Consider the following 110,000-nt stretch of genomic DNA (forward strand, 5'->3'; position numbering starts at 1 on the left):
GTCTGTGTAGTTATTAGTGAGAGAGACGTCTGTGTAGTTATTAGTGAGAGAGACGTCTGTGTAGTTATTAGTGAGAGAGAAGTCTGTGTAGTTGTTAGTGAGAGAGACGTCTGTGTAGTTATTAGTGAGAGACGTCTGTGTAGTTATTAGTGAGAGAGACGTCTGTGTAGTTATTAGTGAGAGAGACGTCTGTGTAGTTATTAGTGAGAGAGACGTCTGTGTAGTTATTAGTGAGAGAGACGTCTGTGTAGTTATTAGTGAGAGAGACGTCTGTGTAGTTATTAGTGAGAGAGACGTCTGTGTAGTTATTAGTGAGAGAGAAGTCTGTGTAGTGGTTAGTGAGAGAGAAGTCTGTGTAGTTTTTAGTGAGAGAGACGTCTGTGTAGTTATTAGTGAGAGAGACGTCTGTGTAGTTATTAGTGAGAGAGAAGTCTGTGTAGTTATTAGTGAGAGAGACGTCTGTGTAGTTATTAGTGAGAGAGAAGTCTGTGTAGTTATTAGTGAGAGAGAAGTCTGTGTAGTTGTTAGTGAGAGAGAAGTCTGTGTAGTTGTTAGTGAGAGAGAAGTCTGTGTAGTTATTAGTGAGAGAGACGTCTGTGTAGTTATTAGTGAGAGAGACGTCTGTGTAGTTATTAGTGAGAGAGACGTCTGTGTAGTTATTAGTGAGAGAGAAGTCTGTGTAGTTGTTAGTGAGAGAGACGTCTGTGTAGTTATTAGTGAGAGACGTCTGTGTAGTTATTAGTGAGAGAGACGTCTGTGTAGTTATTAGTGAGAGACGTCTGTGTAGTTATTAGTGAGAGAGACGTCTGTGTAGTTATTAGTGAGAGAGACGTCTGTGTAGTTATTAGTGAGAGAGAAGTCTGTGTAGTTGTTAGTGAGAGAGAAGTCTGTGTAGAGTCCTTACACCTACCCAATGAGTCGTTGAACTCGCTCTTGGTCAGAGCCGATATAGAGGGACGAACCCAGTACCTACCAGGCTGGTTCCCTCCCCTCTCAGACGTCTACCACATTCGCCAGTTTTATACCTTGTTTTGCAGTGGCCTTGGATTGGGTATGGATAACAGCATCTTTCCAACTGTCAGTAACCGACAAACTGAAGATAATAAGAGACAGCCCGAAGACCCCAAAAGGTAAATTGTTGTAAGGGCGGATTCACGAGCTTGTGAAGGGGGAGGGGTGGGGGCTGAACATGTGTTCACTGGAATTCTAGTATATAGACGTCGCCATTTAACGGGAGGTATCAGTTTAGCGGCTTCTGACTCCCTTGAGACTAGTTAAAGGAGAGTATTTCTTAGCGTTTTAGCATGTAATTGTTTCAATATCGTAAAAAATAAGCCGAGGCAGTTCTGTTCTTTGTTGTTTGCTTGTTATAATTTTATTTGTTGCTTTCTTGACTGACTACTTATCTTTTCTTTCATTTTTTTTTGCTATGAATTTTTTTTTATAACTAATTAATAAACCTTCTTTTTTTTTCTTTTTGCTGCTGAATGTTTTTTTATAACTAATTAAGAAAGTATTGTTTAAAAAAAAACATTCGTGACTAATTAATAAAATATTATTTATATGTTCAATACTGTTTTTATGTCATTAAGCTGTAAAGTTTAACGCAATAAAAGAACTTGAACTGTAACTTTTAATTCTTCATGCAGGATTATTACCCAAGCCCACGCCACAAAGCCCGCGGTATTTGCTGGTGATGGCGTACTTCCGCGGCGGTTCTACATTTACTGCTGAAATGTTTCAACACCACCACGGAGTGTTCTACATTTACGAGCCACTTCGTTACATTAATGAAACTTCCACAGTGACATATTTAAATGGAACGACAAGGTAGTGTGAAAAAAATAACTCATAAAAAACAATTTAAAAGGCGTGTGCGTGTGTGTAATATATATATATATATATATATATATATATATATATGCATGTGTATATAATATACATACATACATACATACATACATACATACATATATACATACATACAACGGCACGGGACAATATGTGAGGCCAGAAAGGATTTAATTATCCCCGGCGCCAGTGCGTTAATATCTATGTATGTAACAGTCAACCTCGACATACATACAATATATAGATATTCACACATAACTACATACTAGCCAGTGCCAGGTCTGTCCACAGTTTCATGCACGTAAGCGGGATCGACCGCGTAACTTGTAGACCCCAAGCATATAGTTGAGTTAAAGAGCATCCTTTTTATGGATGCCTCAATAGCTCAAAAGGTATCGTGGCAAGTCTGCAAAGTTGCGGCCGATTCGGTGTCATAGGTTCGAGTCCCAGCAACGCCACGGGACAATTTGTGAGGTTAAAAAGGATTTAATTATCCCAGGGCTGCGCCAGTGCGTTAATATCTATGTATGTAACAGTCAACCTCGACATACATACAATATATAGATATACATATATCAATACATATATACATACAATATATAAATCAATACATATATACATTCATGAACGTAAGCGTGATCGACCGCGTACCTCGTCGGCCCCATGCATATGGTTGAGTTAAAGAGGATCCTTTTTATAGATACCTCAATAGCTCAGAACGTATCGTGGCAAGTCTGCATAGGTTCGAGTCCCAGCAACGGCATGGGACAATGTGTGAGGCCAGAAAGGATTTAATTATCCCCTCCGCCAGTGCGTTAATACCAATGTATGCAATAGTCAACCTCGACATACATACAATATAGAGATATTCATACATCAATACATACTAACCAGTCAAAGCTGACCTACACTGGAATATGATGCAGCACATTATCCTACATGGAATAACCATGGTGGTCGCTTTAACTCTCTCGGGTAGAGCGAAATCCTTAAAATGTGGACTCTGCCTCCAGACTGTATAGATGGATAGATAGCATTAGCGGATACAATGGGGGTCACACGGGTCCTGTGACATCCCCCGCCCCCTCCCCACCCTCTCGTTTAAGAGCCCCTTTTTCATGTTTTTTGTTTTGGTAAAACAATTTAATCCCCAATATTAAACACTAAATTGACCTGGGAATGTTACAGCATCTTTATTTCAAACATTTCCGTGGAACACCCCCCCCCCCCAAAAAAAAAAAAAAACCCACCAAAAAACAACAACAAAACAACAACAACACAACAACAACCCTCGCTTTATATCTCACTCCTTTTGTGAGCTCAGCTCAGTAGCCTTCGACAAAATCAAATTTGCTTTTATAAAAAAAATTGCGATTTGTGACCCCCCCCCCCCCCTTTACAAAATCCTGGATAGATAGATAGACAGACAGACAGACAGACAGACAGACAGAGAGGCAGACAGACATATACATTTGTTATATAACATTTAGTGAAAATCTTAAAATATCAGTGAAATAAAAGTGTTTTCAGTCACTCAGTGACGATAACACATTTTAGAGTGAAAATTTCACTATTTCACTCTAAAATGTGTTTTCATCACTGTAGAAAATGTTATCTTCACTGTAAGAAAGCCGGAACTATTTTGCTGCTGGGTTTTTAAATATAAAGGTAAATTGCCAAACGTTATATAGTAAATAAAAAATTTCAAATATGATTTATATATCATCTTGTGAAGTTTGCAACCAGATCACACTCGTCGCACAAGCGCGACTCGTGAGATTTGATTGCAAACTTCACTCGATGAATGAATGAATGAATGAATGAATGAATGGATGTTTAACGACACCCCAACACGAAAAATACATCGGCTATTGGGTGTCAAACTATGGTAAATGCAAAAACAATGTGATGATCAACATCAATATAAAAATTCAAGATTTAAATAAAAACAATGTAAAGAACTGTGCAAAAATACAAATATCACAGCTAGATACGGACTTTTACTAAAAATTTCAATTTGTGCTGTATTGGCCATTCTCAAAGAGAATGTTACACCCCTGCACCACGGTGAGGTTACAGCACGCGCAGGGGTCACACGATGAGATATAAATCATATTTGACAAAAAAAAACCCCATGAAATATCCTCTATGTAGATAGATAGATAGATAGATAGATAGATAGATAGATAGATAGATAGATAGATAGATACATACATACATATACATATATATATATATATATATATATATATATATATATATATATATATATATATATATCTATACACACACACAATACAATATTCCTCCTGGTGTGGCGGGTATAGTGCTCTACCCCTTGGGGTGCCAGTGTAAATATATATACCGTTACACCTTTTATATAAAAATATATATACCGTAAAAGGTGTAAATATAAATATAAACGTAAATATAAATATATATACCGTTACACCTTTTATATATAAATACATATACCGTAAAAGGTGTAACGGTATATATATATATATATGGGTGGCCGCTGGCCGCGTTAGACAGGTGACCGCTAAATACAGGTGACCGCTAAATACAGGTGGCCGCTAGGACAGGTTTGACTGTATGTGTATATATATATATATATATATATATATATATACATATATATAGTCAAACCTGTCTTAAGCGGTCATACAAGCGAGTAGATAAAAGTGGCCGCTTAAGACAGGTGACCGCTGATTACAGGTCGCGACATATGTTGTTATGTCTTGTTTTAGCGTCATTACTGCTAATCAGTGGATGTGTGCTTCACAGTTTACCAGAAATAAGCTTTTGACATGTCGCCTCCTTCAGGAAAAACTGCAACTGGAATGTATTAAATTAACCGTTCTCAAGTTTGTTTTCTCTTTCCATTTAATTATTTAATTTCTAGTTCATGCGGTGTATTGACATAGTAAATGAATCTACAAATGTCAAGCGTAGCCTGCTCGGAGGCAATTAGATGCTTTCCATGGTCATACTTTCTTAATTGATACACAGTATAGATGTCGGGACTGAATGGGTAGGTATTCCTGAAGGCGTGAAGATCGGTTATTTGCTGCGCCTGATCGCTGTTGTTAAATATCCCTTTTATATAATAGTAAACATTTACTGTGGCCGCTTAATACAGGTATTTTAGCGATTTGGGTGGCCGCTAGCCGCGTTAGACAGGTGACCGCTAAATACAGGTGGCCGCTAGGACAGGTTTGACTGTATGTATGTATGTATATATATATATATATATATATATATATATATATATATATATATATATATATATATATATATATATATATATCGTTAAAAAGTGTATGTTTATCTCTACATGACAGGCTTGTTTCGTGAGAGAGTTGAATTGCTCTCACTCATCAGATGTAGATTTAATTACACCGTCAACGGAAAGCTGATGACGTAATGGACTCTGTGGCGTCGAGGTTACATCACTATGCAGGTCTATAGGTGATGTGTGGTATGAGCACAGAAGGTATTTGCGTCTGTGTCGACATGCTGATACGAGTTCATTCTTGGAGTTTAGTGTGCTGGTTTCAGGTTTATACATTATGAACAGTTTTTCCTTCAGGCAGAGGTTACATCTTTTGCTCGCTGGAGAGTATGATTTTGCTTTGGATAAAATTTTCTACTTAATGGTGTATGGGGTGAATCTATCCTTCAGTGTCCAAATGTACTGACTTAGCGCTGTTGCGTTCTTCTGTGTTGCGTTTTGAAAACTGCTCGTGTGCGCGGTATATCTCGTCTTAAATGTGTTCTCGGTCAAACCAACGTATGTTTCTTGCTTGTTGTCATCGAGTGTATTAACGGTAGCTTGATATATTACTCCTTTCTGCAAGCATTTACCCTCAAGTGGACATTCAGCTCTTCGTCTACAGTTGCATTCTCTGGGGGGAACGGCGTCTTTGTCTCTGTGTTGTTGAAGTAGAGTTTTGTTATGCGCTGAAATTATTTTCCCAACATTAGGCATGCAGCTATAGCTAATTTTAACGGTGTTTCGATTTATAATTTTGTGGAGAGGGTTGCTTTTGGGAAAGCACTCATCGAGTAATCTGAGGAACTGGTGACCTACGTTGGTTTTCACGTTGGAGCTATATGGTGGGTTGTGCCAGGTGATGTTTCTATTGCGGTTGTTTCTGCGTCTGTTGTTTTCTGCTGTTGGGGTGTATTTGAGGTTATAGTTATATCCGCTCTTGAGTAAGGCTTCCTTATATGGGCGTTTCGCTTCTTCAAAGATGCACTCATTCGAAGATATATCAGAAAGCCTTTTATTTATTGTTTTTTGGTATACTGCGGATGATATTTGGAGGGTGGTTGCTCTTGTTGTGGATGTATAAAGGTGTGTTGTTTGGTTTCATATAGGGTTTGACTGAGCTCTTTTCAAGATCTAGAGTTACGTCTAAGTAATCTACAGATTTTTTGTTGGCGACTATGGTGATCTTGAGTTTATGGTTTGCAAATATTCTGCAAATATCTTTTTTGATTATCTCTATGGTTCTCGGTGACTCATTGAATGCAGCTAGGCCATCGTCGCGATATAGTCCTATATTGTTGCCGTATTTGGCTTGTAGTTCTGAAAGAAGAAAGAGCCCGACTATTTCGCAAATTTCTGCTCCATCATAACTACCCATAGTTACATCAAACCGTGATTGTTTGCCTCTTTTGCACCACGCCTTGCTGTTGTTAAATAGCAGTGAATTTCTTGCTTGTAATATTATTTCCATCTCATCGCTAGAAATATCGTCGAATTTGGATGCGAACTGTAGGGCTTGTTTCACGAGATTTTCTGTTATGGACGGATAAAAATCACATATGTCGAAACATATGAAAGAATAGTTGGATTTATTGGATATTGCTTTAAACCACTTAATCACGTCTGACGTGTTCCTCCACTGGTTTATTCTGGTTGTGTTCAGAATCTTTCTGTTGATTCTCTCTAAGATTTTTTTGCTTATTATGCCAATTTCCGGTTTAGATGGGTTTATTAGTCTACAGGTGGGTTTATTGGAGAAGTTTGGTTTGTGGTCTTTTAACGTAATAAATGCTTCACTTTTTGCTGTTGTATCTATACGGTCTGCTAGATTTAGTTTTTCTGCAATGTGTTTGTTTTTAGTGGTTATCTCTTGTTCTGAGTTCCGTGGCGCTGTTTTATATGCTTTGGTTGTGTTGCTATCTAGTAGTATCTATATATATATATATATATATATATATATAGTTCAAAAGATATAGACTCACACACACACAGACAAACATAGAGATTGACAAGCAGACATAAGAAAGAAAGAAAAATAAATAGAAAAGAGAAAAAGTCAAAAACAGAAAGCAAAAGAGAAACCGAACAACACGAGTATTAACATTTTACTTTTTAATCTTTCAGGTCGTTTAACACAACAGAAACATTGCTATCTGAATCGCTGAACATAATACACTCTTGTTTTGCGTGCAATTTTGAAGAAGTTCCAGTGGAGTTTCTAACCAACACAAAGTTTTTGTCGCGAACCAAGTCAATAGAATCATATTTAAAATGCATAGGCACAAGCACAAGCCTCCTGAAGGTGAGCTTATGCCTCATGTACCTGGTCGACGTGTGTGAGAGATCGTCTCTGCGAGTTATAAAGACAATCCGAATGCCCGTAAACTTATTCAAAGCAGTTCTGGACAAAACTAGAAACTTGCAACTCGTCCACTTAATAAGGGATCCGCGAGGGATTCAGTTCTCCAGAATCCATGTTAAACGAAAGAAAAATGTCAGAGGCACATTAAGAGCGACATCTTCCGAGCTGTGTCGATATATGAAAGCGGATCTTGAAGACAGCGATATACTTAGGAAACTGTTCCCAAACAGAGTTAAGGTTGTAAGATACGAAACTGTGGCTAAGGATCCCGTAAACGAAGCTAGACAGTTATACGAATATGCGGGCATTACGCCGTCCTTCGAGGATTTGGCCCATATTTACTGCGAAGCATTTTCTGAAAAAGACTTAAGAGAAGATTACGAAACGACAAGGAGAAATGCTTCGTTAGTTGCATATGAATGGTACAATCATGTACGTCGTAGCGATGTACGGATAGTAGATAACTTATGTCGTCACTTTTACCAAAAAGCTGGCTATCTATCAATAGATAGCGAAAAACACATATATCATGGTTTATTTTATGACGAAAATTACATTCCTTAAACAGTTTACATCCATTAGAAAAACAACACAAAACAACAAAGAAACAAAACAACAAAAACAAAACGAAAATTGCCAAAAACAAAACAAACAAATAACACAAGATGTCAACAGTGGCGGATCCAGAAAATCCAATGGGGGGGGGGGGGGGCAGTGACATAAGGCGGGAATGCCAAGTGAACTTCGGGGGAGATTTGGACAGGGATCATAAAAGAATGAAAGTTAATATATACTAAAATTATAACTGTCGCAAAATTTAGGGGAGCCTGGACCCCTGCGGCCCCCACCCCCCCCCCCCCCCCCGATCCGCCTCTGGTTTACATTCATTAAAAAAAAAAAAAAAAAAACAACAACAAAGAAAAGAAATAAAAAAAAAAACAACATAAAAACGAAAATTGACAAAAACAAAACAATCAAATAACACAAAATATGTCAACAGTGGCGGATCCAGAAAATCCATTTGGGGGGGGGGGGGGAGCAATGACATAAGGCGGAATGCCAAGGGAACTTTGGGGAAGATTTGCAGAGGGATCGTAAAAGAATAAAAATTAATATATACTAAAATTATAACTGTCGCAAAATTTAGGGGGGCCCGGGCCACTCCCCTCTTCCCCCCCCCCCCTCCGATCCGCCTCTAGTCAACAACAAAGAACAACAGCACCAACAAAAAAACAAAAAAACCACTTGTTTCAAAAGTCGGACATTAACTCAATCGGCAAGTTGGTATCCGTATACAGAGCAATACCAAATGAATACGAGTAGACGTGTAAACAAGGATACTTTGTTTTGTTTAACGACACCACTAGTGCACATTGATTTACTGATCACCGGAAAGCCGTGTGAAATGCCCAACTAAATTTATGAAAAATGGGGTTTCGAGATAAATTAACGCCCTTGTCAACGCCGGGTGACGCTATTGGAAATAAGGGACCTACACAAAACCCGAAACCAGTCTAGCATAGCAGTAAATCGTTTACGTACACAAATCAAAACAATATAGAGTGTTCAATTTACATGACCTGCGAAACGAACTGGAAATAACAAGAGACTGATTTACTGGCCCCGCGTGGGCAAATAAAACTAATTAAAAGCAATATTTTTAAAAACAATTTTTGTATTTTATATTGCACCGTGTGCACTGGGCTTTAGCGTTAGTTTTTACCTTCAAATATAATTATATTAATTTCTACATTGTACATGTTATACATGAAGTGTATTTACACCATATGCTTATAGACTAAATGTAACGTATTTTCATCATACCCTTATGCTTTACATGTAACGTATTTTCATCATACCCTTATGCTTTACATGTAACGTATTTACATAATAGTCTGCATGAATGGCATTGACACCATACTCATATAGTCTACACGTAACGTATTTACATAATACCCTTGTAGTCTAGATGAAACGTATTTACATAGTCTGCGTGACATGTATTTGCATCATTATGTTTTATATGTTTCGAGTATTTACATAACGGATAAATATAATTTTGAACATGATAAATAAAATAAAATATATATTCCACAATATTTGAGAAAATATCCATAATGTTCAAAACCATTGGTTTATGCTCAAGTATTTAAACATTTCGAGTTAGTCTATTTCAACTAAGGAACATTATGCTATACAACAAGTGTTTGATTACATTTATAGACGATTACATTTTAGATGTTCAATCAAATAAAACTATTAGTTCATCTAGTTTATGATTGGTAATCTATTTATATTTTTGGAATAAATTATGTGTTTCATGGAAGATGTCGAAAGTAAAAATGAGTTGGGGCAGTGTAGTGCCCTGAATTGTAATACAAATTGCCCTGAATTGTAATACATGCCTTGAATTGTAAACAAAATTGCCCTGAATTGTAATACCTGCCCTGAATTGTAATACATTACCTGAATTGTAATACCTGCCTTGAATTGTAATAAATTACTTGAATTGTAATAAATTACCTGAATTGTAATACCTGCTTTGAATTGTAATAAATTACCTGAATTGTAATACCTGCCTTGAATTGTAATAAATTACCTGAATTGTAATACCTGCCCTGAATTGTAATAAATTACCTGAATTGTAATACCTACCTGAATTCTAATACCTGCCTTGAATTGTAATAAATTACCTGAATTGTAATACCTGCCATGAATTGTAATAAATTACCTGAATTGTAATACCTGCCTTGAATTGTAATAAAAATTGTCCTGAATTGTAATACTGACTTGAATTGTAATACCTACCTGAATTCTAATACCTGCCTTGAATTGTAATAAATTACCTGAATTGTAATACCTGCCATGAATTGTAATAAATTACCTGAATTGTAATACCTGCCTTGAATTGTAATAAAAATTGTCCTGAATTGTAATACTGACTTGAATTGTATTAAAAACTACCCTGAATTGTAATAAACTAGCTACCTTGAATTATAATAACGAATTGCCCTGATTTGTAATAACCAGAGCTGCCTTGAATTGTAATAAGATACCGACTTGAATTGTAATAACACAAAAATGGAAAGGAACGTATGCTTAACAACACCGCACCGCAGTTCTTCAATTTGAGGCTGTTGAGTTTATTATATTTAAGACGATCATTACTGCCATATAGGCTTCTCCTTTCGACTATCAGCAAATAGGTTCGTGGACCCACTGGGCTGTTTATTATTCCAGTCAGTGGTCCACAACTGGCATGGTATGTATTATCCTGATGGTGCATATAAAGGATTCCTTGCTGTTAATCGCTAAGAGTAGAACAAGGAGTGGAGGCAGCATGCGTTCTATCTTAGTATCTTTGTTGCCCTTAACCATGTCGGGGGCGGGATCAAGCTCAGTCGATAGAGCGCTCGTCTGAGATGATCAGATCCAGCAAGGCATCTTTTATATGCACCATCTGTTATATACACATATCCACAAACAAACCACCACACACCACGGTCTTTGATAGACCAGTCATGGAGCACTGGTTAAAACAGGGAAACCCCAATATCAGGAGGTTTGATTCTACGACTAAAACTCTCCAGGCGAGTTCTCTACCCATTGAGTCAGATCCGGACTAGTTTCCGTTAACCGGCCTCTGTTGCGTCGTTGTTAAGCCATCGGGCACAAGGCTGGTAGGTACTGGGTTCGCAGCCCGGTACATGCTCCCACCCAGAGCGAGTTTTAACGACTTAATGGATAAGTGTAAGACCACTACACCCTCTTCTCTCTCACTAACCACTAACAAAAAAACTAACAACTAACCCTCTTTCCTGGTTAGAAAGCCCAGATAGCTGAGGTGTGTGTCCAGGACAGTGTGCTTGAACCTTAATTGGATATAAGCACGAAAAAAAAAAAGGTTTCGGCTTGGAAGACTGGATTTACGACTGGATTTACAGTGCACGTCAACTGTTCCCTACAACAGTTATAACCAGGCTAGGGATTGTTGAAGCTATCTTAGGGCTACAATATCATAATTCTTTAAATAATGCTTTAAATAATCCCAGGAGCATTATACAGGGCTCGAACTTATTATTATTATTATTTTAAAAAACAAACAAAAAACATTGCTATAGGTGAAACGGGCTATCGACAGCAATTTTGAGCCTGGCTACGCCAGAGTTTTTTCAAAGTGACTTTTTGCAGCAAATCAACATAACTGAAAGATAATTTTGCTATATGTATACATTTTTCAAAAGCACAAATGTTAAATGCTAGCAGATATATGCCAGGTATATACAATTTGCCATCGTTGAGGAGCTTTATCGACGGCAGACATTTTAATCAATGGCAAAAAAGTGCCGTCGGTGATACTCCCGATCAACGGCAATTTATATACCGACGACGGCAATTGTCGTCGATGCCGTCGTTAAGTTCGAGCCTGTATATATGCCGGAAATTGTACCCGGAGGTGGGATGGATGGGTGTGTCTAGACTGTTGAGAGCGAGGTTTCTAGAGGGTCGTGTCAAGCTCCCCTAGAAAATATATTTAAAAAGAAATAAAATTCACTTGAGTAGAGGAGTTCAACATCCGACCCCCCCCCCCCCCCCCCACACACACACACACTCCCATTCCCCCTACACACGCATTCGCCTTTACGTATCAGAACCCACTTGTAACTCTTGAACAGATTTGCTGAAATATTTCTTTACCAATTTTTACTTAGCGTGTTGAAGATAATGCTAACACTTTTAATCAAATTCAGATCACAAATACTCTCTTTAGTTAGCAGGGATCGGGGCGTAGCCATTTGGTAAAACGCTCGCTTGATGCGAGGTCGGTTTGGGGTCGATTCTCGTTGGTGGGTCCATTTAAGCTATTTCTCGTTCCAGCCAGTGCACCACGACTGGTATATCAAAGGCCATGGTATGTACTATCCTGATTGTGGGATGGTGCATATAAAAGATCCCTTGCTACTCATGGAAAAATGAAGCGGGTTTCTTCTCTAAGACTATATGTCAAAATTACCCAAATTTATGTTTGACATCCAATAGCCGATGATTAATCAATCAATGTGCTCTAGTGGCGTCGTTAAACAAAACACAAGCCTAAATATATTTAAGCCTACCTAATCATCTCTAGTTTTTTGTTGTTTTCTTTAACGACGGCGTTAGAGCACATTGATTTATTAATCATCGGCTACTGGATGTCAAACATTTGGTCATTTTGACATATAGTTAAAGAGAGGAAACCGCTACATTTTTCCATGAGTAGCAAGGGATCTTATATATGCACCATCCCACAGATATGATAGCACATGCCTTTGATATACCAGTCGTGGTGCACTGGCTGGAATGACAAATAGCCCAATAAGCCCACCGTGGAGGATCGATCCTAGACCGACCGCGTATCGGGCAATCACTTTGTCACAGAGCAATGTCCCAACCCTTACTTTAAAGGAGGTATTAAAATTTATTTTTTTACTTTTATTTGTTTTATTGATATTATGAATATATATGTATAAAATATGGATTGTATTCAAAATTAGCAACAGTTAAAAATTTGTTTTATCGATACCATTAGAACACGCCCATTGCGCTATTTCTCGCTCCAGCCAGTGCACCACGACTGGTACATCAAATGCCGTGGTATGTGCTATCCTATCTATGGGATGGTGCATATAAAAGATCCCTTGCTGCTAATCGAAAAGAGTAGCCCATGAAGTGGCGACAGCAGGTTTCCGCTCTCAATATCTGTGTAGTCCTTGATCACATGTCTGACGCCATATAACCGTAAATAAAATGTGTTGAGTGCGTCGTTAAATAAATAACTTCTTTCTTTCTTTCCATTAGAACACATTGATTTATTAATCACCAACTATTGAATTTAAAACATTTGGTAAGTTGATTATAGTCTTAAAGAAGACACCAGCTACATTTGTTTGGGACGGAAAAACAAATCACAGAATGGGTCCATTGAGGTGGTTTGAGCCTATGACGCAAGCACCCCAGGCGACCGCTTTATCGACTGACCTAAATTCCACCCCCTACCTATGAAAAATGTCGATGATAAAAGATGTCCTACCAGTACCTGTCTTTTAAAGATGGTTTTGAATTTTCGGCTCTCATTTCTACTATGGACTCAAACATCAATGTTGGTTGGTTGTTTTGTTTGTTGTTGTTGTTTGGTTGGGTTTTGGGGGTTGTTTTTTTTGTGCTTTTGGGTTTTTGTTTTGTTTTTTGTTGGGTTTTTTTTTTGTTAGGGTTTTTATTTTTAGGTGTTTTTTTTGTTAGGGTTTTTTTTTTTAGGGGGGGGGGGGGGGGGTGGGTAATTTTATTTAATGACGTATTCAACACATTTTAATTACGGTTATATTGTGACCACACAGGTGGAACGCGCTGCCGCCAATCTTAGCAGCAAGTAATCTTAAATATGAGTACCATCCCATAGACATGACACTAATTGTGGAGAACTGGCTGGAACGAGAAATAACCAATGGATCGAAGGGGATCGATCCTGGACCGACCGCGCAAAAGGTGAGCGCTTAGCGATTGAGCTATACCAGGCACGGCGGAACAGGAGGCCCCTACCCCCACCCTCAGAATAATTCTGAATCAAAAAGTATTATTGGTAGTAGGCCTAAATCTTAAGGCTGAGATGAATTTTACTTGTAGAATGCAGGAAATTGTATTTCAGGACATCTAGTTTTCAAAATTGTATGGGGTAACATACCCTCGAACGACTCTAGAAACTTTGCTTTGCGCCCTCGAGCAGATTGTTTGATTATGGGTGGAGGGCTACAGCCCCCAGCTCCCTCCCACTGCTCCGCCGTGCTTGACCAATTTCTATTGCATTCCAGCAATTCGCTCTAGAAAGAAAAGAATGTTTTATTTAACGACGCACGTACTCAACACATTTTATATGACGTCGGACGTATGGTCAAGGATCACAGAGATACGTAAAGAGGAAACTACACATTTTTACATGGATTACAGCTGATTTTAAGGGTAGAAACTTGAATGATGTAAATACATGGTAAAAAGGTCTCAGGTTAGCTAATTTTGCTCGAATATCTCTATCATTTTGGCCCAAATTTGAGATTTTGTTCGTACGCTTATGGCAGCAAGAAATCTTTTATATGCAGCCTCCTACCCACAGGATATATAGTACACACCGCGGCCTTTAACCAGTTATGAAGCACTGGCTAGAACGAGAAAAAGCCCAATGGGCCCACCGACGGGGATCGATCTTTAACCGACCGCGCATCAGACGAACACTTTACGACTGGATTACGTCCCGTCCTGGGTGCGAGAGTTCCACTTTGATTATAAAGGATAACTTGAATTGAAACGATAGAAAACTTAAATTGTTTGGTGATTATGATTGCATTTGCATTAAACATTATACAATTTAATAAAATGGATCTGAAATAAAATTACGATAAAATATTGGATATTTATAATGTGTGTAGCCAACCGTATTGTGTCATGAAGTCTTGTTGCAGACATTGGAACTGGCGGTAGAGCACACAGGCGCGGATTCCGGCGGGGGCCCTAGGAGCCCGTCCCCTATTTTTGGTGAAGCAATATATATTACAGAATACATAAAAATGCAAAGTTATCCCGTCCACCTGTCAAGGACCTTTAAATTCTATTTTCAAAAACTACAACGGGTTTTGGGCCCCCTCTATTAAAAACAAATCCTGGATCCGCGCCTGGCATATAAACTAAATAATAAAAATGAAATATTATATTTAGTTCATAATCTTTTTTTAAAAGCTTGTAGAGAAGTGTTATATATAAGGCCAGGTTATGGTCTGAGAAAGAAATATAAAGAAATGACATCCCTGTACATTGTTGGCTATTGGGTGTCAAATATTAAATTATATCTGGTATTTGTGAAATGTGGTTAGGCCAACTATCAGTGTAATACCAATAACACCTTCAAATACTTGAAACGTATAGTTTAAAATGAATAATTTTGCAATTCAGATGCCATTTATATTTTAGACCATGTAATTTTTTTAATTTCCATAACTTATCTAAATTCGATAATCACTGCAGATGTGATTGGTAGTTATGTGTGATTTTTATTCTTTTTTATCATCATCATCATCATTATGATTATTATTATGATGATGATTATTATTATTATTATTATTATTATTATTATTATTAAAAAAACATTTATGCAGCTGTTTTGTAACAGAAGTTGAAACCAATACAGGATAGAGTAAATAAATAATAAATAAAATAAAATAAAATAAAATAAAATCAATAATAATATTAATAACACAACTGCGATTTTTTTTGTGTTTTTTTAAAGGAGTATGCTACTAAAAACATTCTTTAAAACTCGTTAATGATATGGAATACCCTATTTTTATATATACAAAATTTGCATCACGTAGCGAATAGCTGAACTACCTGGATGTGTTAATACTCTGCATGGTTTTATTTAAAAAAAAAAAAAAAAATGTCGGAAAGGAGAAATTTTCTAACGTAGTCTTCAACTCACGAAACCCTGAGTGAGTGCCCAGCAAGGCTCAATGGGTAGGTGTAAACCACTTGCACCGACCAGTGATCCATAACTGGTTCAACAAAGGCCATGGTTTGTGATATCCTGCCTGTGGGAAGCGCAAATAAAAGATCCCTTGCTGCTAATCAGAAAGAGTAGCCCAAATAGTGGCGACAGCGGGTTTCCTCTCAAAATCTGTGTGGTCCTTAACCATATGTCTGACGCCATATAACCGTAAATAAAATGTGTTGAGTGCGTCGTTAAATAAAACATTTCTTTCTTTTCAACTCACGGGTGTGGAAATTAAAATGAGAAGAAGACAGTTTCCGTTTCCGGTTTTCCTGCGAGTTCTTGAAGATAAAATAGGAACTTATTCAGGTTTTATTTGATTTTAATCGCCATAAATAATAACAACACCAATGCTATCGTTTAACGAATCATCCTAACTGTCACTGCAGTCGTGCGGTTACTGCTTTACATTAGCATTTATAGGTGCATTCTGAACGTTGCAAATGTATTCTGGCGTCATGTTTTCGTTACGATTAAAATTAAAGCAAAACATTAAAATATAATAAAATCAATACTTCGTACATATTTCTTTTTAATAATATTTCACCTTTTTGAAGTCACATTAGTTTATTGTGCAAAAAACAGTGTTACTCTTCCGCGAACATCAAGTTTTCTGCCAGAAAACACCAAATGAGGTAGACTAAAGTAACTTTTCGCACCCTTCAATTGTCCCTTGTTTTGGCTTTGTATACAATAAATATAGCACTTGAAATCCATATTTTGTAAAAGGTAAAAAAAAAATAATCACAAGATTTTGTTAGATACATTCACTCAGGGACACTGTCTGGAAAGAGAAATAGCTCAATTGGCCCACTGACGGGGATTGGTCCCAGACTGACTGCGCATGCGGCATGGTGTGAGCTCTTTACTACTGGCCTATATGTATGTCATGCCCCATCTTTTTTAATATGGCTAGTATTAGATGTAAAAATCTTCATGTTTGTACTTGTAGATCTATGTAAATATAGGTGTAATTTGCTAATTATTGTAAAAGAATATTCTGTTCGCTGTAAACATTTCTTCACAACGTTTGTACATATATTTTCTCATATCGTTTTTCAAATATGTTTTGCAGGATGACTATTGCCGGAAACTATCGATCGAGATGCTTCTTTGATGTTGACATTGGAGGACAATCTGGTAAATGTTCAGTGAAATGCAGGGCTAACTCTGGATATGTGTACAGAAAACTTTTGCCAAGTTATCTATTAAACTTGAAAAATTGCAGAAACCCACCATTACTATGCAATAAAATATCAATCATTACATGAAATTACTTTGCCAGATTGAAATAAAATCCACCGATTGTGTTTAAAATTCTTAGTTGGCAAATTTGGCAAGTGGCAGAGCTTGTAGTGAAGCCATTATTACTTCATTTAATGTACCTGATATTCATATTTACAAAATAAACTTAACTGCAACATTTGACCCCAAAAAATCATTAGCCGTCAGGTATGGCAATGGTAGTTATTTACTAGCCATGGGAGTGGGGCAACCGTAATCTAGAAGCTCTGTGTAAGTTGTATCTCATCTTACAAGTTTAACATTTTGTTAAATTAAATGTAAAAGACAGCTTGATTTATTGTGAAATCCTTTATTTTTGTGAGCTTAAATTTTCATGGTTTTGTTTTATTTTCGTTAGGTTCTTAAATTTGTGGATCAAAAAGATAGTATACAGGGCTCGAACTTAACGGCGGCACCAACGGCAATTGCCGTCGTTGAGATATAAATTTCCATAGGTAGAGAGCATCACCGATGGCACTTATGTACCGTCGGTAAAGCTCCTCAACAATGGCGAAATGTATACACCTGGTGTACATTATCTGCCAATATTTAACATTTGCACATTTAAAAGATGTCTACAAATAACAAGATAGGCTTTCAATTAGGTTTATTTTCTGCAAATGTCACTTTAAAAAAATTTGTCATAAGCAGGCTCAAAATTGCCGTCGGTGGACTGTTTCACCCTTTGCAGTTCTTTTTAAAAATTGCCGTGGGAGACCAATTCTTACGTTCGAGCCCTGGTATATCATTAGTTGTATAATATGTATGCTTTTGTTATATTTTTGTTGTGGTCTTAATTTCGTTTACTGTGCTATTATATGATTACATGAACATGAGACCACCACAAACTAAAGTGATTTCAAAACAATCGGTTTCTATTATATTTCTACTGTCCAAAGTTGGCATCTAATCTCTGTGATGAATTTGGCGTAACGTAGTTACATGTAGCTCCAGGTGTTATGTTATGTTTAACAGGGCTTCTAGATTATGGTAGCCCCACTCCCATGGCTGGTAATATTCAGTGTTGGGCTAGTAAATTTACTATTGCCATGCCAGACAGAACTTCTAGATTATGGTAGCCCCACTCCCATGTCTAGTGATATTCTGTGTTGAGCTAGTAAATAACTAATATTGCTATGCCAGACAGGACTTCTAGATTCTGGTAGCCCCACTCTATTGGCTAGTGATATTCAGTGTTGGACTAGTAAATAACTACTATTGCCATCCAGACCGGGCTTTTAGATTCTGGTACAGTGGTAGCCCCACTCCCATGGCTAGTGATATTCAGTGTTGCGCTAGTAAGGAACTACCATTGCCATGCCAGACAGGATTTCTAGATTCTGGTAGCCCCACTCCCATGGCTAGTGATATTCAATGTTGGGCTAGTAAATAACTAATATTGCCATGCCCGGGGGCTAGTGAAAATGTTTTTGTCAAATGTTGCAGTTGAATACCCTGCCCCCACCCCAACCCCAACCCCCCAGTGTTAGTGTTTTTAAACTGTATCTCCCTCTTTAGGTGATATATCTGATTATTACTATTATTTAGTAAAATTGTATTAACCGTAAGTACAGTTGGGCTAATAAACATTTTTAATCACTAATTCCATGGCTATTAAAATTCCAGAAGCCCTGGTTTGTAAAACATATTTTTGTTATATGTATACACATCAATCTAATTAAAATTAGCTCCACTATTACATATGGATCTAACAGCAGCCTGTTGGACCTCATGTCCAGTTGACCTTTCATTTGACCCATCAAAACCTTACTTGCAAAATCATGCCAGTGATTTGAAAAGAATTTGAAAACATTCAGGATTATGCCGTATACGAAATGATTTGGGTGAATTACTAAGTATGCCTGAAACTAATTTCAATGTAAAATTTTATGTAAAATTTGTTTCAAGACGAAAACCCCCAAACCGTGATGGTATAGCCATAAAATCTGTTTATACTAGTATACAATCCAGAATTTATTACTGCACTTTTCCCCCTGTTTATTCAATGTTGAAATAGACCATCAAGTTCACCTATTGCATAAATTGTCTTGCCCGATATCTGTAGAATTTGTATGCTCTCGAATAACGCTATAAAGAGCGATGTGTAATTGGTCGATATTTAAATTGTTATTTATAGATGAAATGTCAACTGGACATGGGAGTCCATGCAATGCTGTTAGATCTACTGGTAGACCAGTAGAGATAATTTTAATCAGATTGTATACACATGGTGTTATTTTATATTTAAAAAGTGGTTTTGTTTAGTGTATAAACATTTAACTGTTTTTCTTTCTATTTTTTTTAGCTGGACGAATAGTGTTTGAGCTTTTCTCTGATGTGTGCCCTAAAACATGCGAGAACTTTAGGGCTCTTTGCACAGGTAATGTCAGATGGTGTGCAACCTACATGTACATGCATGCAATTTGAAATATTGATTAGTGCATTCAGGTTGCCAATTTAGCATGATTCCGTTCTTCCACTGAGATTATGGGATGAAACCATGTAACGATTCTGCCGAAACATCCTAAATTCAATGCCTCACATAAATCAGCATTGTTTGTCTAGAGATTAAAGGGACACACCCTAGTTACGGTTAGTTGTTAACCATTACAGCGTTGTTTTTCGCTATTAAACTCATTTTTTCACAAAGAAAATTGCACTTTACTTACATTTTATTATTTAGAATACACATTTCCATTCACCTGAAGTGCTTTTTGGTAATCCTGGTGTTTGTAAAACCACGAAATGCATTTTTTGTATTTCTTAAAATTCCGTGCGCACTCAAGAAAAAACCGTTAAGCAAGCGAGGTCCAATCTATTTTTAGAGGGAATCTTCCTGTGTAAACGTCACAGATGTTGATATACCACGTGACCGTTATCATTTTGGTTCGGTTTGTTTTATCGTGCACGGTTCGCGCAATCAACATCCGGTTTGCTTGTTGTTCATTTGTGAGATAGTTCTTCACAGTTCGTGAACATTTTCAGTAACAATAAAGTTCAGACAAGTAAGTGTCTCAATACAAAACGTTACAAACCCTTAAAACCAATAATTTTGCTAAGTCTTACGATATTTGGAGAGGGGATACAACCAGGACAGAACAGTTGGAACATGTCCAGGAGAGGTGAAAGGAATGCACCCCAAGTCTGTGAAATTTGTCGTGACGTAGGCATTGTTGTGCTTCGAGCGACATCTACCGGTGATATCAGAATACTAACTTTCAAAATTATTTCAAGCAATTGGGACATGGGGATTCCCATGGTATTTATCGATATAAAATCTGCTTTTTTACTCCATTTGATAAAAACGTGATCTAAGTGTGTTACAGGTTTGTAGATTAACCAAATTATAATTTATTTTTGCTGCATGGAACTAGGGCGTGCGGCTTTAAAAGGAAATTCCCCATTTAAAAGTTCAATTTATCACACGGCTTGAAATTGTCTTTATCATTATAGTAAGATTGAATAGGTATGTAATAAAAAAAATTGTATGCACCACCGTATTAGTTACTAGTTGATGTCATCTCGACAAGTGGCGTCATATTCCCTGGTCTTAGCTCTATGCATTCGCATGTCTTTGGGGGGGGTGGGGGGGGGAAGAGACATAGCCCAGTGGTAAAGCACTCGCTTGATGCACAGTCAGTTTGGGATCAATCCCTGTCGGTGGGCCCATTGGGATATTTCTCATATCATGACGGGTATATCAAAGGCTGTATTATGTGCTATCCTGTCTATGGGATGATGCATATAAAAGATCCCTTGCTAGTAATCAAAAAGAGTAGTGCATAAAGTGGCGACAGCGAGTTTCCTCCCTCAATATCTGTTTGATTCTTAACCATATGTCCGATGCCATATAACCGTAAGTAAATGTGTTGAGTGCGTCGTTAAATAAACCATTTCCTTCCTTCCTTTGCTTGTCTCGCTGAGTTGTGCTGGAAGTAACTGTCAGGTTGTTAATAAATAAAATATAATTTACCACACTCATTTTCACTAGATATAATTTTTACGAAACTCATGAATTTCACGTGGTATGTGACCTCACTTTCGTTCGATCAGATACTTAGATGGGAAGTTCACTCATTTTGTAAAAATGGTATCTGGCGAAATTGAGTGTAGTATTCTATTTATACACTCTGATGTTGTCTGACTATATGTTTATGTGTTCACTCATTTCGTAAAAAGGGGGTGGGACGTAGACCCATGATAAAGTGCTCATTCGATGCTTGGCCAATCTAGGATCGATCCACACACAACTGGTATATCAAAGGCCATGGTGTGTACTATCCTGTCTATGGGATGGTGCATATAAAAGATCCCTTGCTGCTAATTAAAAAGAGTACATAAAGTGGCGACAGTGGGTTTTTTCTCTCAATATCTGTGTGGTCCTTAACCATATGTTTGACGTCGTATAACCATAAATAAAATGTTTTGAGTGTGTTGTTAAATAAAACATTTTCTTCCATCTTCGTTTCGTGAAAATGATATCTAGTGAAATTGAGTGTAGTATTCTCTGTGTATACACACCCTGACGTTGTTTGACTATATATGTTTGTGTTACAGGAGAAAAGGGGAATGGAGTGTCGGGGAAAGCCCTCCACTACCGAGGATCACCCTTCCACCGAGTTGTGAAGGACTTCATGGTGCAGGGAGGTGACTTCACAAAAGGTAATCATACTTTTTGCAAGAGGGTAATTGCATACTCCAAAATATAGTACAGGATATAGCCCAGTGGTAAAGCACACACTTGATGAACAGTCGGTCCAGGATCATTCCCATTGAGATATTTCTCGTTTCAGCTAGTGCACCACGACTGGTATATCTAAGGTCGTGGTATGTGCTATGTTGTCTAATTTTTATACAAAATGGCCACACCATTTAGTCTTTGGCTAATAAAATATTTCTTAAATTGACCATATTTTTTTAATTTTCAAGGAAATACTATATTATATATATCTGAAAATTGGCTAAACCAAATTTCATTCCATTGTGAGCTCTGCCTTTTGAAATTACTATGAAACCCTAGGAAATAACAGTTATGGTTTTTCAAGATTAAAATTATTTACAGGTTTGATTCTTATCATAAAATTGGTTTAAAAGGTTTCGAGTGACACTCGGGTGTATACATTTTGTATACAGTCTTGTGTAAATATGTCAAAATGATACACTGTCGACTTAGGTACCTGTGTAACAACTTAAAATTTAAGATTTCTATTATGGTGTTTTAGCATTGGCATGTGTAGCGTTTAAGCTGGACACCAAAAATTAATAGTTTTGGCAAATTTGATCTGAACATAAATTATATAGCTAAATTCAAGTAATATTTATTTTTCTAATGAGCTTTTTGGCAAATTGGTAATAACTTTAAATCACATTTGGCGATTTGGTGAATGACAACTTAAACCCTACATGTGGTAGAGCTTGCTGGTTTCATGTTGGGCTCAAAATTACATTTGTAGCTGTGACAGAAAGGTCCTTATGGAACTTCAATTTACACTCCAATTTTGTGAATTGTTCAAAATAAAGGCCATATGACGATAACACAGGCTGTCTGGTTTAAATGTAAATATATATTTGATTTATCTCATAAAATGCAGAATAAAACTTGACTGTAAAGTTAAATGGTATCTAGGATCACATCTTCATGTAGCTGAGAAAGTCCTACAACTTGTTAAAGGGACATTCCTGAGTTTGCTGCATCGTAACATGTTTCCGACTAATAACACATTTCTACGATTAAACTTGCATATTAAATATATTTTCTTGTTCAGAATATCAGTGTCTGTATATTCAATGTGTTTCTGGTCGTTTTAATATTTGTAAGAAGCCCAAACTGGATTTCGTATGTACGAAAAAAATGTTTTTAGGAAATAAAATGAATTTTAACCTAGCACAAATATTAGTATGTTCAGAAACACGTTTATTATACAGCCACTAATATTTTATGCAGAATAATATATTTGATATGTAATTACAGTTGTTAAAAAGTCTCTGTTAGTCGATAACATCTTAAAAATTGCAGCAAACTCAGGAATGTCCCTTTAAGTAATTTTATCTAAACTGCTACTGCTGTTTATGTCATCCAGATTTGATTTCAATATTCTGTCTTGCAGGTGATGGAACGGGTGGTGAATCAATATATGGAGGGGGTTTTCCTGGTAAGTAAAGTTAAATTACTTCGATGCCTTACTTTCTGTGACCTATGTAATTTGCGTGAACATGAAGGCTAATTTGCAAAGTTAAATTTTGATACCAAAATATATTGTTATTTTGCTTTAGATTTGTCTTGTATCAAGGTTGGTGTGCCTTATACTGGTTGTAAACATAACATTGAACAATATATCTTTTCAACTTGGCAAGATGATTAGAGTGGTGTCCTACGGACAGTGCAGGATCGATGAAATATGTACATGTAGTCTTGTGTCATGCTCGCATCAGTTATACAAACTTAATACATTCATTTATTCTGAAGAAGGAGCCTCCACCTCAGTGTGAGCACTGTCTGTGTACTCGGTGGTTCCCCACATGGAATGTCTTATCTTACAGCTTTTATTGTATGGTGTTGTACGTACGTACATATATCCATCTGTTAACTTTTTTCTTGTCCGGACCATACCTTACATACAGATACCTACAGGATCATCAAACCTCACATGTAGCAACATGGGATGGCGGTGTGTTGCATACAATTACTAGGTCACTTTTCATGATCTACTGCACATAACAATAAATCCTTGTCCAGACCATATCTTGAATACAAATGCATACAGGACCATCAAACCTCACACGTAGGAACAACTTGGGATAGTGGTGTGTTGCATACTATTACTAGATCTCTGTGATGCAAATAAATCAAATAATTTGTCTATATTCTAAACATCATAATATGGTTTTCCATCATAGTTCTGGTGTACGTATCATGTACCTCACCAGTACTCTTGTTTTGTGCTGTGTTGTTGTTAACAGGGCACAATATTTCATGCGAACCGCCATTCTGTTCACGTGTCGGTTATGCAAAATTAAATTTACACGAACCGCAAATCGGTTACGTCGTGACCTGTAGACGTTTAAAAATTAAAACCTGCAGACTAAACGATTACCTGAAGTTTATTCATGCAGACATACTACTAGTATTCCGACCAATGTTTTAGACTGATTTTAAATACTTGATGTGCGGCAAACCAGTAGACAATGGTATATTGCAACAGTTGTAACTTGCGACCGACGGCTCAGAATAGAGACGAGCCAAAAGTTTTCAAGAAACGTGCCTGGACTGCTAAGGTGCCTAAATTATCTGCTGCTATTTTATCTCTAAAGGAATATATGTAGTCATAATATTGGATTCCCTATAATTTTACAAAGGTTGAAAACGGTTTTAACGTTATCAAAAATCCAAAAATGTCGCAAAATCTGAAAAATACTAACTTCGCATAATAAGCTTTAAATAACAAACATTTGGAACGTCACTGTAGTATAGAAGTACCAGCGATAAAGCGAAAGTAGTATCGCCACCACAAAATATCAGTGTCAAATTGTGGTCCATTTTATAAGATTTATTTTTATTAATCTAATCATGCACCAATGAGTAGCCTGTTTTATAGTTCAGAGGAACTGGACATTTGTTGTTTGGGTTTTTGGTGGGGGTTTTTTTAATCTGCTGTATACTAAATTTTACATATCAGTGACAAATGGTAGCCTTTATTTGTTATTTATAAAAGAAAATTATTAGTCTAATCATGCACCAGGGAATGGGCATTTTTCCTCCAAATGTATCTATTTTGTTTCAGTACTGGGCTGATATTTAATCCTTTTACAATAGTGTTAACTTCCGCAAGCTGCTAGGTTCTAGAATACGGTGGCTTGATGCCCGAGGACAGTGGTTTTTAGATTCGGACAACTAAAAATTACTTTTTGCGATCTTGATGGCAAGTGGTGAATAATAATAATAATAATAATAATAATAAATCTACAACGCTACGATCGTACGAAAACTAAAAAAAACATCTGCAAGTCACTTCTTTCGATTTGCAAGCATTAAAGAAACTGTTTTATAAAACGTTTTCTTTTGTATTTTGTTTTAACTTTATGTTTGAGCTAACAATTATGTATTTAAAATATAATTTCAACATAACTTTGAGGTAACCGATCAGGTAATCCACAGGTTACGCAAATATAATTCACGTAACCGAACAATTGGTTACCTAGGTAAAAACCACGTGAACCGACTTCCGGTTACCTCAGATTTCGAAATAATGTTCTCTGTGTTAAACATTCATTCATTGATAAAGACGTTAATTAAAAAACATTCAGGCATGGACTTGGGTTCAGAAAGGGTTGCAAACAAAACCAGAATTTAAAATTCTCCAAAAATTCAGTGTTTATCAGAGGAAAACAAATTTATTTATTATTAGTGGGGGCGTGTAATATGGCTTGGTGTTTCAGGATTATAACACTGGTAATTTATTTTAAATAAAGCGGGGTCCCTTTGTAAACATTGCACTCACTGCTTGAATACTGTAAATGCCCTTTCTGAAACATTGCACACATGCCCTTTCTGAAACATTGCACACATGCCCTAGAAAAATCCTGCATAGGCCCCTGAACGTTCACCAATTTCCATCTTGTATGAAACAAACTTGTATGAATAACTGCTAAGCTGTCGTAGAGTCAAATAGTTGTGAGAACAGTGAAGTGATGAAAGTAACATGTAGCAATGGAAACAACAGATGAAAATTAAACTATAGGTGGCTTTTAACATCTGTTATGAATGTCATGTAACTACTAGCTAATACTAAAAGGAATCCTCAGTTGGCTACCCAGAATACCCAGAGTATCCTCAGCCAGCCAGTCCAAACAGCTGGATGGCTAGACTGTTCCAGAATACCCAGAGTATCCTCAGCCAGCCAGTCCCAACAGCTGGATGGCTAGACTGTTCCAGAATACCCAGAGTATCCTCAGCCAGCCAGTCCCAACAGCTGGATGGCTAGACTGTTCCAGAATACCCAGAGTATCCTCAGCCAGCCAGTCCCAACAGCTGGATGGCTAGACTGTTCCAGAATACCCAGAGTATCCTCAGCCAGCCAGTCCAAACAGCTGGATGGCTAGACTGTTCCAGAATACCCAGAGTATCCTCAGCCAGCCAGTCCCAAAAGCTGGATGGCTAGACTGTTCCAGAATACCCAGAGTATCCTCAGCCAGCCAGTCCCAACAGCTGGATGGCTAGACTGTTCCAGAATACCCAGAGTATCCTCTGCCAGCCAGTCCCAACAGCTGGATGGCTAGACTGTTCCAGAATACCCAGAGTATCCTCAGCCAGCCAGTCCCAACAGCTGGATGGCTAGACTGTTCCAGAATACCCAGAGTATCCTCAGCCAGCCAGTCCCAACAGCTGGATGGCTAGACTGTTCCAGAATACCCAGAGCATCCTCAGCCAGCCAGTCTAAACAGCTGGATGGCTAGACTGTTCCAGAATACCCAGAGCATCCTCAGCCAGCCAGTCCAAACAGCTGGATGGCTAGACTCTTGGGCATATTTCAAAAAGGCCACAAAATTCAAATTTATATTTTGGTGTCAGATGGAAATAAAATGTCATTCATTTCATCAGTATAATTTTATTGAACATGTTAAACCACACATAGATATATATATATTTTAAAGAACTTTCTTCAGCATTATACTTCATTAAGAAATGACAGTCATAACTGACTTTATAAACATTTAAACATGCCCCTTCTAACAAGGCTTTTATTGAGTAAAACTGGACATTAATCACATTTTCTTCCTTGAGAGTATTAATGTTTGTACACCATGTGTTTCTGGTATTCCTAATGTTTATAGTAGCTTAAACAGAATGTTTTTTTTTACATGTATAAAATTACTGAATGCAAAATCTTGTTGCAACTACTATTTACATCCGACACCAAAATTAAAGTGCCTATAGAACACAAAGGGTTAATCAGAGAAGTAAATTGGCTGATCTAGATTTGAAACATGTTTCCTGGTTATGAAAAAACATTAGTTAATCAAACTTCCCTCATAATTATATACTTCTGATATAATGTTGCATTGATTCAGTTAAGTTGGTATCTTTTATTTTTATCATGGTCCGACACCAAGACTATTTAAACTTCACTGAGTCAAAATGGGTTAATTGAGAAATTTGTTATGCATGGTATTAATGCAGCTCCTGCCTCCTATAAAACTCTATTACTTTACTTCCTAATGTGAATGACTTAAAAGGAATACAAAGGCAAAGATTCAAATTCCACCCGACACCAAAACTAGTATTTTGAACTACAACATCTTCCAGAGTACCCAGGGAATGCTCATCCAGCCAATCCTAACAGCTATCAGGGTTTATACCAGAAAGAAATGTTTGGGTATGGCACTATGGAATTGAATATTTACAATGTGTGTGCTGAATGCAACTGCAGTCGACAAGGGGTATGGGGAGGGGGAGTGTTAGGGTTAATAAAATCGTACAATAATGATAGTTTGTCAAAATGTCAAATTAAAAAAATAAAATGTGCAAAAATATTTAGGTATGGTGCCATACCCATTGTACCTCTTTAGCAGAAACTTTGACGTGGGTATCCTCATCAACCAATCTCAACAGCTGATTGGCTAGACTGTTCCAGAATATCCACGGTATTCTCATTCAGCCAATGACTTCCATGCTCTGTTATCCAGTCCTTGGTTTTTGAAAATTATAGGCGAGTGGAAAATCGCACACCTAAATATGCCAAGGCGAGTGAAAAATCACTCTCCAAAAATAAATAAAATAGTGTAGCATCGATTGGATTTTGACTGGTACGATTACAAAAGAGAAATATCAGTTAAACGACTGCATGAAAGCCACTGCCATGTTTTTAATTTTTATTGTTTTACCTTCCTATCAGCTAAATGAGCTATGGAAATAAATATATGTACCCATCTATTTTACGTGTGCCGTTTATTGAGTGTAATGCGCGCTGTTTTTCACACTCGTCAGATTGAAATTGTGTGTGCTGTACAAGTGCAACCGCACCCGCACACCTTAGAAAGCAAGGTCTGGTTATCATTAAACAAATTTATACTCACTTAAAATTGTTTTTCAGATGAAAACTTCATTCTCAAACATGAATCAGAGTTTCTTCTGTCAATGGCTAACCGTGGTAAGGATACAAATGGGTCGCAGTTTTTCATGTGAGTATGAAACCACTTTTCTTCCCTGATATTCTAAGTCATTAATCAGTTGTTATTTGTATAGGTACATGTACATACATGGACGTCGGGACATCTCAAGTCTTACAATACCAGATATGTATTATTATGTTTTACAAGTGCCTTATGTTTTAAGTTAATCTGTCTATGTACTAATTGCCCTGAAACTAAGGAAATGTTCACATAACCTAAAAATACACGTAGAATAGCCCAAACCTTACTCCAGGTCACCTGGCAGGGAACATTTTATTTTCAAAATCATGATTAGCGATATTTCTAGTGAGTTAAAATTTGATCAGTAATTACTGTTTAATGTTGTAAATTTTGTATAGAGGTCTGTGAAACTTGCGTAGCGAATCCCGACGCGATACTGAACAAAATGTTCCCTGCCTGGTTTGGCTTTAGGTTACCCACATACCAAAATTAACAAATATGAATCACTTGCCATTATCTCTGACTAAAAATTCTTAATTTAAAATGGGTTTTTTGATCATGTCAAAAAGAACTGAGCTAGCCTCCAGGCAACCTGAATGATCATTTGCTTCGTATTATTAGGCCTGAATTACGTTTTGTTTATTGACTGGCTTCCAAATATAGTCGGTTGCAGGATGTAGCCCAGTGGTGAAGCACGCCTGATGTGTGGTCGCTCTAGGATCGATCCCCATTGGTGAGCCCATTGGGCTATTTCTCATTACAGCCAGTGCACAACGACTGGCATATCAACGGCCGTGGTATGTGCTATCCTGTCTGAGGGATAGTGCATATAAAAGATCCCTTGTTACTAATGAAAAATGTAGCATCTTTCCTCTCTATGACTGTGTCAATTTGATCATATGTTTGACATCCAGTAGCCTTTGATTAATAAATCAATGTGCTCTAGTGGTGGCATTAAACAAAACAAACTTTTAAGGGTGAGGGGTGGGGCTACCCCAAAAAACAATTGGGTTAAGTTTAGGGTTAGGGTTAAGAAAATCATACAGTATGTTAATGATAAGGCAAAAAAAATGAAATATGTGTGTTTCAGGTTTCATCTCTGGAAAAAATAGGGTAGGTAGGTAGGTAGGAACTTTTTTTTCTTCTTTTTTTTTAAACCATGTTCTTGACATACTGCATATAACCTGTCTGCAAAAATCACGGTAGATGTTGTTGGGTTTTTTTTTTTTTTTTTTGGTAGTCAAATTTTTTTAAGGGTCGGTCGGGAAACCGGAAACACACAATTTTTTTTTTTAAGCCTAACTGATTAATTTTGTCAAACGGTTAACTTAAAAATAAAAATCATCAAAACAATTTTGGTATGGCGCCATGCCCATTTTACCTTCTGGCAGAAACCCTGACAATGTACAGCGTAAATAATCTGTGATGTACATTCTTTGATGGACACATAGTCAACACACGCTTTACAGGAGTTAGCAATGATATTTGCTGGTTGCCAGCTTAACTTGATAAGCCTTGGTAATCATTTTATTTTTCCTCATACATTGTACCTGTACATGTATTTATTGTTATGGCAGTATCCAGTGTTATGTACATGTACATTATGTACATTGCATCTGGGTTTTCTTCTTCTTTTTTGTGTTGGTAAGTACATCCAAATATGTAGATGATATATACTCTTCAAAGAAGAAACGCAAAACCATATTGTCGTAACATTTGGAGAATTGATTTAATTATTGAATGGTGAGTCCGATAATTACCAAATGTTGCAGGATTGTTCACAATTCACTCTAGTCCATTGTGAGTAAGTGATAGGACACACCACCAAGGTCAAGGTCATCTGGAGTCAATACCGGGTGTGGCCTCCGCATGTGTTGACAACTGCCTGGCACCGCCTGCCCATTGAAGCAACCAGAGTACGGATGACGTCCCGGGGGATGGTGGCCCACTCGGCCTGCAAGGCTGCTGCCAGCTCGGGCAGGGTCTGGGGCTGTGGTTGTCGCTGTCGGAGGCGTCGGTCCAACTCGTCCCATAGATGCTCAATTGGGTTCAAATCCGGTGATATCGATGGCCAAGGAAGGACATTAATGTTGTTGTTCTGTAGGAAAGCCGTTGTGAGACGTGCTGTGTGAGGCCTGGCGTTGTCATGTTGGAACACTGCGTTGGCGTTGGCCATAACTGGAACGATGTGTGGCCGGAGGATCTGGTCAATGTAGCCCTGTGCATTCAGGTTGCCCTGCACGTGGACCAGGTCAGTTCTGCCAGTGTGTGAGATGGCTGCCCACACCATGACACTACCCCCGCCGAATCTGTCCACTTCCTGCACGCAGTTTGCCGCATAACGTTCACCACGACGCCTATACACGCGACATCTTCCATCATGACGTCGGAGCAGAAATCAGGACTCGTCACTGAACCACACCTGTCTCCATCGCAGTTAAGGCCATTGTCGATGAATCTGGCACCACTGCAGTCGGAGTCGACGGTGTTGTGGTGTTAAGATGACACCTCGAACTGGACGTCTGGCACGAATTCCTACCTCACGTAGGCGGTTCCGTACGGTCTGGTCGGATATCCTGCGCAAACCTGGTATTGCTGCGGCTGTGGAGGTGGCAGTAGTCAATCGTTCCCGAAGGTGGCGTACCCGGATGTAGCGGTCCTGCCCGGGGGTAGTGACCCGTGGTCGACCGGATCTAGGGAGGTCACGTGTTGATCCATGTTGCTGGTAACGGTCCCACAGTCTGGAGATGGTGCTTGGGGACACATGGAATGCCCTGGCAACGGCCGTTCTGGATTCGCCTGCGTCTAGTCGGCCGATGGCATTGTTTCTCTGCGGTTCACTGAGACGTGGCATGTCCTGGATTGTCAACTGTCGGCCAGATACAGAGGCCAGACAAGCGAACACCCTGCACTTTTATACTGTCGGTGTTCATGTTGCACGTGCAGACAACGCACGTGCAGTGGTGACATGGTTTGCACGTGGCTGCGTTTTTGCGAATATTCACATTTTGGAACTTTATTGTACAGTAGCTGCGTTTTATCGAATGTAACCGTGGGAATGTGTTTGGGACATGCAATGACCTTATATTCACAAAGCATGAACCGGTAGGAAACATAAAATCGGAGTTATAACCCATTTGTACCCTTTTGCGTTTCTTTTTTTGAAGAGTATATATCATACATTTTGTGTTTTTACTACATGTAACTTATTTAATATTACATTTAGTTACAATTTAAAAACTTATATTTTTTAATGTACCAGGTACATGTATGTATATATCATTGCAATATAATGTAGCTACTGTATGTAAAAAAAAGAAGTCAGTTCATATTGTAAAAAAAATATTTACAAGGACAATTATGCTACATACTCGGTTGTAATGTTTTGTTCATTACAATTCACATTTCATGCTTTGAGACCATGGAAGATAAAAAATAAATATAAATTGTACAATTATATTTTTGTTTTTTATTTTTCAAACATTGTATTTCACAAATTTGTCATATTGTTTTTAATAACAAACTAGAAATTATTTATAACTTAAAATATTTTTGTGTTGAAACTGGAGTAAATAAATACATGTGTAAACTTACGTGTACATATACATGTATAACTTTTTAATGTGATTTATGGTGTGTACAAGTAGGTATATATATGAAATGTTGTATTAAAATATATGATGTATATAATTGCTAATTATATAATAATCAGATGAATAAGCGTACAAGACGGGGCAGGGAGCAAAACCTCAAAATCGGACAAAAATTATAGAGATATTCGGGGAAAATGGGCCAAACTTAGACCTTTTTACCAGGTATTCCATCATTCTACCCTCAAAATTAGTTGTAATCCATGTAAAATACATAATGGTTCGTTTGCAACGCTATATACATGTAGCTGTTTGGTAGTAATACTAATACAAATAAATGTTGTTACCCAAATTCGGGCATTTTCCTTTAATTCGGGCAAAAGCTAGCCTAGCCCCCTACAAAAATGGGAGCCCAAATGCCTATGATCAGATGAAACAAATTGGCTGCTGTTCTTTTTATTAAATGTTTGTACATTAATGTAAACAGAACCAAAAAAAACAACCCCTCATTAACACTAACAGTTGTCCGCCAGTTACAGTAGTTTTTCCCCCCATTTTTCTCAAAAGCTCTAAAAATTGCTTCTGCAGTATTTACATGTACATGTGTGCTAAGAGTAAGAGCCTGATGTAATGTTAGAAAATAATTAGCTTATTTTTCTTTTTATTACATACACATGTACATACAGGGTTTGTTTTTTAATGACTTTAATAATATTATATTGTCTTTTCTTGTTGTACGTGTATACACACACTGTACATGTAAATTTGTATGTTAATTAAAACAAAAAAATTCTTAATAACGTTATGAAATATTTTACATATTGCTTGAGCTATTAAATGATTAATGCATGTGATGAGCAGGTACGAATTTGAAATCTGTTTTCAAGTTATTAAATCTTTTATTGTCAATTTTACATTATACACAGAGTCACAGACGTCTCGCTCTCTGGATCAGGTAACTAGGCCACAAAACTTGCATACAAGTCTTCAGCCACATTCTAAAATCATCAAGATTAAATTCAGACAAGATATTTCTTTTCCTTCTTTTTTTAATTTAAAATTTATATAATTTTTTATTTTTTATTTTTTATCCTTTGTAATTTGAGGAATGTGCTATAAACAAATAAAGAAAAATTGTCCTTGATCTCATGTGAAATTTGAAATTAAATGTTTAATAACATTTAAATGATCTACATAAAAAGACATTTGTTTGTAAATGTACATATAAATTGTAATGATGTATGACTGGTGAAAATCATCTTGGACATACATGTATATAAGCACATGCGTACAAGAGCAATTACTTGCGTCAAAGCATAAAGACGAGTCCATCAATACAAGTGTGATCATTCCTGTCACCCATAGCAACAGGTACAGGACGTAGCTCAGTGGTACGGTGCTCGCTCTAGGATCGATCCCCGTCGGTGGGCCCATTGGGCTATTTCTCGTTCCAGCCAGTGCTACACAATTGGTGTAACAAAGGCTGTGTTATGTACTATCCTGTCTGTGAGATTGCACATATAAAAGATCCCTTGAGCACTACTTATCGAAAAGATTAGCCCATTGAGTGGTGACAGCAGGTTTCCTCTCTCAATATCTGTGTGGTCCTTAACCATATGTCCGACGCCATATAACCGTAAATAAAATGTGTTGAGTGCATTGTTAAATAAAACATTTCCTTCCTTCCTTCTTCTTTCCTTCCCATAGCAGCACATATGAGTGCTACATCCAACCCTGAAATCTTGGATTTATTTTATTTTCATCTAAAGTAGCTACAGTAGTAAGTTTTTAATTATAAAAAAACAACAGAAATTCTATAGCAAATGCTGCTACAATGCCTGACAATCATGGATTAAATTATGTGCTTAATTGAGTTTTTAAATAACACTCCATTCCTTTAAGAAAAATAACTTTAGTAATACACTGGTTTTCAGTACTCTTAAAATTGTATGCAACTTTTGTTGTTAAAACATTATCTACATTGTACCTTAATTATATTATTAATTTATTCATTATGGAACAGCAGTGTAAGTCTACAAGAAATGCAGAGTTTCTCAAATATTAAGCCAACTAACTGATTTTTCATGTTGTAGACATCTTTGCAACAACAGATCCTGTCCAGATATTATCGATTTTGTTGGATGTTTTCAACAAACTACTTCCCAAATTGCCCTTAATGATTAAACAGTTCCATGCACCAAGTTTCATTTAAACAAAATTTTAACTTTTCTTATTAGAAATCATTTGCAACTATCTTAGATGAATAACTTAAGCAAGCCCTGAAATTCATTTTGTGAGGAGGGAAGCAATTAATCTATGCTTTTTAAATGTTAATTTGGAAGCAGCTGATAGATATTCTGAGCAATTCTAAAAATTAGTCTCAAAATGAGATTTCTTATTAGACTAGAGCTGGGCGGTATTGAAATTTCCGGTTCGGTTGTGGTGATTTACCTCAGTATTCGGTATGGACATAATACCGATATCGAGTGGTATTTTCAGTATACTCCACTTAGAATACATACTTGTGTTAAGGCTAACCCACTAATTTCTTCTAAATAAAATTAAATTCCACACACAAGGCCCTCATCTCTCTCTTTTCCTTTTCAGCTATTTTGCATTCGTCAGATATATTGTTAGTGATTTACTAAATGGCAGATAACATTTTTCAAAACCTAAATTTTGGTATTTTGAAATTTGCTCGGTATGGTAAATTGGTATTGATATGATACCAATACTGAATGGTATATACGGTATACCACCTTGCTCTATTAGACAAACATGGTTAAAAGCTCCCTGCTCCCTGCTCCAACATTTACAAGAGTAATTTTTAGACTTAACTTCTAGAACTCTGCTCAATTTTCCAGCATTTGTTTCCATCTTGAAATCCGAAAAGCAAAGATTGCTTCCCACACCACATAATTAATTGAAAGCGGAAATCTACAGTGATCTACATACTTGAAGGCTGATTTTACCGATTACCATAAAGGGTTATTTATAGGCATTCATAATTACTGTATAGAGTCTTTTATAAGCACTCTTAAATACTGTAAAAGGTCTTTCATAGGCACTTAAATACTGTGAAAGGTCTTTTATAGGCACTCTTTAAATACCATAAATAGGCATTCTTAAATACTGTAAAAGGTCTTTTATAGGCACACTTTAAATACCATAAATAGGCATTCTTAAATACCGTAAAGGATCTTTTAAATGCACTCATAAATACTGTAAATACGCAATCTTAAATACCATAAAGGCTTTTATGGGCAATCTTAAATACCATAACAGGTCTTCTATAGGCACTCTTAAATACCATACCATAACAGGTCTTCTATAGGCACTCTTAAATACCATAACAGGTCTTCTATAGGCACTCTTAAATACCATAAAGGGTCTTTTATAGGCCTAGTGACATCTGAACTATGACCAAGTGTTGTTGAATATTTCTTGCCTGAAATTAATTACATCTGTTGTTGTAAAGGTGTGAAACAGACATAAGAAAAGAAGAAAAAGAAATAGACATCGAGTAGAAATACATTTGTTTCAGAGTTAGCTGTAATGTAGAATGGATCATTTGTTAGTTCTTTGAGGATAGTGCATGATCACAGCATTTTGATAACCAGATGTCGTCTTTCATTTCAGAACCACAAAAGTATCGCCACACTTAGATGGGTAGGTGCACATTTTATTTTTAATGAAACATACACACATTAATTAATTAATTACATGTAGTTACAAGTGTAAATATGTATTTAGCCCCCTACTAGTACATGTACTAATGTTTTGGAAATAACAAAAAAGGACTAATTTTGTGTGCAATTTACAAATCAGTTGGCTCAGAAATAAATAACTTGTAGTAAATTTTATAGTATGAAAAAAGTCGTTCCCTGTGGGATGGGCTGTAAACCTTTTATCACAATGCCTTCAGATATTTAGCTTGTGATTCTGTACTTTAATGTCGTCATGTACTATAATTCGATAATGTTCTAAAATATATCTCAAGAGGTCCTGATTTTTTACATACATGTACTATCCCAAACCCTTCTGTCACCCTGTGCTCTTTTATTCCAGCAGGCCGTATTTTTTCTTGCGACATATTTCTTTTGACCTTTGACCATATTTTACTTCCTGTGTGTGTATTTCGAGCCATGCTGGTGGTTAATTTCAGAGTGCATGTTGTGTTTGGTCGTGTGATCGCTGGGCAGGATGTCGTGCGGAGGATGGAGAATGTGGCCACCGACTCAAACAGTTGTCCTGTTGAAACGCTGCAAATAGGAAACTGTGGAGAACTCGTCCTGCAACTCAGAACTAAAGGTAAGGATGGTGCTGTAAAAATATACACCAAATTAACCATATTTGTAATTGTTGAACCCCTGTACTCTTCCTGAAACTTGAACCTGAAGGTAAGGATGGTCCTGTAAAAAATATACACAAAATTCACCTTTCTTTCTAACTGTTGAGCCTCTATAAATGGGAGACTGTGGAGAACTTGCCCTGCAATTCAGAAGTGTGTAACAAAACATATCCACCTAATTCACCTTTCTCTGTAAGTGATGAACTGCTACAAATAGGATCGATTGTACTAATCCATACACAATTATTGTGGAATATTTTAACTGTAACTGTTCCTTCAGTTCAGATGATGGAATTGATGTACACATGTAACTATGCTCAGGTTTGGTCTTTGTTTTCATATACACATACATGAAGAAAAAAGCTAATAAATATACAGACAATAACGTACGAGTTACAAGGAATTACCGTAAGGAGTATCTAAAACTCGTGACTGATAACATTAATTTCACAAGGGACGTCAAAAGCTATCTTTAGGTACACAAATCAAATGTAAGCAAGAGAGGTCACATTCATAATGAACTGATGTTTCTAGTGGGAAGTGAATGAACTACAAAGAAATTTGTTTTATTTTAAATTTATTTATCTAAACGTTCACTGTTTGTAAAATCTCTTCAACAAGAGACTTGACAGTCGAGGAAACTGATGACGTCAGCGAGGAAAGATAGCTTCTAAGAAAGATAGAAAATATATTCACCCGCATCTCACTGCCCATGTGGGTAATAAATGTAGTTATGATTTAGGTACCATTAGTGATTTGTACGTCTGTTATATTTGCATGGTCCTTGTAATTCAAATACTTCATATTTTCATTTAATTCTAACTGATTGTGTAATCAGTGTGGAGTCAATTGGTGAAAATTGATTGTAATTGTTAATCAGTGATGAAATTTCTAATAATACTAGGCACTATGCTTATTTTGATATTACACATGTAGTAAGTTAATTACTAAATTTCAGTAATAAAGAAAAAAAAGAAAGTCTCAAAATCGTCCTCTGAGTCCAAGTCAGAAGAAAGTTCTTCGGAATCATCGTCAAATTCAGAATCGGAATCGGAATCAAGCAGCGAAGAGGAAGTGAAGCGGAAGAGAAAGAAGAAACAGAAGAAGAAAAGAGACCACAAACGAAAGAAGAAGGAAAACGACGACAGCCACGAAGAAGGGTGAGACTGGATACAATATCTGGCAGTATCACAGTGACAAACATAATTAACATCGTTAAAGCACAGTGACAGACATAATTAACATTGTTACGGCACAGTGACAGACTTAATTAACATTGTTACAGCACAGTGACACACATAATTAACATTGTTACGGCACAGTGACCAACATAATTAACATTGTTACGGCACAGTGACCAACATAATTAACATTATTAAGGCATAGTGACCAACATAATTAACATTGTTACGGCATTCAAAACAGAATCAATAATTTTTTTTAAAAATCAGAATTTTAATGCTTTAATTATAGCCGTTTTCTTCCAAAACTGAATTAACCAGATCCCTGTCCAATCCTATAGTCATATAAGAAAACTCCTGGAAGGCTGACCATTGACTAGATAACGATTGCGACCATGTGATTCTGTGTCAAGTAGGTCAATCAAACAGTCAGCTAACTAAATCTAAGCAGTGTTAAAAGAGGTGATGTCGGGTTTCTTCCTGTAGTGTGTGTATTAGTGATTAATATGTGAAATATTTATTATCAGCAAACTCAAAAAATAATCGGTATATATATAAAGGTATTTAACCTTTAGACTGCTTAATTAATTTTTGACAAAAACCATGTTGAGTGGCTACAAGTTTATAATTTGTACTCACATATATTCACTTAAATGTTTTATAAATACATAAAATAAAATAGTCGTCGGTATATAAATTGTTTTTGGTCAGGAGTGTCACAGACGGCATTTTTCTGGCACTGGTTAAAATGTCTGCCATCAATATAGCTCCTCAATGATGGCAAACTGTGTATACTTGGTGTATATTATCTGCTAGTATCTAACATCTGTGCTTTTGAAGTATGTCTATATACAACAAAATAGCCTTTCAGTCATTTTATTTGCTGCAAATGTCACTTTTTAAAACTTGCCATGGGTAGGCTCAAAATTGCCATCAGTGGGCCGTTTCACCCATGGCAATTCTTCTAACAATTGCTGTGTGAGACAAACTCTTAAGTTTGAGCCTTGACTTAATAACGGCACCATTGGCAATTGCCTTCGTCGGTATATAAATTACCATTGATCGGGAGTGTCACTGACGGCACTTTGGCACTTATTAAAATGTCTTCCGTAGATAAAGCTCCTCAACGCTGTCAAACTGTGTATACCTGGTACATATTATATGCTAGTATTTAACATTTGTGCTTTTGAAAAATGTCTACATACAGCAAAATAACCTTTCAGTTATGTTGATTTGCGGGGGGGGAAAAATGTTTTGTTTAACAACATCACGAGAGCACATTGATTTATTAACCATCGTCTATTGGATGTCAAACATTTGGTAATTTTGACTCATCAGAGGAAACCCACTACATTTTTCCTGATGCAACAAGGGATCTTTTATATGTACTTTTCCATAGACAGGAAAGCACATACCACGGCCGTTGATCAGTTGTGGTGCCCTGGTTGAAATGAGAAAAAACCCAATCAGCTGAATGGATCCACTGAGGTGGTTTGATCCTGTGATGCACCTCAAGCAAGCATTCGACCGGCTGAGTTAAATCCCGCTCCTTTGCTGCCGTTTAACCCATGACAATGTTTTTAAAATATTCTCAAGTTCAGTTATTTGGTTAATGTGTTTTGTTAGTCGCCTACTGGTCCAACGAGAAGGGGCTACAAGTTTCATCGCCGTCCTTCTGTCTGTCCATCTGTCCCATATTAATCTATCACCATTGTGAGGTATAGATAAGCCAATTCCAACCCAAGGGACAAAATGTTTTTTTGTGAGGGGTGAGGTTTACTGAGTTCCTTACAAAAACATTTTGTCCCGAGGGTTGAAATTGCCTTATCTATACCTCACAACAGTGACTGATTCTTTTTCTTGCCCATATTTAATTACAGTAACAAAACATTAATTTTGTAAGCTATGGTCTGTTTATTGTAGAATGATTCATAAACATTTCACCTACAAATTCCTTTAATTGTATGCGGAAAAATATAGTCCACATTATGCAACGACATAAAACTTACGAATAAATATAAAGCTGAAAATATTAATTTGTTAAAATATTTATGATACAACATGAAATGGCAAACAGAATTCTGATAAAACATGAGTTATGATGTCAATCGTTGTAAAGCATGAGTTATGACGTCATGTGTATGTAGAAATTGTCTAGCCCTCGGGTCGGATAGATTTATCTAGCCCTAGGGTCAGACAGATTTTTCTAGCACCGTGCAAAAGCTGGATAACCCTTTCCAGTGGGTAAAAAATAGTTTTCCAGTTTTTTATAATGCTTTGAGATATTGAGCTGACATTTTGTATATAGCTTTATCATGTAGAGTTACTGATCAGGTTTGACTTGCATGGCAATTTACCCATTTTTGACGGAGTTATGGCCCTTGAACTTAGGATATATGAAAAAATTGTTGGGGCTGTGTAGGGGACGTGTATTGCTTTAGCAGTACTCTAAAAATGCTTGTTAAAATATGTCCATAGCCGACAAATTCTTAAGTTTGTGTTGAGTTATTCGGTTAATGTGTTTTAATTTTACAGAGAGATCGAGGACAAAGACAAAGATGTTGTACCCACCGTGTTTGCCACGATCCGGCCAGATGAAATCCCCGACGTGCCCTTCCAGAGGTTTCTCTATCGGGGCCAGAAAGAGGAGGAAGACGCTCAGAAAGCAGAACGGTGAATTACAGTTATTTGAAGGTTGGGGTTGGGGTTGGGGGGGGGGGGGGGGACGGGACATAGCCCAATGGTATAGCACTCGCCTGATTTGCAGTCGGGACGTAACCCAATGGTAAAGCACTTGCCTGATGTGCGGTTGGTCTGGGATCAATCCCTGAGAGTGGCCCCATTAACTTTCTGACTACCACTGAAGGGCGGGACTAATCCCAGTGGTAAAAGCCTGATACGCGGTCGGTCTAGGATCGATCCCCATCCGTGTGCCATTGGTCTATTTCTCATTGCATCACAACTGGTACATCAAAGGCTGTGGTATGTGCTGTCCTGTCTGTGGGATGGTGCATATATATAAAAGATCCCTTGACACTGATGAAAATATGTAGCTGGTTTCCTCTCTTAAAGTGCTGTGCCAGACCATACACTAAAATTTCAAATTCAACAATTAAATGCTTTCTTAATTCAATGCAATAATATTTTACACCGATATGTAAATCAATAATTACGAAAATGCCCCATAAAAGTATTAAAACATCACTCCCGTAGAACACTGCCGGAAACGACCGAGTAAAATTCTCGGTAAAAACATTTGCCTGTAAATAGCCATGACGTCATGAAGGGAACGCGCTTCACAGAAACCTACCACGAGACGACTTTCAGCGCAAGCGAAAGTGGGACCGACAGCGACTGCCAAGCTCATTGATCATGCGATTCTTCTTTCGATGATGAATAGTGTAGTAATGACGACTGGACTAATATTTGTGCAACACAAAAAATAATGACTTATCAGTTTGAACCTGGAACATCTTCCGATGAACCACCGGCCTGACAGATGACGATGAAAATGGTCGTGGAGACAGCTTACCACTAATTTACAACTTTTATTCTTGTTTTGTTCTTTAGCTTTTGGTGCGAATTATTTTGCTACACTGTATGTTCTAATACTTGTGATGTAGTAGAGAAGACGATAAATAACTCTTGAATTCTACGAGTCAAGTGGACCCGATATCGGTAATTTTAAGAAATAAACAAAAACGATTTTTTAGTCCGTCCCCATCCCTCTATGAAGATAGGGGTTTTTATGAACAATTTCAGTTTAGTTTGACGTAAAAAAAAAAAAAGTAAGTGTTTTGGAAATAACAAAACAATACTATTTTTTGTGTGTAGTTGTGAAAACAGTCTGCTCAGAAATAAATAACTTATTTTAATTTTAAGAAATAAACAAAAACGACTTTTAGCCCGTCCCATCCATGAAGATATTTTTTGTGCGAATAATTTCAGTTTAGTTTGACGTAAAAAAAAAAGTAAAAGTGTTTTGGAAACAACAAAACAATACTATTTTTTTGTGTGCAGTTGTGAAAACAGTCTGCTCAGAAATAAATAACTTATAGCACATTCCATAGTATGAGAAAAGGTTTTCTTTGTGGGAAGGTATAGTAAAATTAATTTAATGTATTTATAGTTTGTTTTACAGGGAACGCCTTTTAAGTCATTTATTTCTGAGCCGATTGTTTTCTAAGATGCATACAAAATTAGCTTCTTTTTTTTTTCACAAAAAAACCTTACATTTTTGTAGGATGGGACGGACTAGGCTATAGATACTTACTTGTTTGTACTTTATTGTTTTAATGTTTTCGAACTGTAAAGAAAAATCTCACAAATGAACGAGATGCAAACGACAACAAATCGGATCTCGATGATTGCACGAACCGTGCATGAAAAAACAAACTGACCGGAGTTGAAAGCATAACGCAATTTGGGACATTGACGATATGCACCCCAAAGTCGTTTCGGTGTGGATGGCATCGGCTGTTGTCATTTGTTTTGTGTCGCAGAAAAATTGTTGGTACGGCATCTTTTTTTTAAAAGCCATAACACATGGTATTCCCATATCTCGCTTAAGCCGACAAGCCAGTTCGGACGAATCGAAACTAAAGTGCCTGCAGTCAACGGTCTCCGGCATTTTCTTCCTGTCCAGTATTTTCACGTTGTTTTAATCAAATTTACACACAGATTATTCACAGCAACATTACTAGGAAATGCGTGAAGACTAAATTTATCGGCTTTTGTATTGCTACAGCCGCCAACAACACGCCGTTTAACCATAATAAACACAAAAGAAGCAATGAATAATGGCGCTGACTATCGAAAGGCGTTCCCTTCGTGACGTCACGGATCAAATCTTACGGAAATTCCCGAAACGAATTCAGCTGGTTCTGTTTTTCAGGGGAATATTTTTAAATGGAAAATATACCGTTATATAATTTTTTTACATTTTTTTTTTTAATTTTCTAATCATATTAACTAATATCTTGATTGATATAGCTCAATACATCATACATCTGGAACAGCACTTTAAGACTGTCAAAATCAACAAATGTTTGATATCCAATAGCCGATGATTAATAAATCAATGTGCTCTAGTGTTGTCCAGGGCTCGCGCTGTCGGTAGCCAAATTAGCCATTGGCTAATTTTTACAAAAAAATGGCTAATAAAATTTGCAAGTGGCTAAAATTTTGGCTAAGCCATTTTCTGTCTTCTGAGTGAACAAACGGTTACATAATCTATCTGACACCTCAAACATAATAATACTAGTAATACTACCAAATATTCAATTAGCGTAATAGCCATCTCGCGACGGGTAACGAGAAACGGTGTCATGCAGAATACAGCGTAGGCCTTATAATGTTTGCTTATGTTAATAATCACGGTTATTAATTTTAACAGCATGCATTCAACATGTATGACAGCAATGTCTGGAAGATCTGTAACTTGTTATTTTCACTTTGTAAAATCTTTGAACCAAAGTAATAAAAACAGACCGACAATGCGTGTCAATTTGAATACACATGCCAGTTCAGGTCCGAAACTTTCGGCGAAAGACATGTAGGTCGTCTCAAGGTCTGAGTTCAGCCAGACTGAATGAAAACAAAACGTTCGCTAGACTGGTTTGTGCGCTTCACGTTAAACCAAATGGACACGACGATCACCAATCAAATAGTTTGTGAACGTTAGGAAGAACGTTCGTTGGCTGAACTGAGGACAGCTCTCGGCGCGAATATACGTCACACTTCAGGGTCAGCCGACACCCTCGTGTCAAGAGACATCGTTGCGGACATTAAACAATACGATTACGCAAAAGTAAATCTTGATGTAAATTTGTAGAAAAACTAGTTGTTCGCATCAATGAATACCTAACTGCAGTTTTTGTTTATTCCTTTGTCTTTGTTAATTTCGTACCCATGGTCGAGAGCACGCATGCAGAAAATGAAAATGCAGTATTTAAATTGTACAAATTGCAGTTAAATGTACACTGAATAAAATTAGTTTACAATAATCATATTTGTTAGATAATTTTAGATATAAATTTGTAAGACTGTGAGGTGACATTTAATAAGTTAGCTGGATTTTAAGAAGACCGTAAATTTTAATTTTATTAAAGGTTGGGATTGTTTTTAATAAATGGAGTATACTGTGAAGTCGGCATTCTTAGCCGAGGTATTTTGTAAGCATAAATCACAACAAGCATTTAACACGACGCTGAAATCAACAGCAACAACATGGCACAAATTATGAAATTGTTTGGGGTGGGGAATTGATGGGTCACTTTAAAAAAATGTTTTAAAAAAAAAGCAATTCAAACTAACATAAAGATTGCCATTTAAAGAAATAATGAGCTCTATATATAATTTTTTTTTAAAAAGCTCTCAAATTTTTATTTGGGAAAAAAAGGAAGAAATAAAAAACAACCTCCATAAACATCCATCCACCCCCCATATTTCTGTATGTTTGTTAATTTAATGTCATAGGCCTTAGAAGTGGGGGTGGGTGTATGGGTACTGGCTTCAAACTGAGGATATTGCATAACCCCATTCCAACTCCACCCCCGCTGAAAAATCGAAGTAATATATTAACTGCCCCTACCCCCATTGAGGTTTTGTTATTCCAATTTATTCCAGTTTGTACACAATTAGATGAAAAAGATACATTTTCATATATAAATACTCTATACAGTACTGCGTAAAACAAATTTGGCTAAAGCATTTTCAATATAGCTAATAAAAATTCCATTTGGCTAATATTTTGGCTACAGGTATTTTTGATCCAGGGTGAGCCCTGGTTGTCATTGAGAAAAACAAACTTTTACATTTTTTTAGAGATAACTGCTTGACAAATACTGATTACAGTTCATGTGCAGAAAAAGGGAACCAATGAATTGGCATATTACTACATGTATATAGTATATAACGGTAAAACTTGTATAAAAACATATTAATTTATTAAGTTTTAATCCCTTACTTTCTCATAATCATTTTTGTGAAAAAAAATTCTATGGAAATAAAATAAAAAATTATTTCATCAAATCAATCGTACATTACAGTGCACGTGCACAGAAACCATTTCCTGTTAATAGACTGGTTCATGATTACTCAAAGATACAGTCTGGTGTCAAAGTAAAAACACTGTCCGACATACGGCAACAAGGTGCCAAATGAGCTATGACAATAAACAAGTCGGGGCCTTGACGTCTATTGTGTGATTTCGTTTTTGAAATCGGATTATGTCAAAATTATTAAGGCGACTTTGAATTCTCACTACTGCTAATAACTTGGCAACTTGAGCTGACTTTCGGCGAAAAACCCCACTCATTTCACCAGCAAGATTAGGGCCTGCCCCTATAGCAGAATTGAGCCATAATCTGTACAATTTGATGATAATTTGTTCAAAAATGTATCTTGTTCAATTTATTATCAAAATCAACCAACTAATGTTAATACCCATGCCAGTTTCTGTTGTGAAGAGATTAAACACATAGTCTAATGTTGACATTCTTCAGATACTCTCGTAAATCGGCCTATTGTTTTCCAAAGTGACGCGTGTCATTCTTTGTGCTGTGACTAGTCAAGCATTGTTAATCCTCGGCCACATTCATTTCAATAATGCCAGAAAATTTAATTTTAACACAATGACACATTATCAACTGTTTTGTTTAAATTTTATTGCCGGAAGTAGTATTTTATATTGAAATATACTCTTCAAAAGAAGAAACGCAAAACCACATTGTCGTAACATTTGGAGAATTGATTTAATTATTGAATGGTGAGTCCGATAATTACCAAATGTTGCAGGATTGTTCATAATTCACTCTAGTCCATTGTGAGTAAGTGATAGGACACATCACCAAGGTCAAGGTCATCTGGAGTCAATACCGGGTGTGGCCTCCGCGTGTGTTGACAACTGCCTGGCACCGCCTGCCCATTGAAGCAACCAGAGTACGGATGACGTCCCGGGGGATGGTGGCCCACTCGGCCTGCAAGGCTGCTGCCAGCTCGGGCAGGGTCTGGGGCTGTGGTTGTCGCTGTCGGAGGCGTCGGTCCAACTCGTCCCATAGAATCTCAATTGGGTTCAAATCCGGTGATATCGATGGCCAAGGAAGGACATTAATGTTGTTGTTCTGTAGGAAAGCCATTGTGAGACGTGCTGTGTGAGGCCTGGCATTGTCATGTTGGAACACTGCGTTGGCGTTGGCCATAACTGGAACGATGTGTGGCCGGAGGATCTGGTCAATGTAGCCCTGTGCATTCAGGTTGCCCTGCACGTGGACCAGGTCAGTTCTGCCAGTGTGTGAGATGGCTGCCCACACCATGACACTACCCCCGCCGAATCTGTCCACTTCCTGCACGCAGTTTGCCGCATAACGTTCACCACGACGCCTATACACGCGACATCTTCCATCATGACGTCGGAGCAGAAATCGGGACTCGTCACTGAACCACACCTGTCTCCATCGCAGTTGAGGCCATTGTCGATGAATCTGGCACCACTGCAGTCGGAGTCGACGGTGTTGTGGTGTTAAGATGACACCTCGAACTGGACGTCTGGCACGAATTCCTACCTCACGTAGGCGGTTCCGTGCGGTCTGGTCGGATATCCTTCGCAAACCTGGTATTGCTGCGGCTGTGGAGGTGGCAGTAGTCAATCGTTCCCGAAGGTGGCGTACCCGGATGTAGCGGTACTGCCCGGGGGTAGTGACCCGTGGTCGACCGGATCTAGGGAGGTCACGTGTTGATCCATGTTGCTGGTAACGGTCCCACAGTCTGGAGATGGTGCTTGGGGACACATGGAATGCCCTGGCAACGGCCGTTCTGGATTCGCCTGCGTCTAGTCGGCCGATGGCATTGTTTCTCTGCGGTTCACTGAGACGTGGCATGTCCTGGATTGTCAACTGTCGGCCAGATACAGAGGCCAGGCAAGCGAACACCCTGCACTTTTATACTGTCGGTGTTCATGTTGCACGTGCAGACAACGCACGTGCAGTGGTGACATGGTTTGCACGTGGCTGCGTTTTTGCGAATATTCACATTTTGGAACTTTATTGTACAGTAGCTGCGTTTTATCGAATGTAACCGTGGGAATGTGTTTGGGACATGCAATGACCTTATATTCACAAAGCATGAACCGGTAGGAAACATAAAATCGGAGTTATAACCCATTTGTACCCTTTTGCGTTTCTTTTTTTGAAGTGTATATATGTGATTAAAACAGTGTAAAATTCTGAATTTTTCCTATTGAACGCGGAAACTGGCAAAATGTTACGAAATGTACTGATAAATGCTCAGTTCGCCTGTTTTTAATCAAACTTCTCATCTTTCTTCTGGGACGGGAGAAGTCACTTTTCCTACTTTTTCAATTCTAGATTAAGGCCTGAGGGGTGAGGACAAAAGATATGTAATGTCACATGAAGTAATCAATAAAGCAGTACACGGAGACTAAAGGCAGAATTTAAGACGCTTCACCTTTGCTATTCTATCAGCCACCTTTATACCCTGTATTAAAAATGGAGAAAAAACTTACCAATTTGTGGGTAACTTGTAAAAAAAAAAGAAAAAAAAAAAAGAAGCTTTTTAATTATACTGAGATTTAAAAAAAACTCAAAAATGTTCTGTGAGTTGGTATGGTTTTAAAATGTAATAATATGTTTTGATAAAACTTTTTGTGCAAGACTTGAAATAGAGGCCTGCAGTCAATATTTTAGACCTACATGTACATGTAGTATGTGAACTAAAAATTAACCTGCTAAAATTATTAAGAAATCGCAGGTCTTTTTTCAACAGACAAATATATGTACGATCATCCCATCTTCTATTTAGCTGAAGCTGAGCCAGTGAATCTGTTGTGTTTTGGGGGAGGGACGTAGCGTGGTAGGTTTGGGATCTATCCCTGTCGGTGGGCCCATTGGTCTATTTCTCGCTCCTGCCAGTGCACCACGACTGGTACATCAAAGGCTGTGGTATGTGCTATCCTGTCTATGGGATGATGCATATAACAGATACCTTGCTACTAATAAAAAAAGATGTAGCGGGCTTCCTCTCTAAGACTATATGTCAAATTACCAAATGTTTGACATCCAATAGCCGATGATTGATAAATCAATGTGCTTTAGTGGTGTTATTCAACAAAACAAACTTCAACTGTTATATTTTAATTTTATAATTCTCTAAAATACATCTCAGAGATCCAAATTCTCCGCACACTGTGTCAAACCCGCCACTGAATTCGTGCTGTCTTATTTTCAGCAGATCATACATGTATATTTTCTTAGCAGGTCATATTTCTTTTGGCCTGCTATTTAAAACAATTGACATCAGTACATATTTTACTTACTATTTCGTGCCCTGTAGCCTTCTAGAGTTATTCATTATGGTTATTTTTCGTGTTAGGGCGTCATTAAACATTCATTCATTCATTCATTATAGTTATTCATGCCAATTCATCGGTTCTATTTTAACACAATTGAACTATGGGGCAGAATGTAGCCCAGTGATAAAGGTCTCACTTGATGTACGGTCGTCCTGGGATCAATCCCCGTCAGTGGGCCCATTGGGCTATTTCTTGCTCCAACCAGTGTGTCACGACTGGTACGTCAAAGGCTGTGGTATGTGCTATCCTGTTTGTGGGATGGTGCATATAAAAGATCCACTTATTTCACTGATAATTTAGGATATTTCACTGAATGTTATATAATAAAATAAATGTATGCATTCCTATTACTAAAACGGATGTCTTGTGTTTAGGGAATTACCTCCCATAGGCCGTGGTCCTAGGCATTCTGTCGAGCGAGTTCCGTATCGATTCCAGCCAAACTACAACACAAGACGCAGAGTGAAAGGAAGGGGAAGTGTTGTAAGTATTTCTGATCTGGCCATGAAAAAAAACAATAGAGGGTAGTGACAATATGTCAGAATTACCAAATGTTTGACATCTAATAGCCAATGATTAATTAATTAATGTGTTCTAGTAGTGTCATTAAACAAAACAAACTTTAACCAAAGACTGTGTCAGAATGGCCGATGTTTGACATTCGATAACCAGCGATCAATTAATCAATGCGCAGTAGTAGCGTCTTTAAGCAAAACAAACTTTAACCAAAGACTGTGTTAGAATGGCCGATGTTTGACATTTGATAACCAGTGATCAATTAATCAATGCGCAGTAGTAGCGTCTTTAAGCAAAACAAACTTTAACTGAAAACTATCAGAATTACCAAATAGGTGACATCCAATAGCCAATCATTAATTTGAGGGGCGGGACGTAGCCCAGTGGTAAAGCGCTCGCTCGATGAGCAGTCGGTCTGGGATTGATCCTCGTTGGTGGGCCCATTGGGCTATTTCTTGTTCCAGGCAGTGCACCACGACTGGCATATCAAAAGCTGTGGTACCCTGTCTGTGGAATGGTGCATATAAAAGATGCCTTGCTACTAATCGAAAAAAAGGAGCCCATGAAGTGTCGGCAGTGGGTTTCCTCTCTCAGTATCTTGTGGTCCTTAACCATATGCCTGATGCTATATAACCCATACATACATTTTGTTGAGTGCATCGTTAAATAAAACATTTCCTTCCTTCCAATGTTTAATTAATCAGTGTGTTCTAGTGAGTTTAGTTAAACTTAACAAACTTTGTTGAGTGCATCGTTAAATAAAACATTTCCTTCCGTCCAATGTTTAATTAATCAGTGTGTTCTAGTGAGTTTAGTTAAACTTAACAAACTTTGCTCCAAACTAAAAATTAGCACAAAATGGTGTAATTGTAACTTTAGAATTGTACTTTTCTTTTTATGCTATAACTTAACCTCTGACCTTTACAACCCACTCACCCTCCAATTTCAGTGGAGAAGAAAGAAAGGATATCACGTTATTGGAAGAGGATAAATTGGCTATTCTGGAAGCTTCTAACTAGGATGTTAAGACCAGTCCATTGTCATGGGGGAGGGGGACTGCCATAGTTTTGAGGTCAGGTTAAGGAAAAGGGAAAATGATTCAATTTTCTTTATTTATTGTTTCCAACGCCATATAACGTAAATAGAATGTGTTGAGTGCATTGTAAAATAACACATTTCCTTATATTTTTGTTTTGTTTAGAGATACCATTCTCATAGTCGGTCTCGCAGTGAAACTCCGCCCCACTGGAAGAGAGAGCTGTCCCGGTTGAAACCACTGGAGAAGGTTCAAGAGATGGAAGACCGGTGGTTGAAGGGAGACAAGATGGAGTCGAACCAAGCAGAAAACGGGAAAAATGGGAAAACCAACAACCGAGGACCGGTCAGGAACCGACTGGGAAAACGTCAGGAGATGGATGACGCCAAAGAATTACGGTTTGTAATAAATTAAGGTGCTCTTGATTCACGTGCGGTCGGTTTAGGATCGATCCCCGTTGGTGGGCTCGTGGCACTTCTCATTCCAGCCAGTACATCGGTGTAGGATCGATCCCCGTTGGTGGGCCCGTGGCACTTCTCCTTCCAGCCTGTACATCGGTGTAGGATCGATCCCCGTTGGTGGGCCCATGGCACTTCTCATTCCAGCCAGTACATCGGTGTAGGATCGATCCCCGTTGGTGGGCTCATTGGGCTATTTCTCGTTCAACCAGTGCACCATGACTCGTGTATCTAAGGCTGAGGTATGTGCTATCCTGTATGTGGGATGGTGCATATAAAAGATTCCTTGCTACTAATGGGGAATATTATGGAGGATAAAATGAGGGAATTATGATTTAAAGTGCATTGCCAAATATATTGTTTGCTTTGCATTATTACATGTATTATTCATAAAATATCAATGGGCTGTTGTTTAATTTACTTAAGATTGATACTTAATTCATATACATATCAGGCAAGGGTTACCCCACCAACCCCACTGTCTTGGATACATCCAATGGGGAATCTCACAGAATGTGTCCAAGACAGTCGTGCTTGAACCTTTGGTGGATGTAAGCACGAGTTAAATGGTTGATTGATTGACAGGTAAGGGAGACAATTTTCTGTTGTGAAAGATATGGCTCAGGTTGTGTAGCATTTTTGTTGTACTAGTGCTAAGAAAGTATGAATAATATCAATAATGAAAAGAAGAAACACATTTTCTTAATTAAGAACTTACAATGTAACTACTTAACTTTAATCATGTATTGCCTCCATGTTTCTATTCTTATCTCACAGGAATGATGAAAAGAAGTCCAGACATAAGAAGCATTCTAAGGACAAAAAGTAAGTTACTAAATGTTAAATGAATGTTTCAAATTCCATTTTCCACAGACAGAACAGCACATACCAAGGTCTGTAATGTATATCAGCCTTTGAGCACTGGTGGGATTGGGAAATAATGAAATTGATGCACTGAAGTGATAGGTCCTATGACTCACAGAAATGAAAGTTGTTCGTAATTCTTAAATTTAAAAAAAAAAAATTCTGTTTAAATAAAAAAGAGGTATTTTTCATCCAATCTTTTGCTGAAAAAAATTGTTACATACAAAATGTTCCATACAAAACTTATAATATGGTTTCGGCTCATCCATTACATTTTGATCATCATGCAATCTTAACCCTGGGCCAATATTAAAATTTCTTGATTTCTTTTTTTTAAAACTCTCTTCATGTCTGGGCCCATTACCTCTGGACTAGGATTGTGTTGGAGTGGGGGGAGGGGGGGGGGGGTGTGTGTGTGTGCAGGATTTAGCTCAGTGGGTTGAGTGCTTACTTGAGGTGCTTGTGTTACAGTATCGAACCACCTCGGTGGATCATTCAACTGATCGCGTTTTTTTCTTATTCCAATCAGTACACCACAACTGGTCCAAGGCTGTGGTATGTGCTTTCCTGTCTGTGGGAAAGTGTATATAAAAGATCCCTTGCTGCATTAGGAAAAATGTAGCGGGTTTCCTCTGATGACTACTAGTCAGAATTAACAAATGTTTGACATCCAATAGCCGATGATTAATTAATCAATGTGCTCTAGTGGTGTCCTTAAACAAAACAAACTTTCAGGAAGATGTTGGGAATCGATTAGAATTTTGTGATCAATCTTCAGTTAGAGTTGGTTTAGATCAATTGATCAAGTTATATAGTTGGTTTAATTTATATGAACTTAAAAAGGATTTGAATTATTAGGACTATGCATCTATTGTCCTGTTGGGAGTGGGACGTAGCCCAGTGGTAAAGTGTGGTCGGTCTGGGATCGATCCCCGTCGTTGGGCCCACTGAGCTATTTCTCGTTCCAGCCAGTGCACCACAACTGGTATATCAAAGGCTGTGGTATGTACTACCCTGTTTGTGGGAAAGTGCATCTAAAAGATCCCTTGCTGCTAATTGAAAAGAGTAGCCCATGAAGTGGCGATAGCGGGTTTCATCTCTCAATATCTGTGTGGTCCTTAACCATATGTCTGACGCCATATAACCGTAAATAAAATGTGTTGAGTGTGTCGTTAAATAAAACATTTCCTTCTATTGTCCTGTTCAGCAGGCTAGACCCAAGTAAATTGTTTATTTTACTTCTAATAACTATACAATATCAGTTTTCTTTACGCACACATGAAAGCAAACACTGCTTTGGAAAGTGCAATGAGTTTCCTTAAAACACTAACTTCCTAACCTCCCATGGGCTTAATGAATACTCTTCAATAATTATTATTAATTTTAGACCAGCCCATCTAAATTTGCACCGAAATTATATTATATTAATAATGTATATTGGTTAGGAATGTTACTATTTTTCTTTAAGGATACAGCCAAAATTTATTAACCCCAATTTTCCCTTTTTAATACTTTTCAAAATTGACTGTATTTGATAGGTTATTCCTGTCCTGAGTCAGACCCCCGATCCTATATATCAATGCTTTCACCACTATAGTGCATTCTTGTATGATGGTCATTGCCTCATATACTGACTTCCAGAAAGGCTTCTGAGTGGAGGAGACCCTGTGTGAGTGGTCCCTATCCATTATGTACCAAAAACTGTTTTGGTTTCCAAAGATTATTAAAAGAGCACGACTATTCAGCGAAAATAATATATATATATATAATAATTTTTCTAAAAACAGTTTCCAATGGGTTCCCATGATCACAAGACATGGCCTGCTGTAGCAATGAAGTTGGTCATTTTCTTTAAACTGCTTGTTGCAGGCACAGAAAGCATAAGAAGCACCACAAAAGCAAATCTGGGCAGGGCGACGAAGTGGACGAGGACCATGATGAAAAGGACAGGAAGAGTGAAAAGAAGAAAAAGAAGAAGAAGAAACAACACCGTAGGAAGGCAGACAAAATGATAACGGAGACAGACTCGGACAGCGACAGCGACAGCAGTTCACAGTCTGAGGTCGACACCCATTTCGGTAGACCGGCCACGCAGAGTGGTAACACTGTCAAATCTAAGAAGGAGGCGGCGGAAAGGCTCATGAAAGGCTACGGACCGGAACGGATGTCGGAGAGAGGAGATTTCGATCCGAGAGAATTCTTTGAGAAAGATACAACCAGAGCTGAGACCGAGGAGGTTTTCAGGTTTGGGTCGAACACTCGCAGCTTCCCTGGAGTGGCTGCCTACAGGAGAGAGGCTGATCCACCGGGTAGGGGGGGTGATGGAAGAAGAGCAGAGCGATCCCCATCTCCAGATCCTGGGTCTACGTTCAGGAGGTCACCAAACAGATCTAGGGGTCAGAGGGGCAGCAGGATGTCGCCCATCAGGGGACAACGAGAATCTGGGTCACCAGATAGGTTGAGAGGCCTGAGGTCAAATAGCATGTCACCACTAAGGGCTGGACCTGAGTCTAGGTCACCGGATAGGGGTAGAAATCAGAGGTCAAAGAGGATGTCACCAGTGAGATCAAGACGAGAATCTAGGTCACCAGAAAGGTTGAGAAATCGGAGGCCAAAAAGAATGTCACCAACAAGGGCCAGATCTGAGTCGAGGTCACCAGAGAGGATTAGAAAAAGGATTTCTCCAGTGCGGGCCAGACGAGAATCTAGGTCACCAGAAAGGTTGAGAAATCAGAGAGGTGGTAGGATGTCCCCAGTTAGGTCTAAACAAGAATCGCTGACTAAATCTAGAAATGTCCGTGGTTACAGACCATCATCACCTGAGTTGCCCAGGCGACGGAGGGGAAGTTCCAGTTCCAAAGAGAGGAGTCCAATCAGGTCGCAAGACCGAAACAACTTTCCTAAAACATCTCGGGTCAGATCTGAATCTAAATCTCCAGTGAGAAGATCTAGACCGCGATCCAAACACCTCTCTCCATCAAGACCACATGACCGGAGGTCAAGGTCATATTCACCACGCCGCGGCAACAGGTCAATTTCTCGCGAGAGAGTCAGCACGAAAAACTTGAAACGGCTGGACAGGCTTCCACAACATGGAGGCAAGAAATCGTCACGATCACGGTCAAGGTCGTCTGAGAGAGTGAGAGGTCAGAAGAGTGCTCTTCCTGTAAGATCACGCAGGCACAGATCCTCTGGCTCGAGTTCTTCTTCAGATTCTGACGAGAGACGTAAAAAGGATGACAGAATACCTTCAGCAAGACCAGCTAGACCTCGAGCGCCATCTGCTTCCAGTTCCTCGGACTCCAGTGCAAGACATAGAAAAGTGAACAAGGCACCAGGGACACGGTTGCACACACATCAATCCCAGTCACCTTCGAGTTCAGATTCGGATTCCAAAGCCAGACGTCCGAAAAATGACAAAGTGCTTGCTGCTCGATCGCAGAAGGGTGGGTCACGGTCGAGTTCAGGGTCTTCTGATTCCAGCAGGAGACGTCGCCTGGCTGGCAAGACACAACCTGTACCATCTGGTCGTCATCGCCGGTCCGGTTCCGGATCTGGTCGTCATCACCGGTCAGGTTCCAGATCAAGTTCTTCTGATTCCGCTGCCAGAGGTCGTAAGGATGTTGGGCATCCAAGAAGAGTCATGCCAAAGTATGTTTGAACACACTGTATATTTTTAATGATGTCAAAAGAATTTATTTAAAAAAAATACTAATATGGTTTCAGTATATCCATTTAAGATACAAAGATGGAACAAATCTATATATTTAAATATTAATTTTAATTAAGATTTGTGGTTACTGTGAAAAACGTTTTTAAGGGGGGGGGGGGGGTAATTTTTTTTATAAACTTGAATTAAATTTACGAACTCCAAAAATGGTTTTAAACTCATAATTCCTAACTAAATACTTATTTTTGTATATATTTACGACAAAACTAATCTTTATTTCCATATATACCATATTGTCAGTGGTGTGGTTTCCTCTCTGGTTTGCCACTGTGCCCTTGCCATGTATTCCATGATGTCCATTGTATATGTAAGAAATAGTAAAATTATCATTGCTAATATGATAAAAGGCATCCATATCCAACAAATTGCATAGGCTAAAGGCCAAGGGTGATAACATTTTTGTCTAAGAAACTTGATAGAAAGTAAGTTGCCTTTGTGCCCCTCTTTTGAAGGAAAAGTTTGCCATCATGCCCCTCCAAATTGCCTTCATGCCCTACTTTCAGTTAATAAACTGAAGGCAACACTTGCCATTCTTCCCCAAAATTAAAATTTTGACCTGTGTTAGTTACAATGTAATGTTAGTGGTAACAGGATAAAAAGAGATTCTCGTGTATTTTTCAGACCAGTGATTCGACGGTTATCCGAGAGTCCTCCACCATCCCACTGGACACCTGGACAGAAATCAAATACCAAAGTTCAGAAAGAACCAGCCATTGCTTCCAACAGGTTCGTCTAACTTTTTCAGGGAAAAAAAAAAAATATGGTGGGATATTGATTGCATGTAAAAATACATTTAGATAAATAGATGACTTCTTAAGGCAGCAACTTTGAGAATATTTAAAAACTATTTCTTCATTTAAAATAAACAATCCACGTTAACTGTCTATACAGCCTTGGTCCCCTGGATCTTCACTCCAATAATGTGATATCCAGGATCTTTTTGCAGGGGGTGGGGGTCTGCATGCAACTATGTAAATGTAAATTGTAATGAATGCATTTTAAAATAAGTTGAAAAAAGCTACTTTTTATTAAATCATTAGCAGGGGTCTAGACTCCCTCGCTCACCCCCCCCCCCCCCCCCCCCCCCCCCCCCCCCCCCCCCCCCCATCCGCACCTGATATTAACTGGAATGTAAAATGTATTTGCAGACCAGAGAAACTATCTTCACCAACAGCGCCACTGGCAAGTGTAGCAAGCACTGACCTCCAGTCTTCTACTGCTACCAACATGCAGTGTGTTAAACTGGTTAACAGCACGAGTAAAATCCAGTACGATCTAGCCAGAGCATCGGAAATCCCTGTGGCAGCCGATCCCGTCAAGTTACCAGAGGCAGTTGCCGTGACAACACGAAACAAGACGACCTCGGGGTCATCAGCTTCGTCAAGGTCACGGTCGAAATCGGCATCACGGCCGAGGTCACGTTCTCATTCAAGGTCATCATCTGGTTCACGGTCAAGGTCAAGGACAGGTTCACGGTCGAAAGGCAGATATGCATCCTCCAGTTCAGATTCCGAGTACAAGAAGACGAAAGAGAAAACAAAAGTAGAAGTATGTGTTCATTTGTTGTAGTGTTTGTCTTGGTTGTAACCAACAAAAAGATTGATTCATTCCATTGATTCATTCCATTGATTCATTAATTCCACATTATTTATGTTTCTAAAATTGCGTTTCAGGTAAAAATTGATTGATTTATTGATTCATCCATCCATTCATTCTCCAGCCAGTGCACCACGTCTGGTATATCAAAGGCTGTGGTATGTACTACCCTGTCTGTGGGATGGTGCATATAAAAGATCCCTTGCTGCTAATCGAAAAGAGTAGCCCATTAAGTGGCGACAGCAGGGTTCCTCTCTTAATATCTGTGTGGTCCTTAACCAAATGTGTGGTATATTAAAGGCCATGGTATGTACTACCCTGACTGGGATGGTGCATATAAAAGATCCCTTGCTGCTAATCGAAAAGAGCAGCCCATGAAGTGGCGACAGCAGGTTTCCTCTCTCATTATCTGTGTGGTCCATAACCATAAGTTTGACGCCATATAACCATAAATAAAATGTGTTGAGTGCATCGTTGAATAAAACATTTCCTTCCTTCCTTCATCCATTCATTCATTCTATTTTATTTATTTTTCTAAAATTGTGTTTCAGGAAAAAATCAAATGGCAGCCACCCCCAGAACCTGAAGAAGATGAAACACCAAGACATGTATGTCAAACAATTTCTTTATTCATAAACTTTATCAATAAATGTTTAATCTTGAGACTTTTTGCTCAGCTGATAAATGTAGCTTTTAGCCTTGATATTTTTTTACCACGCGTGGCAAAGATCTTATTGTGTGCAGGCTATGTGAACTATCGGCTAAGCTGAATTCACCAACTGACCAATGGAAACACGAAAATTGCATCAGGATGACATTGTGACAGTCATAAGCCAACTAGTTCAGAACTTAGCCCATTGTGTGCTGTGAAATTGCTAAGAGCTATTAGCTGAGCAAAAAGTCTTAAGTAACGTTTTGCTCAGCTGATAGCTCTCGTCTGATAAATATACCTATATAGCTTTACTGATAATATACCTATATAACTTTACTGATAAATATACCTATATAGCCTTACTGATAAATACACCTATTGAACAGTGAACATATCTCACAATTGACTGGATGTTGGGATGTTCATACAAAGTCCATTGAAAATTGGAGGAGAAAAAAGTTTTTTTTAACTTAAGGACACCATAATGAGCACATTGATTTTATTTATCATCAGCTATTGGATATCAAACACCGGCCTCGGTGATGTCGTAGTTAAGCCATCGGGCATACGGCTGGTAGGTACAGGGTTTGTAGCCCGGTACCTGCTCCCACCCAGAGCGAGTTTAACGACTCAATGGGTAGGTGTACGGCCACTACATCGACTTCTCCCTCACCAACCACTAACAGCTAACCCAGTCTCCTGGACCAACTAACAACTAACCCACTGTCCTGGACAGACAGCCCAGATAGCTGAGGTACCGGCTCCCACCCAGAGCGAGTTTAACGACTCAATGGGTAGATGTACGTCCACTACATCGACTTCTCCCTCACTAACCACTAACAATTAACAACTAACTCTCTGGTCAGACGGCCTATATCGCTGAGGTGTGTGCCCAGGACAGTATGCTTAAGCCTGATATAAGCATGGAAGTAAAAAATTTAAAAAGAAGATATCAACCATGTGGTAATTCTGACATACAGTCTTAGAGAGGAAACCTGCTACATTTAAAAAAATTGGAGGCGTGCAAATACATGTAGTTTTTGAATTGAGGTAAAATATTCTTCATGAGAGCAGTGGAATCTGGCTACGTCAGTAGAACACTTGCCTGAAGTGTTGTGGTCGCAGGATCGAACCCTCTCAGTGAACCCATTCTCTGATTGGAAAGTGCGTATAAAACATCCCTTGCTACTAATGGAAAACTGAAGCGGGTCTCCTTTAAGACTAGGGGTGAGACATAGCCCAGTAGTAACGTGCTCTCTTGATGCGTGATCAATCTAGGATCGATTCCTTTCAGTGGGCCCATTGGGCTATTTCTTGTTCCAGCCAGTGCTCCACAACTGGTCTAACAAAGGCCATTTCATGTACTATCCTGTGTGGGATGGTGCATATAAAAGATCCCTTGCTGCTAGTCGAAAAGAGTAGCCCATGAAGTGGTGACAGCAGGTTTCCTTTCTCATATACATGTATGTAGTCCTTAACCATATGTCCGATGCCATATTTAACTGTAAATAAAATGTGTTGAGTGCATCATTAAATAAACCATTTCCTTTCTTCCTTTAAGACTGTATGTCACAAACACCAAATGCTGATGTTGTTAAACAAAACAAACTTTCACTTTTTGATGAGAAAATACTAAGTTTTCTTCCTTTTTTTAAAATATAAACTAAATATTTATTGCATTGTTACAGAATTTTAAAAAAGAAAAGAAAGCATTGAAGAAAGCAACTATAGTGAAACCTCTCAAAACCGGACCCTCTGTAAATTGGAATTCCCCCAAAACCAGACATTTTTCTTGGTCCCTTTTTTAAAAATCAGTACAGAAATTAACCTTTCTAAACCGGATACCTTTTAAAACCGGAAATTTTACTCAGTCCCGAGGGTGTCCGGTTTAGAGGAATTTCACTGTAGTTAATATTGAAAACTCTCTTGTGAAGGCAAATTCTAAGCAGATACATGCAGATGAAGTAGGTTCAAATCCAGTCAAAATACCCTTTGTGTTTGTATTCTATGTATTTGCAAACAGTACAGCACATATCACAGCCTTTGATTTCAGGGCACAGGTTGATGCGCGGTCGGTCTAGGATCAATCCCCGTCGGTGGCCCATTGCGCTATTTATCCTTCCAGCCAGTGCACCACGACTGATATATCAAAGGCTGTGGTATGTGTTATCCTGTCTGTGGGATGGTGCATATAAAAGATCCCTTGCTACTAATGGACAATGTGTCAGGTTTCTTCTCTGAGACTATATGTCAAAATTACCAAATCTTTAACATCCAACAGCTGATGATTAATAAATCAATGTGCTCTAGTGGTGTTGTTTAAAAAAAAAAGAACCCTTTAACTTTGATTTGGGGGCACAGGTTGCCTAAATACAGTTTATGTTCACTGCATTATTCTTTTTTTACAGAATGAAAACAGGAATGGTCACGTGCATAATGACACAGGTTCTTCAAGATTAAATATTCGGACACCGCCATTGCCGCCACTGGATCAAGTTGCTATGGCAACATGTGAACTTGCAAAGTATGGACCTTTTTCTTTTCCAGTTAATACATGTAAATACAGTGAAACTCCTCAAAACCGGAAGTCCCCGAAAGCTGGATGTTTTAAATATCAGTGCAGAACAAAACCTCTTTAATGTGGATGCCCCTTAAAACTGTACTTTTTACTTGCTCCTGTGGGTGTCCGGATTAGAGAGATGTTCGTGTAATAATAGTCAGTAGTATTTAAAATTATGTTTTCTCCCTCGACATACTGATATGGAATAACACTTTATTGCAGAGTTTCTTGTTCCCACCAGTGACAACTGGTCAAAGGCTGTGGTATGTGCTATCCTGTCTGTGGGAAAGTGCATATAAAAGATCTCTTGATCCTTTGCTGTATTGGGAAAAATGTAGTGGGTTTCCTCTGATGACTACGAATCAGAATTACCAAATGTTTTACTTTCAGTTACCGATGATTAATTAATCAATGTGATTTAATCCCCCTCGGTGGGCCCATTGGGTTATTTCTCGTTCCAGCCAGTGCACCACGACTAAGCCGTGGTATGTACTACCCTGTCTGTGGGATGGTGCATATAAAAGATCCCTTGCTGCTAATTGAAAAGAGTAGCCCATGAAGTGGCGACAGCGGGTTTCCTCTCTGAATATCTGTGTGGTCCTTAACCATATGTCTGATGCCATATAACTGTAAATAAAATGTGTTCAGTGCGTCGTTAAATAAAATATTTCTTTCTTTCTTTCAATGCGATTTAGTGGTGTCGTTAAATAAAATAAACTTTAACTTTATTGGAAAGTTTGAAGGATATTGGCCTGATTTTTTTTTAAGTTATGTGATTTCCATTATAAGCAATATAATTATTTATTATTACCCATACATGTATATGGGCTAAAATATCCATGGTAATATTTTTTTTGATAGTTGCAGTGTTCAGATTAGTTCTACTGATAAATTGGTTGTTTGTTTGCTATGGCTGGAACGTCCCTTTCATTCATTTAATGTTTCCATTCATTAGTCAGATTACACATGAAATACAATCTACATAATGTTTTTGACTCATTTGTTTCATAAACATGAATTGGAAATATTTTCATAAGCAGGGCACTTTCAATATAGCCTCATAGCTTTTCAGTTATTTTCTAAGTGACACATTTGTTAGAGAAATCAGTCATATTCATAGTAGCAAAAATGTACCATGTTACCCACCTTAAAGAATACAACACAGAGCTCACATTCAAAAAAGTTTCGTGTTAGCCAATATTTGCTTGAAAATTGCCAAACGGTGGTTATTTTAAACAACATTTTATGGTTTAAATACTAATTTGTCTGTGGGAAGGGTGATCCTTGACAACACTTTAATGTTTAAGGATCAGCTCCTTTAAAACAAGTTTTGCTCCCAAAACGCCTTAATTTACTTGTAATGATTGATCCTCTTGGCAGACCCATTCTGTGATTGGGTTTTTGTCCCCTTTCAACAAGTGCTCCACAACTGTTATATCAAAGGTCATAACCTGTCTGTGTGGAAAGTGCATATACAGGTAATTATATGATCCCTTGCTGCAAATTTTTAAAATGTGGGTTTCTTTTGAAGTATATTTTTTTATAATTCCCAAATGTTTGACATCCATTAACTGATGGCTAGTTAATGTGCTCTAATAGTGTGTTAAACACAACAAATTTAACAGTCTCTAGACTATATACTAGTTATATTGACACTTTGAGGCTAGCTTTCAAAAGTGTTATAAGTATTTGGCTCAGAACAATATATCATTCTTCTATTATGTCTATATAATATGCAAAATAATTCTTTGCTACCTTTTTTAGTGCATGAGTTTAGTGTATAATATTTACCAAAAGACTGCATTCATTGTAAATACAGTTGAATCCTGTTAGCTTGAAACCCAGCCACTGCTCGAGAAGGTGTTCGACCAGTCGGGTAACTAGTTCGACCTAATTTTTTAGTCAACAGTGTGTGAGTGTAACTCTGGTACTTGGTTCTTGGTTTGAGCATTGCAATGTATTCGACCATTCCGAGTTCGACCCAGTGAGATTCTACAGTATTCTGGAGCCAAGTAACCGATTGTTTCATTGGAGCTAATTCATACTTTTTACTGTTTGCTTCGTTTTAATTTCAGGAAAGTAGGCAGGCAGATTAAGCCGATTCCCGAAAAGAAGGTTTCATCTCCGAAAAAACAAGTGAAATCCCGATCTCCATCACCCAGTGACGACGTGAGACATGGGGCGACAAGTCCACGCATGCACAAGACACAGGCGGCACCCAGGCTGGAGAGAGCGGACATACCGGCGAAACACTCAGCCAAATATCTCGACATTGAACTGCCACCGGAGAAGGAACCGGAGGTCATGCGGAGTCGATCGGGGTCGTCGTCCTCTTCTAGTTCTCGATCATCGTCAGCTGGTGAAGTGAGAGCTAGAGGGAGAAGTTCATCCTCGTCCTCTGAATCATCTCCGTCCAGCTCCTCGCAGTATTCTCCAGAGAGGAAGAAAAGAAGTCCTTCACGGTCTAGGAGTGGGGACAGGAAACAACTCGACTCCCACGCTGATGCAAAGAGAGTTCCAACAACGAGAGATCAGCGCATCAGTCCCAACAGATCCAGATCCGGTTCGCGTTTATCACCCAAAACGAGAACGTCACCTCAAAGGCGGGTGGTGTCTTCTGTAGAGAAAGGGAGATTACCTGAATTGTCACCACCGAGGCCGCCCAAATGGTCTCCTGTAAGGTCAAGGTCACCAAGGAGGTCTCCAGTAAGGTCAAGATTACCAAGGAGGTCTCCGGTAAGGTCACGGTCACCAAGGCGGTCTCCAGCAATGTCGCGGTTGCCAAGACGCCGATCACCAATACCACGACGACGGACGCCATCACCCAGACGAAGATCTCCCTTGCGGCGCCGTTCGCCACTGTCACCACGCCGACTGTCGCCACGCCGATCATCCCTGCATCGGAGATCGAGATCTAGGTCGAGAAGACGTCGCATGTCGGTGTCTCCACCAAAAAGACGGTCAAAATCGCCACGGAAATGGTCGCCACAGCGATTATCCCGTCGAAGATCGTTATCAAGGTAATTAAAAAAAAATTTGTCAAAGAAGTAATTACCACTAAATTGAATACAATCCTCATCAATTATTTCCCAACACCCGGGAGGTACACCTTGCCGATATGGTGGTACATAGCCCAGTGGTAAAACGCTCACTTGACACGTGGTGGGTCTGGGATCGATCCCCGTTGGTGAGCCCATCGGGCTATTTCTTGTTGCAGCCAGTGCACCACCAATGGTATATCAAAGGCCATGGTATGTGCTATCCTGTCAGTGGGATGGTGCATATGAAAGATTATAAGACTCTATCAAGTGTGGTCATGTGGGATAGAAAACGTACACCCTGGTGGTGAAAATTTCGACCATGAGACTGGGCAAGCCTCGTCCCAGGTCGAAATTTCCACCACCTCGGGTGTATTTTTTCTATCCCACATGACCGCATATGATGGAGTCTTTTTCTCTCATTCATTCGGTAAAATAAACCATTATTTTACACAGACAAAGATGGCTGAACAAGTAACTTTTTTATTTGACCATTTTGTCATAAATAAACTACACTATCGTATTTGCCGTGTTTGTTTCATGAAGGTTTGAATAACAAAATATTAATTTAAAACTGTGTCTAATGACCTCACGTCACCACCTCACATTAATATGACGTCATATATTACCAATGACGTCATGTTAAATGCAAGCGTGTGATATCCCATGTAAGATAGAAATTTCTTACATGGCTTTCTTTCATGGGATAGCTTTGTTCTATATACCCGAGGATGAGAGAAACTTTGCTATTAATACAGGCCATAGGATTCATGGGAAACACTTTTTCGGTTCCGTACCTTGTGATCATGGAAACCGATCGGAAACTGGTTTTAGGTTCTGTGAAACCAAGTCATGTGATTTTCAACATACTGTTGTGATTTTGACAGCTAAATAAAAAATAATAATTTAGGTCTACGTCATTTCCTCCTATAATGAAACTACAGGAAATAGTGGGGCCTATTCGATTGCCACCTTCAATACTCCAGCATATGCGTGATGTCGACTTTTGTCAACTTTGGTGACAGTAGTCAGAAGATTAAATATTTTGTACACAATTATATTTGAATTTAAATACTATTTCTTGACCGCTACATTTAAGAGATATATTGCAAGTAAACAGTGCCAGTGATTTTGGTTCAAATGCTTAAAGCATTTGATTTTAGCATATGTGGTAACTGATTCGGGTTTACCTGAACCAGAACACTGAGAAGTTCGGTTAACACAGCAAACCGAATCGGGTCTCGTGATTGTAGTGCGAAATCAAAAACATATTTCAAAAAAAAAAAGATACTGTAAATCATGAAATTAATGCGAGCAAGTAATAATTAATGCGAAAAATGCGGTGAACACATCGACGCAATAATAACTTGACGCATTTTGTTTAATCTCATTCCCAATACAGAAAATGTGCAGGATTTTACTATAAATAGTATAATACTTCTAAATAAAATAAAACTTTTATAATATAAAGATGAAACAATATACAATTTTTTTTTTTTTTTTAAACGTCTTTTTGTGAATACTTCAAGAATCTTTCTTCCCTTTCGATGTTGTCATTCTATTTTCACTTTCCTGGAATATCATAGCGGTTATATAATACAGTGATGTTCCAAATGTTTTGTTTTTAAAAAGCTCATTTTGCGATGTGAGTATTTTTCAAATTTTCTTACTTCTGGATTACTGTATACATTTAAACTGTTTTGAACATTTGTAAAATTATAATCAACAAATTTTATTACTAAATATATTCCTTTAAAAATGAAACAGTAGAAAATTATATAACCGTAACCAACAATCCGTGCGTATTTCTTCAAACCATTTGGCTCGATTCTATACATGGCATTTAATTTAGACTGGTCGCAAGTTGTCACTGTTGCAACATATCCCATTTGTTAACGTCTATTCCTGTGCTGCGCATCAAGTGTATAAAATCAGTCTAAAACATTTGTTAGAATAATACGTCTGCGTTCGCATGAAATATTGTGCCCTATAATAGTGACCCATTTACCTTTTATTCCTACTGGTGATTAATTAGAAGCAATCACCACACAAAAGTGCGAGGCATACCCTTAACAATAAGGTGTAGTTATACTAATTACACTACTTCCTGGTCGACCCACCTTGTGATTAGCTTCAGGTTATGTAGCAGCTGTGAAAACAACTACTGACTTCTATTAACATGAAAGATGAAGCCCAAACAATATAATAACAACACAACTTTTGTTTTTATGTGATGTGGACTTTTGCCCGACACATTAATAAAAATACGCATTTTTGTTCACTCATGTACGGATGCAATAATATCATGACGTATTAATTACATGATTTACAGTACATATGTTATTTTTGTTGAATACTTGTACTCGATATAATAATCATGGGAAACGAAATTGCAGTGATTTTACCGACACGCTACCAATATGGTGTACTCTGAAGGCCTGTAATGGAAAAATAAATATCAGAACATTTTACCAAATGTTTGACATCCAATAACCGATAATTAATAAATCAATGTGTACTAGTGGTGTCGTTAACTTTGCCGATAATAATAAGCTTTACGGTGGCTTTCCATATCAGTTTGTATGATTTTTATGTTCATCATTTGTGATGGATGACTTGTGTGTGATGGATGACTAATAGTCATCCATCACACACAAGTCATCTGTCACACACATATCCCACTCTGTACATTAAGTTTAGCAGGCAAGCATTATTTGCATTTGATTAATGACTGAATTTTTTTATTCCAGCCAGTGCACCATGACTGGTATATCAAAGGCTGTGGTGTGTTCTATATCCTGTCTGTGGGATGGTGCATATCAAAGATCCCATACCACTAATGGAAAAATGTAGCAGTTTTTCTCTCTAAGACTTTATGTCAGAATTACCAAATGTTCGACATCCAATAGACGATGTTTAATAAATCCATGTGCTCTAGTGGCGTCGTTATATAAAACAAACTTTACATTATGTCAGAATTACCAAATATTTGATGTCCAATAGCTGGTGATTAATAAGTCAATATACTTTAGTGTTGTCATTAAACAAAACAAATTTTAACTCTTAAGTTATAACTTTTAATTTTAATTAAAAAAACAAAACATTTCAGGAGCCGATCCAGAAACCGGTACTCACGAAAGTCTCCAAAGCGTGACCGAGGCAGACGGTAAGAAGGTTTTTATAATTGTAGATACCACATACATGTACCAGTGACAATAAATGTTTTAGGTTGATATTCACCAGTTTTAAAGTGACAGGATTTTCAATAATATTCATAAATTTAAAATAAAATAGACCTTATTGCAAATGGAAACCTTCCAAATGCCATCTCCTGATATTTGACAACTTGGCAAAACATTTCTTTTGTCTGATTTTAACTTTGTAATAAAGTTAACCTTAAAACAATAATTAACTACATTCCCCCCTCCTCCATCCCACAAACAACAATCCCCCCTCCATCCCACATATTGTTGCATGTCGCCTAGTAATGAATAATCTGACAAAGAGATATTTGATGATTGTTTTTCCTTCTTTCTTTTTTACAGTGGAAGAAGTCACAGTCGGTCACGGTCAAGGTCAGGTCGTCACTACAGCAGTAGTAGTCGGAGTCGCAGTAGAAGCAGGGGACATCGTCGTGCACGATCCACGTCATCGAGTTCTTGACATTTGTGAATGTTTTAAAAATTGTGGTCTTAGTTGAAAAAATATTTTTTAAATAATGGTACAAGTTGAAGCATATTTTTAAAAATAATACTTTGAGATGAAACATTTAAAAAGAATGGTCTGAGCTGAAAAATATTTTAAAAAGTAATGTTGATACTTGAATGATGTGTGAAGTCCACTCACATTTCGATAGCTGACAATCAAAACTAGCTTTGTTTAAAGTCATGGTTTACAGAAAAACAAGTTTTAATTCTTAAGAATTTCAGAAACTCCAAAATGTGTGCACTTTTATTACCATATAATGTTTCATCACTCCTATTACATTGTATGTCCTATCCGCAACCCCAGTAAAAATTACAAAACCACATTTTAAGAAAATTGTGAAATAATGGATGATTCATGTAACATGTTCTGGTTGTAGGCCCTCGGTTTGAACCTACAAGTATAACAGATGGAGAATCACCAAAAAGTTTTGTCCTGGTATGGAAGTAGTGAATTTTATGGATAAAAAATGAAAATGGGGTAAAAAATAGCAAATCTTTATGCTATTAAAAATAGAAATCTTTATCCCATAAACTTATTGCAGCAAAACAAAATATATAAATGTAAGTATAGAAAATGGGTAGTGGCAACAATAATAATAATAAAAAATCACAACCTTCTGCCTGCTAATGAATCAACTGTGAACAAATAGCATTTGAATTTGTCTGTTACCATACAAAATGCTTGATTTTGAAAACAAATGAAGAGTTTAGACGCCAAATGCGATATATAAATTTTTTTCATTTTCAGTAAAAGTGATTTTTTTAATTGGCGTATATCGCGTTTTGATTTTTTTTAAATGGGATTTACCCAATACAATTTCATAAGGATCAATCACGTTTTGCGGCAAATCAGCGGGCCTACGATTAGCCCTTACTGTCATACAATAATGGGTTTAACTAAAAACAAGAAAGAAAATGGTTTATATCGCGTTTTGTGCCTGAACTCTTCTAATAGTCTTGTGAAAAGTACTTTTTAAGTGCAAATTCCCACTGATAAATATTTATATTTCGTTGTCTCAACTTTACGGTCTCATAATTCTGAAATATGTCAGCTGGTATTGTGAACAGTTTTTACGTAAGAGGCACCAGTTTACCACAAACGTTGGAAATTGTTGGATACCATTTTAAATACTACCTAAAATACTGAGGTCAAGTGTTACCAACTGCTATAAAGGAACTCAAGTCTGGTATAAATACTTACAATTACTCCCGTCGATTATATTGATATACCAGTGTTTCTGTCAGAATGAAATTTTTGACTATGGCGCTATGGAATTGAATACAGCCACAGTCAACAGGGGGTATGGGGGCCTCCCCAAGAAACAAAATGGGTCAAGTTTAGGGTTGGGGCTAAGAAAATCATACAGTAAAATGATACGAGTAATTAATTTGTCAAAAGGTTAACTTTAAAAAAAAAAATCTACAAAAACATTTGGGTATAGCACCATACCTGTTTTACCCTCTGGCAGAAACCCTGTATCCTGATAACATATATCAGTTACAGACGCAGATGTGAAAATACACCAGACATGGCGTCTTTACCACACTCGCCAGACCCAGATCGTGATTCGGTGTGTTTTGAGCCTCAACCCCAGCCGATCCCAAAGTTTGAATATCATCATTATACCGATTCATTGATTGTTTAATGCATGCTATTCAAACATCTTTTTGTCCACATCTGCGAGCTTTACTCAAAATTATTCCTATGGAATACAAATCACCCGCCTGGACCTTATGAGAATGAAGAAAGGAAAATGTTTTATTTAACAACACACTCAACACTTTTTATTTACGGTCATATGGTGTCTGGCCTTGTGAGAAGAGTGATTTATGAGGAGAGTGATATGTTCAAACCTGGACTGTTAATAAATTTGTTGTAGCCTATAGGTTACTACATGTATAGTATTGGTTACTAGGTCTGGATTTGCAGTAACCATGGGCCTAGTGCACTAAACTCTCGCAACTTTATGATATCGCAGAGCAATGCTAAAAGACTTGCAAAGAGGATGCTTTGTTGTCTAGCAGAGCCTAAGAGACCTTGTGAATTAGGCCCCTGGACAATTGGCCAAATTTACGAAGGCTGTTAGTCTTAAAACGTTGGTAGTTACACATGTGTAAGACATAAACAGGCTTTGTAAATGTGGTCCATTATGTTTATTTTGATGCCCGAGTGTTAAACTTTAGCATTTAAGTCTCTTTGTTATCTTGTACTAGGCATACGCCCATTATACATCATGAGGAACTATATGTCATTATTCCAGCTCGCGAATCATGGGTCAGAACTTTTATCGGTTACATATGTCCATAGGCGTACAGGCTACTATTTTTTTGTGGGGGGTGGGAGGGGGGCAGGCTGGCTTTTGCCCAAATTAAATGAAAATGCCCCAATCTGCATAATAACATTTATTCATACTAGCATTACTGCCAAACAGCTATATAATTTTGAGAGTAGAATGAAGAAAATTCATGGTAAAAAGGTCTCAGATTAACACATTTTGCCCTACTGTCTCTATTGTTTTTGTCTGAATTTGAGGATTTGCCCCAACACTAGGCCTTGTATGCTAACACATATGTATATCTTGGTGTTTTTCCATTAACCATACATGCACTTCGTTTGTGATAACATTTTCGTTTGCATTGCATGGTTTTCACTATCTTCTCCTAAGGCAACTGCATTAATTAAAAAATAATAGGCCTACCAAGACAATATAGAATGTTTCTATTTATGTTTTATCAAATTTCGTATGGGGTTAAAAATTCTCACCAACATCATTTTAATTAAATTTACATCTCACAATATTTCATCTCGTGGAAATTATATGGGTCCTACTAAACCACCAAATGCACTGAAATTTATTAACAGAAAATTATAATGTTTAGTACGATCTGAAAATGTCAATGTTTAGTACGATCTGAAAATCGGCAACCTCCCATGTTTTTTGCATTCTAGTTGAAATTTCAAAACGAATGAATTTATTACACCCAAGAAATGCCACGTGACCTACTAATCGGTTAGTCTGACTACAGGTTATTTCAGGGGCTGTACTCAGTGCTGAACAAAACCACTGTGACAATCATCCATCTTAAAACGACATTCATTAGACCTACTTCACAGTATTTTACTCCATGTTAATTGTGGCATTCAGGTGATGGGTTTTTTCCCCCTTGGGTCTTGCTACTGACACTCTTGTCAAAGTTCAACCCGATTCAGTGGTGTCGTAGTTAAGCCATCGGACTACAGGCTGGTAGGTACAGGGTTCGCAGCCAGGTACCGGTTCCCACCCAGAGTGAGTTTTAACGGCTCAATGGGTAGGTGTAAGACCACTACACCCTCATCTCTCTCACTAACCACTAACCCAATGTCCTGGATGAACATCTCAGATAGCTGAGGTGTGTTCCCAGGACAGCGTTGCTTGAACCTTAATTGGATATAAGCATGAAATTAAGTTGAAATATATGAATGAAAGTTCATTACAGTTACGGTACTAAGGAGGATGCCACATAATAGGAGTGCCTCATATGGAAATAGCTGATTGCATATCAATCAATGAATCTTAATGCGGTCTTATATTAAAGGGACTTTCCTGAGTTTGCAGCCGTTGTAAGATGTTTGCGATATCGGAGCCTTGTTAGCAACTACTATTTGATACTAAATACATTTTCTTGTTTAAAATACCAGTGTCTGTATATTGAATGTGTTTGCAGTCGTATACTTGTAGTAATGTTCGTATAAAATGCTCATACTGGCAGTAGCTAGTGGAAATTTCCCTATTAGCTCAGTTGGTAGAGTGCTGGAATCTCGTACTGAGAGTCTGTGGTTCAAATCCTCTTAATTGATATTTTTGTAGCACTTTAAATTTAATTTGTGATATATATTTTTTGTACATACGAAATTATTACGAGGTAAAATCCGGTTTGGGCTACTACAAGCATTAGAACAACAACAAACACTTTGTAAATACGGACACTGATATTCTAAATAAGAAAATGTATTTAATTTGTATGTTACATCATCAAAAAGGCTCTGTTGGTTGGAAACATTTTTCAATGGTTGTAAACTCAGGACTGTCCCTTTAATGTGTGCGCTTCTCTATCCAGCTCCTGATGGGCATGTCAATCATCTCACCAATACTTTTCTTGATTGAACTCTATCAAAAGTATGCTTTTTACCTGATGTACAAAATACTTGTTCATGTTTTTACCAAGTAGGTGATGGTTGTAATATAATGAACAGCTGAAAGTTGTAAAAATGTGTTGTCCACCAAACATTTAATGTTAACAAGTTTAGTATAACAATTGTGTTAAGATTTTACATTTTGAAAGCTGTTGATCATTTTGTTATATTTAGAAGTAAACTTACTATGACATGTGTATAAGTGTGCACTGTTGTTCTCTGGTTTGTGGTGTCCTTAAACTAAGGATTCTACATTAATAGATAACTGCATTTGTATATCATGGGTATGTGCTATCCTGCCTATGAACAGGTTTTCTCAGATGATTAAGAGTCAGAATTACCAAATGTTTGACATTCAATAGCCGATAATTAGTATGTTAGTTTGCTCTAGTGGTGTCATTAAATAAAACAAACTTTAACTTTGCTTTGCGATTCATGAACCATTGTACAATGGATTTTTCTTTGTGATTCATGAATCATTGTACAATGGATGGTGTCCTTTAGGGCTTAAATTAGCATATAAAAGATCCCTTGCTACTAATGGAAAAACGTAGAGGGTTTCCTCTCTTAACACTATATGTCAAAAAGACCAAATGTTTGACATTCAATAGCCGATGATTAATATATCAATGTGCTCTAGCGGTGTCATTAAACAAAGCAAACAAACTTTAGGATTTAAATTAATGCAGATAATTTGTGAACATTGTAGATAATTTGTAAATTACTTTCATTTTATTTTATTAATACTGGATTGGATAAACATGTTCTTACACATCTGAAAGAATACATGAAATGTTGAACATAGCTGGTATAGCAGTGCAGAGGATTCTGATCACTTGCAGATAGTTTGTTTTGTTTAACGACACCACTAGAGCACTATTAACCATTGGCTATTGGATGTCAAACGTGGTTATTCTGACATATATAGTCTTGGGGATTTTTTATATGCACCATGCAACAGACAGGATAGCATATACCACAGCCTTTGATATACCAGTTGTGGCACACTGGCTGGAATGAGAAATAACCTAATGGGCCACATACGGGGATAGATCCTAGACCGATGGCACATCAGCACTTTCAGATAGATTCAAATGCCCCAGCCTGTGATGTATGCCGACTGGAGAACATAATTTTACAATTTGAAATTCTGATCTTAAAGACTACTTTAGTACAGAAGCAGTCCTTTTGCTTGGAAATTATGCACTGCTGATGTGGTGCTGTGCTCCACCTATGCTATGGTCTGTTATTTATGAAAAAAATCCAGTTTGATAAATAGTATATCAGCCACATATGTAGTACATACCATGTAGTATTGTTTATGCCTGCCCCCAACTTTTTTTTACATAATGCAATAATAAAATAAATGATAGATTTTCGTCCACTCCTGTTTCTTTATTAACTAATAAAACAAAATAGATTTTGCTAAGTGTGTGGTATTTCCAATATCCTACAAAAACAATATATATATACTAGTAATAAAAAAACAAAGTTTTAACCCCCATTTTACAAACAAACCCATCAAGGACAATTAATCACACCTCAGTCGAGTGCTCTACCACTGGACTGTTCTGGTCATAGACCACAATTAATTTCGCTATATGTTTCTATATAGCCTTAGTGGCTATAACATTTTTATTAATATCAGCAGGCCCGTGGATTTTTGTATATACCTTTGCCTGCCTGGGGGACACAGGCCCTGAAAAGGACAACCCCTGTTGTCCAGCTCTTTCTCCCAGCATGTTGGTTTAAACAAACACACCCTCTAAACCTGGTAGGACTACACCCATTTTACACAAACAGCACTACTTTTGCATGGGCCGGAAATACCACAAACAAGTCTTCAATGACACCAAGTTACACATGTTTACAAACTACATGCTCTCCCCTGTCACTTCAGTCAAATAGTTGCCACTTCTTAGCTGTCTGCTGTTTGACAAATTTCCGGATTTTGGACAACCAAATGGGAAGATAACTGTAATCTGAGGTCTTCTGCCCCTGATGAGGAGTCTTGAACAGTTCAGTATTTAGGTCATGTGCTCTGCAATGTGCCCCATTTACCACAGACAGAACAGTTCAACATTTTGAGCAAGTGCTTTACAACTATACTATATCCCACTCCTACTGCCCATGACAGAGAGTCCTGAACAGTTCAGCACCTCAATTGAGTGTTCTTCCAAGGCACGCCCTACAACCCACCCCCGCTGTCCTTGACAAAGAATTCTGAACAGTTCAGCACCTCATTTGAGAGTGCTCTACAACCCACCCCCACCCCCTGTCCTTGACAAAGAATTCTGAACAGCTCAGCACCTCAGTTTAGTGTTCTACAAAGGCACCCCCTATAACCCACCCCTGCCGCCACTTAAAAGAATTCTGAACAGTTCAACAACTGGCTGAGTGCTCTACCAAGGCCCTACAAGTTGCCACAGCTGCCCCTTACAAAGAATTCTGAACAGTTTAACAACTGGCTGAGTGCTCTACCAAGGCCCTACAAGTTGCCACATCTGCCCCTTACAAAGAATTCTGAATAGTTTAACAACTGGCTGAGTGCTCTACCAAGGCCCTACAAGTTGCCACATCTGCCCCTTACAAAGAATTCTGAACAGTTTAACAACTGGCTGAGTTCTCTACCAAGACCCTACAAGTTGCCACAGCTGCCCCTTACAAAGAATTCTGAACAGTTTAACAACTGGCTGAGTGCTCTACCAAGGCCTTAAAGTCGACACAGCTGACCGTGACATGGAGTTCTGATCAATTCAAGATGTTGGTCTGAATACCAAAACCTTTCCAGTTTCTTCTGCAACATATATGTCATTGGTATCACCAACTGCGATTGACATTGGCAGACTCAGACCATCTTTCTTTGTAAGTATATGCTGTATGATTTCTCCACTATGCGATACAATCCCAACCATTGGCAGCTTGTCCACAATTACAACACTGCCAAATCTGTCGCAAGCCATTCCCATTGGCTGCTTGAAGCCTAGCCTGTCGTTTGGGTTCGTCTGTTTCCCGCTCTTGAAAATGATGCTGCCATTTTGTCTGAGGCATACCACAGTTGGAACAGTGCAGTCAGAAATAACCAGATCTTTGTTGAGAAGGGTCAACAGGTACAGCGGGTTTGAGAACAGACCACATCCATTGGTGACCAATTTTAGGACTGTACCCTTGAGATCGATGAGCTCAATTGTACCAGGTTGAGGCCCGGGACAGGTACTGACTGCCAGAACGTCGGGTGACACGCCAGACACCCCCCAGTACTGTTTCTGTACGTGCACCGAAGACTGGAGGATCAGATTAGGCGTGACGGAAACCAGAATCAGAAGCTTCCTCTTTGGAATGGTTGCAACCATCGTGCTTCCTGTCAACACGCTCACTGCATGTGGACGCCCGTCTACTACCAGCTTGCTGTGGTGCTCCGTCTGGCCGTGCTGTGTGCAGAATGACTTCAGACAGCTGTTGCTGAAGTCGGTGACCACTATCACATCACCGGGTGCCACGGCAATGTCGCGGAGAGACGGTTTAGACTTGTCAGACTTCACCTTGGTGGATAGAGTTCTGAACATTACTGGCTTGGAGGTTAATGCTGCTAGAGATCCAGGCACTGGAACTGTTGGAGACGACGTGGCTCCAGGGGTGTTCTGGGAAGCTGGGGAGGTTGCTGGCTGAGATGAGGGTGAGGGGGGTGGTGTGGACGAGGATGACGACGTTGATGTTAACGATACTGGACGAAAGACCATATCTTGTTTGGATGCCACTGATTTGACCTCCCCTAGCTCTCCCGGTGTAGCCTTTGCAATAGTATTGTATAACGTCATATTGCGTACAAACTCGAGGGTGTGGACCTGCAATATATAATGGTAACTATATATGTACGTCCTTCATGGTTTTTCTGTCAATCTCCGTACACACACACACACACACACACACACACACGTCTCTCTCTCAAATGTCTGATTAACAAAAGAACATTTTGATAGGCTATGTGTCAGGAGGATCTACAAAAAAAATTGTGTGCTGTAGTGGTGGTGATGTCAGATAGATATATATATATATATATCTATGCTCTCACATACCCTTAATACACTGCACCAGCTTCGAATGTTAAAAGGTTGCTAAACCTTATTTAAAGGGACACACCCTAGTTACGGCTAGTTGTTAACCATTACGGCATTGTTTTTCGCTGTTAAACCCATTTTTTCACAAATAAAATTGCACTTTACTTACTGTTTATTATTTAGAATATACATTTCCATTCACCTGAAGTATTTTTTGGTAATCCTGGTTTTTGTAATACCACAAAATGCATTTTTCGTATTTCATAAATCGCACGCACGTCTGAGAAAAAACCGTTGAGCAGACAAGGTCTAATCTATTTTTAGAGGGGATATTTCCATTTCAATGTCACAGACGTTGGTATATCACGTGACCGTTATCATTTTGGTTCGGTTTGTTTTCTCGTGCACGGTTCACGCAATCAACATCCGATTTGTTGTTCATTTGTGAGATTTTTCTTCACAGTTCGTGAAATTTTTTAGTAACAATAAGTCTTACGATATCTGGAGAGGGGATACAACCAGGACAGAACAGTTGGAACATGTCCAGGAGAGGTGAAAGAAACGCACCCCAAGTCTGTGAAATTTGTCGTGACGTAGGCATTGTTGTGCTTCGAGCGACATCTACCGGTGACATCAAAATACTAACTTTCAAAATTATTTCAAGCAATTGGGACATGGGGATTCCCATGGTATTTATCGATATAAAACTTGCTTTTTCACTCCATTTGATAAAAACGTGATCTAAGTGTGTTAAGGTTTGTAGATTAACCAAATTATAATTTATTTTCGCTGGATGGAACTAGGGTGTGCGGCTTTAACATACCGAAAATGAAACAACAATCATAAAAATAAGAGTGTACCTGAATTTCGTTTGAGATCATGGATGGGACCTTCTGCTGGTATGCTCGCAATACCGGATACGCATCAACTAACCGGAAGTCGTCTCTTCCTCCGAGAACGTCTGTCACGGCAGATAACATTCCTGTCAGCTTTTTCGTGGAGATATCAGCTTCAGTCAAAACCTAAAATACAACTTCAGATAGAGTGTGATGGTAGCACTGTTAAGAAAGCATGTCACTTACGGATTTTCGATTACAATCCTAATGAAGAAGGAAAAGTTAAGGAACATTTATTAAGGACATCCATGGGCGGATACAGATGAGGGGTCACAGGCAGGCTTTCTGCTATATAATTCGAGTGTACTTAAAAACAAAAATATAATGGTAACTATATAATGCACGTCCTTGATTCTTTTCTCCTTTTCTGTATAACGCCCCCCTCTCTCTCTCTCTCTCTCTCTCTCTCTCTCTCTCTCTCTCTCTCTCTCTCTCTCTCTCTCTCTCTCTCTCTCTCTCTCTCTCTCTCTCTCTCTCTCTCTCTCTCTCTCTCTCTCTCTCTCTCTCTCTCTCTCTCTCTCTCTCTCTCTCCCTCCCTCCCTCCCTCTCTCTCCAAATTTTAAACAACAGTTATCTAAGTATATTCTTTTAAAAAATTATAAAAATGTATCGATTACTTTTCAAGATTGTAGGGCATGTAATTTTACCCTCTGTACCCTCTGGCAGAAACCCTGACAGGTGTTCCAAGACACCCACCCCCCACCCCCAATTTGAAATGGCTTTTTTTTTTAATTCATCATCCACAGTGTACAATACAAACTGCCGTGATACCACGCCTCTGAGCGTCTTTATTTTAAAGATCATGTCCCCGAACCCTCACACAATATGTATGCTAAAAAGTTTCTTTTGTTTAACGACACCACTAGAGAACATTGATTTATTAGTCATCGGCTATTGGATGTGAAACAATTCGTTATTTCGACATATAGTCTTAGAAAGGAAACCTGCTATAGTTTGCCATTAGTAGCAAGGGATCTTTTATATGCACCATCCCACAGGATAGCACATACCACGGCCTTTGATATACCAGTTGTGGTGCCCTGGCTGGAACAAGAAATAGCCCAATGGGTCCACCGACGGGGATCGATCCCAGACCGACCACGCATCAGGCGAGCGCTTTACCACTGGGCTACGTCTCGCCCCCTATGTGTATGCTATTAAAGAAATACGTACCCTTTCCTCTTCTTGCTTATGCGATGCAAATAACGTGTCTAGTTTGTTCACACATGCGTTTTCAGCGTCAATAATAAGTAACTGCAGTTTGGCACTGGCTTCTAAAATTTCACTTTTCCTTTCTTGATACTGCTCGGTTAGCTTGTCCAACTCCTGCTTCTGCTTGCTCTTCTTGGCCTCGGAGCGTGACAGATAACTCTCAATGAGGTTATTGATTCGCGAGAGTTGTCTTCTCTTCTCTTGCGCCGCTTGCGCCAACGTTATAACCTGACGACATGGCCTGTGGGACAAAGCGATGCAGGAAATGCACACCAGCTTGTCACAGTCCACACAGAAATGATCCCTTTCCTTCTGAGGATGCATTGCACAAACATGCCTAGCAACGCCGTCTGCAACTAAAGATGGCGTCAACAAACTGTCCCCTTCAGTCTTCACAACGTCACGAAGACCGCTTATCATGAAGTTTTTCCTGAACTGTTTAGCCCATGTTTCTCTGGGATTTTCTGGGTCGGGAATGGCTACGCTCTCCCTGCACGTAGGACAAGAAAACTTGGGACGGCTCAGCCCTGGCTGGCATGTAGAGTTGATATGATTTGAGAGACATTCTGCACAGAAGGTGTGGACGCACGGCAGTATTCGTGGATCGTTGAACGGTTCGAAGCAGATGGAGCACGTGAGGAAGTCCTCGTTGATGGAAGAAAGACTCGCCATGATTCCTGAAATGATTTGATTTAAAAACGATTTTATTGCCGTTAAAGGTGCAGACCCTAGTTTCAGCCTGTGAAAATGGACACTACATTTAGTTAAATCTCTACAAACCTGGACCTCGTTCCACGAAACGATCTTAGCGCTAAGGTCATCTTAAGTGTATACAGTCGTTATACACTTATGGTAATCTTAGGGCTGAGATCGCTTCGTGGAACACAGCCCTGGGGCCTAATTCACAAAGCTCTCTTAGGCTCTGCTAGACAACAACGCATCCTCTTTGCAAGTCTTTTTGCATTGTACTGCGATGTAGCAAAGTTGCGAGAGTTTAGTGAATAAATCCCTGCAACACATTTGTATACGGTTATAACAGAAAGAAGATAAAGTTTGTGACGTTTAAACGGGAAAATACCGTCCCCCAAAAATGGACTAGAACTTGTATCGATAACTATTGGGCCTACTTGAGTCTTCTCGGCCGTTTTTTAGAATTAAGACAAAATACATTTTGAGGTATTAACAAAACTTGGATTCTCAGAACCACTTCAGGTGCACGAAAGTGAATATTCTAAATAATAAAATGTAACTACATGTACTTCTAATTTAAATTATTAAACCGGCTTTAATAGTGAAAAATATGTCGTAGTGTTTAAAAGCTAGGGTCTCCCTTTGATTAGGGCCTCCACGAGTACTCGAGTACTCGGGCATGGGTCGAGTCTAGCAAGACTCGAGTCCGTTCACAGGACTCGAGTACCCGTACAAGGAATAAGATAGCATAACATTTTAACGTACCTATATGCAATTATGGTTCAAGCAGAACAGAACAGAACTTTATTTACTCTCAGGCCGTAAACCACGACATATGAGGTACATAATACAATTATACATATATTTTGACAAGATAGCAAACGTATAAGTATTTCACATAAATAAATAAATAATAAATAAATAAATAAACAAATACATACATATATTTATACATACATACATACATACATACATACATACAGGTATTTTAGCCGGGGGACTTAAAGGTATTCATAATAAATTTACAGAAAATTGACAATTTACGAAGGACACCGGTTTTTTTGCTGTTGAAGATATTATAAAATTTATATGTATTAGGTTTTGATTGACAATATTGTGGTAAGTAAATAATTCTGGGTTCTTTAAAAAATGGGCATTTAAGTATATAATGGAACTCGTCTCCGATGTCGTTACTGTTGCAGAGGGGACATATTCTATCATGTAGTGGTATTCGTGTCCATCTACCTGTTTCAATGGGGAGATTATGGTTTGAGAGTCTAAAACGTAATAATGGACACTAATGTTTTTTCACAAGTGATGGCACCATGCAAGGAAGAGCATTCTCATTTAATTATATTTTTTACGTCATTTTGCGATATGCTTGCAGCCGGTTACATTAATTACTGGGCTATGAGAATGTCTGCAATGCAATACAATGGCATAAATGTGGCATCCATGTTCAGCGCTGGAATTAAGATACATAATACTATTTTACTTTATTCCTTAGTCTCATTGTCTAGTGTAAAGTGTCGGGTACTCGGGTCCGGGTCGAGTTTGACCCTCGAGTACTCGAGTCCAATATTTTGGATTCGTGAAGGCCCTACTTTTGATGTGTCGCGACAAACGTATTCCTTAACATTTTTTTTTTTTTTTTGACATTTAACCATTAACCATTCAACTTTATGCCCATAAAATGTATAACCAAATAATTTAATTGAATAACGTTTGTGTTTAACGACACCACTAGAACATATTGATTTATTAATCATAAACTATTGCATGTCAGACATTTGGTAATTTTAACATATACAGTTAGTTTATTTTGTTTAACGACACCACTAGGGCACAGTCTTAGAGAAGATACCCGCAAAATAATCCTGTTAATAGCATGGGATATTTTATATGCGCCATCCCATATACAGGATAACACATACCACGGCCTTTGATGTACCAGTTGTGGTACACAGAATAGAACGAGAAATAGCCCAATAGGCCCATCAACGGGGATCGATCCCAGACCGACCGCGCATCAGTCGAGTAGAAAATACATTTCATATATAATTTAGGTCGTTCAACAGAGTCAGTGAGAGAGAAATTCGGTTTATGTAGTGACCTTACACACCACTCTTCTCAGCTATCTGAATCGTTAAAAGTTAGTGAGAGAGAAATCTAGCTCTTGGTGGGAGTCGGATGATACCAGGATGCGAACCCAGTACCTACCAGATTTAAGACTGATAGCTTAACCACTACACCACCGAGTCCAGTAACAGCAGCGGACACGGGGCAGACTCTTTTAACATTAACTCGCATGTTAAGGTTCAAGCACGCTGTCCTGGACACACCTCAGAGATAGAGAGAGAGAGAGAGAGAGAGAGAGAGAGAGAGAGAGAGAGAGAGACGGAGAGATAATACATGTATGTATGAATGCACACACACATATTCTACAGAAAAGGAAAGGAAAGGAATGTTTTATTTAACGACGCACCAGTCAATGTAGTGGCCTTACACCTACCCATTGAGTCGTAAAACTCGTTGTGGTCGGAAGCCGGTACTAGGAGGAGAACCCAGTACCTATGACAAATACCAGGCATAAGTCCGACCGTTTAACCACTACACCACCAATGTCGGTTTAACATTCTAGAGAACAGCTGTTTAACATTCCAGAGAACAGCTGTTTTACATTCAAGAGAACAACTGTTTAACATTCAAGAGAACAGCTGTTTAACATTCAAGTGAACAGCTGTTGAAGAAAAAAACTAATCAGGGGCGGGACGTAGCTCAGTCGTACAGCGCAAACCTGATGCGCGATCGATCTAGGATCGATCCCCGTCGGTGGGTCCATTGGGCTATTTCTTGTTCCAGCCAGTGCTCCACAGCTGGTGTAACAAAGGCCATGGTATGTACTATCTTGTCTGTGGAATAATGCATATAAAAGATCCCTTGCTGCCAATGGAAAAGAGTAGCCCATGAAGTGGCGAAAGCGGATTACCTCTCTCAATAGCTGTGTGGTCATTAACCATATGTCCAACGCCACATAACCGTAAATAAAGTGTGTTGAGTGCGTCGTTAAATAAAACATTTCCTTTCCTTTAAAAACAAATTAATAATAAGGCGTAGTAAAAAAAATGGTTTGGTTCCGGTTACCCGACCGTCCCTAGATAAGGTAAGAAAATAGGATTAAATACTTACCTTTTCTTCTGGGTTCGGCTTTTTAAATCTTTATCAATCTTTACATCACACTTGTGTCGTGGAAAAACGTCGCCAATACCGCGTAACCTCAACACCCTTGCAACACTTCCGAGGACACCCGTGATGGAAAACGAACGGACACTGCTGTGGGTTTTTACTGTTTCATGTAAGTGTAAGCTGAACCATCTATTAGTCAACACAGTGTTGTGAAATACTTCGCAGGATATTGGTAACCTCAACACTCTTGTATCACTGGCGACATTCGTGAAGGAAAGAGAACGGAAAGTTTTATTTGTCCACGTGTAACAGGAACTATAACATAGAAAATAATCTACCCTGTTTACATTCCAAACACTGGGTTACGCTCTAATAAATAATATACGAGTATTAGCCGTGACACCAGTTGTCGCCCTTCGTACAGACGTTTATAAAGGTTGTACTACTTGTACTATTTAGTTACTATACGCCAACAGTTAAACGAGTTGTGATCTGGACCGAAAAAAGACTTTAATATTAGTCTAGCTAGAGGTATGGCGTAATATCGCCAGGTTAAAGCAAAGAAAGAAATACAAGCGTCTGTGCAAAAAGGTTCCGAGGGTAGCAGGCGCGTGTGAAGGAGGGGTAGTGGGGGGGGGGGGGGGGGGGGGCGTGGGAAAGGGGGGGGGGGGGGGGAGGGGGGGGGGGTCCACACCCACTCGTGCTCATGCAATTTTGGAAAGAATTCGACCGCGCCCCCCCCCCCCCCCAAATATCGCTAACCCTAACCCTAATCCTGAATTGTATTTGGTGGATGGAACTAGCGAAACTCTTCCCGCAATTGTTTTATCCGAGGACTTTGACCCGACCCATCTCCCCAATAAGCGTCGCTTGCCACAGTCTAGACCCCCACCCCTATAAAACCCCTTCACACGGACATGGGTGGGTCTAGACAGGCATCAGTGGCGGATCCAGAAAATCCATTGGGGGGGGGGGGCAATGACATGAGGTGGAATGCCAAGGGAACTTTTGCAGTGACATGTGGTGGAATGCCAAGGGAACTTTTGCCCCTGCGGCCCCCCCCCCCCTAGATCCGCCTCTGGGCATGCTCCCGAGGGGAAAATATGTTTACAATAATCGCTTTAAGCAAGGGGTTTCGACTCCTGACCCCCCCCCCCCACCCCCCGGCAACGCGCCTGAAATGCTTTATAGGTGTTTAAAGACGCACTCAACACATTTTTATAACCAGCCTCAGTGTTGTTCTGGTTAAGCCAACGGACATAAGGCTGGAAGGTACTGGGTTCGCATCCCAGTACCGTCCCCAGCCAGAACGAGTTTTAACGACTCGACGGGTAGGTGTAATGGTGTAAAACCATTACACCGACTTCTCTCTCACTAACCACTAACCCACTGCCTTGGACAAACGGCCCACATAGTATAAGCACGAAAATAAGTTGAAAAACAACAACAACAACAAAATTATAACCGGCCTCCGTGGTGTTGTGATTAAGCCACCAGACCTAAGGCCAGTAGGTACCGAGTTCGCTTCCCCGTATTCAAGTAGGTGAAAATGTCCAAAAAGAAAAAGGGTTCGCTAGCTAGATTTGAACCCTTCCCCCCATGTCCAGACCACGCTAGGCCCCTGTTCACGATTTACTGAACACACACAAACGACAAGTTACTGGAACGGGTGTGTTAGGGTTGAAAGAATAGCTCACGCACAAGGGTGATATGAACCGGATCCGCTAGCACGGTTAGTTAACCTAATTGTGCATCACAGAACTCATTATCACTGCTGGGTTATTATATTACATTAATTTTGATGTTCAAACTCTGTTTTTGATCTGTAAACAAGGTGAAACGTAAATAAAGAAATAGTTTGCCTGTCAGAAAAGGAAATATTTCGGTTATGTGTGAGGGGTTTATTTTTTTATTTCATTCAAGGTCACCAACCGGTATATAATTATATTTTGTATATTAAGATAATGAGAATGGTAGGCAAAGAGTGATAGATGAGAAAGATGAATGAATGTGTGAGCAAGCTATAGTATGTATGTATGTATGCATGTATGCATATCTCTCGCTCTCTCTCTCTCTCTCTCTCTCTCTCTCTCTCTCTCTCTCTCTCTGTGTGTGTGTGTGTGTGTGTGTGTGTGTGTGTGTGTGTGTGTACATATACAGGGTTCGACGTTAACTTTATTTATTACTAGACCAGTGGACTAGTATGTCTTAAAATTTACTAGACCTGACGTAATATCAACTAGACCAAACTGCTGAATGACAAAATATACCTTAGCAGGGCTAATTTTGTTAAACTTTGCTTCATATTGCCTATTATTTGAAGAGTATACATAATAATTAGCCAATGTAACTATATAGAGAATAAAACACACCAATAAAAACCCCATGGTATGTATAACTTTTTTTTGCGTATTTTTTCAACCGAGCTATCTAAACATGTCTGGGAACTAAAAAAACAGCGAACAAATTATGAAATAAGCTGGCAAATTATCAAACAGTCGAACATGTACAAACGAAACTCCGGCCAATGTAACTGTGCATTGAGGAAAAGCTCGCCATCCTACAAACAAAAGACAAAAACAATCTCAACAAAAGGACTGAGCTCATCTCAAAATGCCGTCACACCAGTAAGCTCAAACCACGCAACCGCACTACACAAAAATAAAAACCCTGCAATCTTTTCACCAGTGTCAGCTATCTGAAGATCGTCGAAGGGCGTGAAACTCGGAGTAATAGCGTAGGACAAAAGTGCAATATATATATATTTATATATATATATATATATATATATATATATATATATATATATATATATATATATATATATATATATATATATATATCATAGTAACGTTATGTAATAAAGAGTTACTCTTTATATATGTAACTATAGCATTTGTATTACGGGTTTCTGTTTGGGGATACCTGTGATTTTACTCATGACTGAAACATATTTAATATTAAAAGTTAACGCTTGTAGTCTTATTAAACTGTATCTATGACAAACAATGCAATATCACTTCTCACAGAATATCCATATAAACTCTGTTCAGTTGATGTTTTACGATGACACTTTCAGTTTGAGTTTGAATAGAGTCACTTTTGCATAGAGACTTATGTCTGCTCGAGTACGACCGTAACCACATGTAAATAATTCGAAAACCAAATCGTTTGTCGTATATTTGAAAAACCCGAAAAATATTTATTCAAAGAACGTACACTGTTGTATGTTTTGCATTTTTATTACGATTACCAGTCTGGAGCTCCTCGCGGTAAGACGTGTTTGTTTCGCTTGTGCACACTGCACGTGCTTTCGCGGCTCGACTTGGGCATCCTTCACTTTGTTATTTTTATCAGCGAAGTGAAGTTTTCTACTGGGATGTATGCGGCCATTGGAACTGATTGAACGCTGGAACGCTTCTCGTTTCGACAGTCTGCACCACCAGGTTGGATTCCAATCTAATTAAAATTAGCTCCACAATTACATGTGGATCTAACACCAGCCAGATGGAGCTCATGTCCACCAATCAAAACCTTACTTGCAGAATCCTGCCAGTGATTTAAAAATAATTTGAAAACATTTCGAATTATCCTGAGGGTATACGACATGTTTCGTGTGAATTACGAATGCCTTAAAACATGTTTTATTTTATAAAATAAATAAGTTGTAATGTAAAACTGAAGACTGATTTGGGTTTTTTTTTTTATAAATAAATAAATAATTTCTAATGTAAAATTGAAGACTGATAACCCACCCCGTACGTATTGGTATGGTTCGCTGTACTGCGGCCACTAAAATAGACTCGCCCGATATTTTTAGAATTTGTATGCTCCCAAATAACGTTATAAAAGGCGAAGTGTGATTGGTCCATTTTAATTATTATTTAGTAAAATAATAGTCCTTATATTTAAATTGATAATGATAATTACTAGACGAAAATGTTACCCATGCATTTTTACATTGCCCGGAATCGACGCGATGTCAGAGGCCGAATCCGGGGTGGGCGTGCCTGAACCCTCGTGGATAATATAGTTACCCATACTGGTTACCTGGACATTGGGGACTACGCAGTGCTGTTAGGAGGATTCTGCAAGTAAGGTTTTGATTGGTGGACATGAGCTCCAACTGGCTGGTGTTAGATCCACATGTAATTGTGGAGCTAATTTTAATTAGATTGGTTGGATTCTTTTTCGGCAAACAGGCTGTAGGCCTATGTAAATGCCTCTCCACGATATGATTTGACATAATACATTAATTGAAATAAATGATGAAAGATAACATTACATAAATAACATTTCAGCCATTGCATACAAAGTACAAATACTTTGTTAGATATAGAACTCACATTCGTAAATATACATGAGCTACGTGTGTAAACCATATACTAGTATAATACAAATTTTAAGCGAAACAGGCAAAAGGTGCACCAGACTAATATAATATAATATATATATATATATATATATATATATATATAATATATATATATATATATATATATATACTAGGTAATGTATAATTATAAAGTGAATCGCTTTGTTAAAGTAATAAAATTGTGCACAGATTGTATTATCTTTAGGTTCAATTCAGAAGGATAATCCTTATTTCCAAAAAGCACTGCTTTAATGTCGAAGCCTCTGTTATAAAAGAACATGGTTGGGCGAATATGATCATACAAAGGACAACAGAACAGAAAGTGGACTGTATCTTCAAAAGGATGGCCACAACGACAATAAGGATTATCATAAATGTCTTAAAAATCTGTGGGCATTTAGATCACTGCAATCTAAACGGAGTCTACAAGGTATAATTTGGTTTGAGCGATATTGCCTTTTTAAATTTGTTAAGAGAGTTTAAATTTCTAATATTAATATCGAGGGCATTCCAATCCCGAACAGCTGACGGCAAAAATTATTTCTTATATAGTTCTGTTCTAGCACGAATGTTTTTCAATTCATCAGCATTTCGAAGTGGATAATTCCTCACTGTCATTACTGATGGAGGCACTAATGTTGATAAATAATTAAGAGTCATACCTTTAATCATTTTATAAAAAATACATGTTTTGTGGAATTTACGGCGTTGGACTAAAGGAATCAATCCTGTTTCATTATAGATTTTATTGTGGTTAGTGTCCCTAACAGCACCACAAATTGTTGCTTGACCTTCGGTACAATTATCCCATATATAGTCACAATAATCGAACAATGGTAGAATATATGATTTATAAAGCATTTCTAGGGTTTTCCTATTTAAACGATACTTTAGGCTACGAAAACAATTTATCATTGGGCTAACCTTTTCAACCACTTGTTCAATATGACAATGCCACTGCCCATCATTCTGAAATGTTAAGACAAAGATGTTTGTGGTTTTTAACCTCTTTTATTTTGGAATCACCTAAGTACAAATCTATTTTGGTATGGGTATGAATTTTTCTTGAGAAGGTAATAGATTCTGTTTTACCAGGTGCGAACTTAACCTGCCACTTGTCTGCCCAGTCTGATATCAAGCACAAGTCTGCGTTTATCATACGTTATCCCAAAGCATAATCATCATCTAAAGTAATAAAAAGAGAAGTATCATTGGCAAATAATCTAATATTACAACTAATATTATCAACAATAGTGTTGATATAAACCAAAAAAACAGAGAGGTCCTAATACCGATCCCTGTGGTACCCCAGCCAATACGGCTTTATTATCAGATGTACACCCATTGATCACCGTTTTTTGCTTACGATTTTCTAAATAACTCTTAAACCACAGGATGAGTTTTCCACTTATTCCATTTGTCTGTAATTTATACAATAAACGTTTGTGCCAAACGTGATCGAAGGCTTTGCTAATATTGCAAAATACTGCCTTTACCTCTTTCCTATCATCCATTGCTTTAGAGATATAATTATAAAGGTCTGTCAACTGATAAGCTGTGGAATCACCAGGTCTAAAACCAGACTGCAAATAAGATATTATTTCATTATCAAGAAAGAAATTTGAAATATATTTCATAACGCATGTTCCAAATACTTTAGATAAACAGCTTGTTACGGCCACTGGCCTGTAATTACTGCACAAAAGAATACTACCTTTCTTATGGATGGGAACGATGAGTGACTGCTTCCAAATAGTGGGAAATATAGAATAAGACGGAGACAAGTTAAATAATTTTGTCAACGGGTTGGCTAAATATTTTCCAATTTTCTTAATAATTTTGTTATTAATTAGATCAGAACCACTGATTTTTCTTACATTTAGAGATAATAAAACATCTTCGACTTCTTTTTCCTGTAATCTTATTTCTTTCAGTTGATTCATTGGTACGTCTTGATCTGGTTTATCAACTCTGGCTTGGTTTATAAAATAACTGTTCATTACGTTTGCAATATCCTCATCACTCTCATAAAGAATACCACTGTTTTTAATAACTGGAAATGTTGATTTGGAATTATCTTTTTGTTTTATATATCGTTTGAGAACCTGCCACCAAGTTTTACTCCCATGTTCATTATTTAATAAATTATCCAGTTTCATATTATAATCATATTTAGCTTTACGGATGCTTGAAATAACTTTGTTACGCACCTCTCTAAATAGCTCCCAATCTCGTTGTGTATTTCTAATTTTTGCCTTTGTATGTAGTCTATTTCGTTTCCGCATTAAAGTCCTAATATTACTATTCATCCAAGGAGCATCGTTTCGTCTAATAGTAACACACTTATGTGGAATAAAATCATCACTGCAATTAATTATAGTTTTAACCATTAGCTCTGCTATAATGTTTACATCGTTACTAACAAATACATTCTCCCAGTTGAAATTTTTAATACAATTTTGCAAGCCATCAAAATCAGCCTGGTTATAATTGTAAATTTTCCTTATATAGCATGTGCTTTGTTTCTTTTTAAACTTCAAAGTCACGTAAACAGCACAATGATCACTGCAAAATGGAGGCAGAATTCCGTGTTCTTCAACAAATTCGTGAGACGAAACAAAAACAAGATCAATGAGAGTACTAGTATGAGCAGTAATCCGTGTAGCCTCGGTAATAATGTGAGCCAGTCCGTGCAGTTGACATATGTTATCAATATCTGGATGCCATCATGGTTTTCACCTAATAAATCCTCATTAAAATCTCCCACAATTACAGTTTTCATCACCTTATCATTAGCAGCTGATATTGATTCAGAAATTAATTCCCAGTACGCATTACTATAATCAGATCTATAAAAGCACCCAAAGAGTATATTTTGGTTTTTAATTCTAATATTCACCCATACAGCTTCCAGACCATTTACTTCCAAGTCCAACATATGCTTATAAAATATACATTCTTTACAATAGATAGCCACACCACCTCCTCTAGTCAACCTATCTTTACGAACTGGGGTGGGGGTGGGGGGGGGGGGGGGTAACCAGGAATTACTATGTTATCAGCATCATCTTTATGTAGCCATGTTTCGGAAATACAAATCACATCAAAATTATTAAGTTCAGCATTAACAAAATCAATTTTGGCTGCAAACATTCAAGTGAACTATTGACAAACCATCTCGTATCCTCCGGAATCGGGCCAGTCCGCACCACTATACCAACCCATGACGACTGGACTATACCCTAGTCTGATACTCTCTCTCGTTCAGACGGATCCGGCTTCTCAAGATCTGTATTTCAGCACAGCACTACATCTTCAACGTCTATTGACTGTCAATCTAGGGGTTTTCTTGACGGGATGCAACCCATCTCGTCCCTACAAGCTGTGCACCCTAACGGCCTTAACGAAGCCACTCACGTGGACATATAGATCGTACTTTAAACTTTTGGACCTTCGCACTAATGAGAGTAATGAAAGTGTGTTTATGTCCAAATGTCCGTCTAGCTCTCTTACAGTCAGAGTACTCAGGCTAGGTCCATAGTATTAACAAAGAGCGCTACGTTAACAGTTTATCAATGGAACAGTGTTAACACATTTAAAATATAAATATATTAATTAATAATTTAAATAATATTAAAAAGAAAATAATAATCTGAAAACAAGATTATTACTAAATATAAATTAAACACATTTATATATTAATTTGAGAAATTAATTATTGTATACGTTTATTTATAAACACAGATCGCCGATAGTATTGGCCTTTAGGAAATACCCAAATGGTGATTTCCCGAACCGATTCGACGAGTGGCGAACACAGGGTCAGGTCCGTACCTAGCAGGTGGGGTGGGGTGGTGTTGGAGTGTGTGTGGGACAAGGGACAGTTGAACCCACAGAATAATAATTTTTAAAAATGCCCCTTTTAACTCAAAACTCACCTTTTTCGTCTAGTGTAGGCCTAATAATACATCGGCTGCTACAGGCGCGTTTGCAGAGGAAGAGTTAATTAGTGTCGAAATCCGTCCCTGTTCAAACAAATATATATATATATATATATATTTTTTCTCCATATATTTTCCGGCAGAGCATAACTCGACACCCCCCCCCCCCCCCCCACCCCCCACCCCGTATAAACGCAGGTCGCCAGTCTAAAACTACTCCCCACACCCTGCTAAAATTCCCACACATGTGCCTGTGTTAACTGAATTTGACGGCAGATGTATCGGACTATTTTTTATCTAGATCATTTTAATGAACTGTATTTGGTCTTTTTGTAGACGTTTTGATTTGTTTAATGATTTCACTACAACACATCGATTTATTATTCATTGGCTATTGGATGTCAAATTTTTGATAGTTTATGACAAAACTTCGAAGGGATTTTTTTTATACAATTTGTAATTTACTATCTATAAAGTAAAAGTGTGTTTTGTTTAACGACACCACTAGAGCACATTGATTTATTAATTATCGGTTATTGGATCTCAAATATTTGGTAATGTTCGGTCCGACGAAAGACCGAAATGGACCGAAAAGGATGGTTGGTTGGATGAATGGATGGATATGTGTGTGGCTGGATAGAAAGGAAGACAAAAAAGAGGTTTATTTAACGACATACCAAGCACATTGTATTCATTGTTATATTGGCTGAGGATGAAATAGTTCATCCTACCAAAAAGGAGCAAGGGATTTTTATATGCCCTTTTCCTCTGACAAAACAGTACATAGCACGGTCTGTGGGGTATTGGTTGGGGCGGAAAAATTACCAATGGCAGACATTCAGAGATGAGGTTCCATCCAGCCGCCCATTCATCCATCCATGTATCCACGCATCCTTCAACGCATACATTTATCCATATATATACATACCAAAATTGGTTTGGGGGTATATAATTCAGTCCAGAGATTGCCTATGTGTGCTTGTGTGTATGTGACTCGTTAGTGTATGTGTCGATCTGTCTGTATCCCTTTATTTTAATCGATGATTCTGTATTTCAGCATGTCTATATCTGTCTATATCTGTCTATTCTCTCTCTCTCTCTCTCTCTCTCTCTCTCTCTCTCTCTCTCTCTCTCTCTCTCTCTCTCTCTCTCTCTCTCTCTCTCTCTCTCTCTCTCTCACTGTCCCTCTATATCCCACTTTCTCTCTCTGTGAGCCTGTTCCTTTGATTATATTCCCCCCATTTGCTTTGTGTGTATCTGTATGTATCTCCCATATTGTAACTGTTAGCCGATTAAAATATGGGTTGAAATTACAATAGGTGTTGCTAAAGGGCTCCTATCAATTGGTATTTTTTTAAAGAGAATATTTGTGTGTGAAGAATAGTTCTTGATCGTGATGATTTGTTGTTAGTTCTCCATTGTTAGTTCTTGTTTATATCACCGACGCTAGTTGTTACATAGTATAAGTTATAATCGGCATTACAGAACAGAATCTAATAGTTTTCAACTGTCGGGTACACCTAGCGAGATACATATTATTTTGTTTTGTTTTTAAATCACCATCAAAGCGTCGTGGGATACAAACACAAAGAGATCAGAAAACATCAAGTTCGTTTAATATAATAGTGCTTAAATATAGTGGCTAGGCCAGTGGGCCCTATCACAAACTGTTCATGTAGTGTATGCAGAATTTATATCACAGATAACCATGACAAAAAGGGATTCATGACATAATTTGACATTTTTAGTCATGTATTTTGTCTCGAAGATATTTTAGCAATATAACATGTTCCTGTCTGTGTGTTGACTGGATGCGTTTGTTTGCGTGAATCTTTGTATTAATGCCTTGCTTTTTCTGTCTGTCAAATACACAAAATACACGTTTTACATACAAAGAAATGGAAAATCTTGGGCTTCAACACATGTCCTACCAATACCCAAATTCATGTCTATTGTGTGCATTTATTGTGTGCGTGCATGTTTACAGGGTCTGACATATGGGACATCTTACAATGGGCTTATTAATGTATTACAATACACATGTCCTACCAATAACCCGTTATGATTTTTTAAAGTTCATTTCAATGTCTATTGGCCCATTTCGTCACTCCGTTTCGGTGTTTGGTCGGTCCACAGCTGTCAAAACATGTAGTCTGACATACATGCATTATCTAAGACCAACAGACAGGATACACATATCACTGTTTGAATACCAGTAGTGGTGCACTGGCTGGAACGAGAAATAGCTCATGGGCCCACCGACGAGGATCGATTCCAATGTACTTACAATCTTGATATACCAGTCGTGGGGACACTTGCATAGTACCAATAGAATTACACTCTACTGCCCAGTTATGATTTTTAAAGTCTCATTTCAATGTGGACTATTTTGGCCCATTTCGGTTATTTATAGGCCCAAATTTAAATTATTGCCCCATTGATAGCCGGAACGAGAACTTTACGTCTAGAAATCCGTTTGTTAAAGCGGTTCCATCCATCGAAAATAAATTATAATTTGGTTAATCTACAAACCTTTAGATCACGGTTTTCAAATGGAGTGAAAAAGCGTCGGCCCATTTCGGTCCATTTCAGTTTTTCGTCGGACCCGGTAATGTTGACATGTAGTCTTAGACAGTTTGAGGTGTGCGGAATTTTGAAAAATTTAGTAGACCTATATTATAAAAATAAAATGGCCAAAGTACTTGAAATAAATAAATTAAATTATTGCCCCATTGATAGCCGGAACGAGAACTTTACGTCTAGAAATACAGCCGTCAATAAATGTTAATACATGGTTAAGATTTTCAATGTTATCATATTCTTAGTGCTGTTCGACATCAGTGTTTTAAAGGCACTCAGTCACAGATGGCTGACCTAATTAATGACCCAACAAAGTATTATCTGAAAATATATATCCATTTGTTAGAAACGTTCCACGAACTTTCATTAAATCACTTGTTTATGGTTACTTATGTAACAGAAAAATATCAACCTTCACTGAAGGGATTCGAACCACAGACTCTCAGTACGAGAGTCCAGTGCTCTACCAACTGAGCTAATAGGGAAATTCCCACTAGCTACTGCCAGTAGGAGCACTTTATACCAACACTACTACATACTACCCCCTCAAGTGAAGCTACGTCCCGGAGCTGTGGGTCACGGGCAGTTGAACTGTTACGGGTCCTAACTGGGTCCTAACTGGGTTATAATTGTATTCTTGTGTTAAGAACACACCCAGTCCCTACGTCGGCTCCAAATGTAACAGAAAAATATCAACCTTCACTGAAGGGATTCGAACCACAGACTCAGTACGAGAGTCCAGTGCTCTACCAACTGAGCTAATAGGGAAATTCCCACTAGCTACTGCCAGTAGGAGCACTTTATACCAACACTACTACACTTATATAAACGTGTACATGCCTTCTATTTTTGGTTGGGGTTTTTTCCCTGTCAATAAATACATACATTATTTCAAAATCATCTGAGTTAGCTCTTTCTTTTGTTATGTACTTAGTTTTAAAATAGATACAAAAAGAATGTCCCATAGGCACCGGAAGATACCAATAGCTGTGGGCGGGGTGAACTGCCGATTATATATTAATTCGCTTTTTAAGTGGAAATGAAAATTTGTAGTTTAGGAGGTGGATCACTGTAGCGCACGTTTCTTCCAATATCAAAAGAAATCATCCATCTGCAATGAAGTTTCCATTTTGAGGTTAGCTTACCAATTTTTAAAACTGTAACTGCCTGAAACTTCGTTCCCTTCACACACACACACACACACACACACACACACGCACACACACACACAGAGAGAGAGAGAGAGAGAGAGAGAGAGAGAGAGAGAGAGAGAGAAAAACACACGCACCAAACACACAGAGAACACAACACACACAGAACTCGCACACATACATAGTCACAAACATACACACACACGCACACCACACACACACAGAACACGCACACACACACAGAGAACACGCACACACACACACACACACACACACACACACACACAAACACGCCCTCGATCAAGCCCCACCGATTTATGTAAATAGCAATCAGTTCTGATTATGACATGGATTGTTTTATTACCAGGGCCGCAGGGCGTCTAAATGTCTTGTAAATTACATTTATTTATTTTTCAAAATTCTTTAATATACATATTTTCTTGCTGCCCAGGGTTATGGGTTTTTATTATTATTATTAGTACGTGCTTGCTGCTGTATAATAATAAGAATAATGTGATAATTCAGCAACCATATTAGTCCGAAACATAGAAAGTAGGGTCTCCACGAGTCCAAAATATGGGACTCGAGTACTCCACACTTACACTAGATGACAATGAGACTAAAGAATAAAGTAAAATAGTATATTATATATCTTAATTCAAGCGCTGAACATGGATGCCAAATGTATGCCATTGTATTGCATTGCAGACATTCTCATAGCTCTGTAATTAATGTAACCGGCTGCAAACATATGGAAAAACAACGTATAAAATATAATTAAATGAAAATGCTCTTCCTTGCACAGTGCTTGAATCTTAATTAGATATAGTTACGTTAGTATTTATCCTATTCTATTCCTTGCACGGGTAATCGAATCCTGTGAACGGACTCGAGTCTTGCTAGACTCGACCCGTGCCCAAGTACTCCGAGTACTCGTGGAGACTAACAGAAAGAGCGTGGCTTTCTAAAGCCCCGGTCACACTGTTAAGGGTCGTCTGGCCGGATCCACGACGGATGACAACCTCACGGATGACCCCGGATAGTGTTCTATCCGCGGTCCCCTACGGATGCACCATGGTTTAACCACGGTTTTCGAAGGATAAACCAAGGATTATTAAGGATAGGGGTTATTTCACAACGGGGAGCGCTACAGATATAGATATAGGGGGCCTAATACCTGAAACGAAATATACAGTAATATCAATAAATTGATCAAGTGAAAGTTAAAGTTTTGTTTAACGACACCACTAGGGTACAGTCATCAGAGGAAACCCGCCACGTCGAAGTCCAAATAAGTTTTAATCATGTCTATATCCAGCGACGGTTCGGGCATAGAAACATGAATTAATGTGTTTGCTTACGTAAATATAAGCATAACACTGAACACATTCACGCACGTACGTACGTAGGTATTTGGGGCCGAAGTTAAAAGAGGCAGAATCGCCTGGGGCCGATTATGTAGTAGGGCCGAAAAGTCTCGAAAGCATTCGGCTGATTACGGTTTAGCCTAATAATGAGCGACTTAGCTGAAACAGGTGGAAATAACTCTATTCCAGATGGCGCGACGATCGACAGGATCCCAGAAACCTGGTTTGTCTCTGACTGGCTTCAGGTTATAAGCGATCAACTGAGTGACTTGAAATTACGTAACAGTTTGTTTTAACAGAGTTTTTATGCGGCAAAGTGTACCCATGCACACGTTTTTATACAGTGTCAACACGAACGCATTGAGTATTATAAAAAATATATATTTATTACTTTTACTGTTAATGTCTTTTCCACCATATCTAAGTATATAAAATACTAGACCGCCCTGTGTAGGAACGTCCTGTATGGAGCCGTCATCACTATATATATATATTTTTTTGTTTTTGTTTTTTTGTTTAATACTACACACGCACACGTTATACCATCGACGTCCCAAACTGCGTTCACCTAACAACAAAAATACGAATACGATATTTACGGAAATATTATTCTACATTTTTCAGCTACGTATCGTAGCGAAACAAAATAGATTTTAATCATTTAACGTAAAAAATCAACAATTTGGATGTAAAACAAATCCATTCTAGTAAACAAAAGTGAAACACCCTACAGTAAACAGGAAAAAGTGCGACGTTTCTAACTCATTCAGGCGCATGCGTTTGCAAAAAGTATCGTAATGCGCATGTGCAGTTCATCATTTTCCATTTTTAAGACAACTACATGAAAAAATATATGTTTCTTAATTATGCACAGTTGCCGAACACTTAATTTATTCATTTTTTTTAAAGGAAAAATTCAATTTGTCAAGCGTTCTGGTCTGGTCCGCGTTTTATCAACACACATCGCTCACACTTGATGTCAATACTGATAGGCATTACGTCCATACCTGCGCATAATTTGTAAAATATAATTTTTTTAATGAATTGATTCTAAATTAACAAAATTTATATACTCAAAATTATTTACAACTGTTATGAATGTATTATGAATACTATTCACTACAATAGAGGCACAAAAATGTAGCATACCTTTTGCAGACCGAATATAATAATTGAAAACAAATTCTAACAACAGGGGTCCTAAAAATCATAAAAATTAAATTCTTTGGCCTTGTTGATCTGGCACGTGTGAGGTCATGTGACACGCACCGAAAGTTAATTCGTCTTTCTCCATTTTAAGTCAATTTCTACGAGTCATGTGGATCCGATATCGGTAATTTTAAGGAATAAACAAAAACGACTTAGTAAAATTAATGGTTTTAGGGGTTTGTAAAGTTTTGTATTTAGATAATTACTTTTCTCAACTTTATTGTTTATAAAAATGTTCCTGAACTGTGAAGAAAAACCTCATAAATGAACGACATGCCGATGACAACACATCGGATGTTGATTGCGCGAGCCGTGCACGAGAAAACAAAGTGTACGGAATTTGAAGCATAACGCAGTTAGGGATGTTGACGATACATATGCACATATATATATTTTATTGATTATTATCCACAATATACATATATTTTCTTTATTATTACTGACTTCCACCCTCATATCTCAGTACACATGTAGACAAACGTCAACTGGTACATGGGGGGGGGGGGGGGTCGATGGGTTCGACCGGTCCACCCCCCTGAAATCGCTTTTTTTTATAATTTAATATATCTGACATTGATATCTGACATTATATTTACTCAACATAGAAATATATGCCCAATATCTCTGCAATCTATTTTGGAACCCCTCCCTTTTTAAAATCCTATGTATTGGCACCCCCCTTTTCAAAATCCTATGTACGCCCATGTGGTAACAACTGGTAACCATTCACTGCAGTGTATACTATAGAACGTCCTGTGCAGAACCGTGCTGTGTAGGAACGTCCTGTACAGAGCCGTCATCACTATATATATTTTTTAATACGCACACGTTAAATATATATTCTTTTCTTTTTTTTCGAGTATTATCCAAAATATACATATATTTTCTTTATATACAAAATATATATTTATTCCCTTTACTGTTAATGTGTTTTCCACCATATCTAAGTATATAAAATACTAGACCGCCCTGTGTAGGAACGATACAAAATATATATTTATTTCCTTACTGTTAATGTGTTTTCCACCATATCTTATTATATAAAATACTAGACCGTCCTGTTTAGGAACGTCCTGTACAGAGCCGTCATCACTATATATATTTGTTAATACTATTATCCACAATATACATATATTTTCTTTATTATTACTCATGGGCGTACATGGGGGGGGGGGGGGGGGTTCGATCGACCCCCCCCCCCCCGAAATCGCTTTTTTTTATAATTTAATATATCTGACATTATTATATTTACTCAACATAGAAATATATGCCCAATATCTCTGCAATCTATTTTGGAACCCCCTTTTCAGAATCCTATGTATTGGAACCCCCCTTTTCAAAATCCTATGTACGCCCATGTTACGGATTTTACTGACTCTCCCCCCATCTCAGTACACGTGTAGACAAACGTCAACTGGTAACGACTGGTAATCATTCACTGCATCACATGGGCGTACGACCCGGGAGGGGGGGGCAATTGCCCCTCCAAATTCGGGCAAAACAGTGGGGAAAATTCGGGCAGTTTTTATCTGGGTAAAATTTCGGGCAAATCAACCCCTCCAGCCCCCCTAAATTAAAGAGTCCTCATACGCCCATGCTGCAGCGTATACTATAGACTGTCCTTTGCAGAACCGTGCTGTATAGGAACGTCATGTACAGAGCCGATAAGGTTTTGGTCCGTTATGATCGTGGTATAACAAAGAATGACAAAGCAATGAAAAAAAAGGTCGATAAGTAACGAGCTACTCTCGACTCACTAACGAGCTACACTCGATTCAAAACCTATACTAGCTCAATCATTTACCTTTCGACCGACCGTTCAAAATTGCGCCAAAATTACTCAACAAAAACTGCGCACCATTTTCTCTTTGGCTTTAAAATGGCTCCACTCAAAATTCCATAGCACCACCACCACCCCCACCCGCCTGCTACCGATTCAATCGGACTGCTGGTGCTCCCTTGCACCTGCCAGTGCAGGCGGTCCCTCCTCCCCCCCCCCCCTTTCCTGTCTTGGACAAAGGGGCCGGCTCTTGTACCCACGACAGGCGTGCGCTACAACAGCTTGTTCTGAATGTGCACGTAAAACCCTATGACCTGACCTAACCTAATGAAAAAATACAGCTATTGTCCAAGTTTGTTGGACCCTGACGAGTGACGCGCCACCTGTTTTATTATCTCCCCTGTTCTGAGCTAAGACGCGGGAAAACCCATATAGGCTATTGTTACATAACATCTGTTTGCTGTAGCGAGGAATAACAAAATGACAGCTGCAAATGCATTCCAGATAGGCCTACTAATATTCTGTGTTATAGATTGCCAAGTCCATGGGAAGCAAGTAAAAGGTATTTAATTCCGTTTTATTATTCCATTGAATTAACATAGAGCGCTACGTTAACAGTTGATCAATGGAACGATGTTAACACATTTATTAAATAAAATAATATTTTAAAAATAATAATCTGAAAACAAGATTATTACTAAATATAAATTAAACACATTTATATATTAATTTGAGAAATAATTATTGTATACGTTTATTTATAAACACAGATCGCCGATATTATTGGCCTTCGGGAAATACCCAAATGGTGATTTCCCGAACCGATTCGACGAGTGGCGAACACAGGGTCAGGTCCGTACCTAGCAGGTGGGGTGGGGTGGTATTTACGGAAATATTATTCTACATTTTTCAGCTACGATACGTGAAACAAAATAGATTTTAATCATTTAACGTAAAAAATCAACAATTTGGATGTAAAACAAATCCATTCTAGTAAACAAAAGTGAAACACCCTACAGTAAACAGGAAAAAGTGCGACGTTTCTAACTCATTCAGGCGCATGCGTTTGCAAAAAGTATCGTAATGCGCATGTGCAGTTCATCATTTTCCATTTTTAAGACAACTACATGAAAAAATATATGTTTCTTAATTATGCACAGTTGCCGAACACTTAATTTATTCATTTTTTTTAAAGGAAAAATTCAATTTGTCAAGCGTTCTGGTCCGGTCCGCGTTTTATCAACACACATCGCTCACACTTGATGTCAATACTGATAGGCATTACGTCCATACCTGCGCATAATTTGTAAAATATAATTTTTTTAATGAATTGATTCTAAATTAACAAAATTTATATACTCAAAATTATTTACAACTGTTATGAATGTATTATGAATACTATTCACTACAATAGAGGCACAAAAATGTAGCATACCTTTTGCAGACCGAATATAATAATTGAAAACAAATTCTAACAACAGGGGTCCTAAAAATCATAAAAATTAAATTCTTTGGCCTTGTTGATCTGGCACGTGTGAGGTCATGTGACACGCACCGAAAGTTAATTCGTCTTTCTCCATTTTAAGTCAATTTCTACGAGTCATGTGGATCCGATATCGGTAATTTTAAGGAATAAACAAAAACGACTTAGTAAAATTAATGGTTTTAGGGTTTTGTAAAGTTTTGTATTTAGATAATTACTTTTCTCAACTTTATTGTTTATAAAAATGTTCCTGAACTGTGAAGAAAAACCTCATAAATGAACGACATGCCGATGACAACAAATCGGAAGTTGATTGCGCGAGCCGTGCACGAGAAAACAAAGTGTACGGAATTTGAAGCATTACGCAGTTAGGGATGTTGATGATACATATGCACATATATATATTTTATTGATTATTATCCACAATATACATATATTTTCTTTATTATTACTGACTTCCACCCTCATATCTCAGTACACATGTAGACAAACGTCAACTGGTACATGGGGGGGGGGGGGGGGGGGGTCGATGGGTTCGACCGGTCCACCCCCCTGAAATCGCTTTTTTTTATAATTTAATATATCTGACATTATATTTACTCAACATAGAAATATATGCCCAATATCTCTGCAATCTATTTTGGAACCCCTCCCTTTTCAAAATCCTATGCATTGGCACCCCCCTTTTCAAAATCCTATGTACGCCCATGTGGTAACAACTGGTAACCATTCACTGCAGTGTATACTATAGAACGTCCTGTGCAGAACCGTGCTGTGTAGGAACGTCCTGTACAGAGCCGTCATCACTATATATATTTTTTAATACGCACACGTTAAATATATATTCTTTTTTTTTTTTTCGAGTATTATCCAAAATATACATATATTTTCTTTATATACAAAATATATATTTATTCCCTTTACTGTTAATGTGTTTTCCACCATATCTAAGTATATAAAATACTAGACCGCCCTGTGTAGGAACGATACAAAATATATATTTATTTCCTTACTGTTAATGTGTTTTCCACCATATCTTATTATATAAAATACTAGACCGTCCTGTTTAGGAACGTCCTGTACAGAGCCGTCATCACTATATATATTTGTTAATACTATTATCCACAATATACATATATTTTCTTTATTATTACTCATGGGCGTACATGGGGGGGGGTTCGATGGGTTCGACCGACCCCCCCCCCCTGAAATCGCTTTTTTTTATAATTTAATATATCTGACATTATTATATTTACTCAACATAGAAATATATGCCCAATATCTCTGCAATCTATTTTGGAACCCCCTTTTCAGAATCCTATGTATTGGAACCCCCCTTTTCAAAATCCTATGTACGCCCATGTTACGGATTTTACTGACTCTCCCCCCATCTCAGTACACGTGTAGACAAACGTCAACTGGTAACGACTGGTAATCATTCACTGCATCACATGGGCGTACGACCCGGGAGGGGGGGGGGGGCAATTGCCCCTCCAAATTCGGGCAAAACAGTGGGGGAAATTCGGGCAGTTTTTATCTGGGTAAAATTTCGGGCAAATCAACCCCTCCAGCCCCCCTAAATTAAAGAGTCCTCATACGCCCATGCTGCAGCGTATACTATAGACTGTCCTTTGCAGAACCGTGCTGTATAGGAACGTCATGTACAGAGCCGATAAGGTTTTGGTCCGTTATGATCGTGGTATAACAAAGAATGACAAAGCAATGAAAAAAAAGGTCGATAAGTAACGAGCTACTCTCGACTCACTAACGAGCTACACTCGATTCAAAACCTATACTAGCTCAATCATTTACCTTTCGACCGACCGTTCAAAATTGCGCCAAAATTATTCAACAAAAACTGCGCACCATTTTCTCTTTGGCTTTAAAATGGCTCCACTCAAAATTCCATAGCACCACCACCACCACCCCCACCCGCCTGCTACCGATTCAATCGGACTGCTGGTGCTCCCTTGCACCTGCCAGTGCAGGCGGTCCCTCCTCCCCCCCCCCCCTTTCCTGTCTTGGACAAAGGGGCCGGCTCTTGTACCCACGACAGGCGTGCGCTACAACAGCTCGTTCTGAATGTGCACGTAAAACCCTATGACCTGACCTAACCTAATGAAAAAATACAGCTATTGTCCAAGTTTGTGGGACCCTGACGAGTGACACGCCACCTGTTTTATTATCTCCCCTGTTCTGAGCTAAGTCGCGGGAAAACCCATATAGGCTATTGTTACATAACATCTGTTTGCTGTAGCGAGGAATAACAAAATGACAGCTGCAAATGCATTCCAGATAGGCCTACTAATATTCTGTGTTATAGATTGCCAAGTCCATGGGAAGCAAGTAAAAGGTATTTAATTCCGTTTTATTATTCCATTAAATTAACATAGAGCGCTACGTTAACAGTTGATCAATGGAACGATGTTAACACATTTATTAAATAAAATAATATTTTAAAAATAATAATCTGAAAACAAGATTATTACTAAATATAAATTAAACACATTTATATATTAATTTGAGAAATAATTATTGTATACGTTTATTTATAAACACAGATCGCCGATATTATTGGCCTTCGGGAAATACCCAAATGGTGATTTCCCGAACCGATTCGACGAGTGGCGAACACAGGGTCAGGTCCGTACCTAGCAGGTGGGGTGGGGTGGTGTTGGAGTGTGTGTGGGACAAGGGACAGTTGAACCCACAGAATAATAATTTTTAAAATGCCCCTTTTATCTCAAAACTCACCTTTTTGGTCTTGTGTAGGCCTAATAATACATCGGCTGCTATAGGCGCGTTTACAGAGGAAGAGTTAAGTGTCGAACTCCATCCCTGTTCAAGCAAATATATACATGTAGGCTATATTTTTCTCCTTATAAATATGACTCTACACCCCCCCCCCCCTCCCCCGTATAAACGCCGGTCGCCACAGTCTAGACTCCCTTCGCCAACCCTGCTAAAATTCCCGCACATGTGCCTGTGTTAACTGGATTTGACGGCAGGTGTATCGGACTATTTTTGGTCTAGATCATTTTAAAGGGACATTCCTGAGTTTGCTGCATTGTAAGATGTTTCCGACTAATAAAATATTTCTACGATTAAACATACATATTAAATATATTTTCTTGTTTAGAATATCAGTGTCTGTACATTCAATGTGTTTCTGGTCGTCTTAATATTTGTAAGAAGCCCAAACTGGATTTTGTCTTCAAATAATTTCGTACGTACGAAAACATAAATTTTAGAAAATAAAATGAAATTTAACCTAGCACAAATATTAGAATTTTGCAATTTACTGATAAAAAGAATGTCAATTTTCAAATTTCACTTCTGATCCCACAACTAATATAAGAATTTACAATTGCCAAAATTGTAAGGTATATTAGCTGTGTGGAATGCTTATATGATAATAGTGAATTAATTGGGAAAACATTATAACGTGTAAGTATGTGTGTATTTGATCTCAAATACCCCTTGTTCCCTAATTTTGTCTTCCACGATGATATATGACGTTTGTTTTCTCTATACTGTACAGGAAAATGCGGAGAGGGCGAGTATTTCGACTCAGTTGTGGACCAGTGTCAAAGATGTCGGTGTTCGCCATCATGGGACGTCCCCCAGGGATGTACTCAGTACTGTCCTACAGCAGAAAATAAGAAACGACACGTGTTCATTGGTAACGTATAACATTGGAAGGGGTTTTTATGTGCATAAATTTATTCACGGGGGTGGATGTGAGGATGGAGTTGAGTCATTCTACCCCGGAATATATATAAAGAAAAAAGGATCGACCCCGAATGTCCTGAGTTTGTTGCAATTATACAGACCTGTCAACCTTTAGTCAAGAGAAAGCAGGTGTGTGTTGAAAAAGCAGGAGATTTTGTCAAAAAACAGGAGATTTTTTAACTGCACACAATTTAACACAACTTTTTAAAAAGTACTACAATAAGTTATATGAACACTACATAATGTCATGTATACTTGTCAACCATAGTTATTGGCATTAAAAAAACCCAGTATTTTGTTTTATTAAATTTATATATATATTATATTTTGTTTTAATTATTTTTAAATATTATTATAATTTAATAAATATTTTTAAAAATAACTCTTTTATCCAAAAATCTTAACACTAACAAATTTAAACATTAATTAGTACATTTACGGTATTACACTTACAGGTTGCATCATCGTTATTTGTGTTTCGTGAAAAGTAGACCCAAGACAAATTTATATAGGCCTAAATCTTATAAATTAATATTCAGTTTTTACTACAATAAGGTACAGTGACGTTGTACTTATTTAAAATCACTATAACCATGCAGTAAACATTGTATTTCCACTAATCATTTCTACTAATCATAAGTAAAAGCTCATTACTGACATCGTGTGAAATATACCGGAATTATACCTATTTCCGTGAGTAACGTAATGTCAAACACAAGATTTATTAATCGCAAGAAAATAATCCCTTGAAGTGTACTCTTGTTACTATTATTTTACTGCACAAACCTACAAATCTAATTGATACAAGTATTGTTTATACAGCTAATTGGTCTTTCTGTTGTCTTGCTTTGACATGTGATTTTGACATCGTGTGTATTGATGCATGCGTTCGCCGTCTACTCTTGGCACTTCCAGCCATAGAACTTTGCGTTATGTAATCCAGTGGGAAGACATTTTACGAGTCGGAGGTGTTATTAGGACTAAATTGGATAGTTTTATATATATGGCAACACTGAATGTCAATACACAGCCACGGTAGCTTGAATTTTTTTTATGCTAAGAAAATAACGATTTCCCGGGAGAAATGTTTTTCCCGCGGGAGATTTGATCAAATACTGGGAGTCTCCCGCGGAATCCGGAAGGGTTGACAGGTCTGCAATTATAAGATGTTTCTGATTTTATTTTCTAGAAAATGTGTGTATACTATTTTTTTTTTTTTTTTTTTTGACAGGCCAGCAGTGTGACTGGGGGTGGTACTGGGATGACAATGTTGAGGGGTGCGACCCCTGTGCGCCTTACTGCGGGATGTACAAGTCCAGCATGCCAGATGGTTGCAAAGCGTTTTGTTCAAACTACAGCACAGGTACAGCTTGGTTCCCATAAACTCTTACATAATTCATCTCAGATTGTCACAGACCAACGGCGTCAACTTTAACTAAAGGTTTCACGTTTAGCTCCATTTCTGAGTATATGTCACGGGGATCCTATAATACCCGTAACTGAATAAAACACGATTATCCAAATATCTCTCCTAACTGTATATCTATTAGATCTCTCTGTAACGGGCAGTTATACCCGCGTGGCTCGTCTCTAGGTATGATCAGAGATACGATCTTATATAAAGTATATATAATATAGCCCGTTATTTCACTAGAAAACACAACAAAAACACAATACACTTTGGAATCTGTATTAATACTATGCTGACAAATGTACTGCCGCAGTAGTTAATTAACAACAACAAATAATAACAACCCAGAACTGATCACTTAATTAGTTAATCTCTAGGTGTCTAGTTTACACAATATTCTAATCACTTCACCGTGACACAACACCCATACGTGTGATAATTAAGAAACGCTTCCAGGGGAACTTAATTAATAAAGGAATTACAACTCTATTCCTAACTGGTTAATTTTTAATTAACCCTTAACTACTCATTCAGTAACCTTGTAATACAGACTTAATACTAGTACATATCACCATAAAGACAATAACCTACAGTTTACCTAGGTCCTCTAGGATGACTGGTTAAGCTTTAATAATTTTAGAACAGTAAGCCTACAGTTTACTTTGTCAGATTACCGGAAATACTGTCTAAATAATATTGGTATAATACAGTATTAAAATATTTAAAGTCACATCAGTCACATCAAGGTTATACAACAGAGCAGAAAATATATAATTACCAGTCCGGACGGACAACGTTCCCTGGGAGCCTTCCTATGTTTCTCCCCGATAAATCTAAATCCTAGCTATTTATTACAAAACCGAATATCGCCTGGGGGCACATCACGGTCCTCCCCCTATCAAGTGAATTTTCCACAGCGACCAAGACTGCATATCTTTCTTAGAAGCCTAGACTGGTCGTCGCATAGTTCGCCAGCAATACCCCGATCGTACCGAACTAGCGGAGGTATTACGTAACTACTGGCCACATGGCCTCCGCACCTGGTCTGGGTGTGTGTTGAAAACAGCTCGACCACCGTCGCGAGGAGGTATTACGTAACAAAGTGCCCACCTGGGCTTAAGTGTATATTGGGACTGCACACGGCTCTCTAAAACAATTAATATCGCCACAGGCGAAAAGAATTAAGAGCATGTTCCGTCACAGTATACATACATACATACATACATACATATATATATATATGTGTGTATTTGTGCGTGTGTTTTAGTATCGTCAATATCATATATTAGGAATATAAATTGTATTATGCAAACACACGCAACTTTAATCCAGTCCGCTATTACTACATATTCAAATGACATAAGAATGTGGAGCAGTGTCTTTTTGAATGGAAATGACGTCAAACTCGAATGACGTCATTTTGCATGTCCTTGCATCAAAATAAACTAGTGCTTAACATTTTTTGTTTTCTGAACGCTGGACAGCTTTCAGTGTAAAATTGATATTCAAATGTTTGTATTTGATATTTAATGCATACGTCAATTATGGAGTGTCACCCTAGTAAGTTTGCTTAAACCTAGTCCCGTGACATCGATTAATTTACATCTAATTTGCAAAGTTATCAAATTCTTAAAGTATGTGATCTGAAAAATATCACATACTTTGTTTGCACTGAAAATGTAAGATATGACACACCACCACCACCACCACCACCACCACCACCACTATTACTACTACTACTACTGGCTATATAGGATGCTATTAATGGAGAGAAAGCATGAAAACTTATTTTAATCACATTTCACTTGCAGTAACTACCCTTTACACAATAAAACAATATGAATAAAGTCTACATAGTACATATTAACAGTTGTCACCACATTCCATCATCATCATCATCATCGGGGGTGGGACGTTGCCCAGTGGTAAAGCGTTCGCTTGATGCGCGGTCGGTCTAGGTTCGATCCCCGTCGGTGGACCCATTGGGCTATTTCTCGTTCCAGCCAGTGTAACAAAAGCTGTGGTATGTACTATCCTGTCTGTGGGATGGTGCATACAAAAGATTCCTTGCTGCTAATCGAAAAGAGTAGCCCATGAAGTGATGACAGCAGGTTTCCTCTCTCAATATCTGTGTGGTCCATAACCATATGTCCGACGCCATATAACCATAAATAAAATGTGTTGAGTGCATCATTAAATAAAACATTTCCTTTCATCATCGTCACCACCACCACCATCACCATCATCAAGCATCAAGCATCATTATCATAGTCATCATCAAGAAGTTTGTTTTGTTTAACGACACCACTGGAGCATATTGATTAATTAATCGTCGGCTATTGGATGTCAAACATTTGGTAATTCTGACTCGTAGTCATCAGAGGAAACCCGCTAAATTTTGTCTAATGCAGAAAGGGATCTTTTATATGTACTTTCCCACAGACAGGAAAACACATACTATGGCCTTTGTCTAGTTGTGGTGCATTGGTTGGAACGAGAAAACCCCCAAATCAGCTCAATGGATTCACCGAGGTGGTTCGATCCTGCAACGCAAGCACCTCAAGTGAGCACTCAACCGACTTAACTAAATTCCGCCCCCATCAACATTAAGATTACAATCACATTCTTCACCTGTCTTGCACAGTGGTAGAAAAGAAAAATGTTTGTTTTGTTTAACGACATCACTAGAGCACATTGACTAATTGTCAGAGGAGACCCGCTACATTTCCCCCAATGCAGCATGGGCAGGGTTTCTGCCAGAGGGTCAAATGGGTATGGTGCCATACCCAGATTTTTTGGCAGATTAAAAAAAAAAGAGTTAACTTTTGACAAAAATAATTATTCTTATCATTAATGTATGATTTTCATAATCCTAACCCTAAACTTAACCAATTTTCTGTCTGGGGGAGGCATCCCATACCCCCCGTTGACTGTGGTTGCATTCAATTCCATAGTGCCATACCCAAATATTTCTTTCTGGCAGAAACACTGATGGGATATTTTATATGCATTTTCCCAAAGGAAGGCACATACCACAACCTTTGACTAGTTGTGGTGCACTGGTTGGAACAAGATAAAAAAACCCAATCAGTTGAATAGATCCACGAGAAAAAAACCTGCAATCATTATCCGTAGAATGGGTCCACCTAGGTAGTTCGGTTCTGCGACGCAAGCACCTCAAGCGAGCACTCAGCCGACTGAACTGATGCTCATTGTTAGTTCTCGCCTGATGATTAGTTGTCCTCTTACGGCGTCCCACTACTGATATACCAAAGGCCGTGGTTTGTACTGTCCTGTGTACTAGAAACTACATATAATATGTCCCTTGCTACTTCTCCAGTAGGAATAATATATCTGTGTAGCGTTCTCTCCGTCTGTCTCGTTCTTTTGGGGGCGAGACGTGGTTCAGTGGTAACGCGCTCGTCTGTTTCGCGGTGGGCCTAGGATCGATCCCCTTCGGTGGGCCCATTGGACTGTTTCTCGTTCCAGCTAGTGCACCACGACTGGTATATTGAAGGCTGAGATATCCTGTCTGTGGAATAGTGTATATAAAAGATCCCTTGCTACTAATGGAAACAACATAGCAGATTTCCTCTCTAAGACTATGTATAAAAATTACCTAATGTTTGACATCCAATAGCCGATGCTTGATAAATCACTGGTGTCATTAATCAAAACAAACTTCAATTCTTGTTATTTCTGTCTGTATGTGTGTGTCTCGTATTATGACTCTCCGTCTCTCTCTCTCTTCCCTCTCTATCTCCCTATCTCTACCCCTCTCTCTCCCCTCTTTGTCTCCCATCTCTCTGTCCCCTCTCTCTCCCACACCTCTCTCACTCTTTCCCTCTGTCTCTCCTTTTGTGTGCGTGAGACACACACACACACACACACAGACAGACAGAGAGAGAAATTGTGTGAATTAATGCGAGTGTGTTTTCATTTATGTACGCTCATGAATTCATTATCACTGACATTTTCAGTTCCACGATCATTTTTCTTCATCATTATCACTAGCACCACCATGAAGACCGACTTTTCTTCATCATTATCACTAGCACCACCATGAAGACAGAGACTTTTCTTCATCATTATCACTAGCACCACCATGAAGACAGAGACTTTTCTTCATCATTATCACTAGCACCACCATGAAGACCGACTTTTCTTCATCATTATCACTAGCACCACCATGAAGACAGAGACTTTTCTTCATCATTATCACTAGCACCACCATGAAGACAGAGACGTTTCTTCATCATTATCACTAACACCATTATGAAGACAGACAGACATATCGGAAGCATGATCAGCGTCATCGGTATTATACCAATAATGAATTCATCATCATCATCATCATTAGCAGTCGCAACAGAAGATCACACCATATCAGTAATATGTCATATGGTCTCTACTACTGTTGTTACGTCAGAGTGACCATCCTGATGGAAATTATTTTCCGGAATTTTCTGGTATTTTCATTTTTAAGCGAGCAAACGCCCCTTTCAAAACGATAGTTTAAAGGTAGGGTCAACTCAAACAAGAGCCGTATGTGTTGGAAAAATGCATACCCGGACCACCAACACATACTGACACTTTAACAAATGAAAAACGCGTAATTTTAGAGTTAATTAAAAACCATGATTATTCCTGCTAACTGGGGGCAGCCATTTTGTTTTGTTTTTGTGACGTCCGGTGGTATAGCTTGGGGCGAAGTGACGTCAGCTCCGACCAACTCCAGTATGCACAGTGTAAACAAACGCTCTAATTTACGACAAGACGCTTCGCTTTCATCAACCTGACTTGTAAAACAACATAAATGACTTGATAGTATAATAAACTATTTAACTAAATATATTTCAGGTTACATCAATAGAACGAAATGGAGTTATAGAATTTTTCTTTTTTAAAAAACCAAAGAAAAAAATGCATACTATTAGGCCTATTGGTAGGGCATATTCGAGCAAAAACTACCACTCACGATACCCAAGTGATACTTTTCTTTTCTTTGGGACGATGTAATTGGTCAGTTTTGTGATTTTAGATGGGAAAGTCTACTTAATCAAGGGTTTCACTAAATTACTTACAGTAATAAAGCAGGGCGGTTGGTAATGTCCATTACGATTTGAGGTATATCCGTGCTGTTATCACACAATACCCTGTGATCTTCATAAAAGAGGCACGTCTTTTTAGTGTGTCTAGACACAGTGTCTGGGAACCGTCTGAATATACACCTGCCAATCAGGAACCACAAAAAGGCCACGGAAAGAAAATACCAATTAACCCAGAAAAACTCCGATTATTGTTTCAGTACGTGGGTTAATTTATGTACGAAACATAATACAGTTATTTCAACACTTTGACAATGGTGGTTTATTTTGTATTGAAAAATAGTATATAATTGATGCTGGCTTACTAGGATGGATATAATTACAGAACACCGCGATGCATCTGCGAAAATCAAGTATGTTTTGTTTTTTCATTTCGAAGGCTAATTCCTGATGTAACACGTTAGGTATTACGTAACCATCAGCTCGCCAGAGGGCGTATTCACTGGGATGGTACAAAATGGCTGCGCCCATTATATATAATAGTAGTCACATTTAACCGTTTTATTAATTAACTATACGATTATACTTGTTGATATTAAGCAATAATGTGCGTTATATATCGTTGAATATGCATACCAGGTCAAATGCCTTGATTGTCCCCTCCTTTAAAGCATGCGAAAACGCCATTTTTAAAAATATAAAAAATAATTTAAACAGCGCCATATTTGACATATTTCTAAAATAACAACAACCAAAGAGATACATAACAATAAAAAATTGTATTATTTATTGTAATATTATGTATTCAATAATAAAAGTATAAATCAATCCACATAAGTGGAAGAAATTTTCTACTTCCTTTTTAGGCATAGGCCTACTTTATGGCTTGTATAGTAAAACATGCTAAATAAAGATACTATACCTAGTACAGCAATTAACACACACACCACACACACACACAGACAGACTTTATTAGCAAATAGTGTAGTACAGTTTCACTCCCACATACAGATTAGTAATAAAGTGACAAACAAACTTGGGACCAATGTTATTTTTATGTAGGTACATTGCCACATTTGCACTATTTCATCAGTGGCGTCAAACTAATTTGTTGGGGGGGGGGGGGGGGGATCTTTAAAATGAATACATAAACTACATAACAAGTAAGACAAATTTCATACATGGCTTCAGTTTACTCGATTGTCAAAAACATTTTCATTGGTTGCCTGTTGACAAATACAGCCAATAGACAGACGTCTTAGTAATAGCACGAAACTGTCGATAATACCAAGTTCAGGTTGAAATGGAGAATGCAGAATGATAAACTCGGTATTTAAAAATATAGAAAATTAAAAATATATTCAGAAATGGTTGCTTCCAAAGAAAATAATGATAGCGAATCTGGAAACAAATTCCGGATATTTGGCATTAATTCCGGAATTCCAGATATGTGTTAAAAATTCCGGATTTTTCTGAAAATTCTGGAAAGTTGGTTGCCCTGACGTCATACTACTATATTTCTAGTGCTGGTGCTGCTATTATTGTTACTACTGCTACTGTTTGTACTGCTACAGTGTCTACTGTTA

The 110,000-nt window shown here is 38.1% G+C and overlaps 4 protein-coding genes across 6 annotated transcripts in view; 3 read left to right on the forward strand and 1 right to left on the reverse strand.

The window, feature by feature from the left end:
• The window catches only part of LOC121385069 (carbohydrate sulfotransferase 1-like), a 40,603-nt gene extending 32,238 nt beyond the window's left edge, over nucleotides 1-8,365 (forward strand). The window contains exons 2-4 of the mRNA XM_041515605.1: nucleotides 1,038-1,130; nucleotides 1,650-1,830; nucleotides 7,250-8,365. Coding sequence (XP_041371539.1) covers nucleotides 1,038-1,130; nucleotides 1,650-1,830; nucleotides 7,250-8,051 — 1,076 coding nt within the window. The 3' untranslated portion in view covers nucleotides 8,052-8,365. The remainder of the gene's footprint in view (nucleotides 1-1,037; nucleotides 1,131-1,649; nucleotides 1,831-7,249) is intronic.
• A 7,948-nt stretch (nucleotides 8,366-16,313) lies between these two features.
• On the forward strand, nucleotides 16,314-69,457 carry LOC121385663 (serine/arginine repetitive matrix protein 2-like). 2 transcript variants are annotated; one of them, XM_041516426.1, is made up of 21 exons: nucleotides 16,314-16,368; nucleotides 17,135-17,199; nucleotides 19,649-19,723; nucleotides 21,901-22,005; nucleotides 23,451-23,495; nucleotides 28,434-28,521; nucleotides 35,703-35,732; nucleotides 36,229-36,374; nucleotides 37,373-37,574; nucleotides 40,131-40,268; nucleotides 48,339-48,447; nucleotides 49,682-49,914; nucleotides 50,752-50,799; nucleotides 52,708-54,489; nucleotides 55,190-55,294; nucleotides 55,717-56,116; nucleotides 56,716-56,772; nucleotides 59,225-59,340; nucleotides 61,452-62,396; nucleotides 65,524-65,580; nucleotides 65,960-69,457. In XM_041516426.1, the coding sequence occupies exons 2-21, from the start codon at nucleotides 17,136-17,138 to the stop codon at nucleotides 66,075-66,077; spliced, it is 4,863 nt and encodes a 1,620-aa protein (XP_041372360.1). In that variant the 5' UTR covers nucleotides 16,314-16,368; nucleotide 17,135; the 3' UTR covers nucleotides 66,078-69,457. The 2 variants fall into 2 exon arrangements, with proteins under 2 accessions (XP_041372360.1, XP_041372361.1); XM_041516427.1 differs by lacking the exons at nucleotides 16,314-16,368; nucleotides 17,135-17,199; nucleotides 19,649-19,723; nucleotides 21,901-22,005; nucleotides 23,451-23,495 and adding an exon at nucleotides 32,990-33,018 and having other exon boundaries at nucleotides 28,441-28,521.
• A 2,708-nt stretch (nucleotides 69,458-72,165) lies between these two features.
• On the reverse strand, nucleotides 72,166-80,605 carry LOC121385432 (E3 ubiquitin/ISG15 ligase TRIM25-like). 2 transcript variants are annotated; one of them, XM_041516108.1, is made up of 4 exons: nucleotides 80,341-80,605; nucleotides 76,423-77,138; nucleotides 75,214-75,375; nucleotides 72,166-74,140 (listed from the first exon to the last, which is right to left on the reverse strand). In XM_041516108.1, exons 2-4 carry the CDS (start codon nucleotides 77,131-77,133, stop codon nucleotides 73,052-73,054), a joined length of 1,962 nt encoding a protein of 653 aa, XP_041372042.1. In that variant the 5' UTR covers nucleotides 77,134-77,138; nucleotides 80,341-80,605; the 3' UTR covers nucleotides 72,166-73,051. The 2 variants fall into 2 exon arrangements, with proteins under 2 accessions (XP_041372042.1, XP_041372043.1); XM_041516109.1 differs by lacking the exon at nucleotides 80,341-80,605 and having other exon boundaries at nucleotides 76,423-77,739.
• Nucleotides 80,606-100,442: 19,837 nt separating this feature from the next.
• Nucleotides 100,443-110,000, forward strand: part of LOC121384995 — an 11,308-nt gene continuing 1,750 nt past the window's right edge. The window contains exons 1-3 of the mRNA XM_041515518.1: nucleotides 100,443-100,576; nucleotides 101,765-101,905; nucleotides 103,187-103,318. Coding sequence (XP_041371452.1) covers nucleotides 100,495-100,576; nucleotides 101,765-101,905; nucleotides 103,187-103,318 — 355 coding nt within the window. The 5' untranslated portion in view covers nucleotides 100,443-100,494. The remainder of the gene's footprint in view (nucleotides 100,577-101,764; nucleotides 101,906-103,186; nucleotides 103,319-110,000) is intronic.

Source organism: Gigantopelta aegis, chromosome 11 (genome assembly GCF_016097555.1).
Source record: "Gigantopelta aegis isolate Gae_Host chromosome 11, Gae_host_genome, whole genome shotgun sequence".
Classification (NCBI taxonomy): domain Eukaryota; kingdom Metazoa; phylum Mollusca; class Gastropoda; order Neomphalida; family Peltospiridae; genus Gigantopelta; species Gigantopelta aegis.

Coding starts and splice junctions, on each gene's coding strand:
- LOC121385663 (XM_041516426.1), top strand. CDS start 17,136: ATGACTATTGCCGGAAACTATCGATCGAGATGCTTCTTTGATGTTGAC. Junction 23,496..28,433: donor ATATGGAGGGGGTTTTCCTG/GTAAGTAAAGTT, acceptor ATTGTTTTTCAG/ATGAAAACTTCATTCTCAAA. Junction 55,295..55,716: donor CCAGCCATTGCTTCCAACAG/GTTCGTCTAACT, acceptor ATGTATTTGCAG/ACCAGAGAAACTATCTTCAC.
- LOC121385432 (XM_041516108.1), bottom strand. CDS start 77,133: ATGGCGAGTCTTTCTTCCATCAACGAGGACTTCCTCACGTGCTCCATC. Junction 75,376..76,422: donor ATAAGCAAGAAGAGGAAAGG/GTACGTATTTCT, acceptor GTTGTATTTTAG/GTTTTGACTGAAGCTGATAT. Junction 74,141..75,213: donor TGATCTCAAACGAAATTCAG/GTACACTCTTAT, acceptor TATATATTGCAG/GTCCACACCCTCGAGTTTGT.